Source organism: Benincasa hispida, chromosome 12, assembly GCF_009727055.1.
Source record: "Benincasa hispida cultivar B227 chromosome 12, ASM972705v1, whole genome shotgun sequence".
In the NCBI taxonomy this organism is placed as follows: domain Eukaryota; kingdom Viridiplantae; phylum Streptophyta; class Magnoliopsida; order Cucurbitales; family Cucurbitaceae; genus Benincasa; species Benincasa hispida.
Window position 1 is genome coordinate 34,407,375 of NC_052360.1, and position 116,805 is coordinate 34,524,179.

The window sequence follows — 116,805 nt, forward strand, 5'->3', positions numbered from 1 at the left end:
TGTTTGCTTTTCAACGGTCTGAGCCTCTGTAGGAAAACAGAAAGGTAAGCATTACAAATCAGAAAAGAATGCCAACGAAAAAAGGTACTAACGAATAGAAGTGAAAAATATACCTAAATTCATCCTAATTTTGGCATCAAGGCTGCAACTGTGCATGCTGATTAAGGCTACCGGAACACTTTTGCCGCACTCATCACTGTAAGCCGAAAATTGATCGTTCAAAAATAAGAGAAATCAATTTCTACGGTTGTCAAGAAACTCGAAATTGCTACTTCTATAATTCCTCTGGTTACAAGTTATTCAACTCTGAGACTAACTTCGACCAAAAGACAAACTGATAACCAGACACTTTAAATCCACAAACAACATAAACTCCAGAAACCGCAGTTTATTAGAAAACGATTGAAGAAACGGAGCATTAGGAAACCACAACATGAACATACGAATAAATCTCGAGAGAAGAAACTGGTTTAAACACGCGGTACTATAGAGGTTCAATAGTAATCCTATATCCTCTTAGCCCTAATCCAGTCAATGTAACTCGGCAAGAACTTCCATAAAGAAAACGAACGTTGCATTTAACTCCAACTAAATCGGACTAAAAGGCGAACTAAAAATCAGAGATTATCGATGCCTAAAGACCAAAACAGAAACAAAAACTCCAAAAACCATTGTATGGAGTGTTACGAGAGTATAACACAAATAAGCCGATGAAACAAACGTAAATTGAAGCAGAAAGAAAACAAAAAACTACAGAGATTCGGCAATGTGACAACATCCTCGCCAGCGCTAAGCCAGTAGATGTAAACCAACAAGAAAATGCAAAAAAGAATATGGAAAATAAATAGAACGCACCATCGAGCAAAAGCACTGCCGTCCTTGGCTCTCACAAGCGAAGGGCCAGTGGCGGCGACGTCAGCTGGAGTAGCCTCCACTCTCTTCCTCGACTTCGACGATCCTCTGCCGGCCATTTCTTCCTCTTGTGACTTTGAAGATGCTGAAGGATTGAAGCGAGAGGGAAATGTTTCGTTCAAGAAAAATGAAGCGGCCATTGATATTAAAGCAAACCAACTAAGAAGGAGGGAAATTTTTTTTTTTTTTTCTTTTCTAAAATTTGGCGCCCTTAATCCCCGCGTTTTCATTTCGTTTCACAAGGATCCCTGACTTGGCTCAATCTTTTGCCGTTGATTCTGCACTGTTTCGTATCGACGTTCCAAATTCATACTGTCTTCGTCTCTGTAAGAACGCTCGTTCAAATGGGCCTGGACTGAACTTATAATCGGGCCTTGGAAATAGTTGGGTTTGGGCTTTTGGGTTGTATAACTCTGCTAAATAGTCAAATGACCATTAATGGACAAATATCCGCAACTTTCTCATTTATTTAAAAATTACCTTACAAGTTTTTTTTGGTGAGATTTCAGAAAATATGACTATTTCTTTCACAGAATTTCACTCTTTAAAATCTATTATATTATTATCTAGAAAATTTTAAAACTCATCTAATCTAGATTTTTTAATACCATGCAAAAGTGAGAATTTTTTATGTATGGAAGATGAATAGTAAAAATATATCTTAATTAATTAATAAATTAATATCAAGTGTTAATTACTATTAATTTTAATTAATTATTAAATATAAATATATTATTTAGACTTGATAAATTTCAACTAATATATTTACCATTCATATATTATAATATCTTAACTATTTAATATAAATTATTATTGTTGATTGCCAAAAGGGATGTTCAAAAAATCCGATGTCCCGAAAAAACCTATCAACCCAACCCAACCCGTGCAATTTGGATTGGGTTATCAACTCATTTAAGTTGGGTTAGGTTCAAATAAATAAAAATTTTACAGGTTAAATCGGTTCATGGGTTCGCCTAATATAACTCGAACCAACCCAAATTTATTATTAACTTTAAAATAATTTTTTTTATTACTTATAACACAATTATTTATACATATATTGATTTTAATTTTATTTAATTCCAATATTTTTTTTAATAATTTATTTTTCAACAACTCTTAAAAGTAGTTTTTTTACACTTTAGGAAGAACAATTTCACTATATAATTTGAAATTGAATTGTTAATCTTAATTCAATATATGAAAATAATTAAATTAGACTTTTACATATTTATGTTTTGTTCTTTTTATGAAAAAATTTTAAATAAATGACCCGATTAACCCGAACCAACACAACCTAAATATTTCATGGTTGGGTTGGGTTCGGTTGATAGTATGAACACTATGGCAGTTGAACTACATTCTTGTTGGCTTTTAGTAGTTAATTTAATTATGTTCAATTAGAAAGTACTTATTTATTAATTAATTAATTTAACATAACAATCAATTAATTAATGTTAAATTTAATTGATCTCTTACATTAATTGCAAAATTATTTAGTTTTAGTTTATATATACAAAATATCAAATTGAACACAAATATTCAGACATTAATTATCATGCACATCTAGGGTTGGCAAAATTTCCCGCAGGGACCCACCCCTGGAGAATCCCCAGTTTGACCGGGATGGGGTCAAATCGTGGACCTCTTTAAGGTCTCCGAACGGGGACGGGGCGAGGATGGAGAAGGTGTCCCCGACCCCGACCCCGTCCCGATTAGGTTTTTAAATATTTTTCTATATAATTAGATTTTTAAACATTTTCTATATATATATTAAATATTTAACTTTTTACATTTAACTTAGTTTTAAATTTAGCCCAATCTAAGTCCAACTAAAGTATCCAAACCTAAACCAAAGATAATTTTACAAACAAAAAAGAAAATTTAAAAAGTCCATATGGCGAAATAAAAGGGAAAACAAGGAATCATCGTCCCCATCCCCACCTTGAAATGGCGGGGATGGGGATAAAATCCCCCATCGTGGATGGGGACGGGGAACCCTCCACCGCCCCGCCCCAGCCCCGTTGTCAATCCTATGCACATCCAAATTCATGCATTAATTATCCTAGACATTTAAACCCTGACATTCAAATCCTAAATATTTAATAGCTACACTCATTAAACAATGTCCGCAATCCAAACGGTGCCTTGTTATAAATATTATAAATAAATATATGCCCATGTTTAGTGTTTTACAAGATCAAATGTCAATCTTTCATTACTCCATGTATCGTTCGACCTATAGTCTATTTTTTCATGATCTTAGTGTCCAAGTAATGTCACATCCTAGTTGCCAACTTGCCCATAAAAGGGCGTCTGGTGTCACAATTGCACTTTCAGAAGCTTCCCCTAGCAATTGTGTGACACTTGTTTCTGCTTATAAACAAGTCAGCTAATTCGAATAAGGAACGCCGATGGCACACCGGGTACCTCTCACAACATCCACCCCCATTTTAGGAAAAACGGTTTTAGGAAAAAAAAAAACTAGTTTGGAGAAAAAGGTTTTCACAAGCATTTTGAATGTATGATTAGTGAAGAAAAAGATTGTAGTAGGCTAGAAAGCAATGAGCAACAACAACGACGTTATAACCTACTACTCTGAGTATGGGGAAGTGATGGTTAGTCTTATCCCTATATAGTGCATTTTGAACAAAAAGTCAACTAGCACCCTTGCATATGCAAAAGGGCGAGCGGTCACTTGCAACAGAAAGTACAAGGAAATAAAAACTAACTTAACTGATGAAATACATAATATGAAAGCATGATAAAAAAAAATAGGGGGGGGGGGAGGGGGGATTGGTTGGATTAGGCATGCAGCCATGTCCAACAGGCCCTAGACAAGTATGAACGTGACATTCTCCCCCACTTAATTAGTTAACGTCCTCGTCAACCAACTCTGCTCGAACTCAGTGATCACTAGAGCAGCATTCTTCAAGTATTTCGCGCGCTCCCAACCGATTTCTTCGTTAGGGAGGTCTTTCCACTTTACCAAGAATTTTGTCAGTTCTCGTTTTGGTCTTCCAATACAGTGTGTACATCTATCTAGAATTTGTGTGACTTCCTTCTCAGTTGAATTCTTCATCGTGACGAGTGGGCGCATCAACATGTTATGTTACACGTCATCGGGTCGGGGTGATAGGACTTCAAAATACTCACGTGGATGACGTGATGGATCTTCATCCACGAAGGTAGCTGAACCCTATATGAGGTTTTCCCGACCTTCTCAATCACCTCCACTGGTCCTTCACATTTTCGTACGAGGTGTTGGTCTCTCTAGCCTTGAAAACGGAATTATTCTGGTCGCAACTTGACCAACACTTTGTTCCCAGTTTGGAACTCGAGGGGTCTGCGCTTCTTATCAACCCACTTCTTCATTCTCCTTAATGCTTTCTCTAGGTAGGCGCGTGCTATCTCGGAGGTTTGACTCCACTATTTGGTGAAGTTATGCACCTGAGGGCTTTTGCCTGCATAAGGACGGTCCACTAGATGTGGCATAAGTGGTTGTCTGCCGCATACTATCTCCAAGGGCGTCTTTCCAGCTGTGGAGCGTTGCTGAATGTTGAAGTTGAATTGAGTAACATCTAAGAACTGAACCCAGTTCTTCTGTCTGGCATTGATAAAGTGATGCAGATATTCTTCAAGCATACTATTAAAGCGTTCTGTATGGCTGCCTATTTGGGGATGGTGGCTAGAGAAAATATTCAGCGTAGATCCCAATATCTTGAACAATTCCGTCCAAAAGGTCCCGGTGAATCTCACGTCACGATCACTAGCAATGATCATGGGGACATCTCATAATTTCACGATGTGTTTGAAGAATAATTGGGCAGTCATCACAGTTGTACACATCTTCGGCATTGGGATAAATGTGGCATATTTTGAGAATCAGTTGATGATAACAAGGATCGATTCAAACTCTCCAACTTTGGGCTAGTGGGTGATGAAGTCGGGGGACACACTCTCCCACGGTCTAAAGCGCACAGGTAGGGGCTCCAACAGATCCACTAATTTTGCCCTTTTGACGTTATCTTATTGGCAGACAAGGCAAGTCTTGGTAAATTGCATGACATTTTCTCGAAGGATCGACCAATAGTAACCTTGTTTTAACAGCGCATAAGTTCTCTGCCAACCATTATGCTCTGCCCATAGCGTGTCATAACACTCTTTCATTAGTGATCTTCGTAGCTCCCTAGATCGGGGAATGTGGATGCGGTTGCCCTTGGTGTATAGTACGTCGTATTCAACCCAAAACTGTCATGTCTTCCTTTATTTGGACAACTGTATAATGGCTTGAGCCGATGTATCATTTGCCAAGTGTGTCGTGATAGTTTCACGCACTGTTCATCTCAACGTACTTGCTTTCAGATGCACGAGCATGCATAGAGTCGTATGTTCGCTATTCCGGCTAAGAGCATCAGCCGCTTGATTATATTTCCCCGGTCTATGCTCAAACTGGAAATTAAATTATGCCAAACACTCTTGCCATCGTGCCTGCTTTGACAATAACTTTGGCTGATTGAAAAAGTGGTAAATGGAGCTATTGTCTGTCTTGACCACAAGTTTGGCCCCTGAAAGATACTGTTTTCAGGCCCCTAGGCAATAAACTACTGCCAGAATCTCTTTCTCAGAGGCAGTATACCTCAGTTCTGCGTCATTCAGTTTTCTATTATCGTACGCGATGGGTTGTCAATCTTGAAGGAGAACACCACCCAACGGGAAGTCAGAAGCATCTGTCTCAGCTTCAAAAGGTTTGGACACGTCGAAAATTCCGAGGATCGGTCCTTCAATCATCATTTTCTTCAAGCCATCGAAGGTGGCTTGACATTCAGGAGTCCAACTCCAATGGTTATCTTTCTTCGACAACACAGTCAATGGTCCTGCCCTTTTGGAGAATCCTTCTACGAACCGCCTATAGTAATTGGCTAGTCCGAGGAAGGATCATAATTCTGTCACGGATGTCGGCACCTTCCAATCTAGGATAGCAGACACCTTAGCCTCTTCCTTGCCTATCCGACCACATTCAATCATGTGGCCAAGGAAATTGGTAAATGAGCATTTCTCTCTCTTTACGTATAGTTGGTTCTTCTCAATTTTTTTGAAGACTAGTTGGAAATAGTACCAGTGATCATCCATTGAGGTACTATAAACCATGATATTGTCCAAATATACTATGACAAATTTATCGAGGGATTCGTGAAACACCTTATTCATCAGAGTACAAAAGGTTTCTGGAGCATTGGTGAGGCCAAAGGGCATCATGAGAAATTTAAAGGCCCCATACCTCGTAATAGAAGTTGTCTTTGGTTCGTCTCCTTCAACAATTCGAACTTGATAGTACCCCGACCATAGGTCCAATTTCGAGAAATATCTGGTGCCTTGAAGCCGATCAAATAATTTTGTGATGATGGGAAGAGGGTACTTGTTATGAACAGTGAGCTTGTTCAAAGTTCGATAGTTGATACATAGCCGAAGGCTTCCGTCTTTCTTCTTTTAAAACAACACTGGGGCCCCATAGGGGACTTTTGCTGGTATAATAAACCTTGCATCCAACAACTCGTCTAACTACTTTCAGAGTTCGGCCAACTCTGGCGGGACCATACGATATGCATTCTTGGCGGCCGGCTTCACCCCTGGTAGCAGCTCGATTTCATGGTCAATACCCATCAGTGGAGCAAGGATTTGGACAAACTATCGAGCATGACATCACGATACTCTTTCAAAACACCCAGGATGTCTTAGGGGAATTTTTCTTCTACAATCTCGGCTGATTCAATCGGAATGCCCATGAACATGGGTTCATCGTGGGCAAGGCCTCTTTTCAGTTAGAGGGTTGAGATCATTCTTATACCATTCGACTATTTGATATTGGCTTGAACCATGGTAGGCATATATCCAGCAATTACTAGGCAATTGGCGAGGGGCATCGGTATAACTTTATGCTCGAGTAAGAATTTCATCCCTAGCACTACGTCAAAATCATCCATCTTAATAGTTATGAAGTCAGCAAGGCCTTTCCAGTCCTTTAACTTTACTAGCATTCTCTTTGCTATCCCCGTAATAGGCAGGGTCGCAGAGTTCATGGCTTTCATCTTCCCTGCATCTCTTTCCCAGGTTAAGTTTAGATGACGGGCATCGGTTTCAATCATGAAGTTATGGGTTGCCCTAAAGTCGACCATGGTGCTCTCAACCAAACTCTGGTTGACCCAAGCATCCACATATATGAGTCCTATCTCCAACGACTCCTTTGTCTCTTCATCTTCTTTTGAAGCGCAAACAATAATTTCAACGCCCACATCCTGAGGTTTTCACTCTCTACGACCAGCTCAATTTCAGGTTCGTCTTTTTCAGCCTTGTCTTTTGAGCTTGAGGCTAACGTGGTTTGGAAGGTATTTAGAGCAGTTTGATTCGAACATTCGCCCGCTCTGTGTGTCCTCTACATATGTAACGGGAAAATGGACGATTGTAGTTATTATATTGTTGTGGCGGCCCTCGCCAATTGTTCCGTGATCTCGATTGGAAAGGCTTACGGTCCCCTCCGGTGTTCTTAGCTCCTCCCCCTGGTCTGGGAGGGCTTGAACGATTATTTCTATTCCCACCATTTGAAGAAGTTGGTTGTTTCCTTGCGTCTTGAGAGTCTGTGCTAAGGTCATATAATCGTTCTGCTGTCGCATAGGCATAACGAAGATCCTGTACCCTTTGTTCATACAACTTCGACTTTGCCCACGGTTTCAACCCTTCGACAAAATAAAATTTTCTGTCTGTCTCGGACATGTTACGTATGTCTAATATAAGTTCCACAAGTTGCTTCACATAATCTCGGATGTTACCCGTATGTTTCAAATCTCGGAGTTTTCATCGGGCCAGAATCTCAACATTCTCAGGAAAGAATTGCGAACGAAGTTCTTGTTTCAATTTATCCCATGTATCTATCGTACAATGCCCTTCTTGAATATCTGCAAATCATGATCTCCACCACAGTTTTGCATCTCCAGCTAGATGCATGGTCGCTAGCGTGACTTTCGACTCCTTTGCCATGGTGTTCGTCGCCTTAAAATATCGCTCAAGGTCGAAGATAAAGTTCTCTAAAGCCTTCGCCTCCCTCACTCCACAAAAGAGTTTTGGTTCAGGAATATTTATCCTACTCACTTGAATTGCTCCCCCATATGGGGCCTGGTTTCCTATAGCTCAGATAGTGAGATTCACCCTCGCACACGTCCGCAATCATGACTTTAACGACGTTAAGGGCCAATCGAAAATCTTTTGATAGATCAGTTATCATCTGAATTATTGCTTTTCAGGAGCCGTCCAACTCTTCGATGCGCTCCTGTATGTGTGCAACAAAGCCGCTGAGCTATCCCCGCACTCGAAACTGCCGGATCTTGCATAGGGTCTCCATCCTCATCATCAGTTATCTGATGGGTAACCCGTCTAAGTGGCCAACTACCGCATCAATACTGTCGGCTTTCTCGACAACTTCTTGCATTCGAGTTTCCATGAAACGAATACTATAAGGGATGATGTGTGTATGCGATGATATATGGATGTGATGATCATACAAGTTTTATTAACAAAACCCAAGTGTAAGCCTTTTTAGGTTCCTGGTAATCCAGGGTCAAACACAGACTACTAAATAGATATGTGACAGATTCTCTAATCCTATTGCAGTGGTGAAAAATAAGTAGATGGCGTTTTGATTTAAATTTTCCTATACGATGAAGTCTAACGCGAAGTGATGAAAGCGTAGAGTTATAACAAGTATGCGTTGAAGGGGTTGAGAAGAGACAACTTAACATTTCCCAATATCGTGTACAAGTTATGCGATCATGCTATACACAAATATTAGTACTAGTACTACATTCGTCAACGTAAAATGCCTCATTTTCTATTTTTAGGATGCATGTGATGTGTATGGGAAATAAAAGATATAACTTATTTCTAAGTTTCTACTTTGGCTTATGCGATCTAATCTGACTCTCTCAAGCCTAGATTCTATCTTTAGACTACTTTCTCAAGTACATCCAAATGATGAATGATGCATACATAAGACAAGATGGTCGCATAAAATGCATAACTTAAGTCATGATAGCTAGGTACTTCTCAACCCATTCAGAAATTTAGCTACTCATGCATGGTGTGGAGAGATTGAACATAAATCGAAATGAAGTTTCCATTTTCTACAAATAAAATATGGAGTACAAAATAACAAATGGAAATAACAAGCCAGGTAAGCAATGTCTTGCTTCTCGTGGCCTTTTACACTGCTTTTTGTCACTTCAACTTTGTTCTAGTTGTGGATTCTTGCTCTCGCAAAGGTTGGACTTCTCTCCTTTATATTTTTTTTCCGACAGTCTCTTGATCTGTCCGGTAGCGATTTCTTTCAACTTCGCCTCATCTCCTTGTTCTCTCTTCGTCTCTATATATGTACGTGTGTGTGCGTGAATGTATGAATCCCCTCTCTCTCTGGTAGCATTGGGTATTTATAGATTCCAAGGTGGAGTAGCTTTTCTTACTCATGATTGCAATGATGGGCAACATTAATTTCCCTATTCTGTTGCGTCGTTTAGAAGTCACTTAAAGATCAATGTACTTGCTACAATATGGTTTTTAACGGCTTGTCAACTGAATTCGAAATCGACCGTTACCAGCTTTACGTCCCATCATGATTTATTATGTTGTCGCATTGATGCGAGGTCTTTATGCGATCACTTTTTGAGAAACTTCTCACGATTGCATGACTTACGATCGCAACTTCAAGCGTGTTGTCGCATTGTGCCCTTGGATCGCAATTTCTTATGGGCCATCGCATTGTACTTGCACAGAATAGGCAAATTAGTTGCTTTTATGCGACGAGCATTAGCGATCGCAATTCCTTTCAGTTTGGCACTTTCAAACATGGTATTGCCTATCTTACCATCGTTTTCTCTCATTGTCTTACTAATTTGAGCTGTAATAACTTGTATTTCTACCAGTTATCAAGGGACTTCTCTCAAGTAGAGTATTTGTTCTTCCATTTCTACCAACTTGTCCATATGGGACTTGCTCAAGTTCTTTTTCGTTGACATGTTTATTGATTTTTCCTTATGTAAGCCGAATTGGCTCTGATACTAACTATTACAATCGCACCTTTCAGAAGCTTCCCTTAGCAATTGTGCGAAACTTGTTTCCCCTCATAAACAAGTCAGCAAATTCGAATACGGAACGTCGATGGCACACCGGTGCCTCTTGCAACCTCCACCCCTGTTTTAGGGAAAACGGTTTTAGAAAACGGGTTTGGAGAAAAAAGTTTCCGCAAGCATTTTGAATATATGATTAGAGAATAGAATGATGTAGTAGGCTAGAAAGCAACGAGCAACAACAACAGCTTTATAACATACTACTCCAGGTATGAGGAAGTAATGGTTAGTCTTATCCCCATATAGTGCATTCTGAACAAAAAGCCAACTGGCACCCTTGCATATGCAAAAAGGCGAGCGGTCACTTACAATAAAAAGTACAAGGAAAGCAAACTAACTTAACTAATGAAATACATAATACGAAAAAATGATAAAAGGGGGTTGGATTAGGCATGCGACCATGAACAACAGGCCCTGGACAAGCATGACCGTGACATCTGGCGCATTGAGTTGAGTTGGGTTAGTAACTATTATCTGATAAGTTAGATTATTTGCATATTTAGATTGTTTGTGTTTGTGGTGCATAATTTAGTTTAAGCGAATTAGAATATTTGTATTTGGGGTACTGAGTTGAGTTAAGTCTGAAAGTCTGTGTTCGGGATTCTAAATAAAACTTATTTGTCTTTTTTTTTTTTTGCTTGTTTCTTTTAAGAAAGACCAACTAAACACATGTTTTCTAAAATTGTTTACACTGAAAATGAATGCATAGTTTTCTTTCTCATTCTTAAAACATAACAAATTTCTGTAAAGTAAGCATGTACTAAACATAAATTACGAATTCAAATTTTGAATACTCAATTGTACGATATATATATTTTTTTATTCCTAAACACCAAACATATTCCAAACAAACGAAAAATTTTCACAACTACTTAGTTCTTGATCGTGAACACTAAAAAGACTTCAAAATTGAACAACTTTATGTTTTTCCTTCTTGAAAAAATGTAACATAATTTCACCGTACAATTCAATTGCATGACAATTTTATCTACATTCTCATAGACATCTCATATTCTAATAAAAAGAATATTTTTCTAATCTCTGACCTTCGATTTTTAACCATCAATTACTTTTAACTCAACTATAGTGTTAATTTTCTTTAAACAAAACAAAACAAATTTTTTCTTTTCTTTTCTGTCTATCTGTGCAATATGAATTTCAATTTTTTATGATTAATGGTGTTTTTTTTTTCCCATGCAAACATTTGATCCTTTACACTTTACACTAATTCAAAGAAATGATATATATATATATATATTTTTCTTTTATGTAATCTTGTTTTTTGCAAACATTTTTTATGGTTTGTTTTATGGTTAAGTCTAGTTTGCCACTTACAAATGAAATGATAATGTCCACAAAAATATATATGTGCAGGTAAAAAAAATGTATGACAGTGAATAAATACTCAATACATCACAAATTGCTCCCCAACAATTAAACAAAATTTGGACTATAAAAAGTAGACTTCGAACTTTAAACTAATGAACATCAAACTAATTATTGGAGGAATTATGCAATTAATTTGGGCTCTATAAGATAGAAAACTATACTTTGATTAGAATGAAGCTAAATGCAAATAAACTACAACATGCCTTTAAAGGTTCATAATAAATTAGATCAAAACATCGAGATTAAATGAAGGAAGAGCAATGATGTGTTCTAAAAAAATGTGTGAAACCACATCGATGTAGCATTTAATGGCATTTTGGTCTTCATCAGATTTGGTTGTTTGAGGTGAATGTTAGTTTTTGTTGTCAGAGGTGATCGTCATCAGAGTTGATCATCAAAGGTGGTATTCATTAAAGTTGTCGTCGAAGGTGGTTATCAAAGCCCAAAGTTGGTCATCGAGTTGGTCGTGCGAATCTGGTCGTCAGAGGTGGTTGTTGAAGTTTGAAATTGGTTGCGCGAAAGTGGTTGTCACAGTGGTAGCGGTAGTCACCGACGATGACTGATGGGTGGAGCGATTAAAAACATTGGAGAGAGAGTGTTGGGGAGAGTTTGAGGGAGAGTTGAGGTGAGTTGAAGAGAGAGTTGGGATGACTTAAAGTAAATTGGCCAAAAAATCAACTCAATTTCACCAACATTTAAAGTTGGTGGGCCAAACGTTGAGTTTGTAATTTTTACTAACTCAACTCAACTCATGTTGGTGAGCCAACCACCTCTAAATATATATTCAAATATGTAGATACTCTAAATTAAAAGTTAGCCCCACCATATTCCTAGGCATTTAACTCATAAAACATTTTGCTTTTATGGAGTTTAAGCATTGTTGTTTGCCTTACTTGAGTTATTGTATATCTTGTGCAAGGTTAAAAAAAATGGGAAAATAAAAGACAATAGGTATAAGAGAATAACTTGGATAAAATATGAACTTTGTTAGGAAGTTAAATGAATTACATTTAGAGTTAAAAGGATAAATTAAGACATTGAATTCAAGACACAAGGAATAGATACTTAAACCAAACAATGTGCATTGGCTACAATTGTGAGCAAAGACGTAAACTAAACAAGAGAAAGCATATTGTAGGGGATATCTAACTTGTTCAATCAAGAGAATCAATTGCGTACACCCAAACAACGAATGCGAGATTTGACGGAAATCAAACATGAGGATTTTCATAAGCAGCGGAAGGGATCAATCTAAATTCCATTCGAATTGAACACAATCAATCACAGTCATAAAACGAAAACTAATAGGTCATGCACAACAAGAAATTACAGCATGCTAAACGATGATACAAGGGGTAGAGGATGCATACCTTTGAAGAATCATTGTTAGAGAAGAAATGAGAAGTGAAAAAGGAAAGGCCAAGGTGGAGGAAGAAGGGATGACTCACCAAGGTAGTTAAAAATTTCTTTACCACTCTCCTATCATAGTGTGCCACTTGTAATATTCTTATTCCTCTTTGTATCATTACCATTGTAAGAATTAGGGCAAACTTGTATAAAAAAAGGGTTGTAGCATTCATTTGTGATTAAGAAAATAATATAGAGAAAAGAAGAAAATAGAGCAAAGGAAGTCCAAAGGACAAAGTTCATTCCCAACCAAATTCAATCTTGAACTTGGTATCAGAGCCAAAAATGGCCGACACCACCTTCACCGGAAACAACACCTCCGCAGGACCTGTTAAATTCACCATACCGCCGCTCAATCAACTAACCACCACAAAGCTTGAACGAGAGAACTTTATGTTGTGGAAGACCCTCGCATTGTCGATCCTCATGAGTTACAAACTTGAAGGTCACCTCTCCGGTCAGATATCCTGCCCACCAACGTTCATTCCGACCACCTCTGAAGCGACTTCAAGATCTCAAATGACCAGCGATGACAAAGTGAGTTCATAAGAGGAATGATCACTCAACCTACAGTATGAAGTATGGCTTGTAGTCGACCAACTCTTGTTGGGATGGCTGTACAATTCGATGGCACCGGATGTGGCTGTTCAACTCATGGGACATGAAACTACCAAGAAATTATGACAGGCTATTCAAGAGCTATTTGGAGTTCAATCAATAGCAGAAGAAAATACTTAAGACAACTCCTTCAACAGAAAAGAAAACGAGGCCAAAAGATGAGTGAGTATCTCAAACTGATGAAGCTTCATTCCGACAATCTAGCACAAGCCGGCAGCCTTGTGTCGACAAGAGCCTTCATCTCACAAGTCCTTCTCAGTCTAGATGAATAATACAACCCGGTGGTGGTAGGCATCCAAGGTAAACCAGGTATATCATGGCTAGATTAATATCTGAGTTACTGTCTTATGAAAAAAGATCGAAGCATCAAAACTCTATCAAAATACATAGTTCTTTTGCACAACGACCCTCTGTCAATGTAGTATTTAGTAGGAATCCAAATGGTGGTAAACCACACTTCAATCCCTCATATAGTGGAAGTCGACAACAGGGAAATAACTCAAAAGGCAGTAACAACAGTCACAATCCGTTTAATGGACAAGAAGGTGGTCGTGGTCGAGGAAGAGGCCGCGACAATAATTCAAATAGACCAATATGTCAAGTGTGCGAGAAGTATGGTCACTCAGCCCTGGTGTGTTATCATCTATATGACATAGAATACTCACAAACGACTAGACAAGGCAGAGGAAACCAAGGGTCAATCGGCCTCAACAACAACATTACTGCCCTGTTCACGACAGCTCAGCCCTCCAACCCTTTCATGGCCACACCAGAAATAGTAATTGATCCGAATTGGTACAAAGACAGTGGGGCTACCAACCATGTCACTCAAGATTACAACAATATCAATAATCCAACCGAATATGGAGGTAATGAATTGGTAACTGTAGGTAATGGTAAACAACTACACATATCCCATACTGGTCAATCTTACTTGTCTGATGGAATGAATGAATTTATCTTGCATGATGTCTTGTGTGTGCCTAACATAGCCAAGAATATCATTAGTATATCAAAGTTGGCATATGATAATGTTGTGATAGTTGAATTTCACACTGATTGTTGTGTCATTGAGGATAAGGATACGAGCAGAATATTATTGAAAGGGAAGCTTGATTGAAAGCTGTACAGACTTCGAGGGGCTGAAGTGATACATGAGACTATAGAGGACTGAAGATCAGCTTAGTAAAAATAACCAATCAACTGCTTTAATTCTATCAGGAGTGAGGATTAATATAGTTGAGTCAAGAGCTGTTTGGCATAGGAGACTAAAACATCCATCCGTAAAAACTTTAGAATGTGTGATTAGAGAATGTAAACTGCCTGTTACATCAAATGAAGGAAATGAGTTTTGTCAATCTTGTCAATTGGGAAAGTGATTTGCCTTATCGTTTCCAAATTCTCAATCTCAAGCTTCTAACATGAATTAATACATACTGATGTATGGGGGCCTGCTCCCATTGAATCTACTGATGGATATCGATAATATATTTCCTTCTTAGACGATCACAGCAGATATGTGTGGCTATATCCTCTGAAACAGAAAAGTGAAACACTGGCAGCATTTCAACACTTCCTATAAGTAATACAAACTCAATTCAATGACTGAATAAAGAAATTACAGTCAGATAATGGGAAAGAATATGACAAAATACACCATCTCTGTCAGTCCAAAGGAATTTCAATTCGAAAGTCCTGTCTGTATACCTCAGCACAAAATGGCAGGGTCGAGCGCAAGCATCGACACATCATAGAAACAGGGTTCACGCTGCTCAGGCATCCATGACCTTAAGCTTTTGGTGGGAGGCATTCTCCACTGCTTATTATCTCATTAATGGCATGTCTACCTTTGTCTTGCAAGATATATGACCTGTTGCTGTCTTATTTTGGTCAAACCTTGATTTTCTTAATCTTGGGACTTTCGGGTGTGCCTACTACCCATATCTACGCCTTATCACAGTAAAACTTCCAATTACACTTAGAGAAATGTGTGTATATTGGTCTCAACTCAATCCACAAAGGATACAGATACCTCAGTCCATCTGGCAGGATCTATACAAGCAGACATGTGAAATTTAATGAAAAAAAAGTTTCCGTTTGCAAATCAATCGTGCACCATGATCGTCCAGAAGACCGGGCCAATGATCGCTAAACAACCATCATTTAGTCTAATCGCCCAGACGACAGACCTTATCAGAGACACAACGATCGCTGAGAATGATCGCCCAGATGACAGACAATGCAATCGCTTAACCTCCATCATTTAACACGATCGCTCAGACGATAGACAAGACGATCGTTCAGGTCCCATCGTGTAGAACGATTGCCCAAATACAAGACGATACGATCGTTCAGGTCCCATTATGTAGAACGATTGCTCAGATGCCAGGCAATACGATCGTTCAATCTCCATCGTTTAGAATGATCGCCTAGCCGAAAGACAATACGATCGTTCAGAACTCATCGTGTAGACCAGTTGTACAAAGCAAAGACAAGACGATTGCAGTAAGTCCATCGATCGTGGACCATCCATTGTCCAACACGATTGCCCAGCGCGACAACTCCAACCGTACCTACACACCTCAATGAATCAATAGGCCCGAGTCTTCAACCAATCCTCAATACTCTACCTCAGTCACCGACTATCCCTCAAACCTTACCCTCCAAAAACCAGACACCCTCACAATAGTATGCATCACACCAACACCCATCCGAGACCCTACCTCAAACATTCTCTAAAGACCATATCATCCCAACCTTGCTTCAGACATTACATCTTCACTCTATCTCAGCCCCTACATATTCATCCCAGCCAACCATCACCAACCGCCCCCCACCTGCTCCGACTCATTCCATGATCACTCAAGCAAAAGCTGGCATCTTTAAACCAAAGGCCTGGTTCATAAGCAAAGCAATTGATTGGTATCAAACAGAGCCCACCAGAATCAATACAACACTTGCGACCCCTCAATGGAAAAAGGCGATGGATGGATAATACATGGCACTGTTGAGAAATAAAACATGGACATTCGTTCCTCCATCTCCATCTCAGAATGTTGTTGGAAACAAGTGGATATTTCATATCAAAAGAAACATGGATGGAACAATACAAGGGTATAAGGTCCGACTGGTAGCAAAGGGGTTTCATCAACATCATGGAGTCGATTTCTTCGAAACATTCAGCCCTGTGGTAAAGTCATCAACGATCAGAGTAATCATCAATGTTGTTATAACACACGGGTGGATGCTGAAGCAACTTGATTTCAATAATGCATTCCTAAATGGACGATTAACTAAGGAAGTGTATATGAGCCAACCACAGGGCTATGTAAGCACTCAGTATCCACAACATGTCTGCAAGTTGGACAAGGCAATATACGATCTGAAACAAGATCCACGAGCCTATAATACAACCCTCAGCTCTGTTCTCAAACAGTAGGGATTCTATCAGTCAAGATCCAACACTTTTCTATTCATCTACCACGAGGAAGGCTCGGTAATATATCTTCTTGTCTATGTAGACGATGTCATAGTCACAGGTAACAACATTAAACTTATAGAATATCTCATACAAACATTGGACATATGTTTTGCACTTAAAGACCTCGGGCAACTTCGATACTTTCTGGGAATTCAAGTACACTATCTTGAATCTGGCCTTTTGATAAATCAGTTGATGATTTACTACAAAAGCTTAACATGTCTGATGTGAAACCAGTTCTCTCGCTAATAGTTCAAGGTTGTAAACTATATAAAGCGGCTGGCCAACCTCTGTCTGAACAATTTATATATCGAAGCACCATAGGAGCTCTTCAATACTTAACGCACACAAGGCTTGACATCACGTATGTTGTCAATCAACTCAGTCAGTTCCTGCAATCCCCAACTGATGTTCATTGGCAAGCAGCAAAAAGTGTGCTTCGGTATATCAGTGGCACCAAACATTATAGAATATACTTTCAATCGAGCCCGAACCTCCACATTTCTGCCTACTCGGATGTCGATTGAGTATCCAACCTAGATGATAGAAAATCAATAGTAGCCTATTGTACTTTTGTGAGAAATAACATCATGTCCTGGTCCTCGAGGGAGCAAGTTGTGGTAGCAAGGTCAAACACTAAATCCGAGTATAGAACACTTGCTCATGCCACCTCAGAAGTACTCTGGCTTCAACAGCTACTAGGTGATACGAGATTAAAGTCCAACACTAGATCTACTATATGGTGTGACAACCTAGGAGCAGGTGCATTAGCAGAAAATTCGGTGTTTCATTCTCGAACTAAACATATCGAAATTGATCTTCACTTCATCCGAGACCATGCTCTCAAAGGCCACATCAATATTCACTATGTATCATCGACCGATCAAATAGCCGACTGTCTTACAAAGACACTCAACAACACACACTTTTATACATTATGAGCCAAACTAGGAGTACTTGAAGTACCCTCTAGTTCGAGGGGGTATGTTAGAGAAGAAATGAGAAATGAAAAAGGAAAGGCCGAGGTGGAGGAAGAAATGATGACTCACCAAGGTAGTTAAAAATTGGTTTACCACTCTCCTATCATAGTGTGCCACTTGTAATATTCTTATTCCTCTTTGTATCGTTACCATTGTAAGAATTAGGGCAAACTTGTATAAAGAAATGGTTGTAGCATTCATTTGTGATTAAGAAAATAATATAGAGAAAATAAGAAAACAGAGCAAGGGAAGTTCAAAGGACAAAGTTTATTCCCAACCAAATTCAATCTTCAACTATCATTCTTCACGAATCCTTCGACCAATCTACAAGCGTTCAAGAACAACACCGCTCAAATGCAATGATTGGAACAACAACAGCACGAACACAACGAACGTAGCCTCCACTAAACCAATCAAGTCTAACTCAATCCACAGACTGAGTGAGGACACTACCACAGTGGTTACCTTGATATTCTCGGTGTGAGAATCCAGTAGTTGTGGGCTTTGTATGATCTTGGCTTGAGGAAGAGATTGGAAGTCTACGATCGAGCAAGTGGGAGATAATACACTGTCTATCGCATAGACGATGTGTTTGATCCTTTAGTGAAGCCTATTGCATAGACTTTTACTACTCGATCGTGTAGAAACAATCAAAAGGTCAACGATCGTATTATCAACTCTTACACAATCGTTTAGTCTCTGTAAGCTATCGCTTAGTGAAACTCTTTCATTTGATAACTTAATCCGTGAGTTCTTTCCGGATGAGGCAACTCACTAATTTTAGAAAATTAATTTTCCTTTTTATCTCACGGTAACCATAAAACCACCAATAACCTCCCACTCAAACGGTTATTAGAGGAAAAGAAATTAATTATCATAAAATTAACATATTATAAATAAATATGACAATCAATTTACCATACTATATTTATAACTTATAGTTTTAATATTTCATCTCATGAAGTATATAAACCATAGTTATTTTTCTATTTATGGTACTTAATGTAAATCATATTTGCATTAATTCCTCCACTTGATGTATCTCATACATCACACCAATTATATCATATATAATTGAACTCTCTCTTGTTAATTTGAACTCAAATTAACCCCAAGAACTGATTCTTAACTTGAATCTATTGAGCTACCAAGGGGACCTTATGGACCTGTAGCTTAAAGGTCCAACAGTATGTGAATAGCTAACTAAACTCTTCAGTCACGAGATCACCATTCGCTAACTGTTGGGCACTCCACTAAAGATCGACAGTTGCACTCTTCGCACTATAGATATATTTCTATGTTCACATCAACCAATCAACAGTGCGATAACCCCTCACATATCGCTCGTAAGTACAGTTTGGCCACTTTACCATTTTGCCCCTGTAGTTACATCTAACTTCTTAAGCACCACTGATTCCTCTAATGAACAATAAGTCATAGTCCTACTATGATTGGGTTCTCTCTTCAAAAAAAAAAAAAAATGTGGCCACTATGTTCAAGACCCAGAATCAACTCTTAAGGGATCAATTTATCTACTTACCCTACTTTCGGGAAGGAGTAAATCCCGTCTTGTGTAACTGAGTTCCCAGCTCCCCAATCAGATAAATCCTCAAAAAGGTAGGCTTATTGAGTTGACAATCTGGCCACTCTCACCCATACTAATCAAAAGACCGCCCTCGTAGGCATGAGTTCCCAAAACACTCAGGATTAAGGTCATGTCACCTATGGTCATTTAAATGATATGTAAGTCTCGATTATCAACAACATTATATAAAGAGACAAATCATCTCATGGTCCAGTCTTATACAAACTCTTTGTATACGACACCCCCGCTTGCATGTCTCTACATGAATGGTTAGGATCAGACCATCTGTAGTAGTTCACCAGGATAAGGTATCTCTTCTTTATCCTTATACTACAGATCTTTTAGGTTATTACTTAATGAATGATTCACTTCTATATCTCATATACATGCTTAAGTTTACATAAAATAACCATAGATCTTTGTTTATTGGATATGAATAAATGCAACTAAAATAACTCTTATTTTATTATTAACAATGTGTACAAAGTTTACAAACTAAGAAACTTTGAGAGAATAAAGACATCAATCCCAACAAGATTTTTTTAATGTGTTTTTACTTTTCGTCAAGAAAAATAGTGTAGAAACTGACAAGGAATTTAAGTGGGCTTATTGGGTTGTTGGTGAAATTAAAGGCCCAGTGGCATTATGATAATTATGGACAAATGGCAATTTTGTAATTAACCCGTATTCTTTGTGTTTAGGGCTGAAAATCGTGAAACACTTAGAGGTAGAGAGGGGAAGCCGAAATTGTAGACCACAGTGAGAGAGAGAGAAGCGTCCGGTTAACTCGTGCGGCGGTGAGCGTTTACGTCTGGTGAGTTTGACAGACGAGGGACACGTGTCTGGTGAGTTCGTCGAGTGATTTCGTGTGGGTCTGGTACGTCCGACAGCAGGTTCTTTCCGACCGTGGAGGTTGCGTCCAGCAATGTGGTGGTTTCAACTGTGGGTCTATCGGCATAGGATTTTAGGTTTCTGTTCGGCCATGCAGGGTTGCGTCTGACGGTAAGGTTGCGCGTGAGTTCGCGGTCAGAGTCAGGCTGCAGTGCTCTAGACTTGGGTTGTTTTTCAGTGGGTTTATTCTTGACTTTTTTAGAGACGACGTCGTGGCGGATCTTTCAGTATCAATGGGTATAAAAATTATATATTTGTGATCATTGTTGATTATTTTTAATTGAAAATTCCTCATTGCTCGTAATGAAATTGATTCAAGTTGGTTCCTAAAGTTGATGTAAACCAAATTAGTTGAACCACTATATATCTTGGTGTTCATTCTTAATGATTTTGAGTTATTCTACTAATTGTTTGCGTGTTCTGTTTGGCCATCTAAGTTAGGTTCAAAACTCTCACAAGTGGTATCAGAGATCCATTTGATCCAAAAAGGGTGTACGGTAGTGTGCTGGCATATTCTTTATTTAGGATAATTTTCTGTCGGGATTAATTTGACAGATGACTTCGTTGTCTACACGGTTCAAAGTTGTTAAATTTGATGGGAAAGGTGATTTTGGGTTATAGAGAAAAAAGATTAAAGTTATTTTGGTACAACAAAAGATAACCAAAATCTTAGACGAAAATGACCTTCCGCCAACAATTATAGAAGCTGAGAAAAGAGATATGATTGAGATGGCCTATCCGACGATAACTCTGTATCTGTCAGATGGAGTGCTTAGGCTTGTAGATGAGGCCACTACTACAGTGGATTTATGAAAGAAATTAGAAAGTCTTTATTTGACTAAGTCCTTACCAAATAAATTATATCTAAAAAAGAATTTTTTGAATAAAGATAGACTTTAGTAAAGGCTTCAAAGAAAACTTGGATGAATTCCAAAAGATTATAGTTGATCTCAATGACATCGATGAGAAGATGTCGGATGAAAATCAAGCGGTTATTCTTCTGAATTTATTGCATGAGTCATAACAAAAAGTTAATGTAGCTATTAAATATGGACATGATTCATTATCCATTGATATAGTGTTGGATGCCTTGAGAACAAGATACTTCAAGATTAAAAAGGAATGCAAGGATGGAGAGTTACTCATGGCCAAGGGCAGAAGTGAGAAAAAGAACGGAAAAGGAAAAGAATCGAGATGCAGATAAAAATCAAAGGGGAAAGTCAAGAAGTGTTTCCTATGTTATAAAGAAAGACACTTTAAGAAAAACATATCATTTGAATAAGAGCAAAGGAGCATCAAGTAGCAAGCATGCAGAGGAATCTAGTGCAGCAAATGTTATTGATGGGTATGATTCATCAAAGGTCTTGATGGTGTCCAACAAGGATATTCAGGATGTTTGGATCATGGATTTAGGGTGCATGTTTCACATGACTTCTAATCGGGATTTCTTGATTGATTTCCAGAAAAATGATGGGGGTTAGTTTTGCTTGTTGATAATGGTGTTTGTGATATACAAAGAATTGGGTTAGTTCGAATCACAACACATGATGGAATGATCAGAACTCTTACAAATATAAGGTATATTCCAGAACTCAAACGAAATATGATTTCTTTAGGCGAATTAGATAGAGCAAGTTATTCCTATAAATCTGAGAATGGAGTTCTGAAGGTTATCAAGGGTTCTTTGGTTAAGCTAAAGGGGACCTTGAGGAATGACTTTTATGTGTTGGAGGGTACTGCAGTTTCAGGTAGTGTTGTTGTTGCATCTGGGAAAGAAACAAATACGTCTATGTAATGGCATAAAAGACTAGCTCATGTGAGTAAAAGAGGTCTTCAAACTCTTTCACAACAAGGTTTGCTTGGAGAAGTTAAAGACATTGAACTCCGATTTTGTGAACATTGCATAATGGGAAAGTCTACCAGAGTGAAGTTTGGGAAAGGGAAGCATTCAACCAAAGAAATTTTGGATTATGTTCATTTAGATTTGTGGGGTCCTACAAAGGTACCTTCTATGGGAGGTTCAAGATACTTCATATCAATCATTCGTGATTTTTCAAGGAAGGTGTGAATGTATCTACCGAAGTAGAAGGATGAAGCTTTTGGGAATTTTCTTGAATGGAAAAAGCAGGTTAAGAACCAAATAGGCAGGAAGGTAAACTATCTAAGAACAGACAACGATTTAGAATTTGTGAATAAAAAATTTGATAAATTTTGCAAATCTAAGCAAATTACGAGGCATTTCACTGTTACATACACTCCACAACGGAATGGTTTAGCTGAAAGGTTTAACGGAACAATTATGGAGCGTACAAGATGTCTTTTGACAAATGCTTCATTACCCTTAAAGTTTTAAGGGGGAAGTTGCCCAAACAGCCGTCATCTCATTAATAGGAGTCCATCTTCCGCTTTAGACCTAAAGACTCATAAAAAAATATGGACAGGAAAAACTCCAGGATCATCTCAAAGTGTTTTGATGTTCAGTTTATACTCATATTAAGGAAAGGAAGCTAAATAAGAGGGCACTAAAATATATGTTTATTGTCTATCCTCGGGTGTTAAAGGATATAAACTTTGGTACTTGGAAGAGGGAAGAAATAAATGTATTATCAACAAAGAATAGAGATGTGACCTTTAATTAAGCAGAGATGCCATTTTGTGTCAAATAGTAGCAGAAACAGGAAACAGTTGATCAGGTTGATGTGGAGGTTAGAATCGATTATAAAGCATGACCATCAGTTAGTTCAGGCGAATGCAGTGATCAATCATCCAGTTCTGATGGTAGACAGCCTCAACTGCAGAGGACTTGATTGATGAGAGAGCTTTCGGTGAAGAAAGTTCAAGTAGCAATGACCTACAGAACCATCAACTTACACGTGACAGACCTCAGCGGGTGAGGCAGGCTCCTACGAGATATGGTTATGTTGATTTAGTTACTTGTGCTCTTATTTGTGCAGCTGACAGTATCAAAGTAGAACCTCTTACTTTTAAGGAGGCAATTGTATCTAATTCGAAGGAACAATGGAAGGATGCTATGGAAGCAGAGTTGTTCTCGTTGCAGAAGAATCAGACATGGTCATTGGTTCCAAGGCCTTCTAATCAAAAACTCATTTAGTCAAAATGGATTTATAAAATCAAGCAAGGTACAGGAGGTGACGGTAAGCTTAAATATAAGGCTAGACTGGTAGCCAAGGGCTACACTCAAAATGAGAGAGTTGACTTTCATGAGATTTTCCCCTTTAGTGGTGAGGCATACGTCCATTTGAGTAGTTTTATCTATTGTTGTTCACTTTGATATGTTTGTTGAATAGATGAATGTTACCACAACTCTCCTTCATGGAGAATTAGAGGAAGTGATCTATATGGCTCAAACTAAGGGCTATGAGGTGAAAGGAAAGGAAGACATGGTTTGTCGTCTTCACAAGTCTATTTATAAACTGAAGCAATCGCCGAGGCAGTGGTATATCAGGTTTGACACCTTTATTCTGAAGCAAGGGTTTCACAAGAGCTCATATGATACCTGCGTGTACAGGAAACTATCTTAGAAAGGTACGTATATTTATCTACTTCTGTATGTAGGTGATATGATCATGATATCTAAGGATTATTGTGAAATTTGTGATCTCAAGAAACAGTTGAGTAGTGGATTTGAGATGAAAGATTTAGGTAAACTGAAGAGAATCCTAGGCATGGATGTGGAAATGATAGGGAGAAAGGTTTGTTAATGATAACTTGTAGAAATACAAGTTATTTGTACTACCTAATCTAGATATTGCGGCCAAAAGAGATTAAATATGCGCCAATTGTATAGAAATTAGCTTAAAATACAATAATTATATATTATCACAATTACACCCACTAACATCGTTAAGATGGAAGAAAAAGAGATTTATACTCTGTTTTGCAAGAAACCAAGTCACCGCTTGCGATCAAGGCTCAAGAAGAATTGACCAATGCATCTCTGTCACATTGCGCCCCTCAATCGACACTAAAAAGACGATTAACGCAATGAAGGTGCAATGCGACAGTCGATCCAGAGCTGACTTTCAATCGCATGCGGTAATAAAAACAACATCGCATGCAAACATTCGATCGAAAGATGCAGCTAAGCAATGCAAAAGCGGAGGATTGTGACATGTGTACAACTAACGGTTGTGCAGTTTCGACAGTCTAATTGCATAACAAAAGGAATAATATCCTTCCATCTTCGAAATTTCCATAATAACAAGTGAGGACCACAAGACCGGAGTAAAAAATCTTCACCTATAAATACCCCATGGACTTCACAGAAAAAAAGGCTACTCGATACGGGGCTAATTGCTGTTATTATACTGAGAAAAAGGCTGAGCTAAGTGTTAAACTGAAGAAATCCGGGAAAAAGAAGAGGCAAGGCCGAAAGGTGAGTCTCAGTGTTCATCTGCCAGATCCCCACCACGAAGCTCTTTTACTCAGATCCCTGCTACCGGTTGAGCAAGCCTGAAAGGGAAGCTCATCCATCCGTCCAATCCATCTAATCCGGTAAGAAGATCTCCATCCAAATCAGTGTCGAGACGTTAGCGCTATTTGTATCTGTTCTATCTCTTTTCGTCATTGTAGTTCATCTTATTTATCTCTACATTCACACACCATGTATCAGACGCTAAATAGATATATTGAATGTCTTGATCGCTTTCATCACCACTTTTCTGTCTATTTCATTCCTCCATTTATCGCTTTCTTCATGATGTGTTCTTAATCCTCTAGTAGTTAATATGAATTAAACGAGTACTTAATTTGTGTTAAAGAGATAAATTGCGTTTAGCTAAGGCATGCTAGACGGTGTCTTCACCTGTGAGAGCAGAAGTGAAGATGTCGTTCTGATCTATCAAGAGAAGGTCAAAAGAATGCGTTAACTAGAGCGAGTAGTACTTTCAGACAAGGAAGCAACCTTGCGTTCATTATGTTCGTCTCTGTTTCATCATATACATGTGGGAACATGGCCGATCACTGAAAGGTGTATGCTAAGGGGAAAACAAAATTGTACTTATCACTTCAACGTAATTAAGAACTTGCGATGGTTATATTAGTTATCTTTCTGTTTTGTTTCATACATAAGACTTGTCGCCGCATTACATGATCTTTGTAGAATCTTCATAGCCAGCCTTGACCTCAATATCTTTTACCATTTTAGCTTAGGTTTACTACACTTTATTTTATTTTCGCATTTTTATTGCTTTCCTTTACTTTATCACAATTTTTATATACCTGCACAAATTATACTTTTAAAGATTGAAAAACCAGGTCGCATGTATCATAAACATAATGCAATAACCTTAAACATTCCCTGTGTTCGACCTCGAATCACAGCGAGAAACTTGCGATGGAATTATACTTGGTTCCAATGTAAGGAAACTTGTGACAACGCATAGAATACTACCAGAACATCCATGAATAACACATATCTATAAGTAGTATTGCATGAATTGAGTCAAGTCAGGGCATTATTGTATATCAATTGACTTGAACCGTGCGTGCATCATATAGAATAACTTCAACGTTACAGTTAACCATTTCGCATAAGAGTTATGTGCATAAACTGCTTGGGAAGTATAATATGTCTGGTACACCTTTATCATCTCATTTTAGGCTTTCTTCATCTCAGTGTCCCGTTACTGAACAAGAAAGATTAGAGATGTCTAATCCTATTGTAATATTGTTGGAAGTATCGTGTATTTGATGATCTGTACTAGGCTGACTTGGGATGTGCTATGAGTATGATAAGTAGGTTTATGTCAAATAATGGGAAGGAGCATTGAAATGCAGTCATGTGAGTGATTAGATATTTGAAAGGTAGTGTCAGTGTATCACTGTATTTTAGCAGAGATTGTGATAAATCAGCACAGTTGGAAGGCTTCACAGATGCAGATTATGCTGCAGACCTTGACAAAAGAATGTCTTTATCATGTCACATTTTTCGTTTGTTTGATAACGTGGTCAGTTGGAAGGTTGCTCTAAAGTAAGTTATTGCTTTGTCTGCTAGTGAGTCAAAGTATATTTTAGTGGGTGAAGCTGTGAAATAGACAATGTGGTTGAAAAGGATAGTTGGTGAGTTGTTATCACGGGAGCTCATTCCTATCGTCCATTGTGATAGCCAGAGTGCTATTCATTTTGTGAAGAATCCATCTCATCACAAAAGGTCTAAGCATATCGATGTCAAATTTCATTTTATTATAGAAGTTGTGGGCCATAAAGATGTTGAACTGGTCAAGGTACATACAGTTGATAATTTGTCAGATATGCTAACCAAGGTTATTCCAACCCATAGGTTTAAATACCTGTTAGATGGGCTGAATATTAAATCTAGATGATAGGGAGTTTGGAGAATCAGCTTGACACTTAAATATTCTTGTTATGAGGGAGATTTGTAGAACATAACAAGAAATTTAAGTGGGCTCATTGGGTTGTTGGTAAAATGAAAGGTCTAGTGGCATTCTGGTTATTATGGGCAAGTGAAAATTTTGTAATTAACCCATTTTCTTTGTTTAGGGCTAAAAATCGTGAAACACTTAGAGGTAGAGAGGGTCAGCCAAAATTGTAGACCACCGTGAGAGAGAGAGGCATTCGGTTAACTCGTGTGGCGAGGATCATTTGCATCCGACGAGTTCGACAGGAGAGAGACGCGTGTCCGGTGAGTTCATCCAATGATTTCGTGTGGGTATGGTATGTTCGGCAACAGGTTTTTTCCAACCGTGGAGGTTATGTCTTGGCGAGGCAGTGGTTTCGACCGTGGGTCTGTCGGTGTAGGATTTCAGGTTTCTGTTCGATCGTGCAGGGTTGCACCCGATAGTGAGGTTGCGCGTGAGTTCGCCGGTCAGAGGCGGGTTGCAGTGCGCTAGAATTGGGCTATTTTTCAGTAGGTTTGTTCTCAGTTTCAGAGGCGACGTCATGTGTGGATCTCTTGGTATCTGTGGGTATCAAAATTACAGATTGGTGATTATTGTTGATTATCTGTAATTGTAAATTCCTCATTGCTCGTAATAAAATTGATTCAAGTTGGTTCTCAAAGTGGATATAGACCAAATGGGTCGAACTACTATATATCTTAGTGTTCGTTCTTATTGCTTTCGATTTATTCTGCTAATTGTCTGTGCATTCTGTTTGGCCACCTAAGTTAGGTTCAAAACTTTCATGAATAGCATCAATGAGGACAACCCTTATAAATTTTGTCATTGTAAAATATTCTAAGGCAATCATATCAATACATGCTTTGACTTTTTTTATCAACTAAACTTGTACATCGATATTACAAACGAGTCAGAAAAATGCTTAACAATTCACATTTACCAAGAGTATCAATAATGTTACTTTTTGTATGTCACACAGTTAGATACAATAACATCTATTTATAATTATGAAAGCTCTATTAATGGATAGTAATCATCGTCAAATAAATATACATCATGACATTTTTATTAGACGTTGTGGAAATGCTTAGCTTACATTTGGTATTGTTTTTTAGATCATTGGAAGTGATTGCTTAAAAACCTTAACTGCTTTAGGTTATTAGGTTTTTGGAAATAGTGATTGTGAATAATTATGTTAAAAATATTTTTATAAAAGCACACGTCTATTGCCAACAAGAGCGTAGCTAAATTGGCATAATGACGATATATGGAGTGAGAAATCAAATCTTAAACATTGAGGTTGATAGTATGTGTCTATGCTGGTTGATCTATACTCATACTGACAAACTGATTAATTTGTATTACCATGTTTGTTTTAAACATATGTACAATCAACAAGTTCAATTATATCTATCAGATACCACCCCATACTTTAGTTACAATACCTCTTAAAAAAACACACACGCCTATTCTCTTGGTTTTTAAATTATATTTCATAGCAACTTTTAAGTTTTAGATTATATTCTTCATAAATTAAAATTGATTTTCGTATATTTCTTCCAACTAAATTCCATATATCATAAATTTGTAAAATGTTTTTTTTTTTATGATATGTGGAGTGAGAAATAAAATCTTAAACATTGAGGTTGATAGTATGTGTCCATGCTGGTTGATCTATACTCATACTGACAAACTGATTAATTCAGTATTACCATGTTTGTTTTAAACATATATACAATCAACAAATTTGATTGTATCTATCGGATAATCTAAAATATAAATTTATCAATTAATAATCCAAATAGTATTTATTTGAAACATTTTAGGGTAATCTAATGCAGCATTTTAAGTTCGGGTTATTGGATGTCTATTTGAAATAAAGGTTAAATTGGTTGTCAATTTTGAAAAGTTAACGTGTTTGTTGATTAACTAGTTATGGATAGTTAATTAGTTTAGGTCCCATAGACATTTTGATTTCCTGATTTTCATTTTCTAAAACTTATAAACACTCCTTTCATCTTTAATTATTATTATTTTTTATTTGTAAATTTTAAAAATTAAAAAGAAATTTTCTATAAAAAATTAAACTAGCTTAAACTTACCGGAAAAAAAAATGGAATTGAAATTGGGTAAAAAAACTAATTAACTGAAGTTCAAGCACAAAAAATGGAATAAGTAAAAAAAAAATGTAAAATTTCCTGGTTAACAATAAATTATTGGTATTTGGAATTTCTTGTTAACCATGAATGTTTACACCAAAGCCACATTTACACCAGTTGAAAAGTAATCTATTCACGATAATGTAAAAAGTGGGTCCCAGTTGATTACTTTTATTATTGTTTACGTGTTTTCGTAATTTTAATGGGATGTAGAGTCCGTCTTGAAATTTGTAATCAAATCATGGAGTTTGATTGAGAAATAAAAGGTGTTTAATCGTGGGACTCACTACTTTTACCATTATAGATATTGTTATTGTAACAATATGAAAATTACGAATTGTCACATTTATTGTTACCTAACTTAGGAATCCATTAATGGAATCTCATTGCAATTGCACCAATTTTCATCATGGTTTGGTAAATGTAGCCTCACCTTTTTCTACTCATTCTACTTTTTTTTAATACTTATTTATTGGCCACATTTATACCGGTTGAAAAGTTCCATCAATGGTAATGTAAAAAGTGAGCACAATTGATTACTTTTGTTGTTGTTTACATGCTTTTATTGAAATATGGGGTCCGCCACAAAATTTGTAATTAAATCATATAATCTGATTGACGAATAAAACCTGATTGTGGTTGAAAATTAAGTGGGACCTGCTACCGTTACATATATTGTTATTATAACCATATGAAAATTATGAATTTGCCACTATATCAAAAATCAAATCAGTTACAAGATATAATAAAACTTCACAATCTACCAATGATAGGTACTAATAAACACTATATACTTCTAGATAATTTCCTTTTTTTTTCAGAAAAATAAGAACTTAAACTAATTCCAATCGTTTTCCTAAGTTAAGTCAGTCGGTTAGATTATTATTATTATTATTATTATTATTATTTTAAAGTTTACTTTTATTTATTTTTCTTTTTTTAAAAAAAGAAAAAAGAAAAAAGAAAAAAGAAATCTTCAAGTAGTTTCTTTTTCCTTTTTATTTTTAAGCTTTTCTTATTCGTTTTAATTTTTATTATTTTAAATTGAAAATAGTTTAAGGCCTTTTTTCTTTTTAAAAGCAAGCCCATTAGAAGTTTTCTTGTAACGATGCTGACTGAAAATCTTCCATATTAGGCCTTAAGTTTAATTATTTATTACTTATTTTTCAAAATGTAAACTAAAAAACTAACTAGAAGATTTTTTTTAAAAAAAAAGTTAATTTAAGTTTAGAAAGAAAAAAAAAATGGCCTATTAGAAGATTTTCCCATCTTCCTGTAGGTTTTTATTTTTAAATAATTTTTTAAGATTTATACTAATTTATTTATTTTAACTCAAATCTAAGTTATTTTAAATTAGATCCAAGTCGTACGGACGATTGTTCCAAATCTTACGAGAAATTTGTTTCCTTTACAAATCTCATGGAAAAATTGTTTTCATGTTTGAATTTTATGAGAAATTTGTTTCTTTTATTAAGTTATGAGGTTTTTTTTTTTTTTTTTTTTTTTTTTTCTGGTTCCAAATCTTATGAATCTGTTTCCATGTTTGTTATGTATTTTTTTTAATTATCATTTACCTGTTTGTAGTGGTAGAGTCATAAATTTTGTATAAGGACACTATGTAATTTAATACATATTACAATTGTCCTTTACAAGTTTTCATGTTTTAGATGATCCAAAATTCTAAATTGAAAATTATGATTATGAGACTGATAAGAATATTGTTATAAATATGTTATGCGAACTTGATATTAAATATTATCATTATATTTAGAAATTTTAGTTCTTAAACCAGGATTTGTAGGTAGTTCTCCTAAATTGATTTCTATATATGATATGTCAAAATCAGATGTATGTTTCCTTTTGGAGATGATAACTATGTTGTTTCTATTGTCATTCTTCTTTTAAAATATCTATTCATATTGATATGAACCCTATAAATGTATTTCAATAAAAGTATTATGATTTATCACATAGATTTAAAAATATAAAAATTCAAAAGATTGAGAAATATTTGAAACTTGCTTGTGAATAGTATGATACGTATATCTGAACGAAACTCTGAAATTAATCGAAATAAATATACACTAAGTAATACAAACTAAAAAATTGGTAAAAAGAAAGTTAACAATACATTCTCAATAGAATGTTGTTGAGAATTGAGAGTGGAAATTTAGGTTGAAAAAAATATCTATGGAAAAAAAAATTGTTGCTGCTTTCTTTTTTTTTTCCTTTAAATTTGTGGGGAGGCAACAATTAGAAAATTCAAGTTAAGGGTTGCTTTTTTTAATTCATTTTTAAAAGATATTTTTATGCGTAAAAAGATTCATACTCACACACTTGACCATCAGCATGTGGCCTCTACCATTGCACCACATTCAGTTTTCCAAGAGAATTATGTTATTCGTATATACATATATAGTTAAATACTACTTAAATTGTATATTTAAATGTAAAATACAATAAGTCGAAGGAAGGAATGTGTCCCTGGCCTCTATATGACTTTGCTAGTGTTTGCTTGATTAAAAAATGTAAATCTTAAAACTGAAGGGAAAACTATTTTTCCATGAAATTTGGAACCATATCTTATGAAGTTGGTTCCAAATCTCACGTTTTTTTTCGAAGGTTTTTAAGTTTTTATATTAAAAAGAAAAAAAATCAAAACTTACCATTTGGGCCCAATTCTATAATCATTTGGTTTTTTAATTTTTGTTTTTGAAAATTAAGCTTATAGATACTATTTTCACATACAAATTTATTCATTTATTATCTATTTTTTACCGATGATTTTAAAAACAAGCCAGAATTTAAAAATTAAACAAAAAATTGCTTTTAAAAATTTGAAAAAACAACTTTTTTAGTCTTTGAGTTTTTAGAAATATGTGTGATTGGTTCCTAGAGTTTCAATTTAACCAATTTAGTCCTCGGTTTTTGAAAAATAGGTTTAAAGACTCCTTTTCATCATTTTATAATTAATTAGAATTATTTTGAAATATTTATATGACATTTTAAAATAAAAAAATAAAAAGTATTTTCTCTTTCCTATCTCTATTCTCCTCCCTTCGCCACCCTTCCTCTCTTTCCAATTTATGTCCATGACTAAACCTCTTGCTCCACTTCCTATGAGAATTTCATCATGTTAATCGCTGAATTCTCCATATACCCATCGATCCGCTAATCGTCCATTTAATTATATATTCAAATCCACCATTTAATTAAAATTCATTTAACAGGTTTGACCCTCTTATTATGACTTCCTCATTAGGATTAACAAAAATTCTCGTGGATCGAACCCTCATCCTCATCGAGATGAGAAATCTCAATTTGATCGGGGATTCTAATCGAGTCGAGCCCCAGGTCAGGGTTGGGGAACATATCCCCATTCCTGACCCCGTCTCCGATTTTTTTTTTAATATATTACAAATATTTATATATTTATATATAAGAAAAAAAAAACGAGTTTTTCCAGCGGGGATGGGAAAATGCCCCGCTGGGGCAAGGATGAGGAGTCCGCCCGTTGCCAGCCCTATTCCTCATCACATGAGACTGTTAGCAAACCAATTTATTTGTATTTGTCCTCTCTCTCCTTCGAAATTATCCAAATCAATATTTGCACCAAATAAAAAATAAATATTTTCTATTAGGAGAATAACCATTCATTATAAGTGGAGTTCAACGGTCTACGGTGTACCCATTGTTAGGTGATAGCGTGGAATAAGTAGTTGCAAATACTGAATCGAAAAGCAAGAACGTGCGTTTGGTGCAATAGTAGATGTTTGAGGATTTCTCGATGGAGTCGATGACGAGAAAACTCGAGGAAGTATGGTGAGGGAAGGGAGAAGAGAGATGGAATAGAGACGAGAGATAACGATATTTTTTATATTCTTAATTTTAAAATATCATATTAGTATTTAAAATATTTTAAAATTTACAATCGATTATAAAATGGTAATAAAGACCCTTTAAATCTATTTTTCAAAACCAACTAAATTGGCTAAATTGAAACCCTCTGGATCAATCACAACTATTTCTAAAAACTTGTTGACTAAAAATGTAGTTTTCCTACACTTTTATTTTTGTTTTCTGGGATTTGACAAATAATTCAAGTATTGTACCTAACAAATATGATAAGAAACTGAGAGAAAATATACTTGCTTTTATAGGAAAACAATCATATTTGGAATCTTATGGGAAAATTGTTTTCCCACAAATTTTAAGGTTTTTTATCTGTATGTGTTTTTTAATTTATCGTTTTAATATTTTGGATTTTTTTTATTTTTAAAAACTACTATAAAATGTTTCAAATCTCATGGGAAATCTATTCGAATATGGAGAGTTATATTATGTAAAAGTACTTGAATGAGGGATAAAATTGTATTGTCATTATGTGGAGCCCTCCACTCAAAAACTGAAAAAATAAGACTCTTGTTTCATAAACATTTTTTTTTTTAATTTAATCATATGGACACTACTTTCACCTCCATTTTTTTCCATCATGGTTTAAAATATCAAGCCAAATATTGAGGGGAAAAATAGCTTTCAAAATGTTGTTTTTTGTTTTTTGAATTTAGCTAAGAATTCAATCATATATAGACCATGATAAGAAATGTGGACATAATAGAGTTATTTTTTTTTTTTTAAACAAAATCAAATGGTTATCAAACGAGGATTAAGAAATATGTTAGAAAGACAACATTTTTTTTAATGTTAGTTTTGTCCACATTTTTTTAAAGGTTAGAAATAGCAAGTCCCCAAAAACATGTGTACAATATTTATTCTTCATTAAACATAGACATATATAGTAGTGAATGCACACTTGAAGATGATATAAAACAACTCTATCAATCACCATTATTTATAGATTACATAATTTGTTATATAAAATCCAAATAACCCTAACTAGTTGGAGATTCATTCTCTCATCATATAGTTGTTGTACTAGATAAAGACAAATAACAAAAGAAGCAAACATGAACGATAACCTACATTGATTTTACTCGTACTTGCATGCTCGAAATTTGAATGCATGACACATAAAATGTCTCTCTTCTTGTACTTTTTTCTAAAGGATATCGTATTTGTTATCTTTTTGAGACATACATGTACTTTGAAAAACTACCAAATCCTCTAACACGATCAAGAGGTCAACACCAATAAAACTCTACCTCGTTGAATTATTGATCACATTAGTTGAAGAAGTATTTATTATGCCTAAGTATTACATCAATTACCAAAAACATAAAAGGGTCGAATCTCTTTAAATTGATAACTACCATTCCAATCTCCCTTACTATTTCAATTTAAAGCTCTCTCATTTTTAATTTAGAACAAATATAAACTATACACGACTTTACACATATTGAACAACTGTTTAGGAAAATTGATCTACTCCTCATTAAGATGCAATCATGAGAAAAATAAAAGCAACAACTAATTAACAATGAGAGAGATTTAGTTTTTTCAAAGTAATAATTACATCCATTGTTTAAAAAAAAAAAAAAACTGCGGATGTTGTATCATTTAAAACTCAAAGCCAATAATTACATCAATTAAAATTCCACTAACGCAAGTAAGTCATTTTAGATCATTCATTTTAAAACCATTAATAGACAACTTTCATATGTATGTAAAATTTATTTAAATGTATTAACTTATAATATAAGAGAAATATTAAGATCAAAATGACAATATGAGTTTGTTCATTAATTTAAGTGTTTAATTAATTTTCAAATATTCCTTCGTCTTGTTTCACAGACAATCATGTTATAAATTCTCATCAATTTATTTACGTATAAAATTTCATTCAATTATGTCTACTTGAGTCGATTTTAAATAAAATCTAATAAAATAAGTATAAATCATCGACTCAAAAACGTGTATAATGCAACTAACATATAGACGTTTGGACAAAAAAAGATTCGTGATTCGAATTTCTCTATTCATATTATACGACGGAAGACAAAATGTAAATATATAAAATTATAAAAATTTAAAATTTAAATTAAATCTCAAAGTTTAAGAGTGAAAATTACTTTTCAACCCAAGAAATTTGGAGCTTCAAAAGTTAAGTACACTACACCGGTACAGTCTGTAAACTACACAACTACACCACACACGGCCGTTAACTCGTCGTCGTCGATCTCACATTCCGCAAAAGAAAAGAAAGGCAAAAAAATAGAAATCCTGAAAGAGGAAGCCTCTCTCTGCTCTGGCGTTGAACGGAAACCTCAAACCCTACCTAGTACGGACGGAGAGAAGATTACTTCTTCTGCAACTACAATCTACTTCGTCTTGTATGGATTCCTTCTCCTTTTCTTTCATTCCTTTTACCACATTCATCGCCCTTTAACCATACATCCTCTTGTTCGTTGTTTTTGTTCAGTCCAGTTGAATTTTTGAAGGCTTGTTTGAATGTGTGTGTGAATCTTGGAGCACTGTTGTTTTTGTAATGGGATCTTTCTTTCTTACCCTAATTAATCGCTTGTTTCGCTTCATGCATGCTGTGGCGCTGAATTCGATGGTTTTGGGATTATGGGTTGAGTAATTGAAGTTCACGTTTAACGGTCTTTTTGGGGGATAAATCTTGATTTTCAAGTGGCTGGTTAAATGGGGTTGGCACGGAAAGCATTCTGCTCAAGAAAAAAATAACTTAAGCTTTTAATTTCTATTCGGAGAGGTAAATTTGTAAGTGGAACTTTTGAATTCGATGGTCTAATTAGTTTTCTTTTTAGGTGCTGGAGAACTTCAAATTCGTTTCTGAGATTTGGCTTCGAACTGCTTTTCTTGGCCTACGGGGATATCAGCTTAGCATGAGTTGACAGGCATGCTGCTTCACTATTGGAAGTATAGTAGATTGTTAAACTAAGTGTCTGAGGTAGGAAAACTAAGCATATATGAGTTGTAGTTTATGGAATTAATTTGTACTCTTCCCTTTCAGTTGCTTTCAGTGTCTTTGTCATCAGCTGCTTATCCCATGTTTTAGAAATCGTGAGGGGGTCTCTGAATGACTGCATGTTTATGAAGAATGTGAATGTATTTTTTTTTTCTTTATAGATCTGGCTTGCTACTTCTGAAAATTTTTAGGTTGCTTCTAATTCCATATCATCTGTTTTTTTATTAACTGGGCTCTGTTTGCAAATTAAGCATACATCATGCAGTATTACCAATTCATGACTTATGTGACCGATGTATATCTTGCTGCAATGGCTTCGGTTAACTGATGCAGTATCTTTTTACTCCCTGCCAGTAGATCATTGTTGTTTCATAAGCTTCTCTTCGCTGTATCCTTGATGTTTTTTACAACTCATCTCTTTGTATTCAACTAATAATAATATGTTTGACTTTCAATTTTTCCTTTTTTTCTGGGTATTTGCAGAGATGTTTTCAACAAAGATATTCCTGCTAATGGTTCTGCTGCATCTGAAAAGATTTACTATGCAGCATGGCTATGTGTTTGATTATTCAGACTATCTTTGAAAATTCACCGATTTAGCTTAGAGGCACTCCACATTTGTAAGTAGATGGATTTGTAACTTTAAATTCTTAGATTCCCTGGACTATGTACTGGTGGTAGCCTGTGGTTATTCACTTGGCCTGTTACTTATCTATCTGGCTTTCTTCGTAACGAGGCAATTTCTATGATTTTCTGTGGCAGTTTGACTAATATTGTAGTAGTTTATTCCTAGTTTTGTCGAAGAAGAGAGATCTCGCAGTTGAATCATCATGTCTGTGACTAACCTTATAGAAATTAGTTCATCAGACAGTGATATAGAGGTAGAATATATTAGTGATAGTGATGACGATGTTGCACCAAGTATCGGGGAACCTAGTGGCAGCAGAAAGCTTCCTCATTGGGCATCCACAGTTTATAGTCCAGGTCAAAGTGAGTTTTGTGCAAGATTATTAAATTATTTTTAAAGCTTTCTCTAAGGAAATCTTATAAAGTGAAGAAAACTGACGATCAAATTTACAGGTAATGTTAATAACAGCCCACATTCTGATTCTAACGGTGACACTAGAGCCTCAAATCATCATATTGTCCTCACTGATGACAACAATTATCTTACTGAAAATGGGAATGCTGGTCTACCTCGAACCGTGAATTCTCGAATTGCAAGCACAGCTGGTGCAGATTATGAACGTTTATCTTCTCAACAAGCTTTTAAGAGGACCCTGCCTTATACCTCTCAGTCATATGTACCCCCTACAAAATCAAGTAACTTAGTCGACAATGTGGGCAGTAGTCAAATTCGTGATGCCCACGTCAGTTCTTATGATTCGGGAAGGCCAGGTTCAACTAGTGGGAGATTTTATGGGAGAGAGCATTTTTTCAGAGGCAACGGTGATGATACTGTTAGTTCTGAGATCAGGGATTACAGGGTCCTCCCTGTGAGTTTGGCACCAGGGAAATCTATACCTTCACAATATCCAGGCGAACATTCCTATCGTCCTGGTTATGGTGAAGAAATGGTGGCTGGAGGTGATGAGAGATTGATTTATCAGGCAGCATTGGAGGTATTTATTTATTTATTTATTTTTTATAAAAGCATTGGAGGTATTTTTGATATAACATTTTCCAGGCTATTGTATTTTAGTAGGGAAAAATTCTTATGAGTAGATTTCACATTTTAAAATTCTTTGGCTTTTGTTATTAGCGAATTTGGAGATGCCTATTTTGAGAATCAGATAGTAGTCTATTTCTTCTTTCCTTTTAGGATGTCCTTACTTACCCAGAGCAAAGAAAAAAGGAGAGGAGGGTTGTCCAAAGGGTAATTAGGACAAAATGCTCCATTACAAGTGCCAATTGTTTTGTTTATTTATTTATTTTTTATTTTTTGTGAGAAACATGCTATCATTTCATTATTAGGTAATGCCTTTATTAGCGAATTGTGTAAAAGTGGTCCTTAATCAAGTTAAATGTTTATTGTGGGCTCCGATTTAAGTTTTCACTGATATATGTCTCAACATTCTTTAGCATTTCTTCAGAAAAGGATTTGCTTCAATTTCACTTTTAGATACTCTTTTTTTGGTGTCATTAAAAAAAAAAAAATCTACTTGCCCAGTAAGTATTCCACTGATAAGTCAAAAGGAACCATGCGTTTAATAAATGACTTGAAGAGTTTGAGTTAAATTTATGGTGGCCGCCTATCTAGGATTTTATATCCCATGAGTTTCTTTGAAACCTAAATGTTGACCTCCCACGAGTTTCCTTGACACCTAAATGTTGTAGGGTTAGGCAGGTTGATGTAGGACATCTTGTCTTTTGGTTCTGTTCTTGTTCTTGGCATTCTTGTCAAGTCTTGAAGTTCTTTTGTGTCTTATTCTTGGTCTGGCTGGTTTAGTTCTTTGAAACCTCTTGGTTCTTTGGATGTAATCTTTTAGTTGGTTGTATTTTTATTTCCAGCTTTTAACATTATTTCCAGCCACACAAGTTAGTTTCAGCCTATATACAGGGGTTGCTAGCTTCGTTAACAATAAACTTTGTTTCTTTGGAATATTGAAACTTTCTCTTTGGGCTTCATCAATTGGTATCAGAGCTTGTTCACAATTGGATCCTTGCGACTCAACTATGGAATTTAAAGCCTCCCAAAATCAATGCTTGCAGTTAGTGGAAGCATCTATTGAGGAACTCGAAATGGATTCTCGGAAATGGAACAATCTTTGACCCAAATTACTAGCCTTTTAGCCCAAATAAACATATAACCAGTAGAATAAAGCAAAAGAACTTCAACTTGACAAGAATGCTAATAACAAGAAAAGAACCAAAAGACAAGATGTCCTACATCTTGGATTGTCCTGTGAGATTAGGAGTTTACACATTGTGGGAGCATGCCTCTTTGATGAATAGTTTACTTGATCAATTGAATTGTTTCTTGTGGATGATCGAAGCTTTCACTAATAATGTATTTCTTAGAATTCCTGGCCATATCTTCTACCAGAAAAGAATTGCTCCAATTCTATTTTCTTTTATACTCTTTTATTTGTACTATAGGTTTTTGATTGCCCAACATTTCACCAATTAGTAATATAAATCTTTAGGGGAAAAAAAGGCAATCATTATTGGGATAATTATTATCCACTGTTGAAAAATAGAATATTTTCCCTAGGGGCATTTTTGTCTTTTCATGTGTTCCCTAGGGTTTCATCTTTTCTATTTAAACTGTATCCTCTTGGCATTACTTTGTAACACATTATTATAATAAAAGTTCTCTGCATCGTGGTTTTTTCTCCCTATACTAGGATTTTCCATGTAACAAGTGTGTGCAATTTTCTCCTCTTTACTTTTTCATCATGGTATCAGAGCAAGATGAAACCCTGGCCAAAATTGAGGAAAACCCAACAGGAGAATCGCAAGGGCCATCTGGCACCACAAACACAGAAATTGAAGTTGTCGTTAAAACAGCCATGGAACGATATTTTAAGATGATGATGCCCTGATTTCAAGAGATGATTGGATCAGCCATTGACAATCCGCACGGATCAAGCTTTGGATCACACAGGTCTGTTGATTCCGGCCCTAGTCAGCCGCACGAACAGATCGGATCGCACGGGTCAGCCGCCTATGGAGATGATCGGAGAAACCAGCAGATCTCGGTCGAGTCCGAGCCGGACGCGTCGACCCTCGCCGCCGGTGTTGAAGCCCAGCCAGATGCTCGCGTTGTTCCAATCGCACGCGATGCCCAGCCGTCTGCGAAGTCCAAGCCGCACGCGAAGTTCCACCCTTCGATTTCTGATGTCCAGCCGCCTCCGAAGATGATACCCAACGTCCAAGCCTTCGATTTCCGATTTCCGATTTCCCAGTCGAACCCAGCTTTCCAACCATCATCGTTCTAGCCGTCGGATGATACCCAATTGCGTGATACCCATCGGTCGGATGATATCCAGTTGCGTGATGAACGCGATGCCCATCATTCGTTTTTCCATGATGTCCAGCTGCACGAGATGAACGGAGTCATATAGCAAGCTTTGATGTCCAGATGTGATACCCAGTTGCGTGAGTCAGTGCCGATTCGAGCCACGAGCTTCGATCTCTTAAGCCATGTTCTCAAGCCGTTGTCACATGGCTGCCGAAATCGCTCGCAATTCCTTCCAATCGAGCGGTTCTAATCCTTTCTAGCCAGCGGATTTGACTACGTTCAAGAACAGTTGGCCCAGTTGCAGTTTCAAATTAAACAACAGAATGAGTCAATACAACAACAGATGACTAGTCTTGGAGAGGCGCTTGGAACTACGCCAAATGGCCATAACTATTCAGAAAGCCCGATAATCTCTTTCCTTAATTTATCTGCACTCAATTATTTTCTGGGAATTCTGCTAGTTGTATTGTAGGAGAGAAATTAAATGGCCATAATTATTTTCCGTGGTCCCAATCTGTGAAAATGGCTCTCGAGGGTCGTCATAAGTTTGGATATTTGACTGGAGAAATACCAAAACCTAGACAAGACGACCCTCAGGAACGCGTATGGAAAGGAGAGAACTCTCTACTCCGATCTATGTTAATAGGGAGTATGGAACCCCAGATTGGAATGCCCTTACTGTATGCAGCTACTGCAAGGGATATTTGGGAGGTTGTGAAAAAGTTGTACTCACGACAAAATGGAGCTCGTTTGTATGCGCTCCGTAAACAAGTCCATGAATGTAAACAGGGGACCATGGGCGTCATAGCTTATTTCAATAAGCTGTCTGTGATTTGGCAAGAGATGGATTTATGTCGAGAACTGAATTGGAGCTGTCCGTGTGGAGGAGTTTTGTACTATTAGTCCGAAGAGATGGACCGGGTCTATGATTTCTTGGCAGGACTTAACCCAAAATTTGATGTTGTGCGAAGTCGAATTCTGGGAACTCGCCCAGTTCCCTCCTCGATGGAAGTATGTTCTGAAATTCGTCTTGAGGAAGATAGGTCTAATGCCATGAATAACCCAGTAACTAAATCAACAGATTCCGCTGCGTTTAAAGTGTCAGGAACTGACAAACAAAATGGAAAGGTTCCTCCGGTCTGTGAACATTGTAAGAAACTCTGGCACACTAAGGAGCAATGCTGGAAGGTTCATGGTCGTCCTCCAAATGGTAAAAGACGACAATCAGGACCTGGACGTGCTTTAGCAAGTGAATCTACGGCTGGTCATCAACCACATAATCAGGAGACGAGTCAGAACGACTCTATTATAGTGGGTGTCAGTGCCATCGCACAATCAGGTACGCATCACTCTTGTGGCCTTGTTAGTATAAACGGTAGAAAACCATGGATTCTAGACTCAGGAGCTACGGACCATCTAATTGCCACGTCCGACCAATTCTTGTCTTATTACCTGAGTGTTGGGAATGAGAGGATCAGGATCGCTGATGGATCCTTCGCCCCCGTGGCCGGGAAAGGCCGTTTATCACCCTTTGAGGGTTTTTCCCTCCAAGACATTCTACATGTGCCAAAAATTTCCTATAATTTGCTATCTGTCAGTAAGATTACTAGAGATTTGAAATGTCGTGTTATCTTCTCACCCGATGCTGCTATTTTTCAGGATCTGAACTCGGAGATGACGATTGACACTGCCTGGCATGATGGGGGCTCTATTTCCTTACTGAAGATACTTCCTCTAGGATTTGTGATAGGACTAGTTTATTGTCTTCCTGTTTGTTCAATTATGAGACAGATTATATGTTATGGCACTTTCGTCTCGGTCATCCGAGTTTTCATTATATGAAATATTTATTTCCTCATCTATTTCATAATATTAATGTTTCTAACTTGAAATGTGATGTATGTGTCCAAGCTAAACAACCTCGCGTATTATTTAAACCCCAACCTTATAAACCTTCGAAACCCTTTACCCTTTTTCATAGTGATGTGTGCGGTCCATCTCCGGTTACAACCACTACTGGCAAATGGTGGTTTGTAACCTTCATAGACGACCACGCTAGGTTGACCTGGTTCTTCCTCCTTACTGACAAGTCTGAAGTCACTTCTGTATTTTAGCAGTTTTACAATTCTATGGAAACCCAGTTCAACTCAAGAATCACCATTCTTCGGAACGATAATGGTTGGGAATTCTTTAATAATAACCTCGGGGAATTCCTTGCCTCTAAAGGAATAATCCATTAAAGTTCATGTGCTTATACCCTGCAACAAAATGGCGTGGTTGAATGGAAAAACCGTCACCTAATTGAAGTTGCTTGGTCACTCATGCTATCCACATCCCTTCCATCATATCTTTGGGGCGATGTTGTTTTGACAGCAGATCATTTAATAAACCGAATGCTTTCTCGGGTCTTAAAATTCCAAACCCCTTTTGACTATTTCAAAGAGTCATATCCTGATAATCGCCTTACCCCTGATGTTCCACTTCGTGTGTGTTGTATTTGTCCATACCCATGGTCCTAATCGAACCAAATTTGCCCCTCGGGCTTAGAAGTGTGTTTTTGTGGGATACCCCCTTCATCAAAACGGGTACAAATGTTACCATCCTTCTTCCCGCAAGTACTTTGTCTCCATGGATGTCACCTTCTTCGAAGACCGTCCTTTCTTTCCCCTTAGTCCTCTTCCGGGGGAGAGTATAAGTGAAGAGTCCAACTGGGGTCTAAGTCCTTACCTGCCAGACATTCCTGAGTCCATTCCCGACACAAGTGTCAATGCTCCTATTCTTCCTACCGAGCAAGTCCCATGGATCACGTACTATAGGAGGAATCTTAGAAAGGAAATAGTGCCGCCCATCACTTCTTCGGCTCCAGTACATGAGTCAGAACGAGTGACAGTTCCAGGTACGAAGCCTTCTAGTCCTAATAATGATAACATATGTGGTGATAATACTTGTGTTGAAAGTAGTGTAAGCAGAGTAAGCAGAGACAATACCGAGAATGTGACTAATGTGGATACTGATCACCATAATAGTACTGACAGTAACAGTGGCAATACTGAGAATGTGGTTGGTACGGGTGAAGGCAGTAATGAATCCCAGGTTCAGACTGAAAATGTTGAAGAAGATACAGATGAGACAAAGCAGGATACTGAGTATGATGATGAGAAGTCAGAAGATCAGAAAGACCTAGATAAGACAAAGCAAGATACTAAGTGTAATGAGAAGTCCAAAGAACAGAAAGATCATGATGCCTCTCTTGACATCCCTATTNAAGATACAGATGAGACAAAGCAGGATACTGAGTATGATGATGAGAAGTCAGAAGATCAGAAAGACCTAGATAAGACAAAGCAAGATACTAAGTGTGACGAGAAGTCCAAAGAACAGAAAGATCATGATGCCTCTCTTGACATCCCTATTGCTCTAAGGAAAGGAGTGAGGTCTTGTACCAAGTACCCAATGCAGAGTTATATGTCTTATAGTAACCTGTCTTTGGTGTTCAAAGCATTGACTACTAGCCTCGATACTATTTCGATACCGAGCAACATATATGCAGCTATGGAAATCCCTGAGTGGAGAGTCGCTGTCATAAAAGAAATGAAAGCTCTTGAGAAGAACGACACATGGGAACAAGTCACTTTTCCTGAGGGACACAAGACAGTTGGGTGCAAATGGGTGTTTACTGTTAAGTATAGACCTGATGGTACAATCGACCAGTACAAGGCACGGTTAGTGGCCAGAGGTTTCACTCAGACCTTTGGGATAGATTACTCAGAGACTTTCTCTCCAGTAGCAAAGTTAAACACAGTTCATGTGCTCCTCTCGGTTGCAGTTAATAAGAATTGGCCTTTGCACTAGTTTGATGTGAAGAATGCTTTCCTTAATGGCGAATTAGAAGAAGAAGTTTACATGAGTCCGCTTCCAGGATTTGAAAAACAGTTCAGTCGCAAAGTTTGTAAACTGAAGAAGTCTTTATATGGGTTGAAGCAGTCTATGAGGGCCTGGTTTAGTAGATTTACTACATTTGTAAAATCGCAAGGGTATAGTCAGGGACATTCAGACCACACCTTGTTCACAAAGAAGTCTATGTAGGGGAAAATGACAGTTCTAATCGTATATGTTGATGACATTGTAATCTCGGGGGATGATGCTTTAGAAATAGATAGATTGAAGAAAAGAATGGCTGAAGAATTCGAGATTAAGGATCTTGGAAGGTTAAGGTATTTTCTCGGAATGGAGGTGGCCTGGTCGAAGGAAGGCATCTCTGTCTCTCAACGAAAGTATACGCTAGATTTGCTTAAAGATACAGGTATGACAGGATGGAAGCAAATACTAAGCTGAGTGATTTGAGTAGTAGTGCACCAGTTAACAAAGAGTGGTATCAGCGTTTGGTCGGGAAACTCATTTATCTCTCCCATACGAGACCAGATATTGCGCATGTAGTAAGCGTGGTTAGCCAATTTATGCAGTCTCCTTATGAAGAACATATGAAGACAGTGGAACGAATTTTGAGATATTTAAAGGCTTCTCTAGGCAGGGGATTAATGTTTAGAAAGTCAGACAGACGATGCACCGAGGCCTACACAGATGCTGATTGGCCAGGCTCAGTAGTCGACAGAAAGTCAACATCGGGCTACTGTACGTTCGTTTGGGGTAACCTTGTTACATGGAGGAGTAAAAAACAAGGGGTGGTTGCCAGAAGTAGTGCCGAAGTTGAATACAGGACCATGAGCCTTGGGATATGCGAAGAAATATGGCTGGAAAAGGTCCTAATTGATCTTAACCAAAGTCATGATGGGCCAATGAAACTCTATTGTGATAACAAGGCTGCATTGCAAACAACCCTGTTCAGCATGACAGAACGAAGCATGTAGAGATTGATAGACATTTTATCAAAGAAAGACTTGACAATGGAAATATCTGCGTTCCCTATGTTCCTTCCAGTCAACAGATTGCAGATGTACTCACAAAAGGACTATCACGACAACTCTTTGACTCACGTGTTAGCAAGTTGGGTCTCGTTGATATCTATGCTCCAACTTGAGGGGAGTGTTGAAAAATAGAATATTTGCCCTAGGGGCATTTTTGTCTTATCATGTGTTCCCTAGGGTTTCATCTTTTCTATTTAAACTGTAGCCTTTGGGCATTACTTTGTAACACACTATTATAATAAAAGTTCTCTGCATCGTGGTTTTTTCTCTCTGTACTAGGGTTTTCCATGTAACAAGTGTGTGCCATTTTCTCTTCTCTTTACTTTTTCATCATCCACCAATTAATCATAATCTTAGGGATTTATCAAATGAAAGAGCAATTTATCAGAGCAAAAACATCCTTGTGACAGGTTATGGAAAAGGAATCTTTGCTCTCTCCCTTTCTATTTTCATCTGACTTTGAATGAATTAGGTTTCCTCTGTTGTTAAGTAATTTATTCCAACTTTTCTTTTTGTAACGTCGTGGTTTTGAAGGTAGCCAAAAGACTCTAGGCTTGGATATTGAAGGTTTGATATTCATGGTCGAAGGGCCCTCCCTCAACGCAATGGCATGGTCGCATGAGTGTAAAGGTGGCATTCAAAATACATCTTGATATATGCTTAAGACCTACACCATCTTCGATCACAATGGTTTTCTATTTTAGGAAGCGATAACCACTTTGTATTCCATCACCCATGCCCCTTTCTTGTTTGGTGAAACCTTTATCATGGCCCCATTGGAATTGGGGGTGGCATAATATGAACGGATGCCCTTCTAGCATTCTTAACTCCTGCTTAATATTTGCCAAGCTGCCTTATTTTGAACAAAATTACAAAAACTCTCAAAATTAAAAGGCCAACTTATTTGGATCTGTTGTTTCTTCCCTTCCAAATGTGCCACATAAGAGCTTTAAAGATGCAACTACCAACCACCTTAGCTTTCCCTTTCAAGTTCCATGCATGGAGGCCGTCCATTAGTGAATCATCTACTTTCTTGGGGAGAAAAAATGATAAACCCAAATTTCGAGTCGAGTAGATCCGTGAGTTATAGTATGCAAAATCACAATGCAAAAAAATCTTCAACCCGAGGCTTGAAGTAAATGCAGAAAAATCAACAGTTTTTTTCCTCCCTCAAATGTTAAAATTTCAGTACTATTTAAACTAAACGAAAAGATATCATGAAAGGACACAACCCTTTCACCTATATTGTCTAAAGTTATCTAACATCCCTTTAACTACTTCCATAAATATGAATAGATGAAATTAAATTAGTACATAATTCGTTAAAGATGTGAATGGATCTGGATTTTTCAGATTCATAGTGACTCTTGGAAGAAAAGGTGCCTTATGATACATGAATAGTTGCAACTCTTCACTATGACTTGAAAACTTAGCTTGGAAGCAAGCATTTAATAAGAGGACTTTTAGCTCAAAGTATTGTCATTATTATTGCCAATTATTTCCTTATCAGTAGCATAGCCCAAATTCTAAACTTTCTTTGGAGTTTTTCATCGGAGTTCAAGTTAAGTGTGTGTGTGTTTTTGGGAAAAAAATGAACGCTTTTTATAAGAAACACAGACATAGATATAGATCTGTCTCTTATACACATCTAGATGTGTATAAGAGACTGATAAGATACGGCGATACGTTAATTTCTAAAAAACTAAGATACGGATCAAGATTGAAGAATGAAGTTGAGGACGAAGAGGTGTGAATCATGATTTAAATAGTGAGAGAGAAGGGAAGAATGACGATTTAATTACGTTTCAAATTTTTTTAAATTTTTTATGTTTTATCATTTTTAATTTATTTTGTTTTGGATTGCTGAATTTAAGTGGACTTTTATGTTTGGAAGTGATTTTAAAATGGTTGAAGTCACTTTTTTCATTTTTAAAATCACTGTGAAACATGTTTAATTCTTCAAAACTAATTTTGATGATATGAAAATTGCATTTAAAAGTGTAAAATTGAAAATTAAATTAATTTTTGAGTAATTAAAAGTGTGTTTTCGAGTGATTTTAAAAATGAAAAAGTGATTTTTGATGATTTTAAAATCACTCCTAAACATGCGCACTAAAATAAAATGGGTTGTGGGTTGGGCTTAAATTTGGAAAAAAAATTGACCCACGTATCCCCTTCACGTACCTGGAAGCAAATTCGCGTATCTGAAAATTAAAAATAAAAATAAAAATAAAAAAATCAGATACTTCAAATCATATATCAGACACGTATCTACCATGTATCTGGACGTATCCGTATCTGATACCGATTCTCTGCATAATTAGAAGTATCTGTGCTTCCTAACTTTTTACTGATGAGATGAAAAAAGACTATTACTCAAATTACAATGAGACAAAAAAAGGAAGGGGATCGACAGCCGCACCTTGATTTCTCAACTAGGTTGACACACCTATAATGACTTCATCATATTCTAATAAAAGATACAACTATTAAAAATAAATACATAGTGTTCAAGCTTCTAAAGGCAACTGACCAAAAGGAGACTTTAACTTTCTTTAGACTTTTGTGCTCCCAAATCAAATTAGTCTGCTACTTTCACCCGGGTAGTCTTATTAGCGATATGGTATTAAATTTCTGTCGACATGTTGACATTTCCATCAGTATTTAACATTTTATGAGTTCAACATCGACATGAAACGACATTTGGGTTATATTATATAAAAATCCATGATACATATAAAATAAGCAATAAAATTTTTGAAGTATTTATAATTTTTTTTTTATAAGAGAAAAATTTCATTGAAGAATGAAATTACAAAAGAGAGGGAGAAAGAAACCCCGACAACCAAAGGAGTTACAAAAGACATCTCCAATTTGTCAAAAGAGAATCAAAACTATAACAATTGAAATGCTTGGATAATTTACACCAAGAATAGCAATGTTAATCACATAATAAAAAAAGAGGTCGAAATGTTGAGATTTGTTATTGAAGAGGCAGTTGTTCCGTTCGAGCCAAACCGACCAAAGAAATGCTCTAACAATATGTTTCCATAGGAGACCTTTTCTTCCCTTGAAAGGATGATCATCAAGAACCAGGGAAAGGAAATGGTTGATTTCCAGGGGAAAGACCACAAACCATTTAAAAGCAAGAAGAATGTGGTTCCAAAAGGCCCTTGAAAAAGCTCAGAACATGAATAAATGACTTTGAGATTCATTGTCCTTTTTGCAAAGAAAGCACCAGCTGGGAGACAGCGCTAGAGAGGAGTTACGGCGTTGAAGCTCCTCATGTGTGAGGACTGCCCTGTGTGAAAGCTTCCAGAGAAAGAATTTAATCTTTTTGAAAGATAAAGATCCAGGCGAGATGTATTTATAATATAAATAATAAACATGGTAACTTATTTAAAAAGCATCAAATTTTTGTTTATTGATTTAAATAACATCGACACAAAGGGTGATTTGACATGCTTAAGCATTCTACACAAAAAAAATCCATGACAGGAGTAAATAAGAAAGGTGAAAGTGGATCACCTTGACAGAGATCTCTAGTGGTAAAGAGCTTTGCATGTGGCTTACCATTAATGACGATAGAGAAGTTTGGAGAATAAATGCACCCTTTAATCCATCTTCTCCAAATAAGTCTAAACCCCTTGACTTTGAGGATGAGGTCCCTCTTAGAATTTCCTATCAATCTTGTCAAATGCCTTTTCAACATCCAATTTGACTCACGATTCTACAAAGACTTTCATTTATAAGCTTGTTTGCAATGAGTGAGGGATCAATGATTTGTCTATCAGCCACAAGAGTGGATTGGTACTTCGATGTAGTAGTAGGCAATACTTTTTTAAGTCATTTAGACAGAACTCTTGCAATATTCTTGTATAAGCAAGTGGTAAGTCTGATTGGTTAATCTCTCACTGAGATGGCATCAAACTTCTTGTATTTTGGAGCATTAACTTCTTTTCATTATATGAACGAAAAGTTCTGTTTCCTTTCAACAAAAAAAAAAAAAAAAACCCTTCTTGGGTGTAAGACAAATATATCTAGTTAATGTTTGCATTAATGATGGCGTTCTAAAAAAGTATGAAAAGGAATGGATTTTTCTTCCTTGTATAGTTTTAACTTGATGCTTAATGGACTGACCTTAGTCCAAAAGAAAAGTCCTTGGGGGCTCAATATACTGAGTGTTCGTTTGAACAATTGGCTGTAAATAAGTAAGAGCATCTTTCAGGATATTGGAGGGATGTGTAAATTTTATTGGAGCATACCATCTTTTATTCTCTAATTCAGTTTTTGTTAGGTAAATCTTATTTCCAACCGTGATATTTCTTTGATTTGCACCATTTTGGAACTCCAAGTATTTTGTAATTTCTTTAATTTTGTTTGCCTGTTGCTTTGCTTAGTTCATAGAGATCAATGATATTGTTTTATTTAAATAAAAGAGGTTGAACTAATGATAAAAGGTAAGAGGAAACAATTCTGGGCATAAAGAACAAGATAGGAGAAATTGGTTGCTTTCAGTTAGTGGAAAAATTTTATTCATATTATAATTGCTTCCGTTCTTCTGAATTAACTATTAAAGTATTAATACGCCCCCACTCCTCCTTTCTTCAGGATCTAAATCAACCAAAACAAGAGGCTACTCTTCCTGATGGTCTTCTTTCTGTTCCTCTTTTAAGACACCAGGTTTTTACGTCAAATTGTAGTATCTTTCTTTTACTGCCAGACATTTTTTAAAACCTTTTGCTGTATACTTTGTGTTTTAGAAAATTGCGTTATCATGGATGCTACAGAAGGAAAATAAAAGTTTGCATTGTTTGGGAGGAATTTTAGCGGATGACCAGGTAAGCTATTGGGCCTGGATTAAATTCCTGTCTGTTTTTAGAAGTTTGTCCTCAATGAGGTTCTAAACTTCTCTTTTTTCTTCAGGGCCTTGGAAAGACGGTTTCTATGATTTCACTCATGCTGTTGCAGAAGTCCTCACAATCAAAGGCAAAATTGGAAGATGGAAGCAAGACAAAGGCTGAAGCTTTAAATTTGGATGACGATGACGATAATGGCACTGGCACTGGCACTGCTGATTCAGATAAAATGCAGCAGACTGGAGAGTCTGATGATGTTAAACCAATTCAAGAAGTGAAAACAACTAGAGCAATCAGTAAGCGGAGACCAGCAGCTGGTACATTGGTTGTGTGCCCTGCAAGTATTCTACGGCAGTGGGCCAGAGAACTAGATGACAAAGTCACTGAAGAAGCAAAACTTTCAGTTTTAATCTATCATGGAGGAAGTAGGACTAGGGATCCTGATGAGCTTGCAAAGTATGACGTGGTTCTCACAACATATGCGATCGTCACTAATGAAGTTCCAAAACAACCATTAGTTGATGAGGATGATGCTGAGGAAAAAAATGGAGATAGATATGGATTATCTTCTGATTTTTCTGTCAACAGAAAGAGGAAAAAGACCTCTATCAGTAGTAAGAAGGGTAAGAAGGGCAGGAAAGGAACTGGTATTTCCTTTGATTGTGATTCTGGCCCACTGGCGAGAGTGGGTTGGTTCAGGGTTATTCTGGATGAAGCTCAGACAATAAAGAATCACAGAACTCAGGTGGCTAGAGCCTGCTGTAGCCTTCGAGCCAAAAGAAGGTGGTGCTTATCTGGAACACCTATACAAAATGCAATTGATGATTTATATAGCTATTTCAGATTTCTGAGGTACGATCCTTATGCTGTCTATAAATCTTTCTACCATACAATCAAGGTTCCAATTTCCAGAAATTCAGTTACTGGCTATAAGAAGCTTCAGGCTGTTCTAAGAGCAATAATGTTGCGACGAACTAAAGGTGGGCACTTGCTCTCTATCTCTCCCTCCCCCCCTTCTCTATATATCATTTCGCTTACTAAAAGTTCAACTATTATTATGTGTAAGGATATGATGAGGATACAGATTTCACATTAAGTATTGGTATTTATTGATGTGAAGAAGTGAGGGAATTTTATTCAAGATGACAAAAAGTGATACAAATGGACAGCAGTCCCCTATTTATAAAACTTAGAAGGGCTGAAACTTCAACCAAAACTTGACAATCACTGTAAATTACAAGTTAGCCTGCTGATGAACATCGAAGAAAAATACTATTGGGTAAAAGAAATTACCACAATTGTAAAATATGACTACAATCAAGAAAGGAATCAAGAAATTAAAGAAAAGCCAATTAACATCCAAAAATTGCCTGAGGATGTCCTACATGAGACCCTTCCCCCAAGAAAAAATTCGTCCTCGAGTCAATCAGCCAGGGGCTTTTTGTGGGTTTATTTCCATCATCTATTTTACTGTTTATGAGTTAGTTGCATTATATATGTGTGTGTATTTATATTTATATACTTTAAGTTTCTTAAATTTTAGTTTAGTTGTGAATAAACCCTTCCTCTTTGGGTGTATTTAAAGAGGTTAGTTTAGTTTTAGTTTGGGTGTGAACAAACCCTCTCTTTGGGTCTATTTAAAGAGGGTTGAGAACACGTATAATAAAATTCCAGCACTCTTCTCCAAGATTTATCCAAGAACTTCTCTTGGTTAGTATCTGTTAGGAACCAAGATAGTATGAGCTATTTTTGTTCCACATTGGTTAGAATGGGATGACCAATGTGGTACTTAAGTGGCTTGGCTCTCCCATCTCAATAGCTGGCTTTTGGGGTGTGGTTCTCCAAGGTGCTTAAGTACCTAGCGGTATCATCAAATTGGTATCAGAGCACCTTTGAGAAAGGGCCCGATGGTTGGTAGAATGAATGACAACCCACTTCGTGTCCAAGAACGTGCTACCAACCTCCCAAGGACTCGTGATCAAATGGGTAATCAACCTTGTTTGAGGAGACATCGTTTTTTAAAAGAGAAACAAGCCTTTATTATTCATTAAAAGAGAGTACAGGAGATGTGTACTTGAATTATAAAAGCAAAAAATTAAGAATTAAGGATCAATAGGCGCATCTGGATATCTCAACTAGGTTGACACCCCTTAGCGCCCTCATCATATCCGAACCAACAAGTCAAAGAACTAAGAAAACGGAAGCCTTACAAAGCAACCAAAGAGAAACTAAGTACAAACAAACAAAAAACTTCTTAAACAGCAAATGCGATACATAGGAAATCAAAAACAAAAACCTAGAAACAAGACCACAATAAGCTGAAAAGCAGTCCTCTATCTTCTGAAACTAGCTGTCAAAATGAATGAAGGCCTGCCAATTTAAACTTATTTCCTGTAAGGAGTAGGCTTCAAATGCTTTAGAGAGGGAGCACCAAAGAGAAGCATTAAGCTTTGTAGCCTCAAACCGAGCAAACCAAGGGGTTTCCTTTTCTTGGAACACTCTTTGGTTTCTTTCAAACCAAATCTCAGCAAGCAATGTTTTTGCAGCATTAGTCCTCAATAAATTTGAATTTTTCTTAAGGAATGGCCCAATAAGTATCTGCTGAACATTGTTTTTGAAAGCGTTGTCAAAAACCCAACAAGTGGTGAAGCATTTAAAAAGAGCTCTCCAACAATTAGTGGCATATGCACAGTCAAAGAAAAGGTGTTGGAGGTCTTCCCTGTCTATTTTGCATAGAGGACACCAATTGGGAGAAAAAGAATGGGAAGGCAGCTTCTGCTGTAACAACATCGACAACAAAAACATCCTGAATTTAACTTGGCTAGAAATCAAGAAACCGTTCGAGATCTTCCAAGAAGGGTGCAACAAGAAATCCTTAAAGTGCATTCACCAAGAAGTGCAGCCAGGCAATTATTTTCAAATTCAATCTCCAACCCCTCACATATTCCAACAGAGACCTTTCCTCACAACCTCTTAGGTTTCTGATTCAGACTCTTCGGGTGATGAAGATCTTGACAACCAATTTCAAGACTACCTACATAGATATCCTCCTTATCAAGCAGCCTACCCTCCTTATCATGAAAATCATCAATACCAACAACAGTTCGGAAATAATGAGCAAAAAACATTTCAAGATTACCAAGATTGGCAACGTCCGCGTTTTCATCATCAACCGTGGCTCCAAAAAAAAAATCAACCGTGGCACCAAGATTCAGACTACAAAATGAAAATTGGCCTTCCATGCTATAATGGACGGATGAATATTGAACTCTTTTTAGATCGGGTAAAAAATGTTGATAGTTTTTTTTAACTATGTGAGGACACTGGAAGATAGGAAGGTGAAATTAGTATCTTTTTAACTCAAAAGTGGAGCATAGGCTTGGTGGGATCAAGTTCAAAATGATCGAAAGTTGTTTGGGAAAAGACCTATCCAAAGGTGGCCAAAAATGCTTTGAATGATGAAGAAAATATTTCTTCCGGGAAATCATGAAAGACTCCTTTATAATAAATTCCAACATTGTAAACAAGGAGTATGGAACAAAGTTAGATTACACAGAGGAGTTTCATGAAACAATCTAGTTGAAAGTGAAAATCAGCAAATTGCTGGATATATTGATGGGTTAAGACATCACATGAAAGAAAAACTCCATTTACAACCTCTGAACAGTGTGGCTGAAGCTGTTTCAATAGCTACTACTGTTGAGGATGATGAGGTTCAAAAGCAAAGAAGATGGCCGGGAAGAAGAAATGCTTGGGACAAATCCTCCAATCCTCGTAAAAAAACACTAGAAGATGCAGCCAAGAATTCAAATCAAGCAAGCTGATCAATAGGATTGAGATAATTTGGTAAAGTCAAATTAATCTTGGTTAATCCTTGATTAATTACATTTTAGTTTCTGAGTTAGTTTTTAGTTTCCTTTTAGTTATCCTTTTAGTTTCCTATCTATTTAATTCTCTATAAATAGAGGATCCCCTCCTGGACACGACAGCTATACATAATAAAAGACTTGATTGGATCCTGGGAGAGAATTCTCCTTTCGTCTTTAGGCTACATCACAAGCACATCAAAATTTAAGGACATTTCTTCAAAATCAGAAGCAAACCCAAATGGAAGTTCCAACTTTATTTCTTTAATAAATTATAATCCTTATAATAGACCTAATCTTGGGAAATGTTTTAGGTGTGGTGAAATGGGTTACCTTTTGAATGATTGTCCTCAAGGAAGAAATCTCACTTTTCAAGAGGAACAAGATTATCGAGAAGAATCCGAAAATGAAGATCAAGATCCTCAGGATATTAACCTTGTTTGGAGCGTGATAAAAGTAGATGTTAGCAACATTGAAAGTCAGACTGCTATGCATGACAGGAGGGAGATCTAGGCAATATGCATTGCTGTCAATCTTCTCAACAACCAAAAAAGGACCCAACTTTCAGTTGGTAAGCTTGTTATGATCTTTAGTGAGCAAACGAGACTTTTGCAAATGCATCGTCACCATTGTGTGGTGGGGGGAGGGGAGGGATACATATTTTTGTGAGGATCATTGGGTGGGTGAGAGACCTTTTTAGACTTTTTCATTTTCAGTCTCTTAAAATTCACTTTGTTGTTGATTTTCACTTTCTTGTTGATTTCCTTGTGTGGTCAAGGAGCTTTTGTTCCTTCTCGTTCTGGTTTCGTTGCCCCATTTTCAATAGGGAGGCGATTGATGTGACTTCTGTTCTTTCTTCTCTTAAGGGTCACTCTTTTAGGCATGGGAGAGGGATGTGAGGGTTTGGAGACCCAACAATTCTTTGGAGGAGTTCTCGTGTAAGTCCTTTCTTTAGAGTCTCGTGGACCATTCTCTCTTAGGTGATTCAATCTTTTCGGGCCTTTGGAGGATTAAGGTTGCTAGGAAAGTGAGATTCTTTATCTGGCAAGTTTTACATGGCCGTGCAAATACGATGAATCGGCTTACTAGGAAGCTTCCCTTGCTTGTTGGGCCGTTATGCTATATCCTTTGTTAGAAGGGGCCGGAAGATTTGAATCATATTCTTTGACGTTGCAAGTTTGCTAGTTCTGTTTGCGAGTCTTTTTTCCAGATGTTTGACTTTTCGTCTTTTCGCGAAAGGGACACTAGTACTATGATCGAGGAGTTCCTCAATCTGCCTCGTGGATAGAAGAGTCATTTTATGTGGGTAGCTGAGGGGTGTGCGATCTTGTGAGTTTTGTGGGGTGAGTGGAATAGTAGGATTTTTAGAGGGATGGATAAGGACCCTAATAAGGTTGGTCCGTTCTCCGCTTTCATGTTTCTCTGTGGGCTTTGGTTTCGAAGACCCTTGGTAACTATTCTATAGGAGTTATATTACATAGTTGGTAGGGGAAGGTGTAGGTTGTTTTTTTTGTATGCCCATGTATTATTTCATTTTTTCTCAATAAAAGCCGTTGTTTTTATTAAAAAATTGCATTTTCACCATGTTGCTGACCTGGGAGTCTCAAGCACAACAATATGAATCAACTGCAGCTTTGTAGGATAGGTTCACTTGTTTGAGTTGTTCCTTAACCTCGTTATGAAGATCATGAATTCACGGTGTCACACTTTCCGCTTCATTTTTAAGACCAATAGAAGTGGGAATATTAAATCAATTGTTAGCCAAGGTAGATGTATAAACAACCTTTTCTTTTTGATAAGAAACTACCTTTTCATTATCAAAAGATGATTAAGAAAGGAAGGAGAGATTACATATCCTGGCACACCAAAGGATTGCAAAAACAATGTCCAACTGGTGGCAATTTGAGATAAACTATAATTACAGAATAATTTAGAAGTAATAGGCAAAGTAGAAGCAAAATGAGTGACTAAATCCTTAGATACCTCCCTGGTAAACTCTAGATTGTAAAAAAATCTTGAATTTCTTTCAGACCAAAGCCCTCAAATGGAGGGAAAACACCCCCTTAAGCCAAATAATCTTTTTTGGGCCGTTGAAAGGCATGCCACCAATGAGTTGAAATATAGGGCCTTAGACGCTTTGCTAGGACAACACCACTAAAGATTGAAGATATTGAGGACATCTTCCGAACAGTCTACCGCAAAGGACAGAAGAAGAACGAATGTGTCAAGGTTTCTTCGCTTCCTTTACAAAGAACACACCAATCTATCTAGGGAAAGAGTCATCTTTCAGAGGATCCATTGGATTCGACCACAAGTATTTAATCTCCCAAAGGAGTAGATCCACAAGAAAACCTTCACCTTTTCTGTACAAGAAGCTTGCCAAATCATGGCAACATATTGTGGATTTAAGGCTACTTAATGCATAATCAGCTTTGCCAAGAAAGGCTTCATGGAAAATAGAGTATAAACAACTTAAAGTGGTGACTTCTCTATGGAATGATTTTGCATATGGTTGAAAGTGAATTTTGCTCGACTTGATGGTTGGTCTCACAGCTTAAGTCGATCTCCACTAAGACACTGGATGAGACCTTCAAGCATACGAGTAGTGACCTTAGTTTGGCCATCCGTTTGAGGGTGGCTAGCAGTGCTAAAAAGGTAAACTATGCCAGACCTTTTCCACAAAGACTTCCGAAAGAAAGTCAACTTAACATGACCGTCAAAAACAATAGATTTTTTTTTAATAAATCAACAACTTCCATTAAGAAAAAAAAGAAAGAATACAAGGGCATACAAAAAAACGAGTCCACCAAAACACCCCTACTAAAGAAAGGGGTTCCAACTAAGTAAAATTTTACCTAGCCAATAGTTACAAAAAAGCTTTGAAACCGAAGCCCAAAGGGAAACATGAAACCTAACTAAGGACCTAAAAATTTCACAAAAGAAAAGGTTAACAACACTTGAAGCATGCAAAATTTTTACAAGCTATGTGCCATTTTAATGAATCGATCAACCACAACAAAGACCGAGTATTATCTCATTGAGTTTTAGGAAGACCAAGTGTAAAGTACATGGATAAATCTTCCCAAATAGTTCAAGGGAGAGGTAGTGCAGGGGCCAGCATTTTTACTAGATCCTTTAGAAGTATGACAAATAAAACACCTCTTGACAAAATTTTTGACATCTCTCTTTAGTTGACTGATTAAATTTGAAGAGACTCTTTGCTTATTGCAAATGAAACAATTGGCGATCAGAAGAGAAGCAAAGAAAGAGGAAAAACCAAGGAAAGAGTCTCACCGTTGAGCTTGAATTTTTTTATGCTAAAGTTGAAGCTAACAAGATTTCCTCTCTCGAGATTGATATCAGAACTGCAATTAAAGGTGGAATTTTGGATTTATTGTTATCCGAGGAACAAAATCTGATTTAAAAAATGCAATCTCAATTGGTTCAATCTGTGAGATGAAAATACCAGCTTCTTCTTCTTTCATAGGTTTTTAGCAGTGAAGAAGAGGAAAAACTTGAAAAGCTTGATTACTGAATTACTTTCCAGTAATGGAGATTCTTTTCTTTCTTTTAAAGAAATTAAACATGAAATTTTTCTTTATATCAGAAAATTCCAGGTTCTTGTATAATTCTAGTAAATCTTATGTGGCTTTGAGTTCCTGTAGCTCAAAATTTTGCACTTTCAACTCCCTTTACTATTGAGGAAATCAGGCAAGCAATTCTCATGGTTAGAATAAGGCGCAGGGTCCTGATGGGTATATTTTGGATTTCTACTTGAATATTGGGACCTTTTCTGAGAAGATTTTCAGAGGCTTTTTGATGAACTTCACTTTAATGGCCATTTAAATGCTTGCACGAAAGAAAATTTTATTTGTTTAATTTAGAAGAAAGAGGCTGATGTTTTTGGCAAAGACTTAACGCCAATTTAACCGATAAGGAACAAGACTTCTATGCATCACTCACTTCATCTACTTTCCTTTCTATAAGTTGGTGTAAATCGGTCTCCCATTTTTGTAACTATAGTTTTACCAATTTTATGATCCATTGGAGAAGTTTTATTTGTAATCCGTTGGATAGGAAGACTCCTTTTGTAATTGCATCACATCAATGACATTTTTGTTTTCTATTTTAAAAAACAAAAGTATGGAATTTTATCTGCAATCAGTTTTGTTTCGAGTGGTGTTGCCCAGAGCATGTAGAAGGTTGGCTCTCTGAGGTTCTTTTTGGGTTGGTATGTTAAAGATAAAGCGAAAGTGCTGTAGTCAAACACCTCCAAAGCTCATTTGTTGTTTGGAAGGATTGGAATGCTAGAATATTTTACGGAGTCTAATTCTTTTAATTATTTCTGTGACTCTGTACAATTCGCACCATTTAATTGGGGTGCTCAACATGAACTTTTTCTAGCCATTCTACCTTTACAATCAATCTTCATGGCAGAACCTTTGTCGTTTAGACTTTATTGTTTCTGCTGTTGTCACTAATGAATGGAAGTTCCAGCATGCCTTGAAACCAAAAAAATGATTTTTGAAAATAAGTTTGCAGGATACAAATCTGTTCTGTAAAAAACCGATCTTCTTACCTCTCATCAATTGAAGAATGTTACACCGGAAATTTCACTTGCTTCTTTCTAAAGTGGATGGTGTCATTTCTTGTAATATTTTTTCTTCAACTATTAATTCATAGTAACTAATAAATAATTAAATCTTTTGTGGACTCTCAAGTGAGGATTCTTTTTTCTCTTTTGAAAATAATATTATTTATTGTTTATTAAAAAGTTATATCAGAAGCATACTGTCTGGATCTTTTGCTTGTCACATACTCATAGATGAGTTCAGAAACCTAGGGATACTTTTCACATTTGTCTAACTGGACGTATCAAAATTAGTGTCAAAACTGAAGGGTCATTGCTCTGTGATGTCAGTCTGCTGGTCCTTCTATCCATCCAGATGATCTCTTGATCTGATTCTCTATCTGCTTTATAGCTGTTCATCTCAAGCACACCGTATGAGTATTAAACTTGTATTTGAAAGTAAATGCCACAGTTTATGTAATCGAAAAGACTTTATATCCTTTTATGAATTTTGTTTATATTGTTTATATCCTTTTATGCTATGACTTGGTGCAAATGTACATCTTTCTTTAATTCACAATCTTTCTTTTCTTTTGTCCAATTGGAGGTTTCTTTTGTAACTCCTTTGGCTTGGGCTTTGGCCACTTTTTGTAAATTTCATACATCAATGAAATTTGTTTCTTATAAAAAAAAGGAATTTTGATCACTTCTCCCTTCAGTTTGGATAATTAACTTATTTGTTGTTTAGGCACATTAATTGATGGGGAGCCGATTGTCAAATTGCCCCCCAAAACCATACGGTTGACAAAAGTGGATTTTTCTACAGAGGAGCGTGATTTTTATACCCAATTAGAGGCTGATTCTCGCAAGCAATTCAAGGTGCATTTAGCTCTCTCTCTCTCTCCTCCCTCCCTCCTGAAGGAGATTGGTTTGTTCAAAGTCTACTAGAGTGGAATCAACCTTTTTTTCTTCTCTTTCTTTTTAAAAAGTAAAATTCTCCTTCTCCAATTGGTTTTTCAATATGAACACCAGACTATAGTATAATTGTTTTAGGGGGGGTGAGGTCAGAGAGCAAGTTAATTCAATATTATTCAATAAAATCATGTGCAACCGCCTTTATGCCTTTATCTATATATAGGTTTGGCCTCAGGGAAAAAAGAGATTAAACTACAAGGTTAAAACTGATTAATTCAAGTGCACCGGACCTTGAGGACATATGGATGTTTTTCTTAAAATATATGCTTAAGTTTTTAATATTGTTTAAAAACTTCTAATGTTTTTCTTTTTGTCTCAATAGGGGATAGGCTTCTCGTATGTCCACCCTATTTACATACCCATTAAATGGAATTTCCCTTCTTAAATGTGGATTCTTACAGGATGACATGTACTTTGCAGGCTTATGCTGCAGCTGGTACAGTAAAGCAAAACTATGCAAATATTTTGCTAATGCTTCTACGGCTCCGTCAGGCTTGTGACCATCCACTTCTTGTAAAAGGGTACAATACTGATTCTGTCGGGAGGGATTCTACAGAAATGGCAAGTAAGCTTCCTAAGGATATGCTGATGAATCTGTTAAAACGCTTGGAGACTTCTTTGGCCATATGCTGTACCTGCGAGGTGAGTATCAAGGAATAGTCTGGAATCTTTTGAAAAAGTTCATAGTGACTCATGATTTTGTAAGAGACCTAGTTAGAGATATAATAGAGTTATTAGTAGAATATTAGTATGGTTATTAGAAGGGGCAAATTAGTAAATAATTAGTAAGTTGGTTAGGTCTTTTAGTTATAAATAGAGGAAGTGGAGTGGGAGTAAGGGTGTGAGAATTTGGGAGAGGATTCTCAACTCTCTAGAATGTACTGAGGTATATTGTATTTTCTTCTAATATCATTCTATCTTTTAGTGTTCTTGTTTGTTCTTTGTATTCTTCGAGTGTTCTTGTTAGGAGGTATTCTAACAAATTGGTATTAGAGCTTGGTTATTTCTTGGGTACTGTTTTTGTTTGCTATGGCGGAAGAAGTAGAATGGACATGGGAGCGAATGCTAAAATGGGTTGCTGAATGCAAATGTGAGGCGGTAGAGAGAGGTGAAACTCCATGTACATGGGAGCAATTCCAAAAAAGGATGGCAGATCACAAGCGCGAAAGAATTAAAGAGAAATTATGGAGAAGAAGTTACAAGAAACCCGAGGAGAGGAAAAGAAAATGGTTCAAAAAACAATGAAAGAGAGGTTGGATGATCTCCATAGACAAGGTTGAGATCAAAGAAATGATGCAGTCCCTAATTCAACGTATGGAATAGTTGAACGTTGAACTTTAAAGGATCATACCTTCAAGGGAAGAAAAAAGGAAACGATGGTGATGGGAGCGGAATCTGAAATCTCCAATGTGCTTACAATCGAAGGCTTGTTTGTGGAAGGATCTTCACAAGTCTTGAATGGCATCGAAGAAGAAGGAAAGTTATGGGTTCCAGCAACCGCTGTTGAGAGGAAATTTCCACTGAAAATAGAAGAGAAAGAAGGCGATTCCAATGAGACTACTGGGAATGAAAAAAGGATGGAGGAAAGGAATGGCAAGGAGTTGCAACCGATGGAATCAAAAGAAAGGAAGGGGGTGATGGGGAGCTCTAGAGCAGAGAAGAAAAAAAGAAAGAATGAGACTAAAGGATGGAGAAATCGGAGAAGAAGAGAAACTTGATCATTCGTGTCCATCATCAACGGCGAAGGGTGAGATGGTCGGAGATAGGGACTCGATGGAAGTGGAAATGCCGATTAAAGGAGGTAAAAGCATCGATGAGAAGTGGACAAACATTACTAACGGGAAGGCAAGATGGCAGTCGAAAGAAGAAGAAACGAAGGAAGGAGCACCAACCGACAAACACATGGTTAGAAACGCGAAGAAGAAAGCAGACAAAAAATCGACGGAGAAGAAATGTGCTGGTGATCAACGGTGGGTGAACAAAGAAATTGTCGTTGCTCAAGGATACGGGGGAAGGTTATCTGCGATGGAAGGAGAATATGCCAACGGGCTGGGATGGCAAAGATGCCGATGGATGGAGAAACGATGGGCGGCGGCCGAACACTAGTAGGCGAAGTCGAGGGGAGGTTGTATGTGTTGAAACTTGACGAGGAGGGCAAGCGACGATGGATTGAGAAGAAGACTTGTAAATCGAGGAGATCATTTGCATGAAGAAGAGGTGGAAATGGTTGACGGAGGTGAACAATTAAATGCCCGAACGGTTGTCGTCGGAATGTGGGTGGCGGCGAAGACGCAAGCAAGGCGGGAAGTATTCATGAAGGAGTTTTCGGAAAAAAAAGTTGTAGAGGAAGTTGGGCGGTAGTGAACGGAGAAGAAGGGTAGGGAGTGGTAGTTTTTGTTTAAGGGGTGGGATAACAAGAGATTTTACCAAATCCCACGTGAAGTGTCCGTAGGTGGGGTCAGCCGTTGATGGATGTGTTGATTGAGATGATAGTTGGGTTGGAGTTGCATGAAGAAGCCCAATTTTCTTATTTCTGCGAGTCTGCAAGGGAATAGTTAGTAAGTTGGTTAGGTCTTTTAGTTATAAATAGAGGAAGAGGGGTGGGAGTAAGAGTGAAGAATTTTGAGGTGATTTTCTAATTGGGAATTTGGGAGAGGATTCTCAGCCCTCTAGAATGTGCTGAGATATATTGTAATTTCTTCATGATATTGCAATATAATTCTATCTTTTAGTATTCTTGTTTGTTCTCTGTGTTCTTTGAGTGTTTTTGTTAGGACTAGGAGGTATCCTAACAGATTTTTTTTGAACAAGAAAGCAAACTTTTCATTTAATGAAAAGAGACCAGCAAGTTATTAATTATAGTTTCAAAAAAGCAGTCCAGTTAATCCGTATATTAAAAGATGAAAAAGCATATAAGTTTAGAAAAAGAGCACCGAGATGAAACATGAAAGCACTGATTCAAACTGAATAATCTAATGAAGATGCTTTTCTTCAAAAGTTCTTCTGAACTTTTTCAACCACAATTAAGATAAGAGAACTTTGACCACCAGAATCCATAATAATGTGGGTTTTCCATACAGGATCCAACTAAAAGGTGATGAATCTTCAGGATAGGGAGTTCAGAATTGACAGAGTGGAACTCGAGAGTAAATGATGTTTGATGCAAAATGCTATCAACAGTTTCAGAGAAGGATTAAATAGCAGACTTGGTAGTAGCCCATCCTTCTACTATCAGTGAGAGAAGAACAAGAAAATATGAAGGAATTAACCATTTCCAATCTTTTTTGTTGTAAAATTTGACTCTGCCCATATATGAAGGAAATAACCTTGGGATTTTTATTTTCAGAGGAAGACATCCACGCTGAAGCGTTGTTATCAAACTATTTTCTTCAGCAAATTTTTTCCTAGATTGTTTTGATGCTCCAACATTGGATGGTGAAGAAGCTAATATTTTATGTGGAAATTTTTTCCAACCATTGAACAAATCAACTTTTTTTTATAAAAAAAATTTCATTTCAATACTAATAATAAAGGGAGACTTTTTATTGATAAAATGAAAAGAGATTGATACTGATCAAAAAGCAAAAAGAGTAGTAAGGTAATAAAGATAATATAAAACTTAAATGGAGAACATAAAAGCGTTCAAATATAGGCAAACATCCGAGCATGATCTTCCTTTCATTATTTTGATGAAAAGTTTGTTTCTGTTTAAAAAAGAAAATAAATACAAGCAAATATCTTGAGCTAACCCAAAAGATACATCCATGGAAATGGTTTGCCTTGAAAAAACCTCTGGATGCACTGTGGGCCAAACACTGGGGAAAAATAGAGGGAGGAAAGCAATGCATATAGGATTGTGAGAGAATTTGCCAGAAATATCTGAATACCAATGCTTCGCAAGGGAATGAAGCAAAAATTTTCCAAACAAACTGCCCAAAAAAAAAAAAAAAAAAGAATGCCGCAAGGCTTGCAACAATATAGTAAGTTCCAAAAGGCCGGCAACTTAGGTGATAATATTATGTTTGTGCAAGCCTACTGTGATCTGCCAAGGTTGTCCCACGGAGAAAAGTTAAAAGTTCCCCCAATACACCAAGGTTCAAGACGATGAATGCCAGCCAAATAAATCTTCTCTTAGTAGCTCCATATACAGTAGATAGCCCACAAATGTTCTTTAAAAAAATCCAAAAGCTTCCACAATACTTGCTAGAATTAATTTGACTGAAAAAGTGTAGCCACCTTTAAGAAATCCAACGGGATCACCAAAATTCAACCCACATGATAAAAATACCACCTGGTTTTCCAAAAGCTTCCACAAAATCCAACCAAACTTTAGAACGTTGTATTTTCTTTTTAAAACTCGAGAACTCTTCTTCTTCTTCATTTGTTCTGGAGGGATAATGTTATAGTATGATTAGGATAAATTTGGGTAAGTTCATCTTAAATCTGGGTTCCATCCTTGAATAATCCTTTTTAGTTTCCTATTTAAATTTAAATTTTCTTTTTTGGTTTACTTTTTGTATTAATTCCTAGTTTCTTTCCTAGTTTGGTTCCAATTATCTATACATAGAGAAATGCCCCTCATGTAGTGAATATTTGAGTGATAATAAAATCTTTGATTTGGTTCTTGAAGAATTCTCTCTTTTAATCCCTTGGGCTACACCACCATCCTTTGATTATTTTTGTCTTAACGGATTAATGTTATTATAAATTATAATTTTGTAAGGGAATTGTCTTCGTGTAGTCAATATTTTTTGGTTGATGATAGAACTTTGATTTGATTCTCAAAGAGTTCTCTCTTTTAATTCCTTAGGCCACACCACTATCTTTTGATTATTCTTGTCTTAAAAGATTAAAAATATTATTATTATTTCTTAGAAGATGGTAAAAATATTCTATTGGCCATCTTGTCATTGTTTATGCAACCCTATGTCTATAAAGTGTTCACACATATTAAATTACAATCCTGAGTAGCATACATTTGAATAACCTGAACAAACAATCTGGAATGATATATAAGACTTCTGTAATCTGCAAAAACAATGACTTATCATATTTATTGTTTAATGGTTTTTTCCTCCTAATAGGATCCACCTGAGAATCCTGTTGTTACCATGTGTGGTCATGTTTTCTGCTTTCAATGCGTGTCTGAATACTTGACTAGTGATGACAATATGTGCCCGGCACCTGGATGTAAGGAACAAGTTGCTGCGGACGTTGTTTTCTCGAAGACTACCCTCCGGAAATGTATCTCTGATGATCTCGATGGCGGTTCCACAAGTTCAGGAATTTCTGAGAAATCCCAAGTTGGTCATAGTGAGTACAGTTCGTCCAAAATTAGGGCCGTTCTTGAGATTCTGCAGAATAATTGCAAAGCATCAATTTCAACTTCTGAACAAGGGGTTTCCTTTGGATGCAACGGAAGTTCTCTACATTCTGAAGATGAATGTATTGAGATCCGTGATTCTGATGTTAATAATACAAAGCACACATCTCCATGTCCTCCAACTGGAGAACCTGTGAAGACGATTGTTTTCTCCCAATGGACCAGCATGTTAGATTTAGTAGAAATGTCACTGAATGAGGCTTGCATTCAATATAGGAGGCTTGATGGCACAATGTCTCTGGTTTCAAGAGATCGTGCTGTGAAAGATTTCAACTCTGACCCCGAGGTTTGGCCCTTAATCTGAATACTACTACAACAAATTCTGGTGGATTTAAGATGCCTCTCTATGTTGGAGACATTATATACTATGGAAGTTTATATGTTACAGTTACTTTACATGATTTGCAATGATATAGGTATTGAAATGATTAACAATATTATGTTTTAGCGTGGTTGTTTAATTCAATATTTGAATCGGTGAATTTTTGCTGCAGATCCCTGTTATGTTGATGTCATTGAAGGCGGGAAATCTAGGTTTGAACATGGTTGCAGCATGTCATGTTATCCTATTGGATCTTTGGTGGAATCCGACTACTGAGGATCAGGCTGTAGACCGAGCACATAGAATTGGACAGACTCGTCCTGTTACAGTGTCAAGGATTACTATAAAAGACACAGTAGAAGATAGGATACTGGCACTGCAGGTATTATCCTTTTCTCTTTTGCTTTATGATTGTTTTTCCATTATCAGTTCTATATCTGTTGAAAACTCAGTTTATGTACATATATGGTGATGGACATTAATTTTCATGCTTAAAATATAAATGCTGAATTTCATCCATATGATCTTCTAGTGTTCATTTCTTTTTCTTTTCATTTTTTTATAATTAAAAGTTCTTGTTATAGAGTTTAGGGGAGATGCAAATTAATCGTGGAACTGGGAGAGAGGAATGAAATGTTTTAGAACTTTTAGAAATCTCAAGTAGATTATATAATGATTTTGTAATTAGGGATTTTTAGTTGTATATCGTATTGGAAAAGTATGAAAGAACTTAGATTTTGTTTTGTATAAAATTCGTATTTTGTATTGTATTTATAGCTGGTAGCAGACTTTTACTTTTAGGTTGGCCTGTGTATGTGCATGCGTGTTGGCCCGGTTTTTAATATTCATAAAATTGGAAAGGCGCTAAATTTCTTCTAGGGCTTAAAAAAGATGGATTTCTAACAATTATCGAGGATATGGATCTAGAGAAAGATATAGCTGAATTACCTTTATAGCGAGGGATGGAGTCGATAACACTTGATTCTAATTTGTTGTGCCTATTTTGGCTGATGTTTGCATCCTTTTGCTTGATAATTTTGGTTGTCCACCCATGAGAGTCCCGTCCATAGATACGAGCAATGACTCTGCTTGACAGTGTTTTAAAAACCCCTCCCGGCATGTACCTAGAGGCCCAAGGAGCAGAACTGGTGCCTTGCTTTAAAAAGGCGAGACTCACAAAATAAGGCACGCGTCTTTTGTAAAGCCCCAAGGCTCACGGCCCTAGGCCTCGAGTCTTTCATTATTTTTTAAAATAGTAATAACCATTTTTCTTTATTAATTAAAAAAATTAAAATTACTAAGCCTAAATGCAATATTTCTTGTGCTTAGGACATGGTTAAAAATTTGGTTGAAATATCGAGATTTTGACAGGCTCGAAATTTCGGTAGGGGGAATTTTGATTTTCCCCCCATTTTTCAAAATTTCATTTTTTTACTTATTATAATAATAATAGTAATTATTATTATTATTATTATTATTATTATTATTTATTTTAAACAACGAGACTAGCTCAATGGAAGTTTTTTAAGGTTTATGGACTTGTCTTGATTACACGAATCGACATGGGTTTTATTTTTTTACCATCCAAAGCTCATTCCAAGAAACCAAAATTGAGAAAAATAATATGTATTTATTTTTAACTTCATTAAAACCTTTCTCCATTGAATTTTCACATCATTTCACCTCAAAATTGAATTGATGCAAGTTCTATTTTTTCAATATAGGATGACCTGAGAGCAATATTGTAGTTTCTATTAGAATTATCAAGATTCTGAGATGCTCAAAGGTCATCTTTTTGGTATTAGAAATGTACATTTTATAATAAATAATTTACATTTATTTCGTATGCAAACATTTCATGTCCTTTAATTTTGCAATTAATTACCAATATTTGATATTATTTTGTCATTATTTTTCCATTTCTTTTTAAAATTTTTGCTATTGCATCGATATCTACATAGATATTTACACTATACATCTAAATGTTGTCTTACTTTATCGAAATGATGATTAAAAATGGTCCAATATAGTCTAATTAGGCCACAATCAAAGTTTCATTAACTAATTATAACAATTTCCATTAATTTCCAACAATTTCCCTAAAGTTTCCCAAAATTTTCATCGATATTGATATTTTCATAAAACTGGAACCTCGATACTTCCATTGACATCGATATTTCGTACCTCGGTTTAGGGGACTTTTTTTTCCCCTCATATATCCACTTCAACAATGCTTTCTCTTCTTAATGTTGTACACTTGTACTTGTATATATAGTGCCTCACAAGAAAAAGCTTGCGTTTTTTTTTTACGCCTTGTGCTTAAGTGTTAGAAGACTATTGCACTTTATTGTGCCTCGAGCTTTAAAAAGCACTACTCCGAGGGCCGACAAATTTTTGGTGAATCTCCAAAGCCACTTGAGTAGGATGGAGGGCATTGCTTCTCTGCTCTGGGGAACCCACGCTAAGGCAATATTGCATAAATTAGAGTGGGTCTTCCCTCAGGTTGTAGGCCCTTCCATTCTATCAACTTCTCCAAGCTCTTTATGACTTTCAAGGGAGCTGTAAGAAGGGAGAAGTAGTCCCTTGATGAAGGTTGTTAATTCTCATTGTAAATGGAGTTGAAGGTTCTGCATAGCTTTGATTCTTTATTCAACCATTAAATAATGCAATGTGTTAGAAAATTATTTGGCTGATCCTGAGTTCTTTTGAATTTGTTACTAAGATCATATGGAATATCTTTTAAGAGGTTGGCTTGGTGCTTTACAAGATGAAGTTGATATGCACGTATTATTGATGTGAAGATGTTATTTTTCTTTCTGACCATATTATGCAGGAAGAGAAGAGAAAAATGGTTGCATCAGCATTTGGTGAAGATCAAAGTGGAGGTTCTGCTTCCCGCTTGACGGTTGAAGATCTCAGATATCTCTTTATGGTTTGAATTGTCAAGCGGCTCAGCTTCTTTGTCTGGAAGTCTTAGTTAGCTTACACTTATGGAAAAATTTTGTAGGGATCAGAATAACTTCTGGTTCTGATAATTTAAGGGCGAGAGACACTGGTTGCACATATTTTGCACACCAGAGTGGCCCCTCGGGATGGGTCAGCATATACTTATGGTAACATAAATGAGTTTCTGTGGCCCTAGCAACAACTTTTTCCTTTTTCTTTCTTCCTTTGGGATTTCAGTGAAGTGCCAAGATATCTTGATAGGGCTGCCTGTAAATATCCACGTTGATATCTATTGTATACAAAATGTTCAGTTCTAGTTGTCTTTCTTTTCCTCTTTAATTTATTTTTGACATCACGTCTAAATTCTGCAATGATCGTCTCTCAAAGGCCCAGGTATGTATGCAAGACGTGTGCTGTATAAAATATTGCAGGTTTCATTGTGTTGCTTTGAAAATATGTAACTTGACTATTGAATGCTGAGGATTGAAGAGGATGGAATATAGATAGCACGTAAAGGATTTCAATTGTGGCTGTCAATCAAGGTACATGTTACGCTGCTTATCTTGTTCTTCTATTAAGATGTCATCGATTCACATTAACTTCAGTACAGTGAGCTCTAGGAAACGTGTTATACTTGTTTATGGATAAATTATTTCATACTTGTGACCCTATCTAGTTGCTTTGGTTGAACTCTGATACCGATGAATAATTTATGGCAACTTATCTGTGATTGTATTGGGAACATCAGGCAGACTTGAACTGAGGATTTGAATTTAGTATATTATTGTTATTTGCATATGTAATATATTAGCTGTTTGGAACTCATTAGGCTTTCTATATACGAATGAAATGGTACTAAGTTTTTTTTCTTCTACATGGTACTAGAATGCTTGAGTTTTTTCCCTAGAATCTTTGGGCTTTCTTTCTACCAAAATTTAATGCTTGAAGTTGGGTACCATTTTGGGATAGCAACTAGCTCGAACATCTCAAGATTCATCGGCACAGATCGACTACTAGAGGTGACACATGTGAGGCGAACATATGGAACTGCTCCCTTTATCCCACATACTACCGTAAGGCAGTTTGTTCCTGGCTGTAACTCTCGGGCCATCATGGTTTGACTCATTTCGCATCTTCATTCTCTATGTGTGCTTGATTTGGTATGACTTGTTTACTCTTGTTCTATAAGTGTTCTTGATTTGGTTAGAATTTTTTTCAGTGTGAAATTTCTTTGAAAGAGGTTCACATATTAGGCGTTTCGTTTTGAATTTTGTCTAAATGGGTTAATTGTGTTTATGCTGTGTTGTGGGATATTTGGGAGGAAAGAAACAATAGTGTTCAGAGATAGGAAGAGATTTTTGTGAGATTTGGTCCTGAGTGAGGTTCCATGTTTTCGAAGCTTTTTGTGTAATTATTCTCTAGTGAATATCTTACTTAGTTCGAATCCCTTTCTTTAGAATGTATGTTTTTACAGTCTTGTTTTTTTTCGGATGCCTCTGTATTTCTTTCGTTTTTTTCTCAATGAAAGTTGTTGATTCTATTAAAGAAAAATCACTACCAGAATGGTAAGCTTCCAGAAGTATTGAAATGTGAGTACCTATTTTTGGAAATAAGGACATGCGTTGAAGTTAATGACTTCCCTTCAAGTTTAAATTGGTAAAGACCATGGGTTTAGTTTTTTTTAGTTCAATAGTGGGCAGGGTGTGACATTAAACCATCACCTTATAGGATGGTAATTAGTTTTTTATTCACTAAACTGTGCTGACCATGATCTTGGAAGTTGACCATCGAGTTGCACATCAGGGAGAAATAAGCACTCAAGATATGATATTGGCCGCCGTTTGGTCCATTATTGATTTATGTCGTACATCTTTCTCGACGACGGGCAATGCCTACAATGTTAAGTTTCAAGAAGTATTAATACGCTAGTAACTTATTTTGGCAATCTTAACATAATTCATAAGTTAGAAAGTTCCTTCAAATTCAGACAGGAAAAGGCTAGGGATTGTGAAGCTATGTATAAGAGAATGATATTTCTTCTTAATGAGAGCTGAGGAAACCCTAACGTCTTACATTTATACACGAGTGCTCAATCAAAGACCTAAAGCAATCGAACTAAATATTTATGGAACTAGAATATACAAGGAAACAACCTTATCAATTCCTAATTCATAGCAAAGACAATTAAGCTCGATTTTTTACACTCCCTTCAAGTTGGATGGTATATTCTGGTCGTTCCAAGTTTGGAAATCAATCTACCAAGGTAGGTTCAATGTTATGCCTTAGTCAATATGTCAACAATTTATTATTGGGAAGACACATATCTCAAGTTGATTGTATTTATTTTAATCTTCTCACTGATGAAGTGACAATCTATTTCAATATATTTCATTCGATCATGGTGTATCGAATTTCTTGCAATAGTTATGGCTGATTGATTGTCACATAGAACTTCAATAGTACCATCGATTTTGACCTTGAGTTTTCGTTGATGAGGCGTTTTAGCCGAATTCCTTCATAAATCCCATGGGCTAATGATAGAACTCAATTTCAGCACTGCTATGGACTACATACCAAGTTTCCCATACATACGAACAATATCTTAATGTTGATTTGCGATCAACTAGGGAACTAGCCCAATCTACATCAGTGTAGACTTCTAGAGAACGGTTTGCAATATTTCTGAACATGAGGCCCTTTCTAGGATCGTGCTTGAGATATCTCAATATTCTATACAAAGCTTCCTTATGTTCCTTAGAGGGCTTGTTAAGGAATTAACTTACCACACTAACAACAAGGTTGATGTTTGGTCGAATGTGAGTCAAGTATATTAGCTTTCCAACTAGTCGTTGATATCTGCCTCGATCAACTCGTTCATCTTTAGGATTAACTCTAAGCTTTGGGTTTGCACCCATAGGAGTATCAACTGGTTTACAACCATTCATCCCTGATTCTTTTAAGAGATCTAAAGTGTATTTCCCTTTAGTGACAAAAATCCCTTTACTAGATCTTGCTACTTCCATTCCTAGGAAGTATCTTATCCCAAGTCTTTGATCTCAAATTTCTCCGAGAAATTGTTTCAATTGAATTATTTCGCTAGAAACATTTCCTATGAAAACAATATCATCCATATACTATTAGCACCTTAATCTTACTTGGGAGAAATGTTTGATGAACATGGTGTGATCAAATTGACATTGAATATAGACATCTTGTTTAAGCATATTCGTAAATTTTTCAAACAAGGCTCGAGGTGGACTTTTAAAGTTTATATACCTTTCCTTTAGTATTTCTGTCCTCAAATCCAGGAGGTATTTCCATGTACACTTCTGCCAATATATTACCATTTAGAAATGCATTTTTTACATCAAATTGAAATAATGGCCAATCCAGATATGTTGCAATAGAGAGAAGTACTCGAATAGTATTCGACTTAGCAATTGGAGCAAAGGTTTCTTGGTAGTCGATCCTATAAACCTAGGCGAATCCTTTAGCAACGAGATGAACTTTGAACCGTTCTATACTGCCACCTGGTTTGTATTTTGTCAAGAAGATCTATTTACATCTAATCGTGCGCTTTCCTGAGGGCAAATCGGTAAGGATCCAAGTCCCATTCTTCTCAAGTGCCTGCAATTCCTCTGGTGTGGCTGCTTTCCATTAAGATCTTTGTAAAGCTTCTTGAATCGTGTTGGGGACTTGTAATCTGATATAATAAAGTTACAAAAGCCTTAAAAGTTGGTAGAAAATTAGCTTAAAATAAGTGACACTGTATGGGATGTTGAGTATATGAGTGAACACCTTTCCTTACAGCAATTGGTTTGTCTAGATTAGCTTGTGTCGTATCGTGTACTATTTCAAGAACATTGGAATCATGGTTCAGATCTTGGCGTTGCTGAACTTGTGTAGATTGTACTTCATTTGAGATTCAACGTAATCAAATAATTTTTGTATTCGATAATGAATTGTAAGATACATTGTCTTCTTATATAGGAGAAAAACTCAATACATAAAAGGAAAGTATCCCAATAAGAATAAAATAAAATCTTTAATGATTTACAACTAATTAACATATGTATTTACAACCAAACCAACGCCCTCAAATGGTTTAAATATATCTTCCATTGCCAGCTTGTTAACCATTCTATCAAATTGTGCTTTTGGTAGTCTTTTGGTCAACACATCAATAATTTGCTCGGTACTACGAAGATAAGGAACACATATCACACCGATTTCAATTTTCTCCCTAACGAAGTGTTTGTTGACTTCGATATGCTTTGTCCTATCATGCATAATTGGATTATGGGCTATAGAGATAGTTGCCCTATTGTCACAGTACACACGAATAGGAGTTTTCGAGTTTTCTGAAAGACCTTCAATTTTCTTCTCATAATCTTTTCACATATACCATGAACTAAAGCCTTAAATTCTGTTTACTTTTGGCAACCACGTTTTGTTTTTTGCTACGTCAAGTGATTAGGTTACCTTCAACAAATGAACAATAACCAGAAGTAGATCTTCTACCCATTGTACTTCCTGCCAATCAATATCAGTATAAACTTCAACTTGGAGATGATTGTGTTTTTTAAACAATATGCCTTTTCATGGAGTTCCCTTTAAATATCTCAAAATTCTATAAGCAACTTCAAAGTGGACCGATCCTAGCGAGTGCATGACTTGACTTACCATGCTTACTGCAAATCCAATATTTGGACGTGTGTGAGACATATATGTCTTCCTACCAGTCTTTGGTATCGTTTCCTATCCTTTACTTCCTCATCTTTTGTAGCTTCCAATTTAAAAAAAATTGGTTCAATAGGTGTCTTGACTACCTTACACCCAAGCAAACCTGTTTCTCCAAGCAAATTCATAATATATTTCTTTTGATTCACAAAAATACCTTTTTTTATCTTGGAAATTCCATTCCTATGAAATACTTTACCGTCAACATTATATTCCTTCAATTTTCTTCTTATAATCTTTTTATCCATATTCTTTCAACATTACCATAAACATTATATTTTATTGTAAGGACCAACTACACCCCACTATTTTCTTATTTCTTGGCAAATCTACTATTTTCCATGTACCATTATGTTTGAGAGCATTCATCTCTTCCATGACAACTACTTTCCAATTTGGATCATCTGAGACTTCTTTTATGTTTCTTGAGACAAATAAGTTGTCTATCCTAGAGGTGAAAACTCTGACTTTTTGACAAATTTTTATATGATATATAATTTGAAATGAGATATTTAGTGCAAGTTCTAGTACCTTTTCTCAAAGCAATAGGGATATCAATATCAGATACAATAGGTAAGACAAGATGGTTGGAGAGACATTCGATAAAATAGGAATGGAAGGTTGGTTACCTATAGCTTGAGAACCATCCCTCGAAGTTTGAGATTGGATTGGTGACAAGTCATCTATTTGATCTTTTCTCATTTGTTCAAGCCTTCTTTTAGAATAAAACTTAAACTCAAAGATTAAGAATTTTCTTCAATTGGCATTGAAGACTCAGTAAGATTAGGACAAACAACATTTGGGAGTGGGACAGATACATCCCAAAATTATCATCATTATCTAAATTTGGTTTCTCCCCCTGAAAATAATTTTGGGTAAAAAAGGGTTAGTTTTCCAAAAACGGCATATCTGTACTCACATAATTTTTATGTTTTTTAGGATCAAAGCATTTATATCTCTTTTCGCTAGAAGCATATCTCAAAAAATACATTTAATAGCTCGATCTAATTTAGATAAAAAAGAATTGGGAAAATAATAGCACATAACTAGTACAACCAAATACTCTGACGGGTAAATCAGAGGACAAACGAGTAGTTGGAAAAAAAATCTTTCAAAATAGCAAGTGGAGTTTTAAAATTCAAAACTTACATTTGATTTATTAAGTAAACAGTTGTGAGGATAACTTCCCCCTCCAAGTACTTAGGAACATTAATAGAAAACATTATGGCTCGAGCAACCTCGAGTAAATGTCTATTTTTTTTATTTGCAATATTATTTTGTTGAGGGGTGTTCCCGAAAAATGAATAGATGAACAATTCAAATGTTCATTGAATTATTCAGTTCCATTATCAAAATGAAGAATACCTACTTTTGTTGAAAATTGGGTTTCAATCATATTAGAAGCATTGAAAAACATCCTTCACTTCCATTTTTTTTAATAAATAAATCCATGACAGACAAGTGTGATCGTCAATAAAAGTTACAAATCAATGTTTTCCACTATGACTGATAATTTTTTAGGAACCCCAAACATCAATGTACATTTAGTAAAACGGTTTTGAAGACTTGTATGGTTTTGGTGAAAAAGAGGAGCGATGACTGTTTGCAAAAATGCAATTTTCACAATGAAACTGAAAGCAATCAATCCCTTTAAAGAGATTAGAAAATATATATTTGAGATAGGAAAAACTCGGATGTCCTAGCCTTAAATGTCAAAGCACAATTTGTTCATTAACAGGAAATGACCTCATACTACTAAATACCCAAGGTTTTTCATTGCTATCAGAAGGTTCATCAAATTAGTAAAGGCTGTCAAACATGCTAGCACATCCAAACATCTTCTTCGAGGTTTGATTCTGAAAAATGCAATGAGATTTAAAGAAAACAATACGACAGTTAGAATCTTTTAAAAGTTTACTAACGGATAAGAGGCTACAAGCTAATTTAGGAACATGGAGAATGGAGTTCAAAGTTATGTCTTTAGTCAATATAACGGTTCCTTTTCCTGCAATCAATGAGAAATTTTCATTGCAATATGAGGGTGAATAAGAGTCTAAGAAGGATAACGAACTAGTCATATGATCAAAAGCTCGGATCAATAATCCATGAGAAGATTTATGGCAAGAGAAGACTTGAGGATAAATATCTGGTTGTGTCAAGGAAACACAAGAATTATTCGATGAGAAATTGATGAGTAGCAATGTTAAAGTTAGATGAATTAGCTCATTTTTCATGGTATTAAGTAATATATAATGGGAAATAATAAATATGTCAATTGTGAGATAAAAAAACTAAATCAGACCGAGCCAAGCCAAGTAATAAAACCCCAAAATGATCCAAACTAAAATGTGGATCAAACCAATATGAAATAAACTGAATTTGAACCGAAATAAATCAAACCAATTATAATTTGAACTAAGCCAGTCTTAAAATAGGTTACATAAAATGGAGTCTTCCTTTTCTTACTGATGGAAATTCACACGAATGAAACCCTTACTTCGCGTGACAACCAGCTTCTTACGAACAGAAACCCACACGAATGGAGCTTTCAATGGATGAGTTTGAAGGACAGTCAGGAATGTAGTCCTTATTATGTGGTTCAAGATCCTTATGCTCCCCTTGAATCGCAAAATTGGGATAATATAGTTGACTTTCAAAGAACATGACATCCATAGAATGAAAGAATTGGTGAGTTGGACGATGATAATACTTATACCCTTTCTTGTTTGGTGAGTAGCCAAGAAAATTCATTTCATGGATCGTCCATCAAGTTTATTCCGGTGTTGAGGATATATATGCACAAATGGAATACATCCAAATATTTTTAACGGTACAAGAGACACGAGATGGGAAGTAGGATATAATAACAGTAGACTTTGTAAGGGTGTGTGTTGAACTTAAGAATGTGGGAGGGTAGTCGATTTATCAAATAGGTAGCAGTCAGGAAAACTTCACCGCAAAATGTTTTTGGAATATTTGATGTGAGCATAAGAGATCAAGCTGCATCAAGAAGATGACAGTTTTTCCGTTCAACCACACCTTTTTGTTGAGATGTGTCAACACAAGAACTCTAGTGAACAATACCATAAGATTGAAGACATGGTCCAAGAGTATAGTTGGAGAAATCGTGAGCATTTTTAGTTTTAAGTACTAGGATATTTACTTGAAACTGATTTTGGATCATTTTATGAATGACTGTGAATAATTAGCTAGTTTCAGATTTATCTTTTATAAGGAATGTCCAGCTTAGACGGATGTGATCATCAACGAAAAGAAGAAACCATCATATCCCATTGATATTTTTCACTCTTGAAAGCCCCAAAATATCTCAATGGATAAGAGAGAAGGGTTGAGATGGAGAATAAGTGTGAGGTGAAAAATGAGCATGTGTGTGTTTAAAGAGTACAACGGAAAAACTTTTTTTTATTACAAAATAAAACGGGAAACAAATGCTTAAGATAAAGTAAAGTTGGGATGACCAAAACGATAATGCAGCATCATGACAAGACTATCTTTATTTGAATGGTTTAAAGACTTAGTAACAAAAATAAATTTAGGATTAGACTAAACTACATAATTATTGCATTCCGTTGTTGGTGGAGGACTCATTGCTTTGAGAACGTACAATTATGCACATAGTTCAGCATTTTCAATCATCTTCCCCAATCCCAGGTTCTGAGAAATACAAGAGTTTGCAAGAAATTTAGTTTCATAGTTCAAGTCCTTATTTAACTTACACACAGACAACAAATTATACTCCAAGTTTGGCACATATAATACTAACTCGAGGGTTATGAAACTTGGTATTTGAATACTTTCAATCCCAATATTATGATAGGTGTACCATCAGAAATTCGAATAGAAAGATTACCCGTGTAAAAGAAAAAAGATGAGAATAAGGATTTATCACTTGTCATATGATCTAATGCTCCAAAATCTACTATCCATTCAAATGAAAGAGTTTGAGTATAAAGAGCAAGAGATTTTTAGCTACCTTGTTGTTGTATATTCTCAGAGCCACTTACTGTTGGTGGATTTGTTCTAAACAATTGTTGTAGCATATCCATCAAATCTTTGGTAAGTGGTGGTTGGTTAGAAGTTTTAGAGATAATAGCATTACCCTTGGTTTCTCGATATGATTTGACAATATTTGGCTTCCAGCTTGTTGGTTTTCCATGTATTTTACAACACATATCTTTAACGTGTCGCAGTTTATGACAATGATCACACCATGGTCTTCTTTTACGTGGCTGACTATCATTAAATGATTGGGATTTCCTTTAGCATCAAAGCAATTCCATCATTCACGTGATCTAGTTTGAAAATGAGAGCGAATCCATTTTGGGTAGGAGGAAGTTCAGTTTGTCCCATCATTATTTGCTTTCAACTCTCTTCCCTATGAACTTTAGCAAAAGCTTCTCGAAAACTAGGTAGTGGTTTAGTACCAAGAATTTGACCACAAAGTTCATCTAGAGATGAAATCCTATATGGAACTTGAAAATCCTTTTTTTTCTCAACAATCTTTTGAAATAGAGTACCATCATCAGAACATTTCCATTCATAAGGTTCAAATAAATCCAGTTGTTATCAGTAGCGAGATACAATGGTGCAATAAATTGTAACAGATAAATCACCTTGTTTGAGATCTTAAAGAGTGGTCTCAATTTGAAAAAGTTAAACACTATTTTCCTTATTTTCAAAAGTGTCTCAGGCATCATTTCAAATATCTTTTGCAGTTGAAAATAGAAGAAAGTTTTCTCCAATTTCAGGGGTTATAATCAACTCCATAAATTGATTGTTTTTTGCTTTTCATGTACGAAATTTTGCATCCTAAACTTTGGGTGAAGTAGCTTTACCCGTGATATAATCCTCTCGTCCACGACTATATATAAACATCATCACATATTGTGACCGCTGAAGGTAGTTCTGGTCTTTGAGTTTGTGACATGTTATTTACGGATTGTTACTCTTAATAAATGGTGAGATGACAGTTTTCAATTATGATCTTGACATTATAAAACAAATGAGAGGAAAAGAAAAGAGAAAAAAAAATATTTTCAGAAAGATGGAGCGGTAGCGATACATAATTACAGAGTGGAGAACGATGACAGAATATTGATTGATGAGGGCGACGACATTGGTAATGAATGAAAGTTGTGATAACTTATATTTCTACAAGTTATTGTCTCTTAAAATTAGAATATTTAGAAGTATTGGATGAGAAAACCACTAGAGTCATAAGAAAATAGAGCAAAGTTACTTTCCATACGTTCATGAATTCCAAAAGAGAGCCTAAGTAAAGAATATATCGTTGATGCATTTATTATGCAAGAATACTAGTGAAAACAAGGGAAAGAGATATTCATCGAATCTAAAGGAAAACCATGCGGCCAAAGGTGCATGAAGTTGAGATATCCAAAGCTCAACAAACAAGTCGTGCGACCAAAAATTTCTCAAAGCAAAGTATCCAATCAAATATGTGGTGAAGCACCAATACACTAAAGATGAAAGCTGAACGCATCTGAGGAGATCACTGACAAGTGTAACAACGAACTTATAAATCTCAGTTGTCGCACCTGTCACTATCTTGTGTGGTAGAAGTGATCCCTGCATTCAACACTATATATACACTATTGCTCAAAGAAGAAAGTGAAGTGTGAGAGATGAATTATACACATTTAGAGAACATTCTCTTGAATTTAAGAGAATTTCAAGAGAACATTCTTCCTCTCCATTCTCGAGGTAATCTTCCTTGGAGAGCTACCACCATCGCTACTGGAGAAGAAGACTCAAAATAGGATATTTTCCATTGACTACCGCAAAGCACAAAATATCGCCCATCTCAGATCGACTGAAGCAAAAGATAGCTGCTAACGATCATTATCTTCCATCCTCCATTCATCTTTGATCTTATGTTTATCATTTTCTGTATTTCTATTTCTACACATTTTCAACCTATCTTGTGACGAGAATTTATTTCTATTCAATATACATCATGACTTTATCATCTACTTCCTCCATTTTTTTTCCATGGGTAGCTAAATCCTTATCGAGTTGGAATGAGTTGACCATCATTCAGGCGAGCTTAATGATGAAGCAAATGTTCATTTGGGTAATGAAGCTTAAATCCAACTCTTGATTTCTTTTAACAATTGGAAACATAAGATAACAATTAACTACTTGAGAGAGTAAGTTATTGTGGATTTTATTAACCCAAGTAAGCGATGTGTTTAGAGATAAACACTTCTTTATGTTCCAAGTAACCTAAGCATGCATCATGGATACATGATTTACGTGGCTAACCCATCGAGAGGTGGCGTCTTAACGGTTATGAACATGAGCACGATCTTATCATTAGGTTCAAAGGTTTATGGATTGCTTATTCCAACTTCGTTTTCTCACATGTTTCTTTCCTTAATTCATTTATGTGCTATGCGTTCACCATTACGCATCCATCATTGCACATTCATCTCCATACCCAATATTTTACTTGCATTTCCTTAGTTTATGCTTTAGATACCCTCACTTACACCACATTTAATTGATGCATACACCCTTGTGTTTAAGAGTAGAAAATCATCAACTAAGTATGTTTTTCACTTAATCGAAATCTCTGTGTTCGACCTTGGTTCTCACCTAGACTACCTTCTAACTAGTTTATACTTGGTTGTTTAGGAGAAAACTTGTGCAAATTTTTAGAGATTATTTTTGCATCATTGAACACGATTGAGTACACAACAAGCAGGAATGGTATGTGATTGAAACCCTAAAAAGGGGGGGGGGGGGGGGGGGGGGGGGGGGGGGGGGGGGGGGGGAACTAGGGTTTCTGAGTTGAGAGACGGTGGCAGTAGCTTTCTGGTTTAGATCTATCGATGATATAGTCTGCAGGAGGTGACAGAGGCTTCGTTGAGGATGGCGGCAACTATTTGCTTGATGTCGTTTTGGCATCGAGAAGAACACACCAGTTCTAGCAAAGTTCTAGAAAGGCTTGCCTGTGGAAGAATATAAGTCCGACAACGACAACTAGGGTTTTGGCGACGAAGCTAGATTTTGAGAAAATTTGTTTGGCTTTGATACCATGAAGCTGTATAAGCAAATGATATTTCTTCTTATTGAGAGGTGAAGAAACCCTTACATTTATACACAAGAATTCTCAATCAAAGACCTAAAATTAAGCAATCAATCTAAATATTTCTGAAAATAGAATATACAATAAAACAATTTTATCAATTTCTGATTTACAACAAAGACAATTATGCTTGATTTTCTACAGATTGATCTAGAATTTTGGATTAGTTCTCACTCTTGCCGATTACCATTTTGTCCATCCTTGATTTATGTTGTATATTGAACTTGTAACAAGAAAATTCATAATCCAAGTGCCTTACTCGACAATTAGCAAGTTCCTAGAAAAGCTTCGAGCATATGATTGGTGATAAGGGATGTTATTAGAGATATATTAGTGATTAGCGACAAAAGTTGGTAAAGGTATTTATTATAAATAAAGGTTAGGGAAATGTGTAAGGGAGACAATATTTTAGAATATGAATTAAGCTTGTAAGTGATTTCAAGATTAGGAGGGACCAAGTTGTCACACCCCGTACCAGATTACCCTTCTAACCTAGATGGAATGGTGACTGCAACAATTACCAACCCTTTTGTTGGCACTTACTGCCTATCTTACCTGTTAAACCTTGCTCAAACCCTGAATACATACATAATAACTCAGAACTTAACACATTTACATTACAGGATTTCGCAGCATTGTTTATACATAGATAATACAACCTAATGAGCCTCATCCAGAATACTAGTCACTAGACAGACATATGTGTACTAACTAACATAGGTCTTCAATTACGCTTCCCTCAACCTGCTTCTTTGAGTGGCAGAGCAACAGCAGAATAATCTTTTGAGAACTGACCACAACCTGAAAGAAAACATTTGAAAACGTGAGCTAGAAGCCCAGTGAGTGACTTAATAAAACATAAATTTCATGCTTAAACCGAAAAGCTCGAAAATATAATACTGGAACTAAAATATACCAAGCAATTGTGTACATAAAACCTTTACAACCATTGTATCTGAAACCTGAATCTTAATTGAGACCCCTACTTTGATCTCTTCATACTGAGCTATGGTTAGGAGGGACCCCTATGTCGATCTCTTTAAAAATATATCGATGGGCATCTTAAGCAACTTCCTCTAAAAATTAGCATTGATAACTACTCTTAAACACCATTAAACATCATTATTCCTTAGTTGAGAACGAGCATACCTCACTCTAGCTCCCAACGTCTGTTATCGGCCATGAGACCCATGCTTCGATCTCTCTTTGCTGGTTTATGATTTAGGACACCCATACTTCGGCCTCTCGTTCAAAACTACCCACGTATACATGGAGGTTTCCATGTATCGTCAACACCTTAGGTACATTTATTCAGATACCTTTCTTACCTTCAGTACTCCTCTTCATTGTGTTTAGGAATATCAACGCATGAACTTTAGCAATCTTAGGTATATAAACATATCACATCAAGCTTAGTTGTAACCCTAAGGCATACTTCATACTTTATTAAATAAGTTGGCTTAAATCGTGTTGAACTAGCTTGTAAAAACTATTAACATGCGTTAGATATGGAAATCATACTTTGAAAACTCATACATTAGTAACGTCATACTTTGATAAACATTTAAAAGCATTAGCAATTCCAAACTATCCTTCTAGCCTAGGAGAAGATATGACTGTCTTTATCCTTAGTTGAAAGTGAACTACTAGATCTAACCCTCAACGTCAACCTTAGTCGGGGAGAATTCTTTTGCTCAATCCCTCAACGTCGTATTACCTACGTGCGCGTGGTTATAACTGAGTACCGTCATATCTTGGGTACTTCTGCTCAGATACCTTCTCAAATGTCCTTCAGTATTGAGCTGCTAAGATACCTTCTCAAATGTCCTTCAGTATCAAATTGGCCCGGTACCTTCTTGAATGTCCTTCGATACCAAGTTGGTCAGATACCTTCTCAAATGTCCTTCGGTATCTGGTTGGGTATATACCTTCTCAAATGTCCTTCGGTATCGCGTTTTAAGTAAAACTAGTCATAAATATTTAGTTGAACACTAAGGCTTAGTGCTCAAATCATCATACTAGTTCATCATAAAAATGGAATTACTTAAACATGCTGAAAGTATTTGGACAAGATAACATATTTACATCATGTCAATTCCATGGGAAATATGCTTTACTTAGCATGAAAAAAAATATCACAAATACGTTGCTTGGCACTTCATTTAAATACTGAGCATGAGGAATATCGTCAAAGAAATCATAGTTTCTAACACTTAGCATGGGAAATAACTTCAAGGAAATCATGGTTTCTAAATCATTAAAACATCAATTCATCACATAGTCACTCATAGCTCGTTGGCCTCTTAACGGGTTATACGCCTCTCCTATTCTTGGCTTGAAAGGACATAATTCTCGATTAAACTATTTAGAATTCCTAGCAAAATACCTCAAATAGAACTTTCATCATCAAAGATAGCTTTACCAGCGAGATACTCATCATGAGTGAATTCTTCTCATGAGCGAGATCCTCTTCATGAGTGAGATCCTTTCATCCTAGCGATATTCACCTTTCCAGCGGATTCAGCTTAATTTCTAGCGAGATTCCCTTCTAGAGCGAGATCCTCATCACAAAATTAGCGAGATTTTCTTCATTAGCGAGATCCTCATCACAAAATCTCGCTATAATCTCCACGGTGAGCTGTTTGCTTTTTCTTCCTAAGCAGCTGTCTGCTTATGTACAGATTCTCTGTTACAACTTTAAAAATTCATAACTCAAAATCCAGACCTCTTTTGAAGAAACTTCCTTCTATCTTTCTTACCTTAAAATTTCAGTCAAAAATTCCTTATAGTTTGGCCTAGAGCTTCCAATCTTCACCTTGGGCCCTAATTAATTCGAGATTCTGTCTCTTCTGTAATTTCATCACTTTTTGTTCTTCTTCTCTTGCAATCTTTCTCTGACAAGGTAACCTTGAAAACTAGATTCTTCTAGCTTTCAAATGACACCGATTTCACTAAATTTGCTCATGTAGATTGCCGAAACCAAGCTTTCGAAGTTCCTCTTCCTTTTAATCTTCCTGCCGCCTCCCGAATTCAAGGATTAACCGCTATGTGCCAAACCAATTAGTGAGTTTCCTTATTTAATGTGTTTTTCTTTTCCTTTCTCCACAACTTCTATAAATAACTAAGAATTTTCACTTATTAAATATTTAATATATCATCCCTTTGGCTAAATATACTGGTTTAGGAACTTATAATTCGGGGTTTACACTTAGCTACACAAGAGCTTATTTCTTCTTGCTTCCATCCTCTAACCCTCCTAAAATATGGCTTCATTTAACTCATTAGGAGACATCTCATTACTTACTCTTAATTAAAGTAATTAGGGTTTGGATTTTACACAAGTGTCTCTAACATCGGATTTATCTTATAGTTTGGTAATCTTTTGTGTTTCAATTTTATTCAATTTTTATCATTTAGCAATGAGTAGTGTCTAAGAAAGCTTCAAGCATATGATTGGTTATAACTACAAATTACCTCCCGAATTTATGATTGGTAAACAATCATCACGATCAATATTCATCAGAAACCGATGGTGCCCTTGGTCAATAACCAAGAGCCTAACTAAAAACCATGTATTAGGGTGTTTATCAGAACTGATCTTATCATTCATCCTTAGTGCATCATCCTTATGAACAAATTAAATGATTTACTATGGCTTTTTTGAGCTGTTTGAAAGGTATCCTTAACTTGAATGGACCAGTCAAATTGGTCCTTTAATTCTTCCATGAGGGACCAAGCAATCAATCATTCCATAGCCTTTCACAAACTTTTGGTAATAACCCAAATCATGGAGGACCCCCTCAACTCCAATTTATCTTTTACAAGCCAATATCACAATACTTCAATCTTTTGTTTGTTTACTACCTTCTAGGTATTTGTTATTATGTCCAAGATACTTCAACTTTTTCTTGGAATAGATTAACTTTTTTGAGTTTAGTGTATAAATGTGGTTCATCATGTAACATCTTTATTGATCCAACTAAATACATATTCCATATTCTCTAAAACAATCATGTTATCAAATTCGGAGACTCACTTATACGAAAAAAAAAAAAGAATGAGGAAAAATACTTTTTCGCCTTCAGATTTTGGGTCTAATTTTTATTTGGTCCTTAAGTTTCAAAATGATACATATTTAGACCTTAAATTTTGATTTCAATTTAGTTCCTAAGTTTCAAAATGTTACAATTTTACTTTGAGATTTGAGCTTTGTTTCAATTTGGTTTCTAGATTTCAAGATTTTACATTTTTAACCTCGAGTTTTTCATTAAATACTCATTTTCTATCATTGATGTCAATGTCTATTAATTAATTTAAAATAATTATGAAGTAAAATTTTAAATTTAATTTTAAAAGTGATGACAAATAGTGAAATTTAATTAATTATAATTCGCTAAGTTATTTTAAACCTATTAACCTACGTTAACACCAAAAATGAAAAATGAGTATTTAGTGAAAAAAAAAATCAAGATAAAAATGAAAATCTTAAATCTAGGGGCTAACTTGAAATAGAACTCAAATGTCAAAGGTAAAATTATAACATATTTAAATCTAAAGACTAAATTCAAAACTCAAACGTATTGGAAAAATAGTCCAATTATCTATAAGTTTGTGTCAAAAGCACTCAGATATTTTCTAAGGTCTTTTCTTTTTTTAGTATAGTAGGGATAAGGAGGATTTCAACCAAAGACCTCCTAATCCCTTGCAACGCTTGCTTGGGTGGCTTGGAGTAAGTTTTGTTTAGAATGATTAGCTAACCATGTTTGGAAAAGAGTAGCTGTAAAGCAAAATTCAGAGTGGTACTGTTTTAGGAATTTAGTCAATGTGTTGTTTGGAATTTAGTAGCTAATCATGTGAACAAATGCACATGATCAAATCATGAACCATTTTGTTCCTTTCAAATATGTCAACAGCTTGTATTGGTGTAGCTTCTTTCATATTTCCCTTATTTTTCAATCCCTTTTAGGGATGAAAACGGTTCGATTTGGTGGTCAAACCAAATTTTTTAAAATATGAAACCGAACCGAATCGATTTATTGATTCAAATCGAACTGAAACGAACCACATATATGCGGTTTGGTTCGGTTCAAATTCGGTTTTGGCATTTTTAAAAAATTCATGTTATATTCTTTTTTAATTAAAAAGAAAACTGTTTCGGTTTCAAATCCGTTTTGAGAACTTGTTATATAAAACATGTATTTCTTAGTTTTTATTAAAAAAGTTCAGGTTGGTTCAGTTAAATTTTTGTATCTTTAAATTAAAAGCGGTTCGGTTTTTAAATTCGATTTTACTCTTTTTTTAAATATAATATAATATATATATATATAAGTTAAAAAGGGTTTGGTTCGGTTTCAAATTCGATTTTTGAAAGTGAAACTGAATTAATTCGATTTTAAAATTTCTTCAAATCGGATCGAACCGCATTTTTCAGTTTCACTGAGTTTTCAATTCGATTCGGTTCGATTTTTAGAAACGGTTCAATTTTTGCGATTTGAATGACCACCCCTATCCCTTTTGGTGTTTGCCAACAAAATTAACTCAACTCTTAGTTGCATTGCATTTAATAGACACATCATTCAACATCTTTTAACCATTCAAAATAAATCCTTTTTGTCAATTTAGGAGTGACATAATTAACTCTTGTTCCATTGCATTTCATAGGCCATTTTTTTTGGTTTGGACCAAATTCAACCACAAAAGTTTGGTTTGGTTTGGTTTTTGGTTTTGTATTATACATGTTGGTTCATTTTGGTTTCAATTCTTGGTTTTACCTATAATATAGGTTCAATTCGGTTTTCAAATCCAAAACTAGATTGAACCAGTTTTTTATAACTTTAAACCGAATCAAATCTTTTTGAATCACTAAAAATAAACCATGTACAAAAAAAAATTAAGGGAGTAGCACACTACTAATTGATGATTAGCCAATTAACATTGTCTTTCCAAACAGTTAGTAAATAAAGTTCACTGCTAGAAAAGTTGGTTTTTATTATTTCCATGGAATTTAGGTGTAAAAGTGACATCTCATTTAACTATTATTTTGAAGAAAAATTGGCAGAAGATGAAAGTATATGTATATCCAAAATGATCCTTGATTCTGACTAAAGCTTACACTACCTTTATTTGATTCCTTCTCCTTTCACAAATTTCATAGGCAAATTTTAACTTTTTGGGACATATAAAAAAAAGTGAACATCAGGATTTAAGTGGGCACTATTGGTAATTAACTTCACCCTCTCTATCTTATTTTGGTCTTTAAAGATACAAACATATTCTCTTATTTAGCTTCAATTAAGTGAATGTCAATTTGTTGTTATTCTCATCGATATTTACAAATATATTTACGGGCCGTTTATTTTTTTTTTAGGAATATTGATAATCGGAATCTTAGATGCCCGATATTATATATATTAGAAATTATGATGTCCAACATTTTTAGATTACCACATTTGTATTATAGGAATATTTTTGCAGATATCTAGGAATATTTTGTTAACTATGTTATTGATTTACGTAAGATTTCTATTCAGGAATGTCTTAAATTTACATAAAGTTTCAAGAATGCTTTATGAATATTTATTAATTTATAATTAATTTGAATATATTTGAACTTGATAACATATTTTTTTTATCAATTTGATTTTCTTTTAAAATTAAATTAATTTATGTTATTTTATTATGTTATTTGTCTACAAAATAATATCATAATTTAAGATTTTTTATAAAATATATAATTAAATTTAAATTTGAATATATTGATAAAGATTAATAAGAATTATAATATAACCAAAAATATAATATACATGGTTGACATAGTTTATTTTAATTATATAATGCAAATGAAGATAAAACGGGGATGCCCTCAATTCGGGAATCTGGAAAACCCATGTTTTATGGGGCATCCAAAACTCTCTAAATGCCCTCCGTCCGAATATCCTAAGATGCCAGAGAATCTTTAGATGTCGAGACATCTTACAATACTGCAAAACAAACATGGTAATCCAAATGTTCACTCCATGGAATCTAGGATGCCCGCGAAACAAACGGCCTCTTAAAGTTCACTTAAAAAAGTATGCAGAAAATATAAAAGCATGTTAAAACATGAATATAAATATCGATCACATAGACCAAGTGTTGAATGCATATTTCTTTATTTGAATATATTGGCACTTGAATCTCATCCGCACAGGATTTTGCTGCAAGTGCTCGGTGGTCTTGACCTTCGTCCCACCCTTTTCTAGTCTAGTCTCGTTCTTGTCTGGGTTGACCTGCGTCAGAGATCCTTGCACGGTGTAGTATTGATCCTACTGCACTTTAATGCTTAAGTTAGTATTAGAAGTGATTAATTCAGTTAAGCATGAAAAGAAGTGAGGTCGGTTCTCTCCCTTAGAGATTACTTACTCTCATCTTTTGGGATGGCTGAATGAGGCTATAATAAGTCAATCCTTTGATATACGACACGGTTGCGTGTGACAATAGGGATGTCAGGAATGTGGTGCTTGAGGTTATAGGATGCTAGTCGGCTCAGCTAATCGACCCAAACCCCGAGATACTAATATTTTCTTATTGGGAAGCACGCTCCCCTATGCCCTTTCTCGGTGCCCTTGGGGCTTGGGTCCACTCGTGAGTTTAGACCCTCCCTTAGACAACCTTCAACATGATATATAATATATTACATTTCATGGCTTCTATTGTTTTTATTGAGACACTTGAGACCTTGGGATGTCAGTTAATTTATAAAACTTTGTAATTTAAAATGCTTAACCCAAATTCAAAAAAGTAGATTTAGAAAGGGAGGGGGGACAAAAGTAATCAATCTTGATCTCACTATGTCAAAAAAAGAGGAAAAAGTAAATGGCTTTGCAAAAGTCATTACTTGAATGAACTTCAAAGGCAGACCAGAACTCCTAGTGATGCCTTCACATGTTTGCCTTAGTGGTGGCTCCCTTACTTCATCATTTCAAAATTAAAAATAAAGAAAGAATTGAGTTTTTTTCTTTTTGCTACAATACACAATAACCTAAAAGCTTAAAGGGATCCCTTGGATCCTATCACCTTACCCAAAACTACTGCTCTACCACCCCCTATTTTTTATTCACATGTCCCTTTTGCCCATTCTTTTTGACCCACTTTACATATCCTTACATTTTTCTTCCATTTTCCCATTCTTTTCATCGATGTAAGCATAATTTAGTGGATAAGACACCAATTATCATTTCGAATATGGATTCTCTGCCTTATAATTATTGGACTAAAAAAAGTTCTCTTTTTTTCCCTAAGTTATTGTTACATTTTCTCAATCAAAATTTACTCTTTTAAACTATTCATTTTAAGTTCAAAGTTATTTTTATGTGTTTTTAGTAAACTTTCATTCTCAACAAGTAAGGTACCATGCTCTATCATTGGTATTTAGTCATATTGTACTATCATTAGTGACAATTTTGCTTAAAAAAGAACGGTTGAAAATCTACATGAGCATAACTCAACTGATATAAATTTGTATTATTAATCTATGAATTTCGAACTTAGAGATTCAATCTATCTACTCTATGTTATAGAAAAAACATTTGAAAATAATGAACTTATAAAAAGAGTTCAAAGTTATAGTGACTATTAACAACAAAAAGATCCAAACAAGTATAACTTATATAATACTCTCATGAGAGTTCAAAACTATTAAAATAGATCTAAATCAGAAGTTCAGTTTCTAAACTTTTAAAAGTTCTGTCAATAGAATTAAATATTTATAAGTATCGAATAAATTCTTAAATTTATACATAAAATTAAAATTCATATACTTAATGGGTACATATCAAATATATAAGATTATATGGGACACATATTAACTCCTTACTCCTATTAAGTATGAAGTCAAGGTTCTTGACGCCAAGTCTATCTATGAAGGTCTCTCCAGCGTTATCTCTCTTAATATCTGACTTATTATTGTGGAATTTGATTACTCAGAGGTTATAACTCTCTTGTCTGGCAACTCTAACGATCTTATTGAAGTTTTTTTTTTTTTTTTTCATCCATGAGGAAATGGCTTGCGCAAGATTTAGACAATATCTCTTTTGTCCATGTTCGTCGTTAGAATAATTTTCTGTTACTTTTTGGCTTCAAAAATGTTCAAGGAGAAAGCTTCTTTTCTTCTTTTTTCTCATTATCTTGCGTGGTTTGAATTTGGTGTTTCTTATGATGTGATCCTTTATTTGTATTCTTGTTTGTTTCTTCAAAAAAAAAAAAAAATCAATTTAGTATAAATTACGCATTCGAGAGACTTATCAAACTCAAAACTCTTTGATTCCGTGTTTATAATTTGAGTTAAATTATAAATTTAGTTTCTTAACTTTCATATTTATGTTAAATGGGTCACTAGATCTTAAAAATAAGTTATTGAAATTTCAATTATGTGTCTAAAAGATCTCTCTCAATTTATGTTTAATAATTATTTTTATTTGTGTCTAACAAATCATTGATATATCAATTTCTTTTTAAAAAATAATTAGTCTACTCGATTTTATATGTCTAATAAAATATTGAATATATCATGAATGAATTAGTAGAGAATTAAGAATTCTACAAATTGGCTACACTAACACATTCAGATCTCATTTGAGTTACGTTTACTTTCACAAAAATTATAGTTACAAAATTAAAATTAAGAAAAAAAATACTCTAGTAAAAAATTAAATAAAATATATAAGTAGAGAAATAGTATTTATATAATGACAGATTTGCCCTTTGATATTTGATGAATTAACAAATACTTGGTCCAAATCCCACAAACCCATTTGATCCATCAATGGAGATTTGAATCCCTTCTTGCTGAATGTTTCCTATTATCGACAATCCCGACGCCGATGCTGCAAATGCAAAGCAAAATGTCCCTTCGCCGTCCACTGGAATCAGAAAGTTCCTTGCCGGCAACGTCAGTATCGGCCCGCCGGAGAAGTAGAACGATACCGTCGGCACCCTTACCGATATGAAACCATTTAGGTTATAGCATGTGTCGAAGATCGATACTCTGCCTGATCGAGGCAGGTTTGCCGTTTGTCCGATGAAGGTGTCTCGTAATGCTTCGTACGCCGGCGCCGGTAGCCTCGTCACGGCGGTTCCGGTGTCCATCACCACGCCACCGTACCCTAGATCGGTGAGTTCGAAGATCTGTTCGGGTATTGGAACTCGGATCCCTCCTACTCCGAGTCCCGAAAGCCTGACGTAGTAGAAACTGGGAGCGCGTGGGTTTCGGATTAGGGGAACCCACGCGCCGCCTACTGGCATAGCGCCGCGGCCGAACTCTAGCGTTCCAGTAGACTCGGTGCCTCGACTGACCAAACAGTAGCTGAACGCGCCGCCAGTTTGGCCGCCGAGTTGGCCGACGAATGACATGGCGCCGCCGCCGAGGCCGAGCAAGCCTGCAGCTCCGACGAACATTCCTCGGTTCATATGGCCGCAGCCGATCGCGATGTTTCGGATTATGACCCGCCCGAAAGTTAGAGTTTCAAGAGCGAGTGTGCCGCGGGTGTAAGATCCGTCGCCGTACGACACCTCGTACCGGCACCGGCCATCGTTGCAGCCTGCGTTGTCGAGGCGGTCACACACTGACGAGTCGCAGGAGATTCCGGCGTAGGAGGCGGAACCGGCCGGGTCAAACACCGGGTCGGACTGTTGGTAGCATTCGTTGCAGGGCTGGCATTGCACCCAAACAATGTCGCTGCCGGAATCAATCACCACGTATTGGCTCCTCGGTGGGCTGCCGACGCCGATCCTCACGAAGTACTCTCCACTCCCCTGCTCTGTGCCGGAGACCACGTCCGACCCGAAGTCCGTCACCTGCACGGCCACAGCCAAAAAAGAAAAAGAAACAAAATCAGAAAGAAACAAACAATTTCCATTCCAACATTTTTTATATATAATCTTTAGAACAATAGCGAGTATATTCATATGAACTCAAGGAGGGCAATTGCCTCTTCCTTCCTTCTTAGCTTCACCCCCGATCACCTGCTCGTCGCTGCCATTGGAGAGTAAGCGGAGCAGAGAGGAAACCCTTATGGAATCTCTTTCGATGCGCTCCTTGAAACGACGGGGATGGTCGGTGTTGAAGTTGAAGGGCAGCTTATCTCTATGGAAGAGCTTGAGCTTCCATTGACTCTGACTGCTGCTGTTGTCAAAAGGAGGGTAGTTTTCATGGAGGTCAAGATCTTGTGGTAGTCTAGAGGGTCTGGTTTCTGTTTCTTTGATTGTGTCTTTGACATTTAGGAGTTGGGTGGCTGGGTAAGTAGCGGCAGGACTGGTCGAAACCAGGGAGATGGCGGTGGCTAAAAGAGGAAGAAGAAGAAGGAAAGGTAGCATGGTTTAGTAATTAAGCTGTGAAGTGAGTGTTGTTGGGGAGATTGAGAATGAGAAAGAGAATGGGGGATTTAAGTGTGGGAAAATATGAGAGGGAAAAAGACAACTGTGGGGTTTCGATTATGATTGAGTTACTGGTTTGTGAGTGTTTTCTGTACAAAGAAATAGATAAGAAGCTGAAGCTGAAGTTAGTAGATATATAATAGGATTAGTCGAAGTATGTATAAATTGATTCAGACACTCACAAATATAAACAAAAGGTTGGTATATATTTAGATTTTTAGATGTAAATGTATGTGTTCTTTTACTGCTTGTGATTGATGGATTTTGTTTGTACTGTCATCTTTTTGTTATTTCCATTATTATTATTATTTGCCTGTTTATAAAAGTTGTGTATTATGTTATGTTGACTACAGGGTGCATGGATGCTGGAATACACCTCTCTCTCTATCTACATTAAAAGCATAAACAAATCCCATTATGCTGAATGCTGATTGCTATTTGCTTATCCTATAATCTGATTGCATAGAAAAAGAGACTTTATGGAAATAAGTAACCATTTTCTGGTTTCTATTTTGCATATTTTATTGAGTTCTATAAGTGCTCTACCAATAAAATTCCTACCTTTTCCCTAGTTTTTTTTCCAATGATTATATATATATATCTTGGAAGTAGTAGTGGAGACTGTAGAGAAGGTATTTTCATTGAGAAAAATGCTAGCTTTAAAAGTATTCTTAAACATATAATGTTTTGCTTTCCATTGAATAGTACAGAGTGAAAGAAAAACAACTTTTGGATCACCGAGAAATGAACTAAACTATGTTGAAGTTGAATTTTGAGTAAAAGTTTTGATTTTATTGAGTTTATTTCTCCTGTTTACAAAGTTCAGTGTTAATGATAATTGGAATATGCTAGAAAGAAAGAGAGGAAGGGTATGAATCTCATGCATTTGCTTTAAATGATGAAGGTCTATTCTTGTGGAGAATGATTAATATTGACTTTTTTTTTCTGTTGGAAACAAACACAAAACCCCATCTCCCATTATCATACATCAATTTGATCATTCTTATATATCTTTCATTTGTAAGAAAAGAAAAGAACACTTTAAAGTTTGATCGTTGTTATATTTCTTTCATTTGTAGGAAATCTCTTCAAAAGTATGTATATTTCATGGGTTCATCAAATCTCCATTTCACCCAAAAGTTTATTCGTTGCAAGTAGAAGAGTCACAAACTAGGGTTACGGATAAAAATCGTAAGATTTTCTAATCTTTTGTAGTAAGTGTTATATTTGTAGTAAGAAGAGATTATAAGTATCTTAACCAGATCGTCATTCGTTTAGTATTATACTTCATGTTATCAAAAAAAAAAGTATAAAATTTCAAGTGTACCTATGAGAACAGACATAAGTTTGACAATGTATAGTTTTCCGAAATTCATGCCTAGTAACCAGAAATTTTCTGAAAATATGAACTCCAAAGTAATTGTGTTTGTCCTCTCTATCCATTCTTTCTCATACTTTTTATAAAATCCAATAAAAATTGGGAAGAGAGGCCAAGTCTTTGTTTGTCCATATTTATAAATACAATTCCTTCGGTTAAGTGGAGCTTTGAAAATAGAAAAAGAATCTATATNAACAAAAGAAAATATTGTATTGGTGGTCTACATTCATGAATGCATTAGGAAAAAAAAATAGTATTAGGCTTTTCAATAAAGACCATTGGAAAAGTTTGCATTATAGACTTGTTTTCAATAACAATCAAAAGTGGTAGTTACTTAGAGTATATACTTTCCATTAAAAAAAACACTTATGAAAGCAAATATATATAATTGTCTTTTCATCAAACAATTAATTTGAACAGAACCCACAAGGAAAATGTCTAAAGAATACAAAGGTCAAAGTAGAGCCCATCCAATTTGAGAACAAGTAAGATATTGATTTTGGGTCAAATAATTAATTCTCTGTTCTGTTACTCTTACTCTTAATCATAATGTTTTAGGGTCAGTTTGGTGATTATTTGATTTAAATATTTTGTTATTGAAGTTTTAGCTAATAAATATCGCTTCTCCTATCGTGGATTTTTAATCTACTTTCTACCATTGGTTTCAAACATTTTTAAAACTAAAATATATTTTTTTAAAAGTAATTTTTATTTTTAGAATTTGGTTTTGAGTTCTACGTTTTCGAACAAATGTAAAAATTAAAGGACTTAAACATGAATTTCAAAAAACGAAATTGTTATGGGATGACAAAAATGTGACTTGAAGACTCATAATGGGTATGGGATTTTCATCTTCCTCAATTTTTAGATGGTTAATTTTGTTTGCCCAAGAAAAGGAAATGATAGACTAAAATGTTATAGAAGATTAAAAGTGTGTTCTAGCCAACCAGAAAAAGAAAATATCAATCAGTCAATAATCTTTTTATTATTATTATTATCAACATAAACATAATTCAATTGACTTTTACTGTCAACCTCAAAGTTTAAAATATGATTCTCACCTCATAAATTGTCAAATAATAATAATAATAAATAAATAAATAAAATTTCTTATTCACCTGAATGAGTACATTTGTGATTAATTATGATATCCACTTTCGGCCTTCAATTCTCTTTTAAAATTGAATGTCCTATTTCATAATCATTTTATTTTTAATTTTTAAAAATTAAGACTATTTTCTCAACATCGTATGATTTGCATCTTTCTTATCTACAAGATTTCAATTCTTAGCCAAATTTCAAAAATAAAAATAAGTTTTAAAAACTACTTTTTTAGTTTTTAAATTTTGGCTTAATTTTTTAAAATATTTATATAAAAAAGATACAAAGCAACAAATATAGAGGTAGAATGAATGTTTATAAAGTTTATCTTCAAAAACTAAAAATTAAAAATTAAATGATTACCAAACCGAACCAAAAATTTTTTAGAAAAATCTAAACTATGGTGTCACGTGGAAGAGCAATTTTTGGTATTGCATACGCCCATCCCACCAATCCACTTCGTGTCCCCCAAATTCATTATACAAACCAATCACAGCCCATCCATTTGTGTCCATTTGTACTTCTAGACGTTGAAAATACAATCAATGACAGACTAAAAAGATGGTATGTATGCTCTTTAACACGGCACTACCAACCCAACAATAACATACAATAGTATAATCATCAAATAAATGCATGAGTTCCCAATCATTGAACCATTATCACCACCTAAAACTAAAGTTGTGCTTCACACATACAACTCAAACACTAGTAGCCATCAACAAGTTCCTATGCTAATGTCGAACGATGCATATGTTGAAATAATTAATAGGACGAACAAGCTAGAAGATAAGAGAGAAAAGTTAGTTTTACTTTTTTTTTGTTGAACCAACTTGAGTATAACTCAATTGATTAATATATATACCCTCAATTAAAGGCCAAAAGTTTGAATCCTCTATTTCACATGTTTAACTTTTTCTTGCTAAAATAAAACACCTTGAACTCCTAGAAGAACAAGAAGAACAAGAGGATGTACATGTAATATTGGATAAGGAAGAGATGAGAGCGAAAATGTTCACAAACTTAATACCTCATAAGGTTGAACCATCACTTAATACCTGATAACGTTGAACTATCATAGAACAGATGATTAAGCTGTAAGTCAAAATTGGAGCACTAAAATATTAGTACAAGAGGGTGAACGTATTGAATCATGAGATTAGAGAAAAAGGAAGCCATCATACTTCTAGATTGAACTTGTGCATTTAAAAAAGTAATGGTGGTTATTCTACTTTTACATAATGGAAAATTTGAATCATAGTCATCCCTGAGAATTTGAAAACGCTAAGTCCTATGCTTGTAATTTCAAAGTAGAGTTACATTACAATAAAAGAATTCTTCATGGAGTCTTGTATCAATCTCAGCCTACATCTTTCCCGAAGGAGAGACGATGTGAAGAAGAAAGCCAATCAAGCAATTGCAAAGCACAAACACGATCAAGAGTCAACTGTCTTTTAGGCTTCTGGTATGCAATCAACAACCAGACCAGCAGCTTCAAGACGCTTCAAATTCTATAAATGTTAGTTTAATAGTAGTTCCTACAGTTTCTTGGAAAGTTGCCGTTTCAGGAAGGTTAAGCCTTGAGAAGAGTCAATGAGACTTCACATCATGAAATAAAGCAAAGAATATATAAATCACCTCATCACCGACTCTTTTACAAAGGACCGCCCACCTGAACTGCAAGATCAAATATCAAAACCAAATGAGATGCGCATATCAAGCAGTGACAGGAGAAATGTTTCCTAAATAGACGTATGAAATTTAACTCACACATATTCAAGGCGAATATTCATGAACCGACGGTTTTCTCTGCTTTGTGATAGAGTAACAGAGCCTTCAATTAATTGGTCTTGTTCAACCTCTAATGGGTCATAGAAGTAGACAATGGTCTGCAAAAGTAAACAGAAATTCTGCTGACCAAAGGGGAATTAAACCATAAGATTAAGACTGCATGATTCGAGCTAAATAATAACTCTCTGTGGAAGTTTTGGGCAAACAATTATCATGTTTAGCTTAAAGGATGTGAAAAGTGGACTTTAGTTGAGACAAAATAGTTAAGCAGTGTTACTCTTCTCCAAGTAACATAACACGCCAAATATATAAATATATGGAAAGGAAGAAGAGATCGAGTTTCACACAAAATCTTCTTCTAAAGCACAGAGTAACAAGAACTAGGCATTATGAATAATCCCATGCCACCATTAACATGCAATTTAAGTTATGGAAGGGACCCTACAAGAAACCAACACTGAAATTGCAATAAAGAAAATTACGGAGAGGCTTCTATAAGAGATTAAAATTGTAATTGCATTAAAGGAAATTAAGGAAAGGATGGGGATACTATATAATAATCAGAAGAACTTGTGCAATGTGTTGCACGTCCCAAAATTGCTTGCTTTGAAAAATCAAGAAGGTATCAGTGAGGAAGAAATGACCAATTTCAAATATACATTCCCTTGATTACTTATGATCTTTGAAATTGGACTTGTTTCTCCTAAATTGGAAAATTGGAAGAGATTAGAAAATTTGTACTTTACCCAGAAATAAATTTTCAACCCCTTGTAGATTTTCATTACATTGAGAGGTGATTTGAGTGAGCAACTAATTGTTGGTAAAATGTGTTCAATTTTTAGATGTTGGCTTTATTTTTGTATCTATTTACCTACACAAGATGGAAAAATTATTTTCAATTTAAAAATTTTGTATCTGTGTGGCTGAAAGTTTTTTCAATCCTTTTGTTCTTTTAATATTCTGTCTATTATAATTTATCTTGTTTTCTATTCAGGAAAAAACAATTCATAAATAAGGGAAACTAAAACCTTCAGTCATGCACGGACGTAGAAAACAATTACAGAAAGATTAAAAAGTGTTATAATAATAATATTATTATTATTAATTTTGTTTTCTTTTAAATAATATTATTAGTATTAATTATAACGCACCTGTTGCCAATGAGTTGGAGGGTCCTCAGGTGCAGTGGACAGTACTAGTGCTTCATTAGGATTTGCACGTTTCTTCCTCTGGCTACCATCATTCACTTGATTATCATCAGAATTTGATGGAATTAGACCATGCATGGCGGTAGCAGGCCCATAAAACTCCACATCAAACCAGAATGCAAAACCATGCAAGGGAGCTGGAAATTAGAAAGAGTTTTTAATCGCACAGGTGAAAAACTGAAAATCGATGAAGGATGAATAATATTGCAACAGGAAAGCTACCTATAAAAAGCATGAAAGTGGATTCGTGACATGGGAAAAAGATTATTTGTACTCTAAAAAAACACAACAATAAATGGTGAACGATGATTAAAATATATCCACATGGCCCTACTTATTGCAATATCCATGAAATCCACATTCCACACTATTTGCGCCCTAAAAACTAACAAACAAGAATTCTCTGCAGTGAGTTCATATGATATGACTGCATTCGTACATGAATACCGTAAGTCAAGGGGAAAGAATGGTGAGAGATACATTACCTCGCATCATTGACTTAAACTTGTAACTTTTTGTGACAGACTCAAGTTCGCTAATTGAAACTGTGTAGCAGTCTACATGCTTTACCTGTAAAGAGAAGCAGTTTGGTTTTAAACGTTTTAAATTACTCCTTTTCGCCCTGCCTCCCTTCAAGTAAGGAATCAATAGTAGTTCTTTCACAACCAAAAATTATTCTATCGCTCTTACACAAAAGTTCTCATAGAGAAGTTCTAGTCAGGTTGCTCCACTCACTTTCCCATCATTAGTTGGACTTTTGAAAATAATATTAACCGAGGAGATGCCATCTTTACTAAATTGTTTCGATGCCATTGGGTGGTTAATCCATCACAAGCACCCTATTTGCATTTTTTGTGGTTGGAATTTATATAATCAAACCTTAAAAAGGAAACTTAGAATCCTCACCACTTCCGGCCATGTCAAAACATTCTCTCCTGATATTGTCTCAATTGATGGCTCTTCAAATGCGCACTGTTTTGCTAATGGCAACATTGCTGACACTGCAAACCCCCCCTCCCCCCAGCACCAGAGGAGAGAAAGAAAAGAGAGTTAAGTTAAGATATTGATTATTGAGGAACGAGAAGGGCAGCTATCAACAAGAACACAGCACACAAAACAACTTCCTCTCTTTAGATATTATACCAAAGAAATGTGCAATTGATAAATGTATAAGTTCTGTATGGATTATTATTTTAATAGTAATAAATAGACAGGTCTCCGGTGCTCTTTTAGCAGGGAAACTTGAACGAGATCTCCTAAAGAACAAAACAAAAGATTTGGAAGTCATGTAACAGAATATACAAAAATGTTATAACTAAAAATGCATGGTAAATAACGTTTTTGAATTTGAAGCCCAAAGAGAAGTAACAGATTTACTATTTCCCATGATGAACTAGAATCACATGTACTATATGTTGAAAATGTGTGGGTTAACTATTCAAGAAGGGAACTGACACGTGGTAATTTTGCCTATACAATCTAGTGAAAGAAGATGAAGGGAAAAAAGACTAAGCAGAAGAAAGGGAACTTTAAGAAATGGAAACAATTATTTTTAAAAAGGATTTATATATGATTTTTCCTCTAGCTTGGATCTAGATTTTTAAAACTACAAGACCCATTCTTTTCTGCCAACAAAAGCCACATGAATTCCATTGATTAACATATAAATAAAATAACTAAAAAGAAATAGAAGGATGAGGCCTAACTGAAAAGTCTAATGATTTTCGGCAGGAGATAGGTTATCTGTTTAGGTTTCTTCTGAGTTTAGTTTATTGGAATATTATGGATTCTTGTCTATTTTGATTTAGTAATTGATTTCGTCAAGTTGCTGATTTTAGATAGTTTTATTTATTAGTTTGTTAATTGGTTTCTTGGGATATAATAATCCTTTTTATTTTCTAGTAAGGCTATGAATGAGGATCCAACCTTGTCCATTGGCAAAGCACCTCTCTTCCCAAAACCTAGAACATAGTTCTTTAGTGAAATGGGACTGATGTTTCATCACGGACAGAAATGCTATATGGAGAAACATCATCACCACAAATACCCAGCTCTCCAATAAGGAATGGGCCCCTACCCCAATAGGCTCCCATAAATTCTAAGTGCCCTAGGTCCAAATTTCAGATTGTTGTAAAATCGTTGATAAGTGGTACAAGGTTGATGTTGGCAGGGGAGACAAGACTCCTTTTTTGGGAAAAGCCTTAGCAAATCAATGATCCTCTTCAAATAGCTTTCCAAAGGATTAATAGGTTGAAGAAGAAGAAAAGTCGTTAAATTATTCATACACCCTAATTCAAAAAGTCTCCTCATGTGGTAATGCTGGTCAGATTCCTTTACAGGTTAGGACCTCAGTTTCAGGAGAAACTTTTCTGGTGCAGAGATGGAGAAATAGGCCTCCTGATCAAGCGTCCTTGCTAATCATTATCCAAGAAACCCAGCACGACTTTAAAGTTTGGACTCTAGAAGGGAATTGAACCATCATTGAAAGATCTTTGGCTCCTAATCTCATTGATAACATTGTGTGCCTTAGCCCCTTACCACTATCATGAAGCTGTCGGTTTTTTAAAAAAAAAAAAAAATCCTCTCAGTAATTTAACAGATCCAATTACTTACACATTCAATCACGTACAAATAATTCTAGACAAACAGCTGAGACAGAGAAACAGAAAACCTAACTCATAACAGCATACAAGAGATCCAGGTATACACATTCAAATAACAAGACAGCAAGTAACCAAAACTGGAAATATATATGCATAGCTTCAAGATGTACTTATTTCCTTTTAAAAATTTAAAAAATAAAAATAAATAAGAAATAAACGTGTCCTTACTATCAATTCCATATACACTGCGCCAAAAATCAATGCTCGCACTGTATCTATCACTATGAGTAACAGGTGCCATGTACAACTGTGAGAAAGATAGATAAAATCAGACGGTATCTGTCAAGCAACTCAAGCTTTTTAAACCAAGCACAAGCACAACATAAAAACAAGCCTTGGTTACAAGTATCCAATTACCAAAGTTTGAGTACTATTACTTCATTTTGTACAGGGTATGCAGATCATATAAAGTTTTTTCACTTTGATAGCTCTTGCTGTCATTTCAACTGCTTTCATCTTTTTCTATTAAATTTCTATTTCTCGTTTTTTCCCTTTTTTATTCATGAATGTGTGTGTGTGTGTGTATGTCTATATATGTATGGACGTACATATATAGACATATATAGACATAGACAGGTTATACATGCAAATGGAATCTTTTTGTATAGTTTTTCATTTTGCACAGGTGTGCTGTGCTGTGCTGATCATTTGAAGTTTTCCCACTTGAATAGCTCTAGCTGTTATTTTCACAGCTTGCATCCTTCTAGATGAATGTTTCATTTCTCATTACAAAATGAAGCACCCAAACCACCAAGAGATTCTACAGGAAAAATAGGTGACATATATGTTGATAGTGTAAGACACATCTCATAGTACAAGTCGAAGAAAGAAATAAGCACAAAGGGTAAAAATTTTGCCACCAGTATTACACAACAGATCAAAACTGAAGATAATATAAGAAAAGCAAGATACTGTTGCATTTGATGGTAGTATAAGGCCCCCAGGTTTTAACCACCGATCTCTAGCGTAAATTATACTCCCAAGCATGCTCTGCAATAGCAAAAACCGCACTGTTCAATAAAGAGAATAAAGTAAAAAATGGTTCTTTCATGAAAAGCATTAAGGTAAACTTGCAGATAAGGTAGTTATTCCAAGCTTTACAAGTCGATAAACATAATCACCTCGTATAAAAGCATATATCCCATCCACTCAGAAATTATAACATCCACACCCTCATCAATTTGAACATCCTGCATGGTTTTAGGAGAAAAAGGTCATTAACGCAACTGCTATTGATATTTATTAACAAATTGACCAAAATTATTAGATAATTAATTATAAACAACTAAGTAATATATGTGTACCAACATGTAGGGGGTTTAGGGGTGGAGTTTCACACCTCTGTCTTTTTGTTGATAAATGCCCTAACCAGTTGAGCTGTACTCAACTTGGCAACATCTAAGTATTATACTAATAATCTAATGTTGTGTTAACCAATATTAAAATTCTCTATTGTGATGCCAGTAGGAACAGAATCTATGATTGTAAATTTAGAGAGATATTTTTCACCATTTAGTTGAACATTGGCTACCTAAAATTTACATGTGTTCCCAAAATTTTATAATAGAAACATTTCTTTAACCAATTTGAAGAATGGAAGTACAAAGGAAGGGATGAATCAAAAACTCAAAAGGCAACCAAAGCAAGAGTAAGAGTCAAAGTTGGGATGCTTCATTTCCCCTTTTTAAAAGTCTTCTAAGTCCTTTTATCCAAAAAGAGAGAGAGAGAAAAAGAAAAGAAAACAAGTCTTATTGGTCTCATTTTTCATTTACCTTACTAGTTTTGTTTTGTTTTTTATTCGTCCCGAGGATCTTTTCCTTTATTTATTTACTTAATATTGGATATTTTGAGCATTAGTCTCTTTTAAAAAACAAAAGAGACAGAAGGAAAAAAAAGGGAGTCAAAAGTCAGAAGAAGGGACTCCAGTCATTAATTCACATTTTCAAATAATGGAAACATTTTAAACAGATCAATTTAAGATTAATGAAAACTCAAAGCAACCAAATAGGAGCAAAGACAATTTGCAACTTAAAGAGCTCACCTCAACTCTACTATGCAATACAATGATTGTCTCCGATAGATTGTTAGCCTTAACAACATCTGTGGCCTGCAAAGGAAAGCAAAATCAACTCAGACCTAAAGTTCAAATTCTACTTCTTGCATGATTCATAGATGTCTAACTAGGACCTTTAATAAAATTACATATAAAAATTTATGATATAACAATTGCACATGGAGCACATACTGATACCTAAGAATGAAACTAATGTAACATGCCCAACATAAAAGGATTTAGGGTAACATAATGCAAGAAGGGAATGTTACGAATATAACTATTGAAAAAAGAAGAGAAGAAACAAACACAGATTTTACGTGGAAACCCTAGATCAGGGAGAAAAACCACGATAGGAGAATTTTTATTCTTTTAATTTTCTGATACCCAGTACTCAACACAAGGAAGGTATAAATAACCAAACTGAGTGAAACCCTAAACAGTAGACACTAAGAAAAAGACTAAAACGCCCTTAGGACTAAAACACCATTTCAACAATAACCATACATAGGTGAGAGATATTACAGAAAGAATTTTCAGGTAGCAAAAATTTTTAAAAAATAAAATAAAATAAAATATAAAAAAAAAATTTAAATGGTATTTAGAAACACGCAAGTGTTTAAAGCCCAATGGTATACTATTTACAACCATAATAATAGCTAAGATATTAATATCGTACTGGAATAATACCTGCACTGCTATGTCACTTGCATCAACTGCATAAACCTGACAAAAGCGAGAAACAACAAGCATTCAAGAAAGTTGTGCAGTGATAAATATTTGTTCCTCCAGATCTCAGATTAACAAATTAAGTTTATTTTTCAAATTTTTAAAAACAAAACAAAACAACAGGATTAAATTTTCATTGTATTAGTAAAAAGTACACCAAGCTAAATCAAGCTAAATCCCTAAACCAGTCTAACAAATTCGGTTTTTTGTAAGGGTATTAATCAGTAAACTTGCCTGACCACAGACAAATACCCTTACAAAAGAACCGAAAACAAAAGTTGTACTAATTACATTTGAGAGTTCTTTTATAGAAGAGAAACAAATTTCATTGTCGAATGAAATAAAAATAAATAAATAAATTTATTATTATTTTAAAAAATAAATAAATAAAAAGAGGTAATAAACGCCAAAAAACCTATAGGTAGATTACATGAAGATTTTCCAATTTGACTGTAATCAGAAAAATGATGATATTGTTCACACCAATACACAGTGTGAAAAGGAATCAATTCCATAAACATATCAAAAGATGAAAAAGGACCTCTGAAGTGTCTTCCATTCCTTCCACCCAAAGGATTCAAAAGAAGACTCTATTAAGAGCAAGCCAAAGAGTCTTCTTCTCTCCATGGGAAGGAGGTCATAAAAAATGTAGGCAAATATGTGCAATCCAAAAAAAGCCTAAGGGACCAACCAAAAGCATCAAGGATGATGGCTCAATAACAAGAGGCATAAGAGCAATGAAGAAAAGGTGATCCAAATATTCAATGTGAGCAGCACACATAATACACCAAGATGGGGAAGGTATACACCTCTAAAGTCGGTCTGGCATATTAACTATTCCAAGACTACGGTCTTGATGAAAATTTTTCATTTCTTTGTATAAGAATGTGACCAAATCACCTTGTATTTTTGAAAAGGATATCACACTTTTCATTAAGAGAATGAAAAAAGACTAAACCAAACCACTATGTATAGATGACTTGAAATAGGATCACGAGAGTCCACCAAATCTTCCATGAGAGATTCAACAGTAAAATTGTTAGATGGATCAAGGGGCCAGAACCAAAAGTTATTAAAATATATTAAGATGTCCTAAAGTAACAGGGGGAGGTAAAAGAGAGTAGCTCATTCAGCAGTTTTCAAATCATTAAGATTCCGATGGAGATATAAATTTCATGCACTCTAAGAGACCATCCTTGCTAATTTGTGAGAAAAGGCTTAGTAGTTAATCGAAACAGGCAAGAAAAAATTGACAAAAGACTCCCACAACTTAGCCAAGAATCATGCCAATAAGAAGTAAAAGAACCATTGCTCATTGTAGCTTTGGGGGAGTGCTAAAGTGTTGATATAATGTTAAATTTACCTTTATCTATCAGCTTAAGCTTTTAGGTCAACCAGTGATTTAAGTGACTTTCCACTAATATGCTTTCATCCTTCCCTCATTCTTCTCAAAAACTAACAGTGTGTCGAGTACCATGTTCTCAACTTCGATAAGGGCAAACATTGTTACAAGACCATTTAAATTTATCGAACAATGGCCTCTCGACTCTTGTTGATGCTCATAACCTTTTTCCATCTTTTTCTGAACACATCTAGTCCAATATAGGAGTACCACTTTACATCAACTCAATGATCCTTTAGATGAGACTTGGAAGATGTCTTGTTTTCTTCTGAACAAGGGCATACATTGTTACAAGATCATTTAAATTCATCGAACAATGGCCTCCTAGGATCTTGTTGATGCTTATAACCTTTTTCCATCTTTTTCCAAACATATCTAGTCCAATATAGGAATACCACTTTACATCAACTCAATGATCCTTTACATGAGACTTGGAAGATGTCTTGTTTTCTTCTGGACTGCCAAATCTCAGCCTTACATTATGGATTATGTACTCAATGTAAACAACACCAACATTCTTTGTTCAGTCACTCTGTGAACAATATCCCAATTGCATAACCAAGCCCCAAGCATCGATCAAATCATCCAAGACCATGTACCAAACAAAAAACCATGCAGCTCAGAAAGGGCCATCATTTCTATCCATTTGATGCATGGAGGAGTTTGCTGTTGACATCACAAGCTTTTTCACCATTATTAGGTCTAAAAGGTTCTTTCTTCTTCACAACACCATTCTTGAAATCCCTTCTTAATCTTCCCTTTTTTTTCCCATTGCCCAACTAGTAGAGTATTTCATCTGCTGGATCAATCAATTCTACTCCTTTTCAATAATTGCCTTACCTTAAAAGTGCATTCCTTCTTCTTCTTAATACTCAAGTCTTTTATAAACACACCTTTTAGTTTCTTCATTAGCCTATACCCTACACAATGAAACAATTAACTACCACGCTATAATCTTGCATGCCCACCAACTTTAAACCAACATTAAACAATTTGGTTCTTGAATCCAAGTACTCACTAATCAAAAAGGAAGAGGGCCCAACAGAAACTATTAGATTCTAATAAAAATGAAGTACGACTTAAATACACAACATGGTATTGTAAATGGAAAAGTAGCTCTGTTACCACAATACACAGAGATCCAGTCCTTTCCATCCCATCCAATCTGTTTATTAAAAGAAATAAAAACAAAAGCAAAGGGAGCATGATCTTGCACCACTCTCACTTCTTAAATACTCTTGATTTTTCCTATTTTCTGCCCAAAATTTGGATAATAACACCTATCATGCTTTGATAGTAATGGGCACTCCCTTGTGTTCCACTGCATAAATTTTTTGTTTACTAATAACTATACAATCTTTAATAGAAAAGCGCGATGAAAAAGAACTGTTAATGATTGAATTTCAAGTAATTGGAATTAAGAGAGAGATGTCTAGGACCCTACAGCGAGGTGTTTGGACCAATTCAACCAATATTCAAAAATGAAAATACCTCACCATTGGAAAAGCTAAAAGTCCAAGAACAATTTTAAAATAGATTACCCACGCTGCATTTTTCCAATAAATTTTTTTAGAAAAAACACATTTAGACACAGCATAGCTCACCCGCCTTGCACCAGCCTGAGCACAAAATATGGAGAGAATTCCAGTGCCACAGCCAACATCCATTACAACCTGTATTCAATTTACTTTAGTAAATAAACAGGAAACCAAGTACATCAAATAGAATCCAGATATGGATATATGGAGCTATACAAATGAAAGTCCGGAGTCTTAACCCTGTTTTGATAGAGTAAAAAATAATGCGTAGTGAGTGCAGGAGTCAAAGACAACAGATGCATGAAACTTTGTGTATAGCAGAGAAAGACCATAGATTAGATCAAAATTTACTATTTGTAGACTGTTTTTCTTTCTTGGGTGGCTTAATATCAAAGAAATGTCCTCCTATGTCGTTAAGTCCTTTAATCTGTCTGCTCTATATTAAAGCAGAGGATGACCAAATACATCTATTTTTTCTGTGTTCATATTTTATTTTTTATTTAAAAACCAACTTTCATTAAGGAAAAGGAAAGAAAAGAATATGTAACGACAGCACAAAAACGAAAGCACGAAACAAAAGGAGCCAAAAAAACAAAAACACTAAACTTTGTGTTACATGAGCATTCAAAAAAAGAGCAAATGATAATATTTTTCAGCCACCAATGTTTTAAAAAGCTAAAGGCGGCCTTGAGGCTTTTCTTCTTGAAGAGGCGAGGCATAAGCCTCAAGGCGGTAAGAGACATAAGCCTCAAATAGTGAATTAAAAACAAATTATATGGCCAAGTACGACTAAACATGATATTCATATAAAAGTATAAAAAGAAACTTAACCCCCACAATTTTCACTTAATAAAAAATTCTAAAAGGATATCTTTATCATCTCTACTATTACTATTATCATTAATAAGATTGATTTATACTATAAATTTTTGCCTTCAATGTTGTTAAAGTAATAACAACTAACGTAGTCCTAGTTCAAATTGTCACAACTAACTCAAACCTTAATATTTTTGAAGAACTAAGTAAATCACTATTATTTTTCTAAGCATTAGACGAAGCATAGAGATTTTGAGCCTATGTGCATTTTCACAAAGGCGTAAGCCTCTTATTGTTCATCAAGGGCGTAAGTCTGAAGGCTAAAACTTAGTGCCTTGCCTCAAGGCGTAAGCCTCCGTAGCTTTCTAAAACAATGTCAGCCACTTTGTGGTATGGAATTTAAAATAAAGTAGCACTTTGACAGATAAATGCCATAAAAGCTATTATTTGGGATTATCTGAAATGAAACTTTTTTTTTTAAGTAGAGGTGAAAAATGTGGATTTAGCCAAAGGGACAGGCCTTTTGTTGTGTATTGTTCCAAGTTCTTCCTTGTAATTATTCCCAGTTGGGACTTGGGCACATTTTCATGATGTTTTGGTTCTCAAAAAAAGTCAAGTTTTGGTTTTTCATAATATGAAATTCTAATTTTCTGTGTTTAGGAAGGATTGTCTTCTCCTAAAGGAAGATGTCTTTTCAGTATCCATCTGTAACTTCCTAATTATTGATGAAAATGTCTATTTCTTTTATTTGAAAAGAAAAAGAAAAAGACAAATAATTGGATAAGAGACTATCATGTCAGTATACCATTTTGGCCTTTATACTTTGAACTTCAATTCATTTAAGTCCACACACTTTCAATAAATCCTAAATTTGATCCTTCAAAGTTAATGTTTATCAAAATTGATTAAATGTCAATAATAATTTTGGTAAGAATAGACACCATGTGAAAATCAATGAGAGACATTAATCTCTTCACTAAATACTTTTCGAGAGATCTCCTTCAAATCACTAGTATGGCTATCAAAATCGTGTGCATCAGCATGAAGGTTCCAGATCCAAGTGGCAGTATCAGGACCCTTAGCTATTGTTCTCGAGAGATCGAATCGGCTGTTTAATTTAATAGTTCATCCATTCATCGTGGTTCTTCCTTCGTTCATAGTGGTCATTGTATAGTGAAAAAGCTCACCCCTGTCTTTAGATGAGAAAATGGAGGGAAGGCTAATAAAGACTAGATGTTTATAGAAAAATCAACAACAAGCCAATAATAGGGACTATTCTTAAGATTATCAAAAGTATAAGGACTAAAATTAGATATTTGAAAGAAAAAAAAAAGACTAAAATATAACAAGTTCCAAAGTAAGGGGACCAAAATCATGTTTTAACCAAACTATTTCATTAAACATATGACAGAGAAACAAATTTAAAAACATTAAGCACAAAATTATTACTTTGCCAGCAATAGAACTCTGATGTTGCATAATTGCCGCCCTATAAGTTTCCGTCCGTACGCTATCCTGAAAATAGGTATTTCATTCATAATATATCAATGTAAAGAAAGAACAACATGATTGCAGTAGAATTTCTAAATTTATGTGTATTTTTAGCTAATATAATTCATTCATTCTAAATAATTAACATAAATTCATTAAAAAGAACTCAAACATTTAGAAAGGCTACTCTTGGATGCATCCATAAGAATAATGGGGATATGGTAAGGATTTTTCGAGTGTTGATCTGTGTGCTACTATGAAAAAACTCATACCGACACATCTCCAAGCTTTCCAACGTTTTCAAGCTTCTTTCTTTAAAATTTGGCAATTGGTCTTCAGTTGAATTTTAAGAATATGGCTGATAAGGAAGCCTCACTTTATGTGATGTCCTCAAACGGCTTTAAATACTGTTCCAATTTCTAAAGGGGTTGCAGTCAAAGTATATGTATATCTGAAACTAGAACTCAGTTTCTTGAAATTCTTTTTTTATGGAGGAGACCATTAAGGAGAGAGAAGCAGAGAAGTGCGTCTTCCTTTTGGCAAATCTTAACAACATTTATCCTTTCCCTAAACCAAAATACTAGACTGGAGCTCAGTCAACCTAGTTCCTTCACCATCAGCACCTTGTTGGGTGTTCTTGTTGCCATTTGCCAGGGAGGATATCGATTCTCAGAATTTATATATATATAAAAGAGGTTCCCAAATAGTGTAAGGTCTTTCATTAGTCAGTCTTTCTTCAAAGTCTTGATATCAATTTTGAAGTCTAGAAAGGATGTCCTCTGCCATCCCCAAAATTTCACCGCTCCCAGTACAGAACAAAAATAATGCAGGAAATTGATATCATCAAGTAAAACGCATCAGTAATTCTCACAAATATAGAACAACAACCGAAACAGACCTTGATCATTTCTTCGTGAATACCAACGTGGGAGTAGGATTGGAAGTAGGCCATGTCGAAGTCAGTACAAGGAGGTCCCTCCACTTGCGTCGGCGGCTTGTCTTCAGAAACCCTCATTCCGCCGCCACTGGATGACCGGCTACCTCTTCCCCGGCGGGGCCGACCCTTCTGAACGGTTCCAGGCCGCTTCTCGGAGGAGGAGCCGCCGTCGTGGAAGCCGTTAATGTGGCCGGAGTTGGGATACATTTTCCGGCTTCTTCGCTCTCTCTTTTGTTGTAGTCTTCAGTCGAAGGTGGGAATAGAGTAGTGAATTACGGCGACGTTTTTGTGTTTCTTACACTATAAAATGCGAACAAGAAAGGGCGGGCGCCTTCGAAGATATCAAAGTGTTCGTACAAACGACATGTCGAATATTTTGTGCATTTTTCAATTTTTTCATTCCACATGTTATTGACCTTTAAAAAAAAACAATTTTTTGACTTCATGTATGGGTAATTATGAAATAATTAAAATTATTTTTGTCGCTTTTAAAATCATTTTGAAATCTGTTTTTAATCATTCAAAACCAATCTCTTCTTCATTTTTTTTAGCTTTTTCCATCATGTACGAATTTGTGGTAAGCTTTCTAGTCTTAAAATTGCATGTTCAGCACCTTTTATCACCCATCTTTTTTTTGCATATGATATTACTTTATTTCTCAAGAAAAATTCTAAGGATTTTGTGAAAATTTTCAACTTCTAGAGATGTATGAAAAGGCATCAGGACAAACTATTAACTATGGAAAATCAGTTATAACTTTTGGCAAAAGAATTTCCGATGAGCTTAAATCGTCTTTGGCTAACTTGATCCAAGTCACAGTGGTCCGAGATCACATAAAATATTTTGGAATCCCCTCTGTCCTCTCTAAAAATAAGTAAAACTCTAAACTATATTAAAGAGAAGGTCTATGAAGCTCTCCAAGGGTGAAAAGATCGTCTATTCTCAAGAGCTAGAAAATAGGTTATACTAAAAGTTGTTCCCAGGGTATCCCAACTTACACGTTTAGCTACTTCAAACTCCCTCTTGCAATTATCAAGAACTCAATCGTTTAATGGTCAATTCTTGGTAGAGCTATTTTGATAAGGGTATGCAAAATTCATTGTCAATTGGAAAAGAATGGCGAGGTTAAAGACATAGGCCACATGGGTTTCAAAGATATCCAACTACTAAATAAAGTTATTTTAGCTAAGCACATGTGGCAAATTTTAAACAGGGAACACTCTATTGATTAAAACTCTTAAAGCTAAATACTTCCCTCATAGGAATTTTTTTGTACGCAAGTCTCAGGAGTCGTCTATCTTATGTTTGGCGAGGCATCTTATGGGGCAGGGAGTTGCTATTCAATAAAGGTGGAGAGTGGGAAATGGTGTCACTATTGATATTTATGCAAATGAATGGGTACCTCAAAAGCGAATGTTAAAAAATTCTCTCTCATCCACGACCTTTGTTAAATTATTATGTCAACAACCCAATTAGTAACAACTATTGAAATGACCAAAAGATTGTGGATATTTTCTCGTATAAGAATGTAGACTAATTTGAGCATTCCTTTAGCTCACACTCCTTTTGAGGATCACTTTTTCCAGCACTATGATCGGAAAGGATTGTACTCTATTAAAAGTGGATACAAGTTAGCTTAAGGTCTTGTTTGTGAAGCTTCTACATTAACAGACCATCAGAATAGTATGATGTGGCATCTACTGTTGAATATAAACGTCCCTTCAAACACAAAAATATTTATGTGGCAGGATTGTATTGGAGCCTTTCCTACTAGAACAAATCTTTGTCATAGGGAAATTTGTGATTCAGGTTATTGCCCTATCTAAAAAATACTATTGAAAACAAAGCTTCATATTATATGGAGTTCTAAACAAACAAGAAAAATTTGGAGAAGTTGGTTCCCTTGTTATCTTAAATAACACAAAATATGTTAAATTTGCTTCTATTTTTCATGGGATCTCAAAGACTTTGAGTTCAATGGAAAAGCAAATCTTTGCATTGGTTGTTGCTATCATCTGGAACCAGCGCAACTTGATGGTGTTTGAAATGACCTAGAAGAGGCAGTTTAACATCATCCAGTGGGCTTGGGAGTTTATTGGGGAAATGGATAAGTATGCTACTCAGAGAAGTTCGAGTTTGTCTCAAGCCCAAACACCCTCTCTTTCGATTATTGATGATGTTCACATCAACCGTTGGAAGTCCTTAAAGGGTAACTCGTATAAGCTTAACTCTAATGCTTCCTTCACTATAGGAGAGGTGGACTTTTGATCCATTGCTCATAATTCTAATGGTGAACCTTTGATATCAATGCAAAAAGCTTTAAAGTTCATCGGTACTGTTGAGCTTGTCAAGGTTGCTCCTCTCCTAAACGGTATTATTACAGTTGAAGAAGTAGGGACTTATTCTTTATGGGTTGAAATAGATTCGATGGTTATTTGGAACTTACTCGAAGGTTAGGATTGTTTCAACAATGAAGTCCATTCATTTCTTGATGACATTATAGTTTTTCATAAAAAAACGCATTGTCTCAAGCTCTCTCTTTTTGCTCAATAATCTGTAATACCATTACTCACATTCTGGCATGTAATGGACAATAAATCAAAGTCTTTGGTGTTTGCTTTAAAGTTTACCTCTTATGGATCGATGTTGTGGTGTCTAGGGATTTGATATCTCGTTAGTTCTGTCTTCTTTATATTACTCTAAAAAAAACACTAATTTTGGTGATAAGAATTTTATATTTTAAAATTTTAAAATTATATATCAAAATAATTGTGGGTGATTAAAACCGTGTTTCATAGTGCTTTTTAACATAACAAAAATGATTTTAACCGTTTCAAAATCACTCTTAAACATGCACTTTGTCAAATTAAATCGAGATAGGTTTTTTCTAAGAAATAATTGTTGGGATTGATGCCCTAAATCTTGTGGGTCCTGTAGTTTGTAATTGTATTGTAGAAATAATTTATTTATGTAATAAAATCCAGACATTTTATTTGGCATTTAGTAACATTAACCCACAAAACCAATAAACTAAGATCCAAGGTTATCTTCTATGACTTAAACATGTATCCGGAGACATATAGGTGGATCATGTTTAAGTGATAATCTAAACAGTTTGTAGTAGATAACCTTATCCATGGTGACACTACGAATACGACCCTCTTTATAGATGTTACAATTGTTGTAAAATGCTACAAATGATATGATCCTAATCATTCATGTAAAGACATGAGAGCATGAGTGTTCTATATAAAGAGTTTGTATAAGATAAAACCACGAAATGACTAATCTCATTATATAACATCATTGATAGAAAAGACTTACATTTCACTAGGATAACCATAAGTGACTTGACGTCCTGAGTGAGTTGTGAACTCCTGCCTATGAAGGCAGTCCTTTAATTTGCATGGGTCATAGTGCCCAGTGTCGTCGACTCAATATGCCTACCATTTTGGGGATTCGGCTGATTGGGAAACTGGAAATGCAGCTACACAAGAAGGAATTCACTCATTCTCTACAGTTAGAGCAAGTAGAGAAATTGCTCCCTTAAAGAAATGATTTTAGGGCTTGAATAATGTGGCACCACGCCCTCTCTTGTCCCGATAGGGGTTTGGTCATAATTGGACTATGATTTATTACTCATTAGAGGGATCAGTGGTACATAAGAAGTTAGATGTAACTACAGGGGCAAAATAGTCATTTTGGCCCAATTGTACTTACGAGCAATTTGTGAAGGGTCAACGCACCGTTGATTGGTTATATCCAATAGACATAAAAATATATCTATAATGTGAAGAGTACAGTTATCGGTATTTAGTGAAGCGACCAACAATTAATGGAAGTTGAGTAATTTAATTAAAAAGTTTAATTAATTATCCAAGTACCATTAGAACTTCAATCTATGGGCTCATAAGGTCCCATCGGTAGCTCAACTAGATTTATTAATAATCAAATTAATTTTTGGTTAATTTGAATTGTTCAAATTAATCGAGAGAGTTAATTATATATGATATAACTAATATAATGTATTTGATACATTATAATATAAAGTTTATTTTAAGAGGAAATAAATATGTGAATATGATTCAAATAGTAATTACATGAATTTGATTCATATAAAAACTATAGGTTAAATTTAATATAAATTTGATTTATATTAAATATTATAGGTTAAATGAGAGAATTAAAAACTATAGGTTATTTTATATTTGATATAATATAAACTATAAGTTATATGTTATATTAGATATAACATATAGTATAATATATGCATTATATAATAAGATGGTTGGTTATTATATAATTATATATTATTAATTAAGTTAAATTTTGTTTTAATTTAATTTAAATTTTTAATTAAAAGGGGAGTTATGAAAATAACTTCCCTCCTATTTTTCTCTCATGATCGTGCAGATGGAGTGGTTGGCAGATCATCTTCTTCCCAAAAACACATAACATATGTGAAAAATGATCCCAGTAATCTCTTGCAAGGTCTCCCAAGAAATATCTCTGCTCAAAATTTTCTCTAAAATTACTCTCTCCCTCTTCCCAATTGTGACACAAAGCCCACAGCTCCTGTGGATTCTCATCTCGAAAGAGAATAGAGGTTTCACTTTGGCAGTGTCCAACCAATTGGCCCTTTGGAGTGCTGAGTTTTTGGTGTTTGTTGTCCAAGGAGAAATCGTGGCTGATTGGAGAGAAAATCAAGAAGGAATTGTGACTTCAAGGGTAAGTGTTATCCTAACCCTAATTTCTTCCTTTTATATCCTGTAGAGCATGCAGTAAATTTTTTGTGCATAATTTTTCTTCTATGAATTTTTACATTTCTGTAAAATAATTAAATTGGGATCCGATTTTGCTTCCGCACGGTTTTCACAGACCTTCAATAATAACAATCAAATTTAGTAAAAGTCATATAAACTACCAAATGTTTACCTTATCCACAAATTTATAAATCAATCACAAAAAAGTTAGAGTGTAAGACTATTGAAATTTGGAATAAACATTTTAGAGATAAATAATGAGAAAATTTCTAGTACTACAATGGTATAGAAAATTTTCTATACTACCTCAATTCATTGCTTGCCACATAGTAGCATTTAAGAATTATATGGGATCCACGAAATAAATATACAATAAATTAATAAATCATCTAATGTCGTGTCAAATAATGAATGGAAGGAGTTTGTGCTAGCGCTCAGTTTCCTCTCTGTTTTTCTCTCTTATCCCACCGATTTTCTTCACTCTTATCACCTAAATCTCTCGATTTCTTCCATAAATCAAACACAAAACTCATTTTCTTGGATCTTCATCCTATTTTTTTTGTGGGTTTTCTTCAAACTTGCAGAAAAACTTGGCATTTTTAACTAGTTTGAGGTTTTCCTCTTTCTTTTTGACTTTTTTTTTTTTTTTTTTTTTTTTTTTTTTTTTTTTTTTTTTTTTTTTGCTTGAGATTAGCTAGATTTAGGCTGTGTAGCTCGGAATGGTTGATTTGTTCTGAAATTTTGGAGGAAGGATACAAGTGGTGCAGTTTGGATCAATTTTGTGGAATTTTTGTTGTGATTTTTTTGTGTGCAGGTTTGGGGGTGGGTAGATTAGGAGTCATTTTGAGAATTTTATACCGAGTTATTCACGTAGTTCTTTTTTGGGTTGTCTTGAGTTGTGCAATTAGCGCTAAATTACAGTGGCTCCCAAGAAAACTAGAGGAAATGACATAGCCAGTATCTCTAATAACTAGCCACAATATGACCAGAATATATTTTCCTTCTAAGGTGCCTACAAGCACTTCCAACAAGTTGTAGCCACTAAGATCCTTATTTCCGAGAGGGCACTATCATTGGGCGCCGATTATTTTTACCACACCACCGCTTAGATAGAGCGGCGTGGATGGGAAGTTTTGGCTGAAGGAATGGAATTCCTTTGCGGAAGCGCGTGAACGCCGTGCAATTAAAATTTAAATTGAACAATGAAAATGCAGAGAAATTCATACAGAATTACAGAGGATAAATATAGAATAAAACCTATAAGCATGTTTTCTACATAGGAAGGGGAGAAGAAATTGCTTACCTTTGAAGAATTTCCCTATTCTCATAATTTCTCTCTAAGAATTACGAACAACATGAACTATTCTACACGAACCCTGAAAAAACAACCCAACGAATAGGACACCACCACTTGGAGCCTCTACTATTCTCAGTCAAAGGATATGAAATATGGTCTTCTTTTGTTTTTTCGGGAGAAAGGAAAGGCAGAAGGACTAAGAGAGAGTGAAAGTTCTTAGGAGAGAACTCGTCTGTCAATTTTCACATTATGATCACCAATATATGTTTTCATTTTTTAATTCAGACAAATATCAAAAGGGAAGATATGAGAGTTACTGTAACTCCCTTCAACATGATGCAGGAATAACTCCTCTAAAGTGGGGAGTTATTTTATAAATAATATTAATTTTATAATATATACTTGATTAATTAACCATTAATTAATGAACCATATATTATGCACCTTAATCATATTAAAATACAACTCTCCCTTATAACCTATAAATTTGATATAAATCTTATTCATATAAATAATGTTTGAATCTTTCAAATATTTTTATCTCACATATTATATATTTTTAATCACAAATCATATTTATAATTAACTATATGTTATAATGTATCAATGTACATTATATTTTATGTTAACCACATTAATATAATTAATACCTTAAATTCTCTTAAATAGTTTAGAAAATTCTAATTATTTTTTTTAAAATAATTGTCCCTTATTTTATCCTTAGTGAGCTAGTAAGGGGACTTCATGGACCTACGGATTAGAAGCTCCAATGATATGAGATTAATTAATCAAACTCTTTGATTAAACTAATTAACATTCATTAACTGTCAGCTACTTCACTAAAGACCGACAGTTGCAGTCTTCACATTGTAGATATATTTCCATGTCCATGGATATAACCAATCAACAACAAGTTGATCCTTCAACAGTTGACTTAAAATTACCATTTTCCCCTATCATTACATCTAACTTCTTAAGTACCATTGACCTCTCTAATGGACGATTAGTTATAGTCCAACTATGAACTAGAGCCTCTATTTGGCCAATGAGAGGGTGAGGCGTCTCATTGCTCAAAACCCAAAATCAGTCCTTGAGAGAGCAATTCATCTACGTACCCCTATGACACGAATGAGTGAATTTCATCTTATATAGCTGTGTTCCCAATTCCCCACCAAGACAAATCCCTAAAATGGTAGGCATATTAAGTCGGTGAATCTAGCCACTCTCACCCATACATATCAAATGATTGCCCTCGTACGCAAAAGTTTACAACTCACTCTAGATTAAGGTCAGGTTACCTATGGTCATTTTAATGAAATGCAAATCTCTTCGAGTAATGGTGTTATAAAGAGAGATTAATCATTTCGCGGTCTGGTCTTATAAAAATTCTTTGTATAGGATATCTTCATTCACATGTCTTCATATTAACAATTTGGATTAGATCATTTGTAACATTTTACAACTATTATAATAATTATAAAGTGGGTCATATCCGTAGTATCATCGGGATAAGGTACCAAGTCTCATTCATATACTATAGATTGTTCAGGTTATTACTTAAACATGATCTACTTGTATGTCAACTACATACATGTTTAAGTTACATAAAATAACCATGGATCTTAGTTTATTAGATTGGATTAATACAAACTAAATGTCAAAATAAAATAACACTTTACTTTATTAAATAAATAATTTGTGAACGGGTAATTTACAAACTACAAAACCCACGAGATATAGAGCATCAACCCCAACAATCTCCTACTTGACCTAAAGCTAGTAAGGTGTACAATACAAAGCTATTTGTCTTAAATCTAGTAGGGTGTACAATACAAAGCATAAAATAAAATAAAGTTCACAAAACAATAAACTAGGGCATATGACCCCTTCGTTAAGAATGAACACTGATCCTGACGTGGATTTCCTAAAATTCTTATCAGTCTGAAAATCAGAGTCGGTGTATCCTGTAAGGATCAAATCCTTAGCTCCATACACAAGCATGTAGTTCCTCGTTCTTCGAATATAATTGAGGATGGTCTTAACTACTGTGCAGTAATCAAATATTAGATTGGACTGATATCTACCGATACATAGGGAATCCGTCTCATTTCCTCAACTTCTTAAAGAGTCTCGGGACACTGTTCCTTAAACAATACAATTCCATGCTTAAAAGGTAATAATCCCATTCTGGAATTGAAAAGCATTTTGTCAATATATAATGCTTAAGATAAAACTAGCGTTTTATTCTTACAATCCCTGATAATCTGGATCCCAAGAATAAACTACACCTATCCCAAATCTTTCATTTGGAAGTGGATGGCTAGTCATTGTTTAAATCTGTCAGTAGACCTACATCATTCCCAATGAGTAGGATGTCGTCCACATACAACACTAAGAAAGCTATTAAACTGTTGATGATCTTCTTGTAGATGTAAGAGTTAGCAATGCACATGCAGAAGCAATTAAGATTTTAAGCACTCTAACTACATTAATCTTAGGATTAAAACATGCATGTTCATATCAAGAAATTAGGGTTTGAGATACAACCTTTGAAGAATCTCAAAACTTCAGCAATCCCTTAATGAATTCTGATCACGAGCACTTCGTGGACCACCGCTAAAGTCTTTCACGCTATTCTTCAGAATGGATTGTGGGATCTAATTGTGTGGTTAATTAAAGAGAA

General features: G+C 35.4%; 5 protein-coding genes across 11 annotated transcripts in view; 2 read left to right on the top strand and 3 right to left on the bottom strand.

Annotated features, from left to right (window-relative positions):
• Positions 1-1,054, bottom strand: part of LOC120067967 (high mobility group B protein 7) — a 1,994-nt gene extending 940 nt beyond the window's left edge. The window contains exons 1-3 of the mRNA XM_039019625.1: positions 856-1,054; positions 114-196; positions 1-26 (exon numbers count right to left, since the gene is read on the bottom strand). The exon at positions 1-26 is cut by the window's left edge and continues 23 nt beyond it. Of these exons, the coding sequence (XP_038875553.1) occupies positions 1-26; positions 114-196; positions 856-1,052 (306 nt within the window). The 5' untranslated portion in view covers positions 1,053-1,054. The remainder of the gene's footprint in view (positions 27-113; positions 197-855) is intronic.
• Positions 1,055-35,078: 34,024 nt separating this feature from the next.
• LOC120067756 (helicase-like transcription factor CHR28) lies at positions 35,079-68,045 on the top strand. Of its 7 annotated transcripts, none has more exons than XM_039019319.1 (13): positions 35,079-35,265; positions 35,704-35,846; positions 36,348-36,484; positions 36,627-36,854; positions 36,945-37,486; positions 49,365-49,436; positions 49,517-49,594; positions 49,680-50,592; positions 58,797-58,927; positions 59,444-59,665; positions 64,108-64,692; positions 64,901-65,110; positions 67,562-67,666. In XM_039019319.1, the coding sequence occupies exons 4-13, from the start codon at positions 36,695-36,697 to the stop codon at positions 67,664-67,666; spliced, it is 3,018 nt and encodes a 1,005-aa protein (XP_038875247.1). In that variant the 5' UTR covers positions 35,079-35,265; positions 35,704-35,846; positions 36,348-36,484; positions 36,627-36,694. The 7 variants fall into 7 exon arrangements, 6 of the variants coding, with proteins under 6 accessions (XP_038875247.1, XP_038875250.1, XP_038875249.1 ...); XM_039019322.1 differs by having other exon boundaries at positions 36,647-36,854; XM_039019321.1 differs by having other exon boundaries at positions 36,658-36,854.
• Positions 37,508-43,074, top strand: LOC120067757. Its single transcript, XM_039019325.1, has 2 exons — positions 37,508-41,167; positions 41,488-43,074. Exons 1-2 carry the CDS (start codon positions 40,741-40,743, stop codon positions 41,511-41,513), a joined length of 453 nt encoding a protein of 150 aa, XP_038875253.1. The 5' UTR covers positions 37,508-40,740; the 3' UTR covers positions 41,514-43,074.
• A 21,189-nt stretch (positions 68,046-89,234) lies between the features above and the next one.
• Positions 89,235-91,136, bottom strand: LOC120068281 (protein ASPARTIC PROTEASE IN GUARD CELL 2). Its single transcript, XM_039020000.1, has 2 exons — positions 90,545-91,136; positions 89,235-90,376 (listed from the first exon to the last, which is right to left on the bottom strand). Exons 1-2 carry the CDS (start codon positions 90,893-90,895, stop codon positions 89,300-89,302), a joined length of 1,428 nt encoding a protein of 475 aa, XP_038875928.1. The 5' UTR covers positions 90,896-91,136; the 3' UTR covers positions 89,235-89,299.
• Positions 91,137-94,593: 3,457 nt separating this feature from the next.
• LOC120067015 (probable protein arginine N-methyltransferase 6) lies at positions 94,594-108,389 on the bottom strand. The gene is made up of 13 exons (XM_039018378.1): positions 108,024-108,389; positions 107,084-107,149; positions 104,885-104,953; positions 101,840-101,875; positions 101,138-101,203; positions 100,218-100,286; positions 100,009-100,086; positions 99,265-99,343; positions 97,340-97,434; positions 96,919-97,003; positions 96,377-96,570; positions 95,205-95,323; positions 94,594-95,111 (listed from the first exon to the last, which is right to left on the bottom strand). Exons 1-13 carry the CDS (start codon positions 108,267-108,269, stop codon positions 95,069-95,071), a joined length of 1,245 nt encoding a protein of 414 aa, XP_038874306.1. The 5' UTR covers positions 108,270-108,389; the 3' UTR covers positions 94,594-95,068.
• Between the last annotated feature and the right edge of the window lie 8,416 nt (positions 108,390-116,805).

Coding starts and splice junctions, on each gene's coding strand:
- LOC120068281 (XM_039020000.1), bottom strand. CDS start 90,895: ATGCTACCTTTCCTTCTTCTTCTTCCTCTTTTAGCCACCGCCATCTCC. Junction 90,377..90,544: donor CCAATGGCAGCGACGAGCAG/GTGATCGGGGGT, acceptor GTGGCCGTGCAG/GTGACGGACTTCGGGTCGGA.
- LOC120067015 (XM_039018378.1), bottom strand. CDS start 108,269: ATGTATCCCAACTCCGGCCACATTAACGGCTTCCACGACGGCGGCTCC. Junction 99,344..100,008: donor TACTACCATCAAATGCAACA/GTATCTTGCTTT, acceptor TCTTTCTCACAG/TTGTACATGGCACCTGTTAC. Junction 95,112..95,204: donor AATATTCGCCTTGAATATGT/GTGAGTTAAATT, acceptor TTGATCTTGCAG/TTCAGGTGGGCGGTCCTTTG.
- LOC120067756 (XM_039019319.1), top strand. CDS start 36,695: ATGTCTGTGACTAACCTTATAGAAATTAGTTCATCAGACAGTGATATA. Junction 37,487..49,364: donor TTTATCAGGCAGCATTGGAG/GTATTTATTTAT, acceptor TCCTTTCTTCAG/GATCTAAATCAACCAAAACA. Junction 58,928..59,443: donor ATTCTCGCAAGCAATTCAAG/GTGCATTTAGCT, acceptor TGTACTTTGCAG/GCTTATGCTGCAGCTGGTAC.
- LOC120067757 (XM_039019325.1), top strand. CDS start 40,741: ATGGACCGGGTCTATGATTTCTTGGCAGGACTTAACCCAAAATTTGAT. Junction 41,168..41,487: donor CAGTGCCATCGCACAATCAG/GTACGCATCACT, acceptor GCTATTTTTCAG/GATCTGAACTCGGAGATGAC.